At 44.8% G+C, this 121,808-nt stretch overlaps 1 protein-coding gene across 6 annotated transcripts; it reads right to left on the minus strand.

The window, feature by feature from the left end:
* Positions 1-45,841: 45,841 nt before the first annotated feature.
* Positions 45,842-100,523, minus strand: HLF (HLF transcription factor, PAR bZIP family member). Of its 6 annotated transcripts, none has more exons than XM_077852636.1 (4): positions 100,278-100,523; positions 95,845-96,180; positions 54,878-55,098; positions 45,842-50,222 (listed from the first exon to the last, which is right to left on the minus strand). In XM_077852636.1, exons 2-4 carry the CDS (start codon positions 96,038-96,040, stop codon positions 50,007-50,009), a joined length of 633 nt encoding a protein of 210 aa, XP_077708762.1. In that variant the 5' UTR covers positions 96,041-96,180; positions 100,278-100,523; the 3' UTR covers positions 45,842-50,006. The 6 variants fall into 6 exon arrangements, with proteins under 6 accessions (XP_077708762.1, XP_077708757.1, XP_077708761.1 ...); XM_077852631.1 differs by lacking the exon at positions 100,278-100,523 and adding an exon at positions 98,672-99,265; XM_077852635.1 differs by lacking the exon at positions 100,278-100,523 and adding an exon at positions 98,364-98,620.
* Between the last annotated feature and the right edge of the window lie 21,285 nt (positions 100,524-121,808).

Genomic DNA, 121,808 nt, shown 5'->3' on the forward strand with positions numbered 1-121,808 from the left:
TCCAGCATGAATGAACCTCAGTAAACCCTCAGGCAACCCTCCATCAAACCTATTTTTTTTTTTTTTTTTTAAGATTGTACTTATTCTTGAGAGACACAGAAGGCAGAGACACAGGCAGAGGGAGAAGCAAGCTCCATGCAGGGAGCCTGATGCAGGACTTGATCCCAGGACCCCGGGATCATGACCTGAGCCGAAGGCAGAAGTTCAACCGCTGAGCTACTGAGGCATCCTGATCAAACCTAATTTTAAAGACTCTTGAAGCATTATTATTCCCTATAATTCTGTCCTCTAGTCTACCAGGGTAACTATTTCTAGAGCTTCCTCCCACTCCTGTGCTCTCACCTTCCTGATCAGTATCTTCAGCCTAAAACTACTTTCTAAAGATCAGACCTCTCTCATCAACTGCCCAGATGCCCCTCGGCACATTTCACTCAGCCTGTCCCACACTGAGTTCATCAGCTTTCCTTCCTTCCCCACCACCAAGCCCATCTCTCTGAAGTCCCATATCTTAATTCAAGCCATGGCCAGAGTCTCCCATCCATCCTGAGGGTGATTTGTGTCACCCTCAGATCCAAGCAGTCAGCCAGAGCTGTCACTTCTGACTCCGTCACAACTCCTTGATCTGCTTGCTCATACCCCCTTCCCTCCAAGGCTCTACAAAGCCCTGGCGAGCAGCCCTAGACTGCTGCAGGCACATCCACCATACCCCCGCCATGGGTGACACCTCAAACCAGCGCAGCCTCCACACTGCAACCAGCATCATCGTCCCAAAGTAGAGTCTGAGCATGGCATTCCCCACCACCCCTACCCTCCACCCCCTGCTTTAAAACTTCCACTGACCCTTAGCCTGTACAACTCAGGCCAGCCACCTGGTGTCTTCACATGCTGACTCCTGGTCCTCCCTCTCAGACTGAAGCCCCATAAGACACCAACCCCGCAGTGAGTTTCACAGCCTACCCCCTCAGTACTGTGCCCTCCTGGTGCTTTTGCAACTGCTTTTGTAGCTGCTTTTCCTCAGCCTGAGATGCCCTTTGCCAGCCTTTCTTCTACACTGGCAAATACTGCTTCATTCCCAACCGCCATCAGATGCCCTCCCCCCTAGGACCATACAGCACTGATAGTGTGGCCCCTGTCACATTGCATCGGGCTTGAGTTTGCTTCTCCACTCCCAGGGCTGACCACTTTCAAGACAGGAGCTGAGCCTCATCCACTTCCGTCCTCAGCTTGTGGCATAGCACTGGGCTCACTGTAGGAGCTCAGTGAGCTAAAGGAGAGAGACAATGAAGTGGTTTGGACCACGTACCTCTTGTCTCTCATGAGCACTGTAGCAGGCTCTAACTGCCTGCCAGGAGCCTAACTTCTATCGTCCTTGGCCTTTCTGGCTTCCCTGACCAAGAGGCAACTAGAACCTTTATAGCAACCACAAGAAAGCTGATGAGTAATTGTCATGGGAATATTAGCTAGTGTATCCCAAATAAGGAAAAAAACAGCTTTGTTTATTGAAGCTTCCAGAGAACCAACTATTTACGATTTATAATCCTGGAAAATTATTTTACCTACCCTACCTTCACTCAGGTCCTCTTTTTCTGAACATATTAATAAAATAAAAATAACAGTTCTACAACCCTTGAGGCTTAGTGGAGATTACACTCAAAAAGCAGCAACTTTAACAACACTTAAATATTATTTTGTATATTTTTTTACTCTGAAAGTATATAAAACACTTGGGAAAATAGAGCACAGAAAAAATTTAAATCACCCAGAGTTCATTCATCCTAATGCATTTCCATGTATTTCCTGTAAATATGCCATATATGTAATTTTGCATACTGCTTTCCCCCACTTATTTTATAAGCATCTACAAACTATTATGTAGTTTTCATAGCCAGAATTGTCAGTGACTCCACCATTTTTCTGAACTGGAGATATGCAGCCTATTTTGCTTAATCATTCACTTAATTTTGCATTTTTAGATTGTTTCCAGTTTTTATTATAAACAGTACTGCAGTGATATCAGGGCCTAGATTTGCCCATATTTGTGATTGGGTATGTGAGGTAATAATGAACAATTGAGGGCTTCCCATGTATTGGGGACTATGCTAATTTGCATGGATTTATCTCATTTAACCTTTACAGAAATCCTTATGGGTAGATCATTTTATTATCCCCATTTTACAGATGAGGAAACAAACACAGATGAATGAGTTTCCTTGTCTAAGGTAAGTAGCAGAACTGCATCGAACCCAGGAAGCCTGGAATCTGTTTTCATTCGCAGGAGTGTAACTCCTGGTTAACAAGGTTTATTTAAAACAACAACAACAACAACAACAAACAAAAAACAAGGTTTATTGATGGGTCTTCCCAAAGGAAGACCTCTTAAAAATAAAACTTATTCCAAACCTCCATATTTTTACTGGATGTCCTTCAGCTAGGTCTACTCTTCTCCAATGGCAATTAGAGGAGAAGTAGAATGGGACTATCTCCAAATGAAACTGACCATGAAGAAGCTGGCTTATCTCCTTCCTTCTGAAGCAAAATAAAGTTTCCCAAGAGGGCCCAAGGAATGTTTTCTAGTTTAACAAGGTTAGAATTACTGCATTCATATCTTTGCTGCTGCTTTTGCTATTTTAAACAGATAGTGCCAACATGTTCTTATGTTCTGTGCCATTCCACCTACATCCCTGCAATGTATTGGTGATATGATTTTTCCAAGAAACAGTGCCACTGTGCACTCTAGCCATAGTGAGTTAAGCTATTCTCATCAAGGGCCTGTTCAACACAACAGAACACTCTCCTTCTCCTACACAGCTCATTATCACTCAGACTTTCTCTGCAGTCAGAAGGCTTAAGCCAAAATAGACTAGCTGGGCTTAAGGGGGCCTTTGGAAAATATGCTTTGGAGCCTTACCTCATCTCCTTGGAGCAGTCACAGGCCTTCTTGCTGTTCTGTGCCGGGCCAAACGTGGTATGCCCAATCAAATGTGTCAGTTACTGCAAAAGTCAGGAAAATATATTGATCAAGAGGATTTGGTTCTCTTAAAATCACGAGTGTTTTCCAAAGCCCATCTGTGAGCTGTGCTTCGAATTGGCATGGAATCATCAGCCAGCCTGTGACAGATTGGGTGAGTTTAGGCAAGTTATGGGTTACCTGTGAGCCTCAATTCCTATCTGCAAAAGGGGTATAGCACTTCCCTCATAGTGCAGTCATAAGGATTGAATAATATACTAACAGTGTCTAGTTTATGCATTCTGGCATATGATTGGCACCAGATAAATGTTAGCTTCCTTCCCATATGGCCAAGCTTTTAAAATTATGGTTATAGCTCACCTGCAAAGATTTTTCATACAAAGCAACCTGAAAGAACAGTTTAGTACCACTCAAAAAAATCTTGTGCATGTCTTAACCCTTAAAAATGATACTGGATCAACCTCTGGCCAAGGCTATACTAAGACATGTGGTCACCCCAGGCTTTCTGATGATTTTGTGCCCTTTGTAGCAAATGTTCTTAAATAGTCACTATTTCTTGAGACAGAGGCTGAATTCTACATGGAAAATGGTAGAAAAGGAAGAAGTTGGGCAATTGTCTTTGTGCCCGAGGGAACATGCATACTCCACTTAGACCAAAGCCCTTTAGTTCAGACTATGAACCCACAGCAATTTGGTCACCATTTGCTGTCACGAGAGTAGGCCTTTTGGAAGACTTACCTACCAGACCAACTCTTAGTGGCTTGTTAACTACAATGCTATAATGCCTTCTCCATCTTGTTTCTTTCTCGGTGATCTTATAAAGCCCCCTAGTCATACACTCATTCAACAGGTATTTTTTTGGGTATCAGGTGTGTGCCATGGACTGGATTAGACATTGGGGATGCTGTATTGAAAAACCAAACAAACCAAACCAAACCAAACCAAAACAAAACAAAAAACCCTGCGTTTGTTATGATTCTCTGCCCTTCCTCCCTTAATCTGGATTTTGAGACCTGACAAGTTTTTGCTGATCTGGTTTTTGGCACTATCCGGATGCCTGGGGCTAGTGAACACCAGTGCAAAGTATGTACAGACTGGAGAAAATGATGCTGATCTAACTAGCCTTTCACCAGAGGTGCCTTTACACGAAAAAGTCTGCTGGACTGAGTTTGAGATCCCTGTCCAATTCAGCTCTTGTTTTGGAGAACACTGAAGAAACTCATTGTTTAAAGGATCCCTGTGAGGGCAGCCCCCGTGGCGCAGCGGTTTGGCGCTGCCTGCAGCCTGGGGTGTGATCCTGGAGACCCAGGATCGAGTCCCACATCGGGCTCCCTGCATGGAGCCTGCTTCTCCCTCTGCCTGTGTCTCTGCCTCTGTCTCTCTCTCTGTCTCTCTCTCTCTCTCTGTGTGTGTCTATGAATAAATAAATAAGATCTTTAAAAATAAATAAGTAAGTAAATAAATAAATAAAATTAAAAATATTTTTAAAAAAAATAAAGGATCCCTGTGGTAAACCTGCCCTCATATGTATATTCCTCTAGCCTGAATGACAACCCTCTATTCAGCAGTACATTTGTTGACACATGTCAAGTTCCTTTGAAACAGGTTTTCCCTAGCTTCCTAGGCAGGAAATGATGAATAAGAAACCCCTGTTTGGTCCAAGATGTTTTCCTTCCTGGTTTACAGCATCTGCAATGCCTGTAGCACTCTCCCCACCCCTCATCATTCACTGCAATCCTGCTATGTGTCACAGGCATGTTAGTGGCCAGGGATACAGTATGGTACTTTACTGTAAAGTAAGTGCCCTCAGGGCTCTAGAGTCTCCTGGGGAGGACAGACTGGGAACAAATTAACAATTATAATGCAACATAATCACGGTGTTTGTATTGGATGTTATTATTGGTGGAGGAAGTGATTAACTCTCCCCAGGGGAGTCAGAGTCCTCCCTACAGAGGCAGTATTTCAGCTGAGACTCCAAAGAGTGAGTGAGGAATTACAGAGAGGTGTAGAGAGGGGGCAGGGTAATGATACAGGTTAGGGGAAAGACAACATTCCAGTCAGAGGAAGGAGCATGTGCAGGGGCACGTGGCAGGGGGAGGCAGAGCAGATTCAGGAACAGCACAAGGTGCCCTTGGGAAATGCATGGATTGTGTGGAAGGGGAAGTGATAATATCTATTCAGTCCCGACTGAGGGTCCCTTATATATGAGTGTGTGTGAATGGAAGATGATCTTGTATGCATGTGAATTTTTCTGCAGCAAACCCTACATCCTAGATGAGTTTCTTTGTCCCAGTATTTCTGGGACACCACCCACATAACACCATAGAATTCTTATAGAAGGCAAATATTTCACGGTTCATCTGCGCTAATCCCTGTGTTACTGTATTAACATTGAAATAATGCATGGTAAAGTACATTATGAATTGGTTGGACGGATCATCCATCATTGGGGATTATTATCCTTTCCTGTTGACATAGGTAACCAAGATCTGAGGGTATTTGTGGAGACCTTAATCTGGGCGTCCAATTTATTCAACAAAGAATGAGCACGTCCCGTGTGCCAGATGCTACTCCAATTGTTGGGGATACAACAGTGAACCAGACAGACCCAAGTCCCTGCCTTGTGGGACTACATTCTTGCTGGGGGGAAACAGACAATGAGTAAAACGTATAAGTAAAACATATAGTATGTTTTAATAAGTACTATGGAGAAAAGTCGGGGTAGGGGGTGTTGGGGTGGGAGTGTGGCTGTGCACTTAAAAACAGGGCACTTGGGGAAGGCTGCGTGGATAAGAGGGGCATTGTGTGAAGACCTGAGAGGGTAAGGACTCTGGCCACAAAGACACCTGCTGGCAAAGGCACTCTTGCAGAAACCATAGTAAGTGCCTGGCACAGGAGGCCCCTGACTTGAGTTTTCTTTTCTTTCTTTTTTTTTTTTTTTTTTTTGACTTGAGTTGTTTTGAGTGAGTGGAGAACAGTTTTGGCTATGAGACCATAGGGGTAATAAAGATTTCTTTGACCAAACTTGGGTCAGCCTCCTCAAATCCTCTTTCTGACTAGTCCCTGACCTTGGGCTCTGTCCCTGACCGTTTAAGTTCAAATTTAGCAAATATCCTGCTGGGTCAATTTAGGGAAAATCCCCCACTCTCAGTAGCAAATGAAGTTCCTCATTCCCCACCATTAATGTCTTATAACCTTGGTTTGCCTGCAGTAGGACTCTCTGTAGCCTTGATTTCCCACTGCTCCTTGGCTCCAAGTGGAGTTGAATCTCCCTGTACTCCAGAACCCATTGCAGTAGCCACCCCCTGAATAAAGTCAGCCTTCCCATCTTAATATGTGTCATGGACAACTTTTTCTTTACCAGGGGTACCGAATGATGGATCCATGGGGCCTCGGAAGCCACTGTATGGTCCACGGGCACACTTGTGGAATTCCTTCTGAAATCATCTATTTCTAGGTGTTAGAAAGATCCCAGCATCTGGATTTTGAATAATGAAGAGACCCTACCCCCTAAATAGTGGAAAGGATATGAGCAGCTTGACCTGAGTCTCAGTTTATCTTTAAAATGCAGATGCTAAAAAAAAAAAAAAAAAAAAAATAGAGAGAGAGAGAAAGAAAATGGAGGTGACAGTAATAAGACTAACCTCAGAGGTTAAACACTATATAAATGTTAATTTAAAAATGAGCACCAATTTTGGGACACCTGGGTAGCTCAGTCAGTTAAGCGTCAGACTCATGATTTCAGCTCAGATCATGATCTCAGGGTTGTAAGATTGAGCCCCACATCAGGCTGGGTGTGGAGCCTGCTTAATTTTCTCTTTCTCCCTCTCCCTCTGCCCATCCCCTGCTTGAGTGCATGCACACTTTCTCTCTCTAAAAAAAATTAAAAAATAAAATAAAAATAGCACCAATATTAAGGATAAACAGTGAGGAGATGCCTGGGTGGCCCAGAGTTTGAGCGTCTGCCTTAGGCTCAGGTTGTGATCCTGGGGTCCAGAAATCGAGTCCCGCATCAGACTCCCTTGCAAGGAGCCTGCTTCTCCCTCTGCCTGTGTCTCTGCCTCTCTCTCTATGTCTCTCATGAATAAATAAATAAAATCTTTAAAAAAAAAAAAAAAGAAAAAAAAATGAGCCAGTGTATTCCCAAGCAGCCTTAAATTGTCCAGCTGTTTTAGAGGGGAGATTTTCTACTTAGTAACTGGGAGAGAGCTGAAGATACCTACTGGCCTTTGCTCATTTAGGAGTAAAGTCTCTGTGCAGTGTCTTCTCTCTCTCGCCCATTGGTTTAACTTGTGTGGAGCATCGGTGGCAGGAGTGGCACCCTATCTCTGGCTCAAGTTTCTACTCTTCACTCATCTGCTTTAGGACCTTTAGCCAGTAAGCGATAGAACTGGCTCCCCACAGGTGCCACATGTGTTGGGGGTTGTGACCTGACAACCAGCAGAGAGGAAAGAGAGGAGCAAGCAATTTGGCTGTGCTGAGCCTTGATTTCCTCAATGTGAAAGGGAAGATAGTGCTCCCAGTCTCAAAGGGCTGCGGTGAGATTATTTGCAGAAAGTTCCTATCACAGGACCTGCCAGTCTGTTGGTGCTGAATTCCATTCCCAACAATTCTTCCTCAGAGGTGTTCTAAAGATTGTGAAAGAGGCTTTGGCTAGAATTAGGGCAAAGGGATGCAGGCGGATTGCTCTCCCACTTAGCTCCTCTCACCCTGTGTGAACACCGGCCCTATTCCCATCTGAGATTCTTGCTCAAGCCCCTCTGCTGCCTGGGGCTTGCTCTACCAACCCTGTCTTCCCTTGCCCTGCTTGGGGGCCTGTATGATTCTTATCCTCACTGAGGAACTTGATGGCACACTCTATCTCCCTTCTTCTATCTCCCCAGCCCTGGCCTCCCTGACATTGCCTCCTGGTGTCCCCTCACCCCCGACATTTCTGGCCTGAGTCCTTTATTTCCTGGATCCTCCCCGTCTCCCCCCTCAGCTGGTCCTTAAATATTGGTTCCCCAGGCTCCTCCTCAGCCCTCTAGCCTTCAGTGACCTCACCCACATGCATGGTGAGGGTCTTTAGCCCCACACTCTCCTGTCTCCCAAATCCTTAAACCCATTTGCCCATTGGCTATTTTCACATGGATGTCCCATACCAACCTCAAAGTCAGTATTTTCTTTTTGTAAGATTTTGTTTATTTATTCATGAGACACACACACACAGAGAGAGAGAGAGAGAGAGAGAGAGGCAGAGACACAGGCAGAGGGAGAAGCAGGCTCCATGCAGGGAGCCCGACACAGGACTCGATCCGGGTCTCCAGGATCAGGCCCTGGGCTGAAGGTGGCGCTAAACCGCTGAGCCACCCGGGCTGCCCAAAGTCAATATTTTCAAAGTTAAATAAGTCTTCTCTTCTCCCAAACCTGATGTGCCTTCTATATTTGCTGTGTAAGCCAACATTAGGATCATCTACACAATCACCTAAGCCAGAAACCTGAGAGTCCTGCTGGACCCCTCCCTCCCACACATCCATCCCCTGCATTCCACCAGTTCCCAAATCTCGTATTCTCTTAAGTCTCTCCTGAACCCTGTACCTCCTCTACAGGCACCACCTGAGTTGAAACCCTTATCCATTCTGTTCACTAGGACTGTTCCCAACAATGGATTGCTTCTGCCATCCATCCCACCCTATCTACCCCATCTACTCCATCCACCCCATCCCATCCCATTCATCTCATCTACCCCATCAATCTCATCTACCCTATCCTATCCCATCCACCCTATCCATCCCATCTGTCCCATCCCATCCACCCCATCCACTCCATCCATCTACCCCCACCCCATCTACCCCCATCCCATCCATGTCATTCACCCCATCCCATCTACCCCACTCCTCTTACCTCACACACTTCTCATCTAGTCTCTATTTTTCTACCTAGGTGCTCTTTCTAAAATGAGAATCTGGTCTAATTTTCCAACATAATTCCCCCCCTTCTTCAGGATAAGCTTAGTGCTGGATCTGGTACCTACTTACTGTGTGGACTCATTCTTCCTGCTCTCAGGTACCCTCCAGCCAATCACAAGGTTTGCTATTCCTCAAATACGCCATTGCTTTATCATGCCTCCATGCCTTTACATATGCTGTTCCCTCTTCCTGGATGCCCTCCCTGCCCTCACCTTCCTCCATCCACATTGAACATCCCTATTTAAATTCATGTCCAAATTCAAGTGTTACCTCTTCCCAAAAGTCTTTCCTGACTCTGCCGGGCTTAGAAGGGGCTCCTCCTTCACATTCTCCAAAGGAATTCCACTGTGATAGTTATTAATCATACTACATTGTGCTCATCAGTCCCCCACCACAGCCCTCAGGGTAAGGATAGGTTACTAATCTCTGTACTGCTGATCCTTAAGAGGTTCTTGACATATAGGTGCTACTTGGAACATGCGTACTGAATAAGTGAGTGAATGAATGAATGAATGAAGACTTGATGGTCACTGGTATTGAAGGGAACATTTGTTGAAAGGACATCAGTGCTGAGAAGACAAGAAATGAGATCAGACCGTTGGATGTGCACTGACATCTTCACAAGTGACAGCAGAGGGAGAGCCTTGAGCCAGGCTCAACTCCAGATAACCTCCCTCTCGCTATCCTGTGTCTCTCTGGGCCACCTTTCCCTTCCATCTTAAAAAAACTCAGCTTAAACAGAACAAAATTAAGGTGATAAAACTTTTTTTTTATTGCAATGCTGAATTAAAATGACCCACACTCCTTAAGATTACCTGTTCTTTGAGATTAGCATGGACAATCAGAGACTGACCCCATCTCTTTCCTGAAGCACCAGAGCAAACTGATAACACCTTACACAGTGAAAGCTTTGTCAAACCAACCAGATCAACTAGGAAGCAGAAAAAGCACCAGTTTCAAAAGATCCGAGGTCTCGTTCTGGCCAGGATCCAGCCAGGATTACTAGAGTCCTTCCAGCTTTAATTCCCAGGCAGCTGAGGAGCCTGGACTGTAGCTACCCACAAACCCAGTTGATTCTGAAGAATGCTCTAATAATAACATCTCCTAGCTTAAGACATTCCTCTTTGGAAGAGTTCCAGCTGCCTTCATGGCTATCACCTTGTCTTCTTTGTCAGTTTTCTTGGGTCCACTGGGTGGCAAATGTTCTGATTCCTCTGTTAGAGTTGGAGGGAAAGTGAACCTCCTAGGAGGTAAATAATAACCCAAGATCACACAGTGAATTGGAGATCAAGCCAGAACATGCACCCCGGCAAAAATAACTTCCGAACGGCCACTTTACTAAGCCTTCTACGAAACATCATCTGCTCTTTATTTAAGTCTGGGGGAAAATTTAATTTGGGAAAAAAGAATAGAAGCATAATTAAAGGATCTGGCAAGAGAATATAAAACCCAGAGGGAACAACTCATTCCTTTGTGCCTTTTTTTTTTTTTTTTTTAGCTGCTTGAGCACACACATGATTTTTCTTATTCCTTATTCCCAAATGTTCTTTTTTTTCTTTTCTTCTTCTTCTTCTTCTTTTTTTAAAGTCAAACATTAAAGTGCTGATGCCCAGCAGACCCTTGAGCACCTGACTTCCTCGGGGCCTGACCATTTCTTGATTTTCTCTGCCAGGGCCTGACCCTATTCTTAACATTAAAAAAAAAATTGTTATTATGGGAAATTTTCTATTGACTCAGAAGTACACAGCGACTCAGCTCTAAACAGAAAGACGCATAATGCAAAACAGAAGAAACAGCCTAAGGATACATTCCCATCTCATGAAATTGTGACCCATCCTTCTTCAACTGCACCAAGGTAGGATGAACTCAGGACTTGAAGAAAATCCACGTCCAGCCTTCCCTCCCCTGAGCTGTGTGGCTTTTGGAAAGTCACGCTGAGGGCTGGTTTCTTCACTTGCAAAATAGGAATGATCAAACTAACCCCACAGAATGGCTGTGACAATGAAGTGAGATAATGTCTGGGAATATGTTTTGTAAGTTATGAAATGCTCTTAAAATGTGAGGAGCTCTTGGTACTATTTCGCAGAGCCTTTGGAGCACTGCCATGCACAGCGTGGTTAGCATGCTCAGGAATGCAGACAGAAGGCTTGCATGACAGGAGCTCAGGCATACCCACCCTCTGTTCAGACTTGGTCCTGAACCTTCATCTTGTGTCATTGTGCTTTTCACCCACTTGACTACCAACTGAGTTGCCCTGCTAGCACTCTTCCTCCTTACATTGAGGACAGTTTGTCCAAGAGTATTGTCTTCCTTCTCATCTTTACCTGGGCCTCTCCACCCAACTGTCCTATTTTTCCACCCAGACTATACCAACTTGGGCTGCCTTTGTTTAAAAAGGCATTTCTCCACCTGGCACCTGTGATCCTCTTATTCTAGTAAAATCCTGATTGGCAGCACCTACCCCCCAGCAATCAGGACTTGGGCAAGAATCAGCATGGCCCTAGGAAGGAGGACAGGGAAGGAAAACCCTTTGCAGCAGACTCGGCCTCTCTCCTATAGATCAAGGAGGGACCTGCTCTCCTTAGAGCGTAGTTTAGGGACCAGTGGTGAACAAGAGGAAATCCATGACTTAATGGAGTTTATATTTGGGTGGGGGGAGGAGCTGACTATAAATGAGTAAATATACAAATAAAATAAAAAATAAACAGTGTTTCAAGATGGAAAGGAAATAATGCATCGTTAGGTACTTGCAAGAGACTGGAGGTAGGGGAGGCTGATTAAGATAGGGTAGTCAAGGTCATGAGTTATGGCTTTAGGTTTGTAAGTGCCCTTCCCACCTAATCTTTTATGAACAAGGAAGCTAAGAGCTCCACTTGCTGCTGGCAGCCATCCCGTACCCTGTAGGGAGCTAGTTATAGGATGAAGCCATCAATGTAGATAACAGAACAGAAAAAGGAAAAAAAATTACATCCTTGTTGCTATGGGTAAGCCACTGTATCATTGAACCCTAAAGTCCACCTGACTCTGGACCTTCCAGTTAGGTAAGCCAGCAACTCATTCAGGCCATTTTGATTTTTTTTAATTTGTTTTTTTAATGCCCAACAATCAAGCATGTTATAACTGATGCATGGCTTTTGTGGGTTATAATCCCCACCCCAGGCAGCTCATCCTTCCAGCCACACACACAGCTTTTCCTATGAAGATTCTGAAAAAATGAAGTTTCCCCATCTTCTTACGTTTCCAGAGACACCATTACCCAGATGAGGCCTAACATATTAGGGATGCTTGACAAACGTCTGTTGAATTGAATTGATTGAATAAGCCAGAGTACTGTTTAAAGGAGAAAAGACACACCCGTCCTAGTCTCCCAAAGACAAGGACATTCCAAAATAAAACTTCATGGTCCTTTCTAGGTCATAGAAAGCTTTCACATACCTTATACCATTTAACCTTGTACTACCCCAGGGATCATTTTATGGATGAAGAAATGCAGACTAAGAAAGGTCAAGTCAGGGGCATGGCAATTAGGTGATATTCAAAGGTACTCTGACTCCCAATCTCTCACTTATTCCTGGATTCTGAAAACTAACTGGATGATATAGTGGACATTCAAGTTCCAGATAAACCAGAGGAATTACCTAACAGGCGTCCATAGGCATATTGACCCTAGAAAACAAAGATTCTGACGGTGATGGCATGGCAAATGTGTTTGTCCAGACTCAGCCAGACAGTGGAGGGGTCACATATATGTGATAGGAAAACGAGGACTCTTTTCTGTGTAACTTCAACCAAGGCTGATTGTAAACCTCACTGACTCGTGGGAAGCAGGGTAAAATCTTATATAACACCTTCCTCCCATCCTTTCCTTTATGCTGGCAAAAAAATATTATTGAGCTTTTTTTCCACTGTACACTAACATTGTTTTTTAAATTTACTTCATTTTTCATTTACTTTCAACTTCAGAATAATTTTCAATTTATAGGAAAGCTATGATGATGGTAGAATTAGTCAACCAAATTAATAAATTATTACTAACTAAAGTCTATAGTTATTTAGATTTCCTTAGCTTTTATCTAATTTCCTTTCTTTGTTCCAGGATCCCATCCAGGCTCTATTTAGTCATCCTGTCTCTTTAGGCTCCTCTTGCCTGTGACAATTTTTCAGACTTTCCTTACTTTTGATAATGTTGACAGTTTTGAGGAGTACCAGTCAGGTATTTTGTAGAATTCCTCAACAAGGATTCATCATCTGATGTTTTTCTCATAGTTAGCCTGGGGTTATGGGCTTCTGGGAGGAATAATCACAGAAGTAAAGTGCCATTCTCATTATCACACCAAGGGCACATACTGTCAATGTGACTTATCAGTATTGATGTTGACCTGGATCACTTGCCTGAGGTACTGCTTGTCAGGTTTCTTCACTGTAGAATTACTCTTTTTTCTCCTCATGCTATGTACTTAGGAAGGAAGTTCACACTTAAGGAGTGGAGAGTTCTGCTCCACCTTCTTTAGAGTGGACTAAATAAATTATCTGGAATTCTTCAGAGATATCTGGCTATTCTCCCCCAGGTATTTATTTACTCAATCATTTTTTTTATATCACTACAAACTCATGGGTATTTATTTTATACTTTGGGTATAAATACTATTTGATTAATTTTGTTGCTTAATTTCGTCTAGCTCTGGCCATCGGCAGCTTTATCCATTGGCTGATTGCACGTTTAACCCAAACATATGTTCTGAGAGCACAAAGCAAAGAATCAGAAGAACTGAAGTTCCCCTTCCCCACCTCTGCATCTCTACCACAAGTTTCTGTGTCACTTTGGTCAGATCTCAGCTTGTCTGTCTTTTTCTTCACCTGAACAGTGAAGTTGACACCATCTGCGTCCCTTCACCTCTGCTGTGGCTGTGAAGCCAAAATGAAGTGATAGGAAAGGACTCTTAAAAACATAAAGCAAAGCATGCAAATACGTCACTTTCAATCTCTGCTTCCCCTCCTCACTCACATCTATAGAGCTTTACAGTTCAAGAACTCCATAAATATTTTCCAAGTGAGGGACTGAATGAGCGTGTGAATGAAAGAATGCATACATGCTTCCTGAGCTGTGGCAGCAGATAAGCGACGGAAAAGAGAGGACGCAGCCCAGGTGTGCCAAGAAAACATATTATCTGCAACTCAGCTCATTTTAGAGCAAGTTCACAAACCTGTCAGGTGAGCTTATGAGGTGCAAACCCTGGCTTGGGAGAAGCAGGGATGCATGACACGGCACATGCCATCAAGGAATTTACAATCCAGCAGGGATCCAGACACATAAACAATGACTCATAGGAGATGTGAGATATCTCATGGGTATCAGAAATGCATCCCTGTTTTGTTATTTTCTATAACTTGACTTAATGTCTTCATCCTCCCCGGCCCCTCCTGACTGAATCTTTAGTCAAGCCAATTGCAGTCTGTCTCAGTCAATTCCATGTTTTCTTCTCCTCCTTTCTGGGACTTCCTAAGGCTGTCTCAATTCTAAGCATCAGGTGCTGAATAGGATTAGAGGTAGGGGAGGCATCGGGGCACCTGGGTGTCTCAGTGGTTGAGCGTCTGCCTTTGGCTCAGGGCATGATCCTGGGGTCCTGGGATCGAGTCCCACATCGGGCTCCCTGCATGGAGCCTGCTTCTCCCTCTGCCTGTCTCTGCCTCTTTGTGTCTGTCATGAATAAATAAATAAAATCTTAAAAAAAAAAAGAATCCCCGGGTGTCACCTATCACCATTGTGCCACCGCTGCCTGAGCCTCAGGTGTGGTTACCTGCGGTGTGGTTGCCTGTCCATCTGCTTCATCATGGTGCAGACACTGTCAGGATCCACCTGCTGGCTGTCACTGTCCACCTCGGAGACAGAGGGAATTCTGGCATTCTCCCACACTGTTCTGGAGCAGAGGAAACCGCGAGTGGCTGTTTCAGACCCTCTCAGCCTCTCGAGTAATAATCTCTGCCTTCTGCTCTCAGACCACAGGATGAGGAACACGTGCACACAGGTGTTCCTGCCCAGGTCCCAGACAAGAATCAGGGAAGAGTTCCTCTACTCTTGCATACTCATACTTTCCTGGGGACATTATCACCCTACTCCCCTTTAAAGCTGACTGTGGGAAGGGCTCCTTCTCAGTGCACTCATCCTCTGCTTTCATTCAAATCTGCTGAGGCTCTTCCTCTTAGGAGATAGAGGTGGGTAGAAGGGAGCCTAGCTCAGCAAGTACTTTGTTAGATCTTTATAGCTCACACCTGGACTGTGATGTCAGTCTTAAGACCCAATAGCTTTACAGTTTTGTTCTTGCTTTTTAGTTCCACCTGACTCCAGAGACCTTTGGTCTAGCAGCCTGTATTCAGAAACACCACAAGAAGATAAGACTTAGAGGGGAAAAAAGCCAGATGTCACAGTTGAGGGACACACCAGAACCAGTGAAAAGTGTAAAGCAGCATTTTCTCTGTCTAGGAATGTAATGTGATGAAGAAAGCAGGACAGGGGCAGCCTGTCCTCACCATCAGGAACCTCATCCATGCACTGAGTTCCCTCTTCTTATGCCTCTTTAGGCAGTGTAGACTCTTGTATAAAGGAGGCGATCCCTTTTCGAGTTTCTGTTGGTGACCTTCTGAGATGAAATAATAATAAGCCGGTGGGTTTGCCTAACTTGTCACAGTTTACCAAGCACATTACATCCCTTATGCATTCAGTTAGCACATCCCTATAAGGAGGGAAGTTATTGGGACACCTGGGTGGCTCAGCAGTTGAGCATCTGCCTTTGGCTCAGGTCGTGATCCCGGGGCCCTGGGATCGAGTCCCACATCAGGCTCCCATAGGGAGCCTGCTTCCCTCTCTGCCTATGTCTCTGCCTCTCTGTGTCTTTCATGAATAAATAAATAAAATCTTAAAAAAAAAAAAGAGGGCAGCTATTATCACCTGTTTTACAGAGGAGGAAACCAAGATTCAGAGAGGTTAAGAGACATGGCCTGAGCAAGCCAGAGAATGCCAACAGTCACCAGAACATACAGTCTTGTACAGAAGCAAAGGGTATGAGTTTGATGTTAACTATTGCTAACCCAACAAACATTTTTTTAAGTGTCTGATAGCGTTGGATGAAGTTCTAAGTGCAAGAGATACAAAAAAATACATAACACAAGATTTTAGAAGTACATCCTGTAGTAATGAGAAATTCATGAGCAAGTAAGTGAAATGCAATCTTATGTGACTCTTAAAGATTTACACAGAGTTTGATTCAGCTTACAGAGGGATTGGTTGGTCAGTTCTGGGGAGAGGTGGGAAGCTTAATAGCAAAGGTGCCTCTCGGAGTGAGCCTAAAAAGCAGGTGGGTTTTGACACATGGATGGGGAAACTGAGAAATTGAGGGAGAGGAGGTGTCATGGAAAAGGCCCCGAGGCATGAAATGACGTGGAATATCTTAGGAAATGCACTTCCGTGTTACTGAATCTTTGCGTCCAGCAAGGGATGAAGATGAGGTAAGCTGATGAACTTGGAGAGATGCTAGTTCATAGAGGGCCTGGGAAGCCATACTGATGAGTCAGAATTTTGTGTTCTAAACCCTACTGCCCAATACGGTAGCTACTAGCCACATGGGATTATAGAGCATTTGAAATGTGGCTAGTATGACTGAGCAATTTAATCTTTAATTTTAGTTCATTTAAATTAAAAAATGGATTCAATTCAGTTATGGAAAACTTTTAAGTAGTTTGGAAGAACTTGGGTAAGTACATCATGTGTTCTTTCCGATTCCATTGTAAATTGTATGAAATCTAAATATAAGTCAAGCATTTCCAATGAAAATTTGACATCTGGAATTGAGATACATAAGTGTAAAAATATACACCAGATTTCAGAGATTTGGCATGCAAAAAGAATGTAAAATATATCATTAATGATTTTTATATTGGTGACAGATTGCAATAATATTTTTGATATATTGAGTTCAGTAACAGTGTTCCAACTAATTTCACTTTTTTTTCTTTTAAAATTTTCCAGGAGCCACATAAAAGGATTACATATGTGGCCCATGTTATATTTTTAGTAGACAGTGCTGCTTAAGCATTGGGGGAACATTGAAGACTTTATGTAGGGCAGAGACATGGTCAGATTTGCATTTAGAAGGAACATTCTGTTAGGAAAGGGGAGGATAGCGTGGAGGGATCTAAGAGTGGAGAAAGAAAGGTACATTGGTTAGGAAGTGGTTGCAGTAAAAGCTTCAGGAATGGGGTAATCGAGCAGATATTTTACAAAAGTTCAAATTACAGCAGGTGTCAGAATCACCTAGGGGGTTTGTTAAAACACAGATTGTGGGACCCACTCTCAAAGAGGCTGAACTAGGGTGAAGTCCAAGTATTTTCATTTGTAACTAGTTTCCAGATGTTGCTGGTGGTGGTGATCTGGAGACCTCACTTGAGAACCTCTCTCCTATAGGACTTGGCCACCAATAGATATATGAAGAGAAAGAAAGAGAAAAGTCTATGAAGACTTGCAGATTCCTGTTATGGAGGTCTGGGTAGATAGAGACTAGAAGAGGAGAAACTTACTTGGGACAAAATGGGATGGGTTTTGTTTGGGACCTATTGAGTTTGAGGTCCTTTAAGAACCCCGAAGAGGGGATATCTCATGGGTAGTCGGGCATATATGTGTCTAGAACTCAGGAAAGAGATTGAGCTATAATTAAAGATTTGAAGTCATCAGAGTTGAGTTGACAGGTAAAGCCTGCCCAGAGGGACAATGAGGCATGAGAAGACAAGAGACCCAAAGGCAGATTCCTATAGTGGAAGCTATGTTTTGATCAAAATCATTAGTGTTCAAGAAAAATGAGATAGGCAAGAATATGCACTTGTCATTTTAAACTTGTGTTTGATCACAGTGACCCAGGCTTAGGTAACAAATTCATAGGGCTTTAAAATCCAATTAAAGGCTAGCTGTGCTCCAACACTCACATGAAGTTAAAGATAGCCTTTATTTATGAATTTGATCATTAATAAAATAGTCTTGACCGAGCAGCAGAACCTTCCTAAGCTTTAGGGTTTGTTTTTTTTTTTCCTTTTTTTTTTTTTTTAATCTATAAAATTGGGATACTGATACCTCTTTCACAGAGCTTCTGGGGGAAAGAGATCACGTGTGTTTAGCACAGCATCCGGCTGACACACAGGAGCATCTCGAGAAGGATAATTATTCTCATCACCGCGAGACCACCTTCCAGGTGAGGCAACTTCGCTGCCTAAACCTTGTTGGATGGAGACCCTCGGAAGACTCATTTGACACGGAATCCCACCCAAGGCAAAGAGCCATTTAGAGTCAGCAGCAGCAGTGATAATTTCAGCATTGTAATTCTTGCCATTTTAAAGTTCAGAGGGAAAGAAAACCATTCTTTAGCCGAAAGGTGTGTTGTCCACTGTTACATTGTGTTTTTACAACAACATGCAATGGAAGGGAAGTAGCCCTCCTATGCCCTAGGCAGCCTGGATCTATTCTCCCATTTAATCTATCAATGTCATATCTTTAGATCAATCTCCAGCGAACGGCTCCACGTGTTTCCCAGCACGAGGAAGAGGAGCTGGGTCCCTGTGGTCCCAGCACATTGCTGAGGCAATCAAAAGCTGGGTCACTGCAGGTGGCTCGTTGTCATTCTTCAGAGCAGCAGATGGCAGACCACAGTCTGACTTGTCTGACGGGCAGGCCAGACCTGTGTAGACAAGGGCAGCCTTTCTTTTGGTCATCTAAACCACTTTCCCAGCACCCTCTCCTGTTCTCGTTTTCTTTGGGAGCCGCAGCACTTCTTTTGATTTGCCTGCTGTTCTCCCTCACACAAAACCCTTGGTCTGAGAAAGCCGTCCTCACATTACCTTTAATCTGAATATCAATTTCAGCATCTTAAACCAGAAGAGCCTTATCTAGTCCAGCCGCTTTGATTGAGATGTGGTCTGGAAAGAAGTAAAATAGAGTTTGTGGGCTTGGCTGACATTCTCTGAGCCCTCTTGTACTTTTCTTTCCAGAGAATTCTCACCTCTCCCAGGTCCTGGTGTGCTAATGAAATAGATACTCTGTTTTGCTTCTGCTGGACACAGAGTGAGGTCCAAATGCGTTTCCTAATGGTTTGTTTTCCAGCTGGGCTGAACAGAATCAAAGCCACAAACCCCCAGTGAAGGCCTGAGATGTCTAAATGGACTGGGGAAGCTATTTAAAACGCTAGAAATAGAAAATAAAATCAGAGGCTGGTGGGATTGTCTGTAGTTACATTACTGAGTAGGAGGAGATTATTCTTTATACACATCATCAACCAATTACATTATAGTAAGTTATATACCAAACAATCAGCAATGCTAGTCCTGCCTTTTTTTTTTTTTCAAAAAATAAAAGCATATCTATACATCCCCTCATCTAACTCACCCCTTACTCATTCCCTCCCTGCCACCCCCGCCACCAGAAACTCCCACGAAGTGATCAGCAAACTCATCTATACCTTGGAACACATCTTCGACTATTTCCGACACCCACATGCCTTAGTTGAAACCCAACGTCACTCTGTGCCCCCTTACTCTCTTGTAGCTCAGGGTCCAATGGAAGGTTAATGGTCCTCCTTGTTTGCCAGTTATTCCCCTGCCCTCTTACAAAAGCAAACGCAACCCCAGACACACAACAGTGCAACAAACCCAGCTCCTCTGAAGCTCATGCTATCCTACACAACTCCCCCTGCCCCTTCCTTAGTTGTCCTTCACCCTCCTTCACTGAAGACTTTAGAACATGATTCACCGTCACTGTCTCCTGCAGTCAGTGCCACTGAGCTTATATATAAGGGAGGCTGCTCACCCAATGCTTTGCACATCAACTCAGTGAACTTCTCAACTGTATTTCAACCCATGTGCCCAAGATGCTGCCCCAGACATCGTTAAATACCTGCACCCCTGCCAAATATCATGTTTTTGCACATCCAATTTCCAGGCTTCCAACCTTTGAGTCCAACCACTTATTTTTTCCTTTTATTCATTGGCCTTCTCTCGACATCACTCGCCTCTTTATGACTTCTATTTCATGATTTACCAATGTCATCACGCCCCTACTGCTGTCCTTGTTTTACCCTTTCCATCCCACCCACCTCACAAACGGAACAGATTCTACACTAGCGCCTCCAGGAATGGCTATAGGAAACCACAATATGGAACAAACTGCTGTCACTCTAAATGAATAACTCACTTCAAATGGGTACACTGTGATGCCTTGGATTCCTGTTCTCTCTCATCTGGTAAGTTTGCTCTCCTGTTCTCTCCCCAAATTTCCTATTCTAGTTTTTCTCTTTATGATTAAAATGAAAGCCATCGTATGAAAGGCCTGCTGCCTTTCCTTGACCAATTCGGTACACGTGCTGGTGTCTGCATCAGTCTTTGCTTCTGCTCCTAGTTCAGTGGATCACGTGTCCTCCTCCGCTGAAAGGCCAGTCTCTTTGTGTGCACCTGGTCTTTTCTCTCTCAAAGGCAATAGCTTTCCTATTGCACATCATTAACTGGTGCTCTCAAGTTCAAGTTCCTTGTACAGAGACCCCTTTTTTCCCAGGATTGCATCCTGCTCTATGATTGAGTTCTAGGGGAAGGGGATATGGAAAACTTTTGTCTTCTCAGCTTGCCCTTCCCAGCATGGAATTTCTGCCCTGCAAGGAAGCTGGGATGTAGGCAAGCAGGGCCTCAGTACTGCGGACTTACCATGCCTGGAGCAGAGCTTCCACCCAACAAGTGGAGGCTAGATAAACAAAAGGAGAACCCAGTCTTCTTGGTATGCCTATCTGGAATAGAACATCCACAAAATGAGGCTGGGAACTGAGAAACACCAGCATCCTGCCCCCTCAGAAGTCAAACTACAGTCCCAGACTGGTGTCTATGGGACACTGGAGCCCTGTGGCTGCACATGACCTGGGTAGAGCTTCCATATAATGGGACTATTGGGCACCTGGGTGGCTCAGTGGTTGAGTGTCTGCCTTTAGCTCAGGTCGTGATCCCAGGGTCCTGGGATCGAGTACCTTATCAGGTTCCCTGCTCAGTGGGAGCCTGCTTCTCCCTCTGCTATGTCTCTGCCTCTCTCTGTGTGTCTCTCATGAATAATAATAATAATAAAAAATCTTAATGGGGCTACTGGGGAAGATAATGGATCAGAACATAGCTCAGATGCCACAGACTTGTGCTGTTCTTAATTGAGATTTTACAGATTTTCCTGAAAGAATGTTTTTCCTTGCTGTATACCCTTAGGACACTTTCCAGAGACTTTAGGTGATGGCTATTTAAAATAATTTTCTCAGTTAAATTGTTCTTTTGCTCAGTAAAAAGGCTTCCAAGTCTATTACTCCATTATTCCAGAAGTCCTATCTTTCAACTCATCTTTGTGTATCCACCAAAGTGTCTCTAGGCATGTTAGCATCAAGTCTAGCAGCACAACCTCCCTTTAAAAAAATTACCTGCTTTAAAAAAAAAAATCTCACTTTTGTGAATCCAATTGGAAATAAGACTTTTAAACATTTCAGTGTATTTCCACTTCTCATCAACTGCAGCTTTTCAGATATTTCTCTTTCTTTTTAAGATTTTTTAATTTATTCATTTGGGAGAGACAAAGCAAGAGCAGGACAGGGGGGAGGGCCAGAGGGTCAGAGGGAGAGGGAGTAGCAGACTCCCTGCTGAGCAGGAAGCCCTATGCAGGGCTCCATCCCAGGACCCAGGGATCATGACCTGAGCCAAAGGCAGACACTTAAACGACTGAGCCGACTGGCGCCCCCAGAATTTTAGGTATGTCTTAAGATTCTTAAAAACACTGGTGCCCTCAAGTCCAAGTTCCTCATACAGGAGTTTAATGTGGCCTATCTTTTTAGTTTAATGTGTACCTAATCTTTTGGTGAGAATTCTCAATCACATGATGGCCTCCAGGCTGAATATCTAAAGTAATTTTGAGGGCCTGATAGCTGAACCAACTATCTAACCAGCCTGGATTCAAGTCTCTCTTCTCCCACTTGTTAGCTATGTTACTTAGAACAGGTTGTAAAAATCATAGAAGCTACCTAAGAGGATTGTGGTGGGATAAATGGATGAATGCATGGGAACTAGTTGGCTCAGATTTAGGCACCCACTGAAGGACAACGCTCTGTTCATCTTGTCAACCTCTGCATGGTGCCAGATTGCCACAAGGGGGCATCAAGAGCCAGGTGGTAATGATGGAGTGCTCAAGGGATCCTTGGTTCGCTCATCCCCATGGCTATATTTGTAGGCCAGCCAGAAGTAGATATCTTTCCAGGCAACAGAAGATGGAAGTTGGAGGCACTTCCTAAACATCACCATACAATTTTCTATAGAAGATAGCAATTCAGGACCCTTCCAAAACATCAGTGGGTCATTCCCCCAACTGGAAGCTTAGCTATATAGGCATGGGACTTATACTTTCAAGAGGAAAGTCTCATGTGATTTACAAGGTCCTATTCCTGTGTGCAAGTTAGTGTTCTAGGAGACCGGAGGATGCGAGAGGTTCCCCTCAGGAACAATCATAGATATGCAGTTGTTATTATTTACTTAGAGAGTGTGTGCCATGCATCAAGAATCCTCACAGCATACGGCATCATCCCATTCCTTTCGTTCTGATTGAAGAGGGCCGCAGAGGCTCAGCCAAGGGTTTGACCTTTGCTCAGAGGATGATAAAAAGTCAATCGATATGCTGGAGCAAAGAGGAGGGAACTTAAAGAAGAAGGTACTTAGCATGATTTATTCAGAGTGGAGCACAGAAAAAAAGAGTGAAAAGAAAAGTGCAGAGGTGCCAGTGGCAAGGTTGCAGTAGACCAGCGCAAAGCCAAACTTAATGAAAGTAAAAGCTCTTAATAACACTAAATTTTAGGAGAAAGCCCAATAGTTAAGAAGATAAAAATGAAGCTGAACCATGAAACAGTGACTGAAGCTGGCGGAAGCAGGTGCCTGGCACCTGGGTCATCACCTAGGACTCTTTCACACCTTCTTGCAGCTCCCCTAACGGTGAATTGGTGAATTGGATATAGGTTTTCAAGACCATGTTCAGTGTTGGAAGAGCCTTGGGTGTATCTCTAGGGAGCACAGCTCGAAAATGACTGCAGTTGTCCAAACGGTGAAGCGATTGGGTGAAGACATGGAATAAAGGATGACTTAAGGATGGAGGGAGGTAGAGCAGAAAGAAAACCCAGGACCCGACACCACAGTGCCCTGGGTGTGCTCACTTGGTCACGGCCTCATGCTCTGCCCTCTGTCTGCCTCCTCCTTGCTCTACTTCTCCCGCTTTCCTTCGCATGCTATTGCCTTTCCCTAGGGTACATCACGGGTCTGAGCCCAACTTTTGGCACTAATCTTGGTTCTGGTCCTTGGTTACAATTCACATTTGCCTCTTCCTTCCCAGAGACAACCCAGCCCAACCCAGGCTTATAAATGGGAGCCCTGGCATGGACCCAGGAGGCCACTATTCTTGCCAGGATTTTCCACCTGCTATGAAAATTAGGTAAGAAGAATGAAGGGGATCTAGCAACAGATTGTGTGTGGAGGCAGAACTAATAAAGAAAGGGAAGAAAGGGAGAGGGGTCATTAATAAGCTAATGTCTATTAAGTGGTGTCTCTGTACCAGGCTCACTGTGAAGATGTTAAATACACATGTTATATACACACACATATATAATCAGTAATATATATCTACTTGTATGTAATATATGTAGTTGTATCTTTATAGATCATATATATTTATGTTTGTGTAAATATATGGGCAATGGGTGGGAATAGACAAGATGCCAAAAAGCACATTGTTTCTGATGAGATGCAGCCATTTTTCCTGAATAAATACTTGGATTGTTGCAAGACTTTCATTAATTTCTAGAGTTCTGAAAATGTTGATTTTGATAACTGTTGTCAGTGTTCTCATTGCTTTTATGGAAGGGTGAGTTTTCTGAAGTCTTTGCCCCATGGAAATCGGAGCCCCCAGGGGCAATGCTTGCCAAGTCCCTACATCAAGCAGCTCACTCATACTTGGCTTCTAGTCCTTAGAACCCTGAGTCCTTTTCCTGAGCTGCTGGCTACTCCTTCCATATTTGATTGTTTTTAAGTAGGTGTAAGACTTTTCATTTTCACTAATTAAATTTCATTTTCTTGATTTTTGTTGTTGTTCCAAGATGTCAAATAATTTGGAATGCTGGCATCAGTCAGTATGCTTTTTTTGGTTTCATTTGAGTCATAGACAACATTACTGGCCCAAGTTGGAGCACAAACCAGCCTTTTGGGGCTCCACAGGGTATCTCCTCCAGGGGGACATTTATTCCATTAACTAGTTTGGGCACTTATTTCCAAATTGTGTCTCTAGCATCCCAAAATCTACCAGTAAGACACCTTTTTCTAAAAAAGGAAGATTAGTTAACTTTACATGATTTATTCACAGCGAATTTTCCCAACTCCTATTATTCACTATTTCTTTACTGTTCACACATCATTTGCTTCTAAAGAATGTTATATTTATTGAAGTACCAACGATCCATCATTGCCCCTTTTTGAAAAATGAGGCAACATTTGGTCTTTCCTCAAATTTCTAGCCCCTTTCCATCTCTCCAGACATTTCTCAAAGGACAATAGCAATTGTGTAGGAATTCATCTTCAGCCTCCCCTGTCTTGTCCCTGGTGATGGGGGTGCCAGGAAGAGCACCATCTGGGAGGAACCAGCTTAGCAGCAGGGGCTCTTCCCATACAGGCAGCCCAGGTGCCATTAGGTAACTCTAGGTGTGGTGTGGGAAATCAACACCAGAGCTCCAAACTACCCTCAGAGGGCTGTGCCGTGGTTCAGGGCTGGCTTTTTTGGGTATTCATAACAGCGCTTCGTCGATAATTAGTGGACAGAGAATCCAGCGTCCCCCATTCCCTGGGAGAGAGGGCTTGTGGGAGTAATATGGGGTCATAAGGCCCAGCTGAACTGACTGAGATTCAGGGCTAGAGCCTCAGACCTAGCCTCTAGGGCAGGAGTCCCAAACTGTGAATTGGGCCAACTGTGTGTGCAGGAAGGACAAGAGCCCTGTTAGCACTCACTGCTGACATATTTACTGTCTGTCTCCACAAATGCCTCAATAGGGAGTGTGGCACATTCACAATTCCAGCTGTGAGGGGCTGGAGAAGGCAGGAGCGACTAAGGAACGAACGCTGCTTTTGAGACTTTGCACGGTACAGCGGAAATAAAGGCCCAGATAGGCTAAATAAACTGCGGTCCGATGACTTGCCAAAGTACTTATTACTGTGAGTTTCAAGTTTCTCATCTATGCAGTTAAGCACTCAACGCACCAGAGCCCCAGTAAATTGTGCTTGGGTATTTTTATCCTGCAGGTACGGTTCTTTCTGGGAGCAATCCCCCACCTCTACTGCCAGATGGCGCCTGGGAGCAGTGTCGCCCTTTCCAAAGGCTTTTCTTTCCACCCTTTGGGCGCTAGGTAGTTATCTTCCTCACTGTCAGTGCTCAGGCTGGCATTTAAAATCCAGTACTGCACACAGACTTTGTGCTTTTGATCCATCTGCTCCATGAAGAACTGTGAAACTCAGAAATACCTACTTCTAGCCAGACACCCTTGCTCCAATAGGATTTGTCAGTTGATAAGCCTTTGTGATATAACCAGGCAATGGGGACACTGGAGTCAAACATTTCATTAGGAATCTGATTTTTTTTTTTCTTTGCATGCTTATCTCTGAGTTAGAGAATCTAGAAAGAGTACAGAGACTCAAAGTTCAGGCCTTGTTGGTTTGAATCTCAGCAAGCTGAGCAACTTTGGACAAATGATTTGATCTTTCTGAACCCTACTTTCTCTACCTGTAAAATAGTTGTAATAATAATAACTGCGTCATGGGGTTGTCATGAGAATAAATGAGATAATACATGTAGGACATGGCGTGAAACCAGGTGCATAGCTAGTGCTCACCAAGTATAAGCAATTATGTCAAGAGCATGAGCTTTGAAGTCAGAAGGATAAGGATTTGACTCCTAGCTCTTTATTTTTTAAAAAATATTTTATGTATTTATTCATGAGAAACACACACAGAGAGACAGAAAGGCAGAGACACAGGCAGAGGGAGAAGCAGGCTCCATGCAGGGAGCCTGACATGGGTCTCGATTCCAGGGTCTCCAGGATCACACCCTGGGCTCCAGGGATCACACCCTGGGCTGAAGGTGGCACTAAACCACCGAGCCACCCAGGGATCCCCCTAGCTCTTTGATTTAAAAGTCTCACAGTCTTGAATAAGTTATGCAAACTCTCTGAGCTCCTTGAAATTTGCAAGGCTTACTATGGAAATTACAGAGATAGAGAGACAACACCTTTTACTTTGTATTTGCACCATGACCCCTTTCAGATAGGATTTGAGTTTACCACCCAAAACAAAAAAGTGACCCAATAATTTTTTTTAAGCAGATATTAAAATCAGGGTCAAGAAAAAGCCAGGATAGGAAACACGAGACAAGGTTAGCATCTCAGATCACATCATAAGAGTAGCCACGTATCTTTGCTGGTGACGGGGGTCCCAAATGTGGCTTTGGGCCTCTTAGCATCCAAGGCAATAAAGAAAGGAAATATGGTTAGTCAAATGATTCAGAGTGCCAAGATAAATGCAGAGGAGTTCTGAAGAAGAATCTCAGCTATTCCTAGTTCTGAGACTGAAGAGGCTGTAAGTAGCACATGCTGGATGGCACATACACAATGGAGGTATAAATGTTAGCTGTCCTCATCTTCAAGCACAGAAGAAAAAGTGAGTCTAGGAATGAATAAAAGCAACATGGAAGAGGTAACTTCTGAGCGGAGAAGAACTGAATGCAAATTTGCCAGGTGCCTGGGGGGGGGGGGTGCTGGGGGAGGGAGGGAGAATGTGACAGCGTCAGGCTCCCCCTCCATCAACCACTCTGCAGCCCGAAAGCCGGGGACTCACGTGGTGTCCCCCCCCCCCCCCCCGGGGTGCAGCGGAGGCGCCTGTCACACTGACAGGCCCAGGGACTCAGGGTTTGAAGAGCCGGGCCGGAGGGGACAGAGGTGGCTTGGCAGCCCCGGCACAGCTGCTCTGGCTTCGAGGCTCCCCCGACTGGACATCTGCTGCTCAATCACGGGCCTCCGAGGGAAGCGAGTTCTCTCTCCTTTTTTTGAGTGTGTTTTCTTTGGTTCTGTGTTCCTGTGAACCCAGCCTTATGGCTCCTGAAGGAAGGAAACAGCCAGGATGGTTCCAGGCCCTATGACTTTTCTCGCCAGGTCTCCTTGGCCATTACAAGCAGGGCTGGAGGCTTCTGAGATGTGACCTTGTCCGGAAGCGTCCTGGGGCCGTAAAGGCCCACAGGCTTGTGAGGAACCTGTGTTCCCATTCCTGCTCCCTCACAGCACACTCAGCTCCTCCTCCCTTCTGCCAGCACGTCCTCCGACTCTCTCTATCTCACTGTCTCACTGTCTCTCTGTCTCTGAGCTGGAGGGGCTGCGATAGACCTGCAGAAATCTGTGTTTCCTTCTGCGTTAGCCGCCCAGAGGAGCCTCCGCATCCCTGCCTCCCCTTGGGACTTTGTCCCACATAAATCTATATGCAAAGACAGAGCTTTGCCTCTTTGAGGTGTTCGTACCCAGGAGGTTGAAAATGAGCTAATTAGTGCTTCCGATTAGGTTTGGATCCCCGAACACACAGTTGGTATTACTGCCTTGTTCTCGGTGACAACCAAGTAGTCACTAACTTTCAGGACTTAAATACCCTCAGACTCTTCCTGGCTTGCCCAGAGTAGGCATAGCATGATCACTGCCACCCAGTAGAGCAGCTTAGTATCTCTGCAATCATCTGTTTTCTAAGAATTCTCCGCAGGGCCAGTTCTTGGTATGGTTCTGATTGTTATCTTTGTACCTTCTGTGTGATAATTGTGACAGTCCCCGTGTTAGCCAGCTCTGCCCAGGCACGGTGGAAGGGACCCAGGAGAGGAGAGTCAGGCATCTGGGTTCCAGGTGTGGCTGTCAGAGAGAAGTTTAGTAGCTTCGGATAAGTCATTTCCGTTTTCTGGTCTTTAATTTTCCCATCTGTAAAAAAAACTCTAAAAAAAATTTTTTTTTTTTTTTTTACATATGGATTTTCCTAGGGAAAATGGGGTCTATGGCTGTCATTATTTTCTCAAAAGGGTCTGGAAATCACAAAGGTTAAAATGCCTGGGATTGTTGATTTATAAATTCTTAGAATCCAACTTAGAGCAGTTCCTCAGTTCTGTGCTTCTAGGAATGTCATGCCTTGCATAATTCAGCAAGTTTTTGCTGACTGCCTACCACATACCAGGTCTTTTGACATGGTGCAAGGATAAGAAAGTAAATAAGACGCTTGCAAGGAGACCGCTGTCCCATGGGGAGACCGATCCACAAACAAAACATCGTGATAAGAGGTCTAAGAGAGAATGATAGAGATGTACACAGGGCGCTTGAGGAACACAGAGCATCTAGAAGTGACAGCACTATTTCCTCCTCACCTCCAAAGAGGGCGTGAACTACTGAGAAGAGGTTGGGGATGGGGGGCTCATCCCTTCAGGTTTCCAAAGCGGGGGGCATGCTCCCACCCAGTCCTTCTGAAAGCCCCAGGCTCCTGCTGACCCTGCTCCTCCCAACAGTTTCTGCACAGGTTCTCTGCTCTTGTGCTGCCAACAAAGTCATGGAGCCTACATGGAAATGGGCCTCCTCCTCTTCCTTGAGTGTCCGCCTTTGTGTGCGTGCCTCAGAAGCCCCATTCCCCGAGGGAACCCCAACACCTTGCCAGCCCTTCTTCTCCTGCCCTTACTGGGTTCTCTTGGCCCCTTTCATGCCCAGCACTCCACGACACTAAACCTCTGGGACGCTGACATGTTATTCCTGTTCAGGTGTAGACCTTAGCAGCTCCCCGTGGCCTTATGGCTGTGCAAATTCACCATTTGTTAAATGGTAAATCCATTTAAAAAAAAAAAAGCAGGAATACTTATGTTGGCATACAGCAAGCCAGAGGGACAGACACTGCCATAAGCCTGGTTCCAATCTCAGTTCCCTTACTCACTAGCTGGATCCAAGCAACTTTGCATAGAGTTGCTACCCATAGTCTGGGCCACTATCACCTCTGCACTCAACTATTCCACATAACTCATGTATAGGTCCCATAATTTGCTCTGCATGTGGCAGCCAGAGGGATCTTTTCCTCATCAGGTCCTATAACACCTTCCATGATCTGGCATCTGCCTACCTCTCTAGCCCTGCCTGGGACCCCTCTCCTCCTCACTCACTAAGCTCACGGATCTATCTCCACATCATAGTCAGTTCTGCCTCAGGACCTTTACAGATGCCATTTTTTTGTTAACTGAACTTCTCTTGCCCCCAAGAAAGCCTAGGCATGGCATTTCCCCCCTTATAATTCAGATCTCAGCTGAAAGGGCACCTTTTTGTGAGAGGTCCTCCCTGAGGACCCATCTAAATTTTCCCCATCCTGCCTTCACCACAGCCTTTTCATTCTGCTCTCTTTTACTCTCTTTATGGTGTTTATTGTAATCTGAAATTATCTTATTTGCTTATTGTCCGTCTCCCCTGGCCCACTAAGAAGCCTTGTGTATCATTTTCACTGGGGTATTCCTAGCATCTAGAATATGTTATGGCCCAGAATTATCAAATACTCATTGAATGATTGAATGAGTAATGATGGGAAAGTCATTTAATTTATTGAGCCCCAAATCCCTGGCTGTATCTGATCTTTTGTGATCTTTAGAAAACTCTCTTTGATAGGTACTATTATAGCCACTATACAGTTAAGGAAATAGAAAGTTAGATGGGTTATGTCATTTGCCTAAAATCATAATTTCTCATAAAGTTTATCCCCTTTGAGGTACCAATAAAATAAAATAAAAATTTGAGGGACAAAAATATTCCCTATTCTTCCAAACTTTATATTCCCCCCAAAAGTTATCCATCATGGAATGGGACAATATGCTACTATCTGGTCTACCCAAAAGCAGGATCTGTGGCCATGATGGCCCAGGGGGGTGACAGAGTCTATTCTTACTCATAATTCCTCTGTATTCGATTCATTCTGAGCACTACTACTACATTCAATCACTCATTTATTTAAACATCAATTCATCACATATGTATGGTTAACAGCATTAGATAGGTATATGGTAGCTCTAAGGAGGAACCCGATTGATGCTAAATGTACATCCTTAGTCTTCCCTAGAAATAGATGGTCCCCAATAGGGTCTGTTGACTAAATTCTTTTGACTAATTAAGATAATGCATATAAAATGCTTCTTAACCAGAGCTCTGGCATAGAGTAGGCACTCAAGGAGTATTAGTGATGATGATGTTGATGATGATGACGAGGATGACAACGACAGTATTAGAACCTGGACCTCCTTTCTCAGCCAGGCTGCCTAGAAGGGGAGAAGGATATTAAATATTCCTTTGGCATGTTTTCCCCTTCCAGAACCATCTCATTAGAGAATCCAGCGCACATGACTTCCATTTCTTTTCCCTGAATCCACAGCCTGTACAAGCAACTGAAAGTAATAAGCATAATTTAAATGCTGTGTCTTTCCTAATTAAAATCCATCCAGAAGGGGATGCCAGTTATTTTAGTCCATGTGGCAGAGGAAGTTCCATTATATTAATCCAGGCTTCTCAACAGAGTCCAAGGGGAGATGTGTCCATGTGTGTGCATGTGTAGCATACGTTTGGAGGTGCTACCAAGAATGCATAGTTGGCCCTGAACGAGTTGTAGGATATGAATTTTCAGAGGAAGCTATTGATGGAACCATGGGGAGTTGCATCCTAAGGCTCTCGAGGCCGGTGAATAAGCCTGGAGTCTGTCTTGGCCCTTGTCGATGGTTCTTGAAGAAACACACTGGAATGGCTTTTCCATGAGGAGATGCTGTTCCTGCTCTCCCTGCAGAGGCTCCACATGCTTGGCGGCTCTCCTTGGAAACACTGGTTGCCAGAGCAGCTGTGTCAACCCGGCTTCCCCAGAAAAGACGGGAAAGCAAGCAGGGAGCCCTCGGCTAACCCAAGGGCCTCTTTCCAGGGGACAACTCCCAAAAGCAAACCACACCAGAACCCAAATCCAAAGAGGAAGGAGATGACAATGGAAAAAACAAGGAGGAAAAAAGAGAAGGTAGAGAAACAATGAAAGGCAAGGAGATTTAGGAGACATTCTCTCTGAGGGTAGATTTTGCTTTTCAAGGGCGGGAGGTTGTCTGTGTGTGGGAGGATAGTTGGCTGAAGTCTGAAGGCAGTTTAGGGCATGCTTTTCATTTTCCAAGGATTCTTCTTTCCCATCACCTGGCCCTGAGACTCTGCTGTAACTGCTAATGGTTTTGAAATACATCTCAATGTATGTTCTCTTATTGATAAACCTGTTTTCTTTCTAGCAGCCAGTTGGCTGTAGTGCTGCTGGAAAGGAGGAGAGTCATTTATAGGTCTGAGACGGGGGTGTTTCTGCTCCCCAAATCAAGGTCGAACGCTGGGGTGTTGTGGGTGGGAGGGGGGTAAAGGATGTGTAGCATGAATTGAGAAGCACTCCAATGGGGAAATAGGATAACTTACTCCTGGGATATGTACATGTCTTAGATAGCCCATGGGCAGTCCAGAATGCACCCAGCATGGCACAGGAACTGAGGACGGTGTCCAGATAAGGGAGCCAGAGGTCCGACTTGTTGAGACTTTCAGACTCTAGCTCAGTGCGGGGCAACATATATGGGAGATCCTGGGCCTCTGGGAGATGAAGAGGCTGAAAGAAATGAAGGACCTAAGTAGATCCAGGTGGTAGATAAGGCAGCTGCAGGGAGTTGGGATCAAACACGAAGTTCCAAAGGACAAGGTGGGACTCTCTTTCTCAGGCAGATACCCAGGAACAGTCTGAAATAGCCCACAGATCAATGGTGACTCAAGGCCAGCACAGGAACCTGAGACTAGCCTCCCGAACCCAATACCGTAGGACTCCTAAGTTCCGCCCCTACCCAGACACAATCTGGAGAAAGAGAAAAAGGTGGAGAGCTATCTTGACGGAAACTTCCCTGGACATTTGTATCTTGAATTGATTGAATTCTTAGCCCAAAGAGATCAAGTTGAATGGAAAAGGCGGTTTTAAATGGGAAAAAGAAGAAATTACATTTAATTGGCCAATTACATTTTCTGGGGACTCAAATAAAGATGAAATCAATTATAGATTCTTTTAAGAGCTACACATTTTTTCCCCCACAACTGAATTGCAGTTTAAAAACTTTGACCTCTCTGTAATAATGACCTTACACAACCACAAATAGATTTAGAGCACACGAGTCATTTTCATGTACATTATGTTTTTTGAACCTCACACCAAAACAAAATAGACGCTCTTAGTCCAACTTTACGGATGCAGAAAACAGAGGCTCAGCGATGCTAGGAGCTTTGTCCAAGTTCAACAACGTAGAGGAGGGCCTCTTCCACACCCATGTCAACTACAAGCTGCAGACGCTCAGTCTAAATAGAGGTTCGAGACCAGGGCCATTTCTGGAGACAATTTTGGTGGTCACGCCTGGGGGAAGGGCATGCTGCTGGCATCTGGAGGGGAGAGGCCAGGGATGCTAATGATACATCCCATAATGCACAGCGTGCCCCTCACAGGAAAGAATTTTCTGGCCTAAAACGTCAACAGCGTGGAGGCAAAGCAGCCCTCTCATACAGGGGATTCCAAGGGAGGATATTGTATCTCTCCTTTCACATCATAAAAATGGACAAGGACTCAGAGCCAAGGCGATTACAATTTAATAGAGAAGACACAACTAATAAACCTTAACTGGCCAGAAACATAGCCCCATAGGAGCTTCATTTCCAAGATGCTGTGAGGGATGGGTGAGGCAAATCTTGTTGGAGGATTGAGAGGAAATTGTGTTCACCATGGCGGGGGTGGGGGAGCACTGAGGGATGTACTGGGAATGGATCATTTGTAGCCTTCTTTCCTCTGTACAACACAATTATTTGAAAATCAATAACAATGGCCAGAAAACTGCAAAATTTTTTCTCATTGAACTCATACACATAATCACGTCAGTAACAACAAAAAATGTGTAATGGAAAAGGAAAGGAGTACCAGATTAATACTTTTAAAAATTATATTGATGTATTTTCTTTTAAAGGCAAAAAAATACATCTACATGTTTTGTCTGTTGCAATTGATGAAGAATAATACTACAAGTTATTTGTCTCTTAACCTCTGTAAATTTGTCACTTTGTCAAAATTATGTCTTTGTAAATTCACGTTCAGTAGCCAGATTCGTCAGGGCTATTTCCTTCACTCCTGGTTATCAAACAACTTTTTACCAATTTTAATTCTGAAATTTTCCTTCACACAAAGTAACAAATTTATAAGCAGGAACTTTACTATCTTCATCTGGGCAAGTTTGGCAGAGATACAGAAAATATCTCATTTCTCAGTAAATTCCAGAAATTGCAGTACTGTCCATGTTTTTGTGTCCCTTCAGGATTTATCTTAAAGTGTTCCAAAGTCTTCACAGTTGAAAATTTCTACTAAAATACCCTCAATAGAAAATCCATCATGATTCCTATTGTATCTGGTAAAAACTGAAAAAATTTTCTACCATAAGAACAGAAAAAATGGCTGAAAAAAGAGAACATCGACATTATCCTTTTTTTTTTTTTTTTTGACATTATCCTTTTAAAAATCACTTCAGACAATGTACCCTCTTAATGTCTATACCCAGGGCTAATCCATCCTGCTCCCAGCACCCCCCCCCCCAGCCCTTGGTATGCATCTGTCCATGGATGCATCCTTTAGGGGAACAATCAATGTGGTAAGGCAGGCTTCATGGAATCACAGTGTTCTGAGATCACATCTTTTTTTTTTCTTAAGATTTTATTTATTTATTCATGAGAGACAGAGAGAGAGGCAGAGACATAGGCAGAGGGAAAAGCAGGATCCCTATAGGGAACTGATGCAGGACTTGATCCCAGGACCCCAGGATCATGACCTGAGCCGAAGGCAGAAGCTCAACCACTGAGCCACTCAGATGTCCCTGATCTTTTTTTTTTCTTTTAAACTTTGTGTGTTTTTTTTTTTTTTTAACTCTTTGCACAAAGAATATAAAAATACGGAAATGCAGAGATGCCTGGTGGCTCAGTTGGTTAAGCATCTGACTCATGATTTTAGCTTAGGTCATGATCTCATGAGATTGAGCCCTGGGGTGGGGCTCTGCACTTGTGAGGAGTCTGCTTGGGATTCTCTGCCTCTCCCTCTCCTTCTGCCCCTTTCCTGTTCACATGTGCCCATGCACGTGGTCATGCTTTCTCTTTCTTAAATAAATAAAATCTTTTTTAAAATGCAGGAATAGGGACGCCTGGGTGGCTCAGCAGTTGAGCACCTGCCTTTGGCCCAGGGCATGATCCTGGAGTCTTGGGATCAAGTCCCACATCGGGCTCCGAGCATGGGGCCTGCTTCTCCCTCTGCCTGTGTCTCTGCCTCTCTCTCCCTGTCTCATAAATAAATAAATTATTTTAAAAACAAATTTAAAAAATGCAGAAATGCATTAAAGAATAAGGATTATACACTGCATTTGTTAGAATTAGATTTGGTTGCAATCCGTACATAGTCTCAAAGATGGTGATATCTTAAGTTGTGGACAAAGGTATCGTTGTCGGGAGCTGGTTATCTCAAGAGAGGGGTTGACAGAGAGCTTGGGTTGGAAGTCAGAAGAGGTTCAGAGGAGCAGGGAGGAGCTGCTTCCAACCAGGAGCCTAGAGATTCCATGGGAAAAGTGACATTTCAAGTTGTCTTGAACAATGGGTAGCATCCGGACACTTAAGGACCATGCTTAAACCTGAAGGACAGTGCACTGAGGGAATCGGGCTCTCCTTCCTCCACTTCTCCATTAGCAAAGCAAAGATCAGATCATCTTTCCCCTTGGGTCCACCTGGAAAACAGCAAAAGAGAGACACGGTGCTTGTTCTGTTGAACGGAGCACAGCCTGGGAAGGAGGGGTCGCTCGACTTGTATTTCGCTGTGACAGTCAGCAAGTCACTTTCCTGCCCTGGACAATGTTCTTGTCTGAAAAATGAAAGGATTTACCAGACGCAACATCTCAAAGGCGTCCTCTGACTCAGACATTACTGTGTGATCCTAAAAGTGCCTTGGGGTGGATTTCTGCCAATGGGAACAGGGCTTTCTGTTCACACAGACACTTTGGTGAATGGAGATTGCTTAAGAGAGTCAACCGGGGCCTTTGCAAGTCACAGTCAGGGGCCCGGAAGTCTGGGCCTCTCCGGGTCCATCCATCTGCCTGGGGCCGTGAATCTCCACCCTTGATTTTCCTACAGCCTTTGCCGCCTCTCTTCCACAAGCACCCACTCGCATCCTCCCTCCACCACCGCTCGCAGGAGGGAGGGAGGCGAGGTGGGAAGAGAATGTCCCTCTTGCCCCCAAGAGCCCCGACCCGCGCTTCCCACTGAGAACTGGAGGACCAAGTCCAAGGGAAGTCTCCTCTTTCTGCTTCCCCCACCTCCTCTCTTCTTTTAAGCTGTTTTTCCTCTGTTTCTGAGATTCCTCTTCTTTAGAGGAAAGAAAGGCACTTTGGTCTTCTAAGGGTTCCTTTTCATGAGGCTTTGGCTGCGTCCGCTTCCCTCTGTAGTTCTGGGGCCGCGGCGGGGGGCCGGGGAACCTGAAAGGAGGCCGAAGGGACTTCTGCAAAGCCTCCTGCCCCGAGAGGAAGCAGGCCTGGGGCCGGAGGGGCGTCTTGGGGCCGCCTCGGAGCCTTGTCAAAGGACGCTCATTTGCCGGCCTTCAAAGCTCCGAACAGAAAAGATAGGAGGAGGAGGAGGAGGAGGAGGAGGAGGAGGAGCAGCAGCAGCAGCAGCAGGTTCATTCGAGGCCAGGCCTGCCTGTCCAGGCGGAGTCGCCCCGGCCTGCCGGCACCGTCATGACCCTGGCCCATCTCAGAGGTGGCGGGTGGAGAAGCACCAGGGTGCAGGCCGCGGAGTCAGCACCCCGGCCAAGGCATTGGTTATTTTAAAAAATTTATTCAAAACTCATTAATTATAGCTGAGGAAGCTGGGGTGTGTCGGTAGGGCCTTGAAGAGACACAGGTGGTGGGCGGAGGGCGGCACAGCCCCCCCAAGGGAAGGGGGGGACGTTGACCTATACCTGCAGCACAGGCCCCCCTGCTCTCTGAGCCTGGACAAGGCTCGCCCCCCGCGGCCAAGCCTCAGTTTCCTTCTGTGTCGCACCCTGAGCACCTCGCAGCGGGGCTGGAGGAGCTGAGCAGGCGAGGCAGCGTTCAGGGCGCCGGGCTGTTCGCAGGTGGGGACCCTTCCCTTCCCGAGCATCCCCACCAGCGAGCCATTCCTGAGGAGCCGGCCCTTCGCTTTCCTTCCTGCACGGCTCCTCCGGGGCCTCCTGCTGGGCCACCTAACCAAGCCCTGGGAAAGCCTCCCAGTCCCCAACGGGCCGCAGCCTCGCGTCCGTGTGCAAAGGCAGGGATCCCCGCTCTTCACATCCTGGGCTCCCCGGTCACTCACGGCTTCGGAATATCTAGCTGGAAGTGGTTTGGGGGCTGCAATCTATTTGGGTGGTGGGGGTGCATCTAGGAGAATCTGCATGTTAGTATGTGGAGGCCAAGAAAAATCAAGGCCATTCCACCTCAAGTTTAGCATTAGCACAAGTACAGCCATCTTAGGCCCCTGGAAATAAGAGCTGAACTTTTACAGGAAAAACTGCAGAATATCCTCGGCAGGGAATCCCATATCGGAAAGACAATAAAGCTCAGAATTGCCCTTGTTAGAGAATCCCATATCAGATCTTAAGAAACTCCCCCACCCTCTCCCCCATATTGGAATGGAAAAAATTCCTCCCCCCCTTCTGAAGATCCCCTAGACCAGCCCATAAAAAACCCAGCTGTAACCCACTTCGGGGTCCAAGTCCCTGCTCCGCTGTGTCAGGTATACTTGGACCCAAGCTCGAGCTTGTAAATAAACCCTCGTGCACTTGCATCAGTGTCGGCTCCTTGGTGGTTTCTCGGATTCGCAATCTTGGGCACAACAAGTAAAGCAAGCATCCATCCTGGGGTTGCTTGAGCACGTGGTACTTTGGGGAGGCTTTCGAAAATTCACGATTATGGGGTTCAAAGGTCCATGAAGCTCCACTCTGTCAGTTTATCTCTGAGTGAAGATTAAAGGTGGGATATGGTTCTTAGACTCAAGGCTGATGTTACTGCATGAGTTTATTATTTGTGTTAAAGATTTTATTTATTTATTCATGAGAGACACGGAAGGAGAGAGAGGCAGAGACACAGGCAGAGGAGAAGCAGGCTCCATGCAGGGAGCCCGACTCGGGACTCGATCCCAGGTCTCCAGGATCACACCCCAGCTAAAGGCGGCGCTAAACCACTGAGCCACCAGGGTTCCCCACTGCATGAGTTTAGACAGAAGTTTGCAAACCCAGGGTGGATTCCAGTCTCCACCAGCAAATGTTCAATTCCTCGTCTTAAAGTAAGGGTAGTAGATGCGAGATTCTCCCAAATTCCTTTGTCAGTCCCGTCCCTCTCCTGTAATATGTTAGGGTGGAAACCTTACAAGTAAATCTAGCCTAAGGGATTCGAGTGCCCAGTGCCTCCGCATGTTGTTTAATTCATTTGACTTTCAAAGGCCAGAGAGAGGACACGAATCCTGGGTCACTCCCAGGAGCTTATTTGTCTCCTGCAAGGTCAAGGTAGAAGGGGCTGGGAGGGTGGTGGTCGTTACGCAACGTGAGGGGACAGACTAGAACTAATACTTGTTGAGTATCTAATACTCCAGGTTGCTAGGTGCTTTATATATGTTATCTTGTTTAATGCGACCAACACTGAGATGGCATTAAATGACCCCGCGGCTCAGAAAGACTAAGTATGACGTTACAAGCTAAAAAAGGCTTCTCCGTAGTGAGGGCTCCATGAGTTATTTGTTTCTTGAATAAATGGGTGCCAGGGCTTGAACCCAGGTTTGATTCAGCTCCAAAACCTGTGCTATTTCCAGGCTACGTCCTCAAGCCCAACTTAAAGAGAAACATAGTTACTGACCTTTGGCAAATGCTGCACATCTCCGGTGAGCTGGGTCTGAAGAGACAGCATTTAGGAGAAATTCGGGACCGTGCACCAAAAACACAGTGATGACTTAGTGCCCCTGCTATGATACTGAAGCACTGCGCAGAGCACTTTGGTTGATTCCAGCTGAAGGAAATTTTATTTTATTTTTTTTAAGATTTATTTATTTATTCATGATAGAGAGAGAGAGAGAGAAAGAGGCAGAGACAGAAGCAGGCTCCATACTGGGATCCCGATACGGGACTCGATCCAGGATCACGCCCTGGGCCAAAGGCAGGTGCCAAACCGCTGAGCCACCCAGGGATCCCATGAAGGAAGTTTTAAAAGCTAGAGTCTTGCGGCCTCCGTGGTTGCAAGACACAGAAGCCTGCTCAAATTAGCCCAATCAAACGTGTGGTGGTGGTAGAAGTAATTATAATGCTAGAGAGCATACTGAATCCAAGGGAGGCTGAACGACTAAACATCAAGAAGGACAGGAATTAGTGAGGTCCAAGGACTTTGCAGGATTACAAAGACTTTTACTAATTTGCATTCCCTCCTCCACTGATTTATTCAGTCTCTCCAGGGCTGTTTGGAGGAGTGCTTTGCAAACTGCAGCTCGCACAGGCATCACCTGGAGATCTTGTTAAGATGCAGATTCTGGTTTGGTAAGTCTGGCACGGGGCCCAAGAGTCTACATTTCTAAAAAGCTCCCAAGTGATGCAAATGACGCTGGTCAATGGACCACACTTTGAGAGAACTTAAGTCACTAATTCACAAGCTGAAGTTGGAATCACCTGAGACTTTTTTTCTTAACTTAGATGCCTGGATTCTACGCTTCCTAGCAGATTCTGATACAACTGGTTTGAAGTATGACCTGAGAATTAGGATTTTTTTTTTAAAGTCCCCCAGGTGATTCAAATGAGCAGCAAAGTTTGAGAGCCATGGTTAGATCAAATTCTCAGTGGACCTGATGGAGCTGCTTCTCTGGGGTTAGAGGTCCCTCCTGGTTCAGGCAGCTATGGATGGACATGGGGCTTATAAAGTACACACATATCAGCCACACTTGAGTCTGTATAGGGCCAATGGGCAAGGATTAGCATATCTGGCACAAAAGAAGACTTGGAGTCCAAAGAGCATGAGTACAAATTCTGGCATTCCCATTTTCTAATTGGATGCTCTCCTCCAGAAATTCTGGTTTCAAAATTCTTTAAGCATTGGGTTTTTGTTTTGTTTTGTTTTTAAAGTGAAAAGTGGAAGCTGTGATTTCTGATCCACATCCTTCCCAGGGTCTTTTGAGGCTCAGTGCAGTGTTCCACCTGGGGGCACAAGGGAGAGTAAACTGGGAGAGCTTTCTGAGGAAGATAGGCTGGCCTTCCATGCAAGTCTCAGGGTGGTGCAGACATGAGTTTTTTTATAAGCTCCCTCAGATGATCCTTCTGTGCATCCCTGGCTGTGAACCATTGATCAACTGAGATCATATAATAAAACCCTCGAGCTGTCCTTGACTCTTCTACCAAATCCCATGGATTCAAGCTCCCTAAATAGCTCTTGAATCTATCCATCCATCTCATCCCTAGAGCCTTATTCAAAGACTAATGTAGAAAGTTCCCTCAACTCTTCCTAATTCCCTGCAATCCATCTTCCCAGTAGCTGCCAGTATCATCTTTCTAATACAGGAACTGCTTATGTCATTCTTTTGATCAGGATAAAGTCCAAAGGCCTTAAAGCGGTGTGCAAGGATATTCATGGCCTGGCCATACCTCATTTCCCATCACTCTCCCCCTCATACCTTACATCCAACAGTCCTATCACTCCCAGGAGGGTTCTGTTATCTCTCATTTCTGTACTGCTACTTGGGATGTCCCTCCCCATCTTTCCTGACAAACTCCTGCTTTTCCTCCCCTTGCTCTAGCATCCTCTTCCCTGCAGAGCCCTCCCACATCCATCCTGCTCCCCAGCAGAGGTTGAGGGAGGTTTAAGGCCAGTTCTGTTTTATGAATCTTAAAAAGACAAAGAAGTCCCCAAAGTTACTCAAGACAGTTGTCATTCTATCTCTGTGAATATATATGCTTTTGGTGACAAATCAAACATCTTAATTTGAGGCCCTTCAAAATGTAAGACATGGCCAAATGACCTTTCTGCTTCATAATCCCACCCACACGACATTGAACCAGCGTGATCCTCAGGCTAGCGGAGCCATGCATCTAGTGCTACGCAGAGTACATCCAAGGGATATGTGTGCACAGGCCAATTTTAAGGGGATGTCTAGATCTTTAACTTCTTTTTTTTTTTAATATCTAACTTTTTTTTTTTTATTTACTTATGATAGTCAGAGAGAGAGAGAGAGATAGAGGCAGAGACACAGGCAGAGGGAGAAGCAGGCTCCATGCCCCCGGAGCCCGATGTGGGATTCGATCCCAGTTCCCCAGGATCACGCCCTGGGCCAAAGGCAGGCGCCAAACCGCTGCACCACCCAGGGATCCCTAGATCTTTAACTTCTATATGTACTTTTGCTTAAACCAATCTGTCAATGAAAGTGCTTGTGACGGAGGCCTTGTGCTGGTTCTCCCTTTCTTTCCTTCCTTACGCAATCGGACTCCTTTCACTTTACCAAAGATAGGCATACTCTTACCCACCCTAAATCTTACTGTGGTTTAGGGCTCTAGTTCCAGGTATCAAAATATTTGGGACATTTTGGGGACAAGGGGACAATGAGGTGATTGGCTGTTGGTGAACCCTCCTGTTATTGAGGCACCAAAACTATGCACATTTATTTCCCTAGATTGGCAGTTCCACTAAAGTTTTGCTTTTTAGGGGGCACCTAAGTGGCTCAGTTGGTTAAGCAGCTGCCTTTGGCTCAGGTTATGATTCTGAGTCCCAGGATCAAGCCCCACATTGGGCTTCCTGCTCAGCAGGGAGTCTGCTTCTCTCTCTGACTCTCCCCCTTCTCACATGCTTTCTCTCTCTCCAATAAATAAATAATTTTTAAAAAATTTTGCTTTTTAAGATCAATAATTATCAAAACTGTTAATATATGATATGGTTTTATCAATTACATAATAGAAATAAAGGTAACCGTCAATCATATGTAAAGAAAAAAATTTTAAACTTTTTGAGCTTTCTGTTCTGGGAAAATAAAAATAATAATTTCAGTTTATAGACATGATCTTCTGGCTTAAAAACATGGAGGCTCAATACAAGACTTTCAAACACAAAAACGTATTACCTGAGAAACAAATTGAACAAATACAACAGAAATAATGATTTTGAGGGAAGAAGAAGTAAAGCACAGATTCCAACTGCATTTTTTCAAATGGGTGTTGGTAGGTATTAGATCGGTAGGGGTCACTGGCTCCGTTAAAAAGAGCAACACGTTGGCTTACCTTAAATTGCCAAAATTTAGAGCAGTTACTGTGTCCTTTGCAACTATTTAAACCTGTGATAGCATATTTTGGATGCTAGCTCTATAATATGAAATGCAGGTTCATGTTTTAAAAATAATTTTAGGGAGTACGTGAGGGGAAAAAATGGGGAGATCATGCTCAAAGAGATGTTAGGCCTCATTTCTAAGTGAGTATCTACAATCTGGGGTGAGGAATAGAGGAAGGCCTATGTGGCCAGGAGGAGTCTAGATGGGGGAGGGTATGAGGACTAGGAAGGCTGCACCCAGTATAGAGACTGGCCCTCCTGAGAGCAGCTGGACAGCTCTGGACAGTGTTCAAATGCAGGACACAGGGAGGCAACATGTAGGCAGTAATGTTCTGATGGTCCAACCAGGGTGGGAGGTCTGTCCAGGAGGTAGGCCAACCTCAAAGTCATGTATGTGAGAGGGGATGAGCCTGGATTCCAACCAGGAACTGTCCTCCACTCACTAGCCTGGGGAGTGGCAAAGATGTCAAGATATCAGATAAGGTCACTGGACTTCAGAAGCCCCTCATATCAGGGCAAGTGGGACATTGCAATAGCCAACTCCAGTCTCTCAAAGGTTTCATTCAGAGAAGTTTTTTTCCTCTTTCATGTGATAGTTCAGTGACTCAGAGACCTAGGTCCCTTCCTTGTCTTTATCTTCTCAGGACACCTGCTGGAGCCAGAAGGAAGGGAAGAGAAAGGGACCACATGGTAATGTTTTGGGCCAATCGTGAAGTGATAGCCATGCTCACATCTGCTCATATTCTAGTGGCTGGAATTCAGCGGCATGGCCACACTACATGCAAGGGAGGCTGGAAAAAGTGGTCTGGCTGAATGTCTGGAAGGAAAAGGAATGGATTTGGTAAGCCGTTGACATATTGCTTACCCTCATCAGGGATAGTCAATACTGGGGCCTGTGTCTGTGGCTGATTAGTAGGAGTTAACATATCTATAGTATATAATATATATATGCATATCTAACATCTAATATATATAATTTATATTTATATATATGTACAGTTGACCCTTAAACAACATGGGGGTTTGGGATACTGACCCTCTACACAGTTGAAAATCTGCATATGACTTTTGACTCTTGAAAATCTAAACTACTAATAGCCACTTTTGACTGGAAGCTTTACTGATTACATAAATAGTCATTTAACACATATTTCGTATGTTAGATGTATTATGTACTGTGTTCTTTTTTTTTTAAATATTTTATTCATTTATTCAATGAGAGACAGAGAGAGAGGCAGAGACATAGGCAGAGGGAGAAGCAGGCTCGCTGCAGGGAGCCCAAAGCGGGACCCAATCCCGGATCCCGGGATCATGCCCTGAGCCAAAGGCAGATGCTCAACTGCTGAGCCACCCAGGTGTCCCTATGTACTGTGTTCTTATGATAAAGTAAGCTAGAGAAAAAATATTAAGAAAGTCATAACGAAGAGAAAATACATTTACAGTACTGTACTGTATTTATTGAAAAAATCTTCATATACATGGACCCACACAAATCAAACTGTGCTGTTTGAGGGCCAACTGTATGTGCATGCAACTGTATGTATAAAGATAGATATGGGTATAGGTATAGATACAGTATAGGTATAAGTATTTGCAAGGAGACCGGGGCAGGCCTGATAACAGAAGCTACCAGGAGAGCTCCTGGGAATCACCAGGACTTCTCATCCCTGTATGAGCAGGGGACATTCTCAAGCTACAAGTGTCACCATTTTAGCACCATTCAGTACACTGATTCAAAAAAGGTTCTCCCAAATCCCAATCCAAGGCAGCATAATTGGCTTCAAATTAGTGATGCTTCATGAATTTTATGATTATAAAATCCATCTCAGAAACACAATTTGTTTCATGAAGCGGCCACACTCCCTCCCCAGTTCACTCATCCATGTAGAACCCGGATGTCTTGAAAACACAGCGGTGACTCTTGAATCAAGTATTTGCAGAATGAAAATGCATCCACTAAAATATATAATATATGGTCTGACTCTGTCGTAGCACATCGCCAGCGGTTTTTACTAACAATTACTCTTATTATTACAAAAAGGAAATACTGAATCCCTATCACACTCTGAGCATCTATTTAAGTGTTTTAGATGCACGTTCTCACTTAGTTCGAGTAAGACCCCTACAAGGAGACTACTGTGATGCCCATTTTACAGTTAAAACTCAGGGCGATTTGGTGAACTGTCCATGTTGGATGGATGGTGAGTGAGGGATCTGGGACTCACGTCCAGGCTCACCTGCCCCCTGCTCACCCTCCTAACCACGGCAACTGCCGTCTACCTTTGCTGAGCACGGACTTGAAAGCGTGCACTGGAGTGGTGTAGAACACAAACTCTCAAATCAGCCTTTCAGCCTGGGCTTAAATTCTCCTACTTCCTCTCTTGAGCCCATCCTTCATCTGCAAAACAGGGATAAGAATATTACCTATTTTGTAGCATAAGGATTAAATGAGATGTGGCAGGTTGAGGGTTTAGGATTCAGTGACTGTTAGCTTTTCCAATTGTTTCCTGGCACTGAGCCAGGGTTTGCAGGATGAAAAGAAGTCAGAGAGAGGGGCCTTTGGTCCCAAGTCCTCACTGACTCAAAGCCCAGACAGGCAGAGGAATCTCACCACCATCTTCACTCGGGCCTTTCTTCTCTAAAAGGTCCTTTTGATTTATTAGCAAGAAGCTATCTCCTGACTACAAAGGCAAGATTTCAATAATTCTCACCCAGTCCCTGGCTAAAGATGCCCAAAGAGACTTCTAAGCCAGTGATTTTCAAAGAGGGAACTTAATTCATATACTTTGAAGAGGGGGGCTTGATGGTTGGGCAGTTGGTTATATTTTAAGTTTGAATGGAAAGCCATCCCCCATGGGCAGCAGGCAAGGGACCCTGGGGACGGAGCGCTTGTGAATGACTGGGCTTCCATACAGCTTGGCTTCCTACCAGTTCCTGCCATCTTGGAGGCCAGAGCCTCTCCAGGCATGGGGGAGGCAGTCACCTCCTCTAAGAGATTTGAAGAGGCCATATATAAAATCAGTCACCCAAAGAGAATCTTAAGGTATCTGTGTCTACTCCCACTCTCCTCAGAGAGGAGAAAGGTGTTTGGCGATGAAAGTAGAGCTGAACCCTAACAGCGCGATCTAAATGGGAAGACGCCACGGAGTGGATGCCTACTGACCTGTGTCCAAGCTATGATCTATTAGGGATGTCAGAATACGAAACCACATCTATGTGGCATCCCTCATTCCTCCAGCCACCTGCTCCTTCTTCTGAGCAGGAGAATTGTTTCCTGTCCTCTTTGAAGGAACAAATGGTCTGAGATAGTGAATTGGAAAAATTGCTCCTAGCCCACATTCCCCTTTCCTGGGCCCCCATGACAGGTATTTGTTGCGGGCTTATGATTTTTTATGAAGTCATTCTCCCCACAACCCTCAGAGGTAGAAATTACAACTTCATCTCACAGAAGAGGAGGTCTAGGTTAAAAAATGCTTAGTGCTGCTCAAGGTCATACACCTGCTAAGTGACAGATTTGAGTCACCGAGATCCTCACCCCAGAGTTCCCTTCTCTCATGCCCAAGATGCTGAGTTCCTTGGCCTGGGCTACAGCCCATGCAGTGCCAGTGTTTGGAGCTCCCCAGGTGAGACTAATGGGCTGCCAGGCCTGAGCACCACTGCACTGTGTCTGCCCTTCTATAAATCCGTAAACGTGGTTTTTATTCCATCTTGCATTACAGATTCCTTGGGGGGGCGGGTGGAAGGGGGAAGCTGTGGATCTCCCCTACAGAAAAATAAATATGTTTATATATGAAAAGTTGCATACAATTTCAGGTAATTATGGTAATTTTGAAGCTTCTGCATGGCTCCCCTGAGTCATGAACTCAAATTAAGGTCAAGTCTGTAAATCTTCGCTTCCAATTACTTGGCCACACATGGGAGTTAGCTGGAAGCCTTTAAACAATTCATTTTCTTTCTAGTGACTCAGAGTTACTGGATCTGTAGTCCTGGAATATGTTCCCGGTTTATTCTTATACATCCAACCAGTCTTTGGACTGGTTTTTGGGAACCAGTGCTCTAAATGATGCCCATCCAATGGGCCAGGATTCATTTCTGTCACCTCTACCTACATAATGTCAGACAAGTTGCTTAACCTCCCACACCTTCTCTTTTCCCTTCTGTGAAATGGGAATAATGATAGACCCCACCTCATAGAATTGATATGGGATTAAATAAAATATTCCATGTCAGTGTTTAGCAAAGAGTCTGGCACGTAAGTACTCAATAGATAGTAATGTATCACTGATTACATAGTAATATTATTTATCATCGAAGTAATTAATCTCTAAATGGTCTCTTGGTGATAGGATTGGGAACAGAACCTAATTTCTAATAGACTGTCAATAAAAATACATGAAAGAAAGGAAAAAATTCAAAGTTTATTAAGCATTAAGAATAACAGACAGATAAAGGTTTGGACTTAACAGCATAAACACCACCAATATCTTGGTGTACAATTAAACTGACCTCACATTAGTTTGTACCTGTTTAACAGATGCAACCTTTGTGGTGTTGCCAAAAGGATAATGGTTATGGTTATTGTTACGTTTGGTAAGGTGCTCCAGAATTAAAGATGTTACGATTAGACTTAAATATTCACACACACACACACACACACACACACACGCATGCACTCCTCTACCCACACCTGGCCCTCTGCAAAATGTACTGACTTCAGTTGGCAAGTCCAATTCAACCAAGATCTAAGATAAGGCTTTGCTCATTTTTAGAATGACATTATTAATTATAGAGAAAGCTAAGAGGAGACCATGGCCTCTCCAGTGAGGCCCAGGAACCCTCAGCAGGAAGCTGGCGCCCTGAGAACAGAAGAAATCTACCACATGGTTTCCTATCACCTGCAGCTTGCTGGCCCCAGGTTAAATCCCAGCCTCTGCATGCCACACCCGCAAAGAGGCCAAGCCAGCCTGCCTTGGGATTGCTCTGGTTAATTCTGCGAAAGTGTGAGTTTTCCTAAAAGGAACATTGGGGGAAACTAGAGAAACTACAAAAAACAAAAACAAAAACAAAAAACAAAAAACAAAAAAACAAAACAAAAAACAAAAAAACCCAAACCAAGCATAACTGCATGTTACAAAATGCCTGTTGTTTTACTCGGGGTGGGTGAAAGAGAGAGGCTCCACCTAAAATTCTTTTTGACTCTTCCAAAATCAGAGGACCTTCCATATGCACATTTAGAATTATCGTGTGTTCCCTCACAAAACCAGTGAGTCGGAAGGAAACTGTAGGTTATCTAGTAATAGAATCCTACCCACCCAATGCCAAATCCCATCCGTGCTGTCCTCAACCAGTTGTTCTGCTTTGAGAGATGGCTTCACACAGGCCTGTCACATTGGAAGACGAAAGGCCCATCACAGTCTTGCCCATTGGGTGTTTTGAATGGTCAGAAGGTGGGCACTTTCTCAAAAGGAGGATATGATCATTTACAGCCCTCCCACCCCTCCCTACAGCCTCCAGTGGCATGGGCAGCAGGACAGGCTGATCAGCTGTTGCCTTCCTCTGCAAGTCTCGTCCACAGAAACGATAGCATGACCTTGTCAGGAAGTCCCAGGCCGCTCATTCCAAATTGTGTCTAAATGATGTTGGCATGACATGATTTGGATTCATTTTTAATGGCCAAGTAATTAATCTCCCAAAGATGCTTATGATGAAAAGGTGAAAAATGACAACAGGACTTTTAATAGCTGCAGTCTGCAGGACTCATTTGACCCTGGTTGATCCAAGTCATTCCAGATTGGGCCATGACTTCCCACGCCATTTAGCAGAATTGCCTTATTTACTAGTTAATTGCCCTAGACAGAAAGCAGTGAGTCCAGGAATGAGTGTTCATGTGTGTGTGGTGACAATGACCTACATAGAAGGCACGCATACAGACTCCAAAGTTTTTACATTTTAAGACGAGGTAGGTTTTCTGAAACCTCTCCTGGCACACCAAAGAATACGTTTTATTATAATCTTTTTATTTCTTCTGCAGAGAACATTTGCGATCCTCATTTGATACAAACAGCCTAATTCCAAGAAAGACCAGGGCTCAAATACGGTTTTTCAGCTACCATCTCATACTGTAGTTAACTTGGATGGTCCATGGTGCCTCACTTCTCCACTTAAAAGATACTGCTTGTCATTGTTTTAGTAACTACTGCCACTTAATAATTCTGCTGCCATTGGTCTCTTTACCTATAAAAAAGCCAACTTTGCATGTCCACCCGTGTCTCTTACTTAATATCACTTATTCAGTTCTGCTTCGGAACTTGGCCACAGGTTTTATTTATTTTACTGGTCGTATACCTGAACCATGCATTTTGATTCCAATGCTCTCCCATTTCCCACCATAATCTGTAGCTCGGAACAAAAGGGATTTCTAAGTAGGAATATCCTACTGGTCAGGGTTACCAAGACTATGACCCTATAACAGAAGCTCTGCCGGTGGACTGACCAGGAAACCACCAGGTCATTAAATAATTAGATACTCTGGAGGCAGGAGAGTAGAAAATCCCACTGATGAAAGGGTGTTTTAATCTAGCACAAAATGTTTCTTTGCAATAACAGCAGAATCTCTTGACATTACACAACTTTGTGAAACAAAAGAACAATCATCTTTAAAGTCAAAACATCTATCAAATTATAAACCATACACATAACACCAATATCAACCTTATATTGCATTAGACGCACGTGCCCACAGAGGAGAACAGAATTGTCTGGGGTGCTTGCAGTGATTATTTCATTCCAGGAACTCATAACTTTGAAGTGAACATTTTCGTGGCAGATGCTTTTCCTAAAAAAACACTGTATCATCCAATAAATATTTGACTAACATCCACTTTGTGCTTTTGGGTGACGTTAACTGACTTCTCTCCGAGACCTAATAGGAAACAAGAAAGCTCCTTATATATTTTAGAGCAGGATTCGTCACACCAAGCTTCGATGCTGTCATAAAATTTTAATTTAAAGCAAAAAAACATGCTGATGTATCAGTGATAGGCTTAAAATATTAAAGACTTCAAAAACCCCCAAGCGCTTCTTCTCTGTACAACATTGATGAATATATATCTTTGCTATATAATTTTAAAACATGGAATAGTTTTCCTTTTCTCTTTGCTATATATAATATATGTCTTCCAAAATACATTGTCAGTATTTATATCTGAAAAATACTGTACAAAAAAGAACTTCCTATAATTACTCTGTATAAACATTAAACAATTTAATAATCTCTCCTTTTGGTCTATAGTAAACATTTAAATTGATTGGATTAACCACAGTTTGTGACAACACCATCCTCTTCTGAGATACACCAGTGTCTTTTACATTCATTTTTCAGAAGTCCACTTTATAAGAGCACATACGTTCAAAAAGCAAACAGAAAATTAGAAACATAAGCTCCAGAACCATTAATTTATGAAGCATTCAAAAATGACACCACTAGGGAAAAGGGTCTTACAAAACATCAACTTATTAACTTAATTAACTGATTTTTAAAAACAGCAAGGTATAATTCACAAAAATATATATATTACCAAAAAAATGGGGAAAACTGAATCTTAAGTAATTGTTTTGAATATCAAGAGGGTATGGCAAAAGGTATCTAGAAAAGTGGGAGGGTGAGGGACGGGAGAAAACAAAACCAGACATATCAATGTCAAAAGCTGTTCCAAGATGCAATTTATTTTGGCTCCTACACTGATAAATTAACCCCTCGTTCTGACACCTGGCATTTCCCTCTGCTTCCCTGTCCTGGGGATGTTCTGGGCATGCTCAAATGCATTACTGTAATTTTTGTGTTTTAAAAGACAGTGAAATTCTTAGGTAGGGAACATATCCTATGTCCACTAGTAATACTCAGGCAGCATGCTCTAGCGTACGATAGGATTATTGCTTTAGGTACAGACGGTGCAAAAACACACTCTGTGTTCTAGAAGAGTACTCTTACTTATCTGGGGTTGGTAGAATTAAAAGGAAACTTAGTAGATAGCAGTAAGTAAATATGGGAATCTAATAAATCTAAACAGCACTTTAAATTTGAAGACAGTTATCACCAAAACGGAAAATAGGAGGAAAGCAACCTATAACCGAGAGAGAGAGAGAGAGAGAGAGAGAGAGAGAGAGAGGGAGAGAGAGAGGAGAGCGAGAGCTGCAGTGTAGTGCTAAGTGATTTCTGTGCACCTTATCAGCATGGTCACTTACGGATTAAACAGAAACGAGAGCTCGTAGTCTGGACAGGTGAGAGCCCACCGGGGCCCCTGGGCGCGGGGGGGGCGCGGGAGGGGGCGGCGGGGGCCCCGCGGGCTGGGGTGCGGGCCTCCGCAGTCCGGTAGAAACACGGCACCTTTCCTTTCGGAACTGAAAGACGACGACGAGAGGGCTGCCTGGGGCGGCAGGTGCAGGGGCAGGTGCGCCCAGAGCGCCGGCCGGTCGAGGCCTCCGGTAAAGTGCTGATGGCAGAGAGGTGGGTCCGGGCCGCGTGCTGGCGGGCGGGACACTCGGTCCCACAGGACCCGCCGCCCTACAGGGGCCCGTGCCTGGCCTCGTACTTGGCAAGGATGTTCTTGCATTTGCCCAGCTCCTTCCGCAAGTCAGCCACCTCCTGGCGCAGGGCCGAGTTCTCCTTCTCCAGGAAGGACGCCCGGATTGCGATCTGGTTCTCCTTCAGCCGCCGGGCGTCGCGGGAGCGCTTGGCTGCCATGTTGTTCTTCCTGCGCCGGGCCCAGTACTTGTCGTCCTGCTCGTTGGTCACAGGGAGGGAGAGACAAGGCGTTAGGCTTCAGGTGTCCTCCCCGGCCCGCTGCGCCCCTGGCACCTGCCTCCCGCGCAAGGGCGCACCTGCCGGGCCGGCTCCCAGCGCCCGCCCTTCTCTCTGCCCAGCAGGTAGGTGCCCGACCGGGCCCAGCCAGAGGCCCACGAAGGCGGGGGGCCCACCTCACACCCCGAACTACACCAGGCCCCTCTGCGCTCTTGGGGAACAGTGTAAGAGCGCCTCCCTCCCACGGGGCTGGCTGGTCAAAGTCCTTCCCACCCTGCCGCAAGGCCACCTGGCGCCCTGGATGGACCAGCTCCACTGCTGCGGCCTCAGCGTCCGCCCGTCCGCATGCACCTGCACACAGACACGGGCGCGGCACGCTTACGGCGGCATTGTCTCTAGGGGGGAAACTAATCAGTAGGAGATTTAATGACTATATGATGATGGGAGTCCTACAAAAGGATACTCTGCAGCTGTTACAAATAATGATCCAGCTGAACCAAAGAGATGTTCATGACATACCACTCTGTGGGTGGAAACAACGGCAATTTGCTGATTAATATGTATGGCCTCGTCCCACTTTGGTTAAAAAAAAAAATCATAATATTGTATATTCATAGAAAGAGGCCCAGAAGGATTTGTGCCAAGCTATTAAAAGTGGTGCCTCTACAAGGGGGATTGGAGGAGGGACGCCAAGGAGAGAGGTAGGATCTTTCACCTTTTCTATCTTTCTGATCTAGTGCCTTGGTCATTAAAAACAGAAATTAAAGAACAAACAAAAAACTTCCACCTGCCTCTGATCAATATGCTCATGTTGATGGCTAGCATTTAAAGAATTTAATTTCCTATTTAACTCTTAGGCCTTTATTCACCTGGGTACTACTTAAACACGGTTGGTGTGAAAGCATCGTGTGCAGTCCCCCCCCCCATCATTGCTCTCCTTGCCAAAAAAAGGGGGAAACTTTCCGAGGAAGACGAAGAAATATAAATCTTCTTTTAGGCCTAACCAATTCATCTGTGGTGCCACCTGGTGTGTTCTGCAATTCTCTCTTTTCAGCAACAGCAAATCCCTCCATCCTAGCAAGGCTAATCCTTGCAGTTACCGGTCACCTAGAGTAAGTGAGTTGAAGACAGTTCTCACCCTCCCCCCGGGATTGTGAGGGGCAGCTGGCATTGGAGGAGGTCACATGAGTGGGGACCAAGGCTGCAAGGACGTCTCAAGATCAGTGGTGCATCCCATGCCTGCCCATTACCCTTGGCAAACATGTGCCCTGCAGAGAGACAGGAAGTGTGAGAGAGAACGCAGGTGCATGCACCTTCTGCCGGCCAGCAATGATCTGATACCGGTACCTTATTTATAAAGCACTCCTGGCTTTCTTCATGTTTCATAATAATATGTAACTAAGTGAAAAAGATGATCTTCACAATAGCTGGTACTAGCATCCTTCTTCCAGAGAAGAGGGCTGTCCTTTGAAGAACAGCTGGCTAAACCAGCTCGGGGCTAGTATGGGGTGGCCATTGGTGGGATTTGTTGTTGTGCTTGAGGAAGGGGACAGAGGACTGAAGGAAGGGGAGAGAGGCCAGGCTAGCTGAATGGGGTGATCTAGGAGGAGCAAAAAGAGTCAAATGACTCCCCAGAGCTAGGAGGACCTACGGGCATATTAACAACAGTGAAGGTTCCAGTTTGGACGGCAGCTGTTGGGTTACTTCAATGTGAGCCCCAATCTTAACCCCTCATAGTCTCGGTAAATCTACCACAGTCAGCGTTCCTTGGTTGTGTGGTTTCCAAGATCATTCAAAGGAGGAGGAGCTGACTTAGAATGTATCTGAACCTGACCCAGGGGAACAGGAAGGAGCCTGGGAGGTAAAGGGGTGCATGAGAACAAGACCCTGGGAAATGGCAGAAGCTGGGGGCGGGGTGGAGGGAAGGGAAGGGGTGTACTGCTGTAGGCCACGGACTTAGAGGTGTGTGACTGGGTGTTAAGGACCAGGGAGTCAGCAGCTTTTCTCAGGGTAACAACCAACTTTTCTGTCTCTTAGAGTTCTTTTTGCTTCTGTTTTCATTTCACAGCCTCACCTGTCCACACAAGCAGGTGAGCTGGAAAGGTGTAAAATGGAGACCATCTCGGGTGGGAGGGGAGCTAGGAGGAGGAGTGGAGCAGAGGACGCAGAAGGCCACAATCAATGATGGAAGAGGGGGCTGCCCTGGACCAGAAAACCAGCTTGCTTCCCTTTGTTACCACGGAATGGTTGGAGGAGGGGGAAGCAGGACATTGAGTGGGGCCGACAAATTTGGCACTGTCCTCTTCTCCGTTGTTCCCAGGAGCAGGTGCCATCTGGCTACCAGGTTACCCCACCCAGCAGGGGCCCCCCAGTCCTGCCCCATCATCTTCCTGAAGGTCTCATGTTTGACATTGCCTCCCCTTGCCAAACCCCTCATGACAAGTCAACGATCCCTTTTTCTTGCCAGACTAGAAGTTCCTTGAGAGTAGGAACAATGTTAGTTCTGGCTCACTTCTGGATATCCCCAGGGCTTGGAATACACAAGCATTTGAAAAATATCTGTCAAGTGAGTGAATGAGCAGTAAAAAGTGTTAAGACATCAGGGTGATTAAACTGATTCTCAGCTAGGAATCCCAGGACCCACACTGCTCATTCCTCCCAGGAGACGCATGCTAACCCAAACGAATGGTTCCAGGGAGGTGTAGGCACCTGAGGGGAAGACTCCTCTCTGCCAAAAGGAGAAACACGTTACAGCTCTGCTTCTTGTTTCCATATGAGATCATGGTCTGTGGCCTGAGCCTTTACCCACAACCAAAGGAATCCAAGGACACTTGGCAGGAGAATGTTCCTGCCCGCTACCCACCTGCTATGGGAGAAGGTCAGGCCTGGCCATGACAGCAGTACCGTGAATATTCCAGCATAGACTGTTTTCCATGGCCTCTTTGTTGCCAGGGTTACCTGGGTTATTCAGTAAGTCTGCTCTTTTGCTTTGAACTTGTAAATGTGGAGACCCCGGGAAGGTCTGGCTGCAAATTAGAGCTACTGCTCAGGATCATCCTTCTAAACTCCTCTCTGTTCAAAAAGAGATCCATGCTGCCATGGTTTAGCTGAAGAGATGAGCTCTAAGATACACACAGGACCAGACGGCTCAGGTGAGGAAAAGCATTCAGCTGAAAGAAGATACCCTACTGCCCAGGACCTAGTCCCAGTGGTTCTTTCTTACCCTTACTCTGACCATCAGTTCCCTAACTAACTGGCTTAGTTTTCGTGGTGTGTTTACTATGAACTTCACTCTTTGGATTATTAGGGTGACAGCTACTAGTCTGTCACCCAAGGGCCCCTCTTGTGGCCTGTGTCCCAGCCAACATCCCGCAGTGACATTTCTGGACACTAGAAGACTCAGGGACGAGGCCTTCCACTAACTAGCAGTGTTCACCCTATTTCACCCTACTCCTTGTTCCATTTCCTCAACTGCAAAATGGTAATTTTGGTGTAAGGAGCCTCTGAGGTCCCATTCAGCCCTGACATTTGATGAGTCCTCCCCACTCAAAATAATCTTGGGTATGTAGATGACAGCAGTGATTTCAATCTGATTTCCTTTTCCTCCAGTGCTCTTTCTAGATGGCAAAAACAGGTACCTGGTCCAAATTGGTTCCAAGAAGATATGCCCAAACTCCCATGTTCCCAGTCTATAAGTGACTTCCCATTCGCATCACAATTAATTTTGAGAAATGGGCAGGTTAGAAGCTAGAAAGAGGCTAATTATGCCTGGTTTCAATGCCTCGATTGTATACAATCATATCCCTATGGAAGGAAGCATAAACACAAAAAATTCTAAGCCATAGCTAATCAAAAATGGTTCTATTTTGGGATAAGTGGACATGGCATAATTTTGGAGAGAATTCTCTTCCTAATTATTATTAAATGTGTCAGATTAATTTTGTTTTAAGTTGTATCAGACTTTGTCAGATAAATCTATTTTCCTTTATAGATAACGTGTCCTCTCAACATAGCAGAAAAGAAACAACCACCTGAAAGTAACCTTTTCTTGAGATACTCAAATGACCATTGTTTAAGAGACAGAGTACACAGTACATATAAATTACACCAGGGGACCCACAGGTTTCCTTAAGAAAATCCCACCCAAGTCATCCATGGGTGGAGAGAGGCCCGGTCTCCAGTTGTTACTCTCTGAGGCCTATACGGAAAAGGCAGCAATTACTTATCAATAAATCTCCTAAGGGAAGTAACCCTTGGAGGACTTTGTGGTCCAGATGTTCTTCCAAATAATTTCCTTTCTCTTTCCAACCCTGAAAGATTTTGGTTTGATTTTATTGGGCTTTCACAGGCTTCCTGCAGATAGTAGCAGGTTTGTTTCCTTCATGGGTTGTAAATCGCTCCAACATTTTACGGCTTCTCCTTATTTCTGTGCTATATCAAGACATGAAAGGCATATTTCAGAAGGCACCCAGGGAGAAAGCAACTTGCCTAGAGTCACATGCCAAGAAATAGGATCAGAAATCACAAGTCCTTTGTTCACTTGCTTACGTGATCTTCCTGGAGGTCACCCTTTTAATCTGCCTCTTGAGCCCACCTTCCATTTGCCCAAAGCCTGATGACCAGTTCCAATTTACCTTCAGATCATCGGGGATGAAGACTTTGCGCGCTTTCTTAATCATGGGCTGTGGCTTCAGTTCTTCCTCAGAGAACTTGCGTTTGCGAGGGTCAAACATTTCCTGGCCAGGGATGCTGGAGAGGGCCAGATCTGCTGGGTCTGGCTCGTAACCCACCGGGACCTGGATGGTGTCAGGATCGATGGGACTCGGTGTATTGCGGTTTGCTGGCAACAGCTGACCTGGAGCAAGACAGGAGCTTTAATTCAGAAATACTACCGGAGCCCCATTAGACAGCTACCAGATGATACTCCAGGATAAATGGCAAGAGGCTTCAGCTTAATACATGACTAACATTGTTCATTGTATTCATCCTCACCACATTACTGAGGACCCAGCAGGTTGAGTATGACTTTACTCGCATCACATCAGGCAAAATAAAGACCCACACACATGTGTGCAAACTTTAAAAAAACATTTTTTTTAAATTTTTAAAACAAATTTTAAAAAAATACACGCACTCATTCCTCCCTATAACACATTCATGGAGCACCAGCTGCGGGCCAGCCACTGATTTTTACCTAAATTTAAGGTGTCTTCCAGGCAAGTCAGGGAATCAGACCCATAACAAGTCAGTTAGAATATAGTGAAGGTTCTGGGACAGAAGTGTGCTTCCAGAGTGTGGGGGACGGTACCTAACACAAAGGAGGTTAGGGACACTTTCTAGAGGTGACACTTGGTGTAGGTACAGCTTGAGGTAAACAGTAATTAGCAAAAAAGGTAATCCAGGGACAAAAACAAGCCGGAGGGTTATCTTTTGGATAGCACGGACACAGAGCACAAGACAGAGCAGAGAGAGGTGTAAATGCAAGAGCTGTAGTCAGGCGGGTGGGCAGTGGGGCTACTTGAAAAGGATCCCGAGCTCCCAGTGACAAGCAGAGCTCGAGGCTGGAAAGAGGACTCAGGCCGTGTGAGGGACGGACTGGACGAGGCAGGGCTGGAGACAGGAGCTCAGCCTCCAGCTGCTGTGATGACCCGCCCAGGCGTACATCAGTGCTCACAGTGGGCCCAGTGGGAAGAGGGTAGTTTCAAGGAGCATTTCACAAATTAGAAAGGACACATTGGAGAGGCCCCCACTTCTACGGGGGGGTTCTGCAGGCCCAACCAGGGAACCGCACAGACGTCCCAAGGACAACAGAATGTGTCCTACTGGTGAAAGCGAACTTAATGACAGACTGCAATGTTTACATAGGCAGCTCTGAATCTCAACTTCTAATTTCATCTGAATTCTACAATTGCTCCTTTCACACCCAGAAAATAAATGAGAGGATACAGCCTGGCTGTGTTTGGCACACCGCTCCCCCAATTCCTCATTGCTAATGGTTGGACGATGTGTGAAATATCCTTCAGGTTTCATTAAAACCTACCCCAGTTTGAAGCCCGAAGCCACTGGCTCACATTCTAGCTGAACTGTAAAACCACGCTCATCTGTTTTCTGGAAAGGCCTGGTGGGGAGCCTGCAAATGAATGTTCTGGGTGACCTTTCAGGTCCTCACTCTGCTTTGAGCTCTCTTTGTGTCCTGCTTGCCAAAGAGGAAGAGATGGGCCCCCGAGGCATTGGCAGAGGACAGAGATTTCTCATTAGCCAAGCCGCAGCTCAGCTATAGCTTCTAGAGACTGCTGGGTTCGGTATTGGATGGTGTCAAGCTAGATTTGATCTTGTGCCTCTTGACATTGCCTCAGAAAATGAGCCATATCTGAGTCAAACAGGGATTTTATTTTCCCTTTAGAAATTCTCTTTGAACTTAGTAACAAAGCTACCCAATGCCCTATCACCACCGGCGCCATTCCACCACCACCTCCCCCGTAACACCGGCACATGCTCAGGCATATGCACCCTCTCCTACCCTCTGGAAGCATCTCGTAATTAATATTTCCCAAACTTAATTGCTTCAAGTTATTTCAAGTTCCTCCTAAGTACTTCAGAATTCTATAATTATGCTATATTGCAATGTTCTTTTTGTTTTATAAATATTAAACTTGACATACATACACATACACACACACACACGCACCCCTCCTCTACTGGACAACATGGTCTTTCATGATTTATCTACTTTATGCCCACTCCACTCCTCACCGTGGTACCTACTTCAGAGGTCAGCTTCTACAAAGAGTATTCCTCATTTACCAGTGGCCCTCTGAGATGCTGGGCTCTGACATTCATTCGTGGACATTCTAACAAAAACCCCTCACATTCAGGCAGAAACTTTCTTCGTATTCTTTCTTCAAAAGCAGTAGGTCGGGCCTACCTGCAGAATGCAGAAAACCTAACTGGACCATAGATGAGGTCAGTGGCTTCCCCAGTGTCAGACGGCAAATGGCAACGCACCCAAGTGAACCTGAGGAACACAACCAGGTCCTCTTTCTCCCCACAGATACCCTCATGCCATCTTGTTCATCTCAATGTTTTACTGGGTTAATTCTGTTGGACTCATTTTTCCCTCCTTTATTCCAAAAGGTCAACACTGCCATTGGGTAATGGAAAGGAGGGTCTTTAATTTTGTCCTACCTTTGTGGGTTTTCAAAATTTTAATGGAAAAATTTTCAGCCTAAGAGTGTATCATTATATAAATTTTTAAAATTACTGAATATGTTCATTGCAGAATTTCAACAAATGCAGAAATGTGTCAAGATGTGTTCCTGTCCCCTGTCCCCTGTCCATCTTGCTCCTCTTCCCAGAGGTGACTGCCCTTAACTGCTTGGTGTGAACCTTAGTTTTCACACATAAATAATTTAACCCAAATAGGATTATACTATCCACATATCTTAAATCACTTTTTCAATATACCATATACCATGTCAGTGCAGAAAGAACTACTTTGTTCTTTTAAAGGGTAAGGGGCACTTGGGTGGCCCAGCTGGTTAAGCATCTGCCTTCAGCTCAGGTCATGACCTCAGAGTTCTGGAATCGAGCCCTGCAATGGGTTCCCTGCTTAGTAGGGAGTCTGCTTCTCTCTCTCTCCCTCTGCCCCTCCTCCCTGCTCTTGCATTCTCTCTCAGTTAAAATAAATAAAATATTTCAATAAATAAATAAATAAATAAATAAATAAATAAATAAATAAATAAAATCTTTTAAAAAGGGTGGGGGAGGATGAGTATTTAACTGCTTATTCCCAACAGAGAAGTTTTTAGGTATTTTTGTAGAAGGGATTCCTAGAAGTGGGGCTGCTCGTCCAAAAGGTATGTGCATTTTATAACTGTTCTGCTAAACTGTCATATCTACTTACACTTGTACCAGCATTTGAGTGCATTTCCACAATATTAATTTTTTAAATGTTGGCAGTCTGATAGACACAAATATCACCACTGTTTTAATTTGCATTTCCCTTATTACTACTGAGACTGAACATCTCAAGTATTTATCGAGTATTTATTTCTATTGCTATGTACTACCTCTTCCTGCCTTTTGTCCCCTTTTAAATGGATTTTATTGCTTACTCGTTTGTAAGAACTCTACAGGCTGGGTAGAATTCTTTCATCTGGTTTATCTACAGAAAATATTTTCTTCCAGACTATTGTTTGTTTACTGACTTTACTTATAGAGTTTTTCAGTATTGGCAAGACCTCACATTGTAATGTAGTAATATCTTGAAGTCTCCTTTTTGGCTTCTAACTTCTGTATCTTCCATGCAAAAATTATATATGCACATACATGTATGTATCTATATATACATATATGTATTTTTTCATACATGTATTTATATGTGTATATTACTCTATACTTTTCTCTGAACAACTATAATGGATTTTTAGAATTGTGAGTCACCTAAAATTTAATTTTATTTATTATTTTTTAAAACATTTTTTTAAAGATTTTATTTATTCATTCATGAGAGACACAGAGAGAGAGAGAGGCAGAGACACAGGCAGAGGGGGAAGCAGGCTCCATGCAGGGAGCCTGATGTGGGACTCGATCCTGGGACTCCAGGATCACGCCCGGCCGAAGGCAGGCGCTAAAGTGCTGAGCCACCCAGGGATCCTGAATTTAATTTTGTGTATAATATAAACAAGGGGTTTTACTTAATGTTTTCCAAATATCTTTATATAATGGTATCAGTAAGGCTTGATATTTGACAAGGCAAATTCTATACCCTTTACCGTTCTTTTTAGAAAAATTTCTTTGGTATTATTCTTATAGTCTTCACGATGAAATCCAGAATGTATCTACTAAGTTATATTTAAAATCATTACTGAGATTTTTGAATGAAGATTGCATGAAAGCTATAAGTCAATTTAGGGACAAGTGAGGTCTTTAAAATTTTGAGTATACCCACAGCATATCTATCCATTCTTATTTTTATTTTTTGGTCTTTTTCTTACATCTAGCAGTTAAGGCTTAAAGTTTTCTTCATTTTAACTATTCACTTTATTGCTAGGTATATCTCTTAAACGTTTTGTAGTTGTTCCTAGTGTGAATTTCCTGTTATACCTCCAAATTGGTTAATGCTGGCATAGAGGAGCTACTGGTTTTAAAAGGCTGGGTTTAAATCCAGCCACTTTACTCTCTTATTAGTCCTAATTGCTCTAGCATTGCCAACTTAGTTTTCTATGCGAAAACTAACACAATCTTATCACCTGCCTCTAGGGACAGTTGTTGTTTCCTTTCAGTGTTTGTAATTCCTAGTTTTTATAAAACTTCATTGCATTAGCTAGACTCTGCTACAAGGAGGAGTAAGATGGGTAGAGACTGCTGCTTGTCCGAGCTTTTAAGGGAAAAAGTTTTTAATATGAAGTGTTCAAGTATGAAGGTTTGTTCTAGCATCCTAACTGCCTGACAAAGTAAGGCAGTTCCCACATATGGTACTGAGAGATTTTTTTTTTTAATCAGAAACGGTGCATTAAATTTCCTCAAGTGCCTTTTTTAGAATCTGTTGAGATGATGGTGTGGTTTCTCCTGTATTTGTTAACTCTGAGCCTGGGGTTTCTCCAAGGCTTTCTTTGAAAGATCCAGGGTAGACCAGATCAACCCCATGATGCAGACTCTGCAGTTTGCTGGCACATTGTTTTCTTCTTTTTAAAAAACATCTTGATGAAAGTCACTTCCAAAAGGGCCAGGGAGGATTTCTGGAGGAAAGGGTGGAACAAAAGAACTTAAATCTGGAAGAAGATTAGAAATGACCTTCAAACCCAGAATTGGCCTCCACTTTTGTCACAGGTCAGGCATAACTAAACTTCCAAACACTAGAACATAAGATTGGCTATTTCTTATTCTTATATGCTTTAACAAGAAGTGAGCACCTTGAGTTCGGTTAGCTGATTGGCTAGAAGTCATCAGTGAATGGGAACAGCAGCAATATGTGTCCTGTGTCCTTATCTCTTTTCAAGTCAATGGTTTAATTTATGGCTGCGTCAAAGCAATAATAAGTCATAGTTGTATTTGCTATTTCATCCTCAAGACTTATTGCCACACCTCCAACCTTTCTGTTTTGCTTCTCATTCAGGCAGTTAAAGAAAACAAAACCTTAGATCTGCAGCTGTAATGTCAGGACAGATGATACTCTAGTGTTTATCACTGATGAGTATTACTCTCTATGAAGGAAGGCTGAGAGAAGAGAAAGTAATCTGGTTTTGACCAAAGTGTTCTCTATTAGCACTGAGGGTGAACTTCCTTGTGATTCAAAGGTTGTTCCCAGATCTTGGTCCAAGCTCTTTCTCTCTCCATAACCAGTTTGTGGTCCGTTGCTTGCAATCACCTTCTGAACCCTGGATGGTCATAATTTGATTTGAAATAGCACCATTTACCCTCTTTGCACCCACTGCTTTCAGAAGAAAACTGCCATCGAGGTCACAGCCTATTTTGCTACAAAACACCCCTGCTTCTGAGAATGCCTTATGTTACAGGGGGCCAATTAACTTAGAAGACTGTGTAACACTAGCAAGTTTCTAAAGAGTGCTCATGATATGTGCAGAGATTAAATAAAAATCTCACAAGTACATCCTAAGGATATGGGCTTTGTGGACTCTGAGGCCAATTAGCCAGTCTCTGTTCCGGCAGCAGGAACAGCTTTCGCATGTTCATCAAGCAGGTCTGCGTAAGCAGCTACCTCCTAATGGTCAAAGGCCTCACCCTTCCCTCTACCCATGTTCTGTTCCATGTGGCTTTGCAGTTCCAGGCAGAGCCTATCTCTCTAACTCCTTGAATCTGGGCTGGCATTGTGACTTGCACTGGTCAACAGAGTGTGACAGCTGTGACAGTGTCAGTCCTGTGGCTGGACCTAAAGAGACTTTGCAGACTCCTGCTTCTTCTCTCCAGCACTCTGTCCCCCCCAGACATAAGCTCGATCTAGCCTACTGGGGAGTGAAGGGCACATGGGCACATGAAACAGGCCAGTCCAGGTCAGCTCCCTCGTGGTGAGTACAGTCGTGGTCAGCAGAGCCATGTGACCGACCCACAGCATTTCCAGGTAAGTAAACAATGAACCTTCATTTATGCGTGTGACTATTTGGTAGGTATAATCATAAGAACACATGAGTGATCTACAAAGCTGAACTACTGCCTACCGGGAGATGCTTATACAGTAACTTCAAGAGTCTAGCAGGATTTACAACATACAGGATGGCAGTTAAAGTGAAGGGAGTCAGACTTGGGTTAGAATTCTGGTTCTGCCACCAATATGGTACAAACCTGGGTGTTGGTGAATAAAGGACCAAAAAGAAATACCCCACCCCCAATTTCCTAATAAGGTCTGTTTTAAAGAACAAGGATTATTGGTCCTTCCCCCACCCCCACCCCCCACTTTCTGTTATTTCCCTGAGTTTTGGTTTCTTCATCTGCAAAGGAATTACTATGCCAGCCTCAGAAGGCTGTGTGAAAAATGAATGAGATAATGTATATATAAATAAAGTGCTTAACACAATGCATAGTGCCTGGAAAATAATAAATGATATAGATATATACATAATTACACAATGTAGATCCTATAATCACAGATACTTAAAAAAATTTAAAGACTATGCCCCCTTGTCCAAGCCAGCCCAGTCTCCCCCCAAACTACTGTCACATCCCCCCAACCGCTCTTCCTCCTTCCATTTGTGTCTCCACAATGCACTCTCCACGCAGCTACCAGAAGGTATTCTAAAAATGCAGACCTATGCAGGGCACTCCCCCATACCAAAACCCTCCAAAGGCTTTCCATTGCCACATATGATAACATTCAAGACTCCTCCTCACTCAATATGCTTAGCCATGCTGGCCTTCTTTCTGCTCCTCATATACCCCAAGCAGGACCCCGCCTCTGTACTCAGCCTTCTTTCCGTGTAAACCATTCTTCCCCTGCTCTCTGCCTGCCCAGTCCTCCTGAATCATTTAGACACCAGCTTGTGGTGTCTCCTTGATCCTGTGACTTAACCCCCCCTGCACCCACCTTTCCAACCACCCATCTAGTAACCTTTACAATATTTATCTCCAGGGCACCTGGTGGCTCAGTGGTTGAGTGTCTGCCTTTGGCTCAGGTCGTGATCCCAGGGTCCCAGGTTCAAGTCCCACATCAGGCTCCCTTCATGGAGCCTGCTTCTCCCTCTGCCCATGTCTCTGCCTCTCTCTCTCTCTCTCTCTGTGTCTCTCATGAATAAATAAATAAAATCTTAAAAAAAAAAACAATATTTATCTCCCCCCCAAAACTGTCTTTTGTATTTGCTTGACGTTTGTTGACTGCTTCCCTCCACCTAGATGGAAGCTCTACCACCAGGACAAGGAACCTTGTCTTGTTTGCTGCTTCTTATCCCTATTCTATATGGAGCCTGCATGGAGGCGGCATTTGGTACAAACTATTGAGTAACCAGAAATAAATACTCCCAGATCCCAACAAGGACTGTTTTAGGGAACAGGGACTATTTTCTCTTTTTATTATATTTTGCAAATTGTCTATAATGAGCATCTTTCACTTTTAAGGTCAGAAACTAAAATATCATTTTTTTAGAGAAGGGACTCTGCTTCACTCTCTACATAATACTTTCAGGAGCCGGTGTTAAATGTTGTTCAAGAGAAGACCATTCGAGTCCCTAGAAAGGAAAAGGAGGAAGAAGAGGAGGAGAAAGAACAGACCAAAGAGAAGCAGGAGAATGAGGCAGAGGAAGAACAGGAAGAGAAGGAAGAAGGAATCAAAAAAACTAAAGCAGAAATACAAGGATGAATGAAAACAGTGAAGGAGGGAGGGAGGGGGGAGGGAATGTGGAAGAACAGAAGGGCATAGAAAGGAAGAGAAGGGAGAGGGGAAGAAAGATGACGGGAAAGAAAAGGGTTAGCTGAAGACTAAAATGGGAAATGTCTTCTGGATCCCAGCTGCTGGGAAGTGGACGTGACCCTGACACTGTTCAGATGTCCTGAGCCACCTTACACAGCCGACACATGGACATGAGGCAAGACCGACTCTCTCTCTCTTTCTCTTTCTCTCTCTCTCTCTCTCTCTCTCTCTCTCACACACACACACACACACACACACACACTGTGTCAGACTCAGACAAGGTTCCCAGTAAGCGCCATCCACAACCATTGAACAGGTGCCCCAAAAGGCATAATGCAAAGATGGCTTTCATCTAAGCAGCTCTTCTCCCACAACTCCCTCCACACAGTAACAGACCATCAACAGAAGTCTGAGGTAAGCTTGATGCTGAGAGGCCAGCTCAGTCCCTTACGTGTGACCATCAGGGAGCATGCGGTGCCACCCCGGGGGCTGGTAGGCAGGCGTGCCCAGCCACTGGGCAATCATTCTCCATCGTACCGATGGCTGACTGGGGGGCGGCGCTTATTCCCCACCAGGCCCCACTGACAGGCCGCCTCATCTAATCCTCACAGGGGCTGTGTGAATGTGGAATGATTAGTATCTTCTTGTTCCAGATGTGGGAAAAAAATGGAAACGATTTAAGACAAGTTCAGAAATGCTAAATAATTTGCCAAAGGTTGCCCAATTAGCAGATGAAACAGGGACTCACCTCCCCATTTTTCTGACACTGAAACACAAGTTTTTGTTGTTGTTTTGTTTTTTAAAGATTTGTTTATTTTAGAGAGGGGGGGAGGGCAGAGGGAGGGAGAAACTCAAGCAGACTCCACACTGAGTGCAGAGCAGAGCCAGATGTGGGGCTCGATCTCATGACCCTGAAATCATGACCTGAGGTGAAATCAAGCACCAGACGCTCAACCTACTGGGCCACTCAGTGCCCCTGAAACCCAAGTTTTTAATTGTGCAAATGCCCTAGAAATGGAGGCCAAAGGGCCTAACCCTGCATCAGTGGAAAGTGAGAGACTTTGTGCTTCAGGAGTGAGAGTCCTGTAGTGGGACCTGGACTAGGAGCCTAATGTAGAACATTCCATTGAACCATCAGCCCAGCCCAAAGGGGTAGATAGTGTCCCACATTTTATGGATGAGGAAACATTTGTCAGAGAGGTGAAACCAACTGCACAAAGTCATGCAGCTAGAAATCTGCAGGGGCAAGGTGAGGTGGAATTCAGACTCAAGTCCACTTGATCCACAGCCCATGCTCTTTCTACTCCGCTTTCCTCTCAAAGGAGCAGGAGAGCATGGGGAGGACCCCACAGATTCCCTTCTCTGTAGCCCAACATGGGCCAGCAGCAGATGGACCCCCAAAGAGGTGGAAATAGCCTCCATGGACAAGAGCCCCCGGGAAGCTATGGGCAGCCAGCCACTCATTTCCTTGCCCTCTGTTCCTTCTTCTCTTCCCTCCGCCCCTCCACTACCTCAGTCCCCCTGAATGGCCAGCCTGTGCTAAGGGCACGTCTCTGACAACACCACTGCTGGCCACGGGGTCGGGGGTCCCGGCAACACTATGTCTCCTCTCTGGCATCTTGAACAAGTTGCGGGATAGCCAAAGACCATGGCTCACGAAGAGAAGGGTGAGGGTTCCTGGCAGAGAGGGTGTCTAACGTATTGTTGTGTGGCCATGAAGTTGGTTGCAAAGGTCGCTCGCTTCATGGGGAAGGCATGTTCTTCTACATCTAAACCCTTAAATTGTCACTATGCCGATCAGTGCTTGCTCTGGGTTTGGGCAACTGAAGACAGCCGGAACTCTGTTCTGAGGCTCAGCCCCAGCCTTCATGCCTCTGCTTCGACCTTCCTGGGAGACAGCGCGGCTCATCAGAAAGCTCAGACAGACGTGGACGCATCACGACTTTGCCCCTATACGGCTCTGCGGCCTGGGGCCGCGGCTGCCTCCGAGCAGTCTTGTTCCCTCATCTGCCAAGCGGGGCTGGACAGGGTGGGCCGTGGAGGCGGACGGGAGCCCCGCAGCAGGCGTGGAATCCACGTGTCCCTCCCTCATGCTGCCTGGCGCCGGTTGTCCCGCAGCTGCAGCCCAAGCCACGGTGTCCCTCTCTGTGACCCCATGGCCAGGACAAGCACTTTGCCCTAGGACTGTGCCTCAGGACCCGAAATGGCCCTGACTTGACTCGGCAGCTCCTAACTTGGCAGGAGCTGGGACCGGATTAACGAGGCCTCTCATTCCGAGGCTGTTTATCACCACGCTTCTTGCCAACGGTGTCAGCAAGAAACCTGCCTCCTTGAACTGAAGGTGAAGCCAGAGGAGCTCATAACCACAGCCTGTTGCAAGTCAGTCACACGCAGGCAGAACAGAAGTTCCAGCCCAGTGGTCAGGGCCCAGGTGGGCCCACCGGCCTTCTCGCCATGGCCCCTGAGACCCAGCACCCTCTGTCTCCTCCCCGGTGGGCCAAGGGCCTCTCCCCATCACTGGCACAGCACCTCAGAGTGCAGAGAAGTCAGACTGGCCAGAAACGAACTCAGTGCCAGAAACTGAGGCCTAAGTGAGGCGTATATCTCAGATGGGGCAGCCCTGCCCCTGGGGGTTTTGAGCAGGGAACACACTCATGCCCCTGCCCCTGCCCCCACTCCACCCCAAAGCTGTGGAGCTACGGTGGGAAGAGATCGGCTCCCTCTGCAAGTGCAGGGAGTGCACAGTGGGATGAAGACCCAGGAACTAGAAGGTTAAGTCCCAGCCATCTGCTGGCTAGCTCAAAGTCTTCAAATTGTTTTGTGCTCCAGCTCTCCCTTCTGAAGGAGAGGAGGCCCAATGCCTCCCAGAGCTGCCAGGGTGATGATGGGAGTGACAAAGAATGACCATTTCACACACCAGACTCCACATACCAGAAAAGAAGTAACAAGAGACATGTGGAGAGGACAGAGTAGATCCTGAATGTCCAGTGTCAGACCCCTGCCATGGGGTGCGTGGTAGGGATGCCATCCAGACCGGCCACCTTCCACAGAGGAGCAGTTGACGGAAGAGGCTCCTGCTTGCACCTGCCACTGCATCTGGACCTGGTTCAACAGCATGTTGCATCTCTCCAGCTTCATTCCACCCTCCTGACAACCCTGGGTTGGTAGGAGGCAGGTAGGCAGGACCAACGGGCATCTTTTCCAATGGAGAAAGTGAGCCACGAAGCAATTTCCCTGGGTCCCCGTAGGATGGGGCTAACTTTGATCAAGCAGAGAAACAAGCTCTCCCAACCTGGAGTCTATTTTCAGAGGCTCTTTCCATTTTTAATGACAACGTGCACCACTAGAATCAGCACCACCCAGGTCCCCAGAGTCTCTTTAATTGTCTGAGTTGGTGAAAATGTGCAGGCCTAGTCATTTGAAACCGGCAGTTTTCAAAGTGCTGCCATGGCGAGTAATTAAACTGTCTATTCTCCTTTGGGCTATGTTAAAGTTTTTGTTTGGATTTAGGGGAGGGAGTGAAACAGGAGACCAGATAAGGGGCGAGGCTGGCTGACGCTCCCTGCGAACCCAGGAACCTGTGGCAAACAAACAGCCCATACTCTCCCTGAACAACACCCTTCCTCCTCCCCCAACCCCCAAACCAAACCAAACAAACATAGGAAGAAAAACAGGATTGCTTTAAAGCCCTAGTTTCCGGATGAACATGAATAGGATTCAGGTGTGTCTGTGGTTCTGCAGCTTCTCAAGGAGATTCACAAAAATTCTTTCCTGTGCAGGACTCCAAGCTGAGCACCCAAAAGTAAACATGCTTTTCCAGAGCCTCCTTGCCTTGGCCCCCGGCCAGCGCTCTCTCCTACCAAAGTTCACAGAGTCCTGGCCCCAATCTGGGCGTCACTGCACATTGCCCCCAGGCTCACCGTCACCTCCAGGCCAGGGTGTTTAGACCAAACCCATCCTCTAAGCTTCCAGAGACCATCAGCCTCTTGTGCCTGCCAACTGTCCACTTCTCCATTCTGTTAGACTTCAAATATTAACCACACACCTCTCATGCTGGAGCAAAGAGTGAGCCATGAATCCGAATCTGAAGACTCCATCGGTGATGGAAACCTTGGAGAGGTTCCCTGGGCTTCCCTTTGGCCACCCATTAAATAACAGGATGCCAGGCTGGAATGACAGCAAAGGCTCATTCCAGCTCTGGAAATAAATTATCCCTAGAAGCTCACGGGAGGTTTTCCTTTGTGGTTTAGATTCCCATTTGGGGGCTGGTGCAGGCCATTCTATGAAGGACCCAGACCATCATAGTACCTTCCTCCCTGGCCTCTCTGCCACCTGCAATCCTGTCGGCCAACAGAGCTACCAGGTTACTCTTCCTAGAACATCTCCAGGATCAAAGGTAGCCAATGGCTCCCCACTGCCCCCCATTTTCACTGCCAACAGTCATGCTGCCCTCACCTTGTAGTCTCTGCTCAAGCCAAGCTGCTCTGCCTTGCTTCCTGGACATTCTTGCTTTATATCCGCTCTACCTCTACCTGTCCTGCCACCCACTGGGATTTAATTCAAGCTCGCCTCCTGCTAACTGCCCCAGTGTTGGTGGCAAATTTTAACATCCCTCACATTTAATGTCTCTATCATATTGTACTACACACATGCCAGCCTAGAGTTTTTACCAGATTAAGTTACTCTACAACTTCTAAGCAATCCAACTTTCTCAGATTAGAAATCTTTTCAGGGGAAGGCCAATGCCCTCAAAAAGACTGGCTGATTAAAACATTCATTTGTGGGAGTGCCTGGGTGGTTCAGCATCTGACTTTTGATTTCAGCTCAGGTCATGATCTCAGGGTCCTGGGCCCCGTGTTGGGCTCTGGGCTCAGCACAGAGTCTGCTTGAGACTCTCCCTCTGCCCTCCCCCTGCCATGCACCCACACTCTCTATCTTAAATAAATAAATTTTTAAAAAACCAGAAAACATTCATTTGTGTAACAAACATTCATTGAGCACCTACTATAGACTAGGCTCTGGGAATTTATAAATAAAACCCAACCCCTCGGAACATACAGACTGGAGGTGGAAACAGTGAGCAAGCAGATGATTAGAATACAAGTGCTAAGTGCTCTGAGAGAGCCTTGCCCAGGGATACAAAGGTTGGAGTTCAAAGGCTGATCATTAATCCAGATACCTGCAGGGACATCAGGAATAGCTTTCTCTGATAGAGCGGGCATCTTGGTGGACTCCTGAAATTGACCAGACGAGTCAAGGGACAGGAGGTGGTCACGGCAAAGGGAATAGAATATGTGAAGGCATGAAGATGCGAGAAAATTCATGGGCCAGTCATGGAATTGAATGGTTGGTATGACTGGAGCTCAGAGAGCAGAGAGGAGTAGTAAGAGTGGAGACCAAAGAATGGCTGCAGGTGGTCAGATCTTATCCTCAAGGGAATGGGAGCAATTGATGAAATATTGCTGTGACACCCAAGTGGAAGAGAGATCAGAGGGGAGTCTAGAGATGAAGGTCTCACACCAAAATGGTAGAGGACTGGGTAGGTTCAAGAGTTACTGATGAGGAGGGTTCACTATGAGCCAACTCAATATGGGGAAAAGAGGAAAGAGCAAGATAAAGACAGTGTCTGGCTGTGGGCCCATTGAGTCTGGGGTGCTGGTGCATTCCAGATGAAGAAGCTGGAGCACATGGAGCTCAGCTTTGTACATGAGTCTACGCTTCAGGAGAGCAACCCTAACGACACATACAGACTTAACCTTGAAATCCCCCCAGGAGAGGACACAGGGAATGAAGAAAACCAGAGAAAAGATCCCAGGGAACCCCTGATGCTTTAGGGACATTTAGGGACAGGGAGAAAAGCACTCCGTGGAGGATACTTTGGAGAGGCCAGAGACAGAGGAGGCAAACTAGTTCTTGGACAAGCTGGTGAAATGGGACTGACCAAAAAGATGGTTCTGCTAATTATGTTGTTAATCCCGCATGGGCAGTCACTGTGCCTCCTAATCAAGGAGCTACATTATTACCTCCATTAAACAAATGAGAAACAATACAACAAGACAGATCAAATAATTTGCTCAAGGTCAAATAGTTGGAAGAGCCTACATTCAAATTAGGGCTAGCTCCAAGGCCCAAACGTTCTTTCTACATCTCTACCTGTACACACACATATCCCTCAGCAAAAGTGGTGCCAACGGCTGGTGTCCAACAATCTCCTCCAAGCAACACTCCCTGGCCCCTACACGTGCCACAAGGATCCAAGGGTTCTGACACGTGTTTTGGGATGTTAGGTGTCTATTATTCCAAACTCTTGGGGGGTATTTTGTGAGGGGTGCTTGCAAGGGCATTTATACGCTGAGCAACCCAGCCTAACAGAGATATTTCCCTTTGCTGTCTGTCCACCACTCCTACTGCCTAAAGTTCCCACGACTTTTTATTTATTTTTTATTTTTGATCTGGCAAGTATATCTTTGGAGGGCATGGGCAGTGGAGGCAGGGAGGCTGGGGGATGAAAATGCCTGGGGAGATCCCCTCTCCAGACCACAATCAAAGATGTCTGTACCACAGGCTGTGTATATCACATGGAACAGGGACATTCTCTTTCCTTCTTAGTTAATGATAATTCTGAAAGGTTGCTAAATAAGAGTTGCTAGGCAATAGGAACTGCCTAGAGGGGTTTATGCTAAGCCAGGGGTGTGGATTATTGGGGGGAAAAATGTCAATTTAATTCCATGGAGTCAGCTGTTACCTAAACAAAATGGATGTTGTGCCTTCAGTGTCTCATTTGGGGTGAGGTGAGCAATCCCCTAATAGTACCAGCCCTTGTGATTGCTGTCCCGGGGGCGGGGAGGGGGAAGGGGACTTCAGCTTCATATAAGTATTCACTGCACAAGTCTTGTCATCGCCTGATGGCATACACCTTTGTGATGAGGCGTCACAGAAAGGATTACATTATAAAGAAGTGACAGCTCAGGCTCAGTCGTTTAGGGAGAGGGAAAGGGAAAGTTATGGAGTAAAATATATAGTTACAGCCATCTACTGATTTTTACATTCAAATGCAAGCCAAGGCTTGGGAAAAGACATACACTCAGGTTTTCTTAAGTAAATTCAAGTCCCACATAGGGGGGAAACAGCCAAACAGCTGCTGATTCACGTGAGTAATAGATGTGGAGGGGTTTATTAAATCTAGTTCTTACCCCATGTTGGTGGGGGAGGGAGAAACAATAAATTGTCCCCATATTTATAAGCCTGCAGTAAATCAGCCTATCATCCTACAGTTCCTACACTACAATAATATCCTAGACCAGTTATTTAGAAATGTGCTGTTTCAGAAAAACTGAAAAATTTCCACCTTGCACAAAGGGTCTGTAGCCAAGCTAAACCCATCTGGCTCCTGCCTGATGTGATCTGGGGAGAAATCAGAATGGGACAAAAATCTACCTTTACATTTCTCATGAGGTGAGATCTGTGTGCCTCTCGGGTAAACAGAAACTAGATACTAAGTCATTATGGGCAGCCCGGGTGGCTCAGTGGTTTAGCGCCGCTTTCAGCCCAGGGTGTGATCCTGGAGACCCGGGATCGAGTCCCGCGTCGGGATCCCTGCATGGAGCCTGCTTCTCTCTCTGCCCCGCGCTCTCTCTCTCTCTCTCTCTCTCATAAATAAATAAATTTTAAAAAAAGCCATGTCATTATCAAACACTTTCTCCTTTAGTTCCTCAAGCCAGTGCCCACTAGGAACATGCATGGCAAGGGAAGCCCCACCATAGTCTGAAATGGACCAAGAATATCCCAGTACCTCTAAAATCCTCTGCCATTCTGACGTGGTGATAACCCCCCATGCCAAAAAGCTCAGATTTCTTAACACGAAACTCCCTTCGCAGAAGGCAGTTCTGACCTAATCACTGGGGTGAGCTGGTTGACAAGGACACCAACTATAAAGATATGCCATGAAAATGACAGGTGGGAGGGGCAGGAGACAGTTTCCTTAAAAAGGAAAAGACATACATGCTGTTCGATGAAGACAAATGCTCCTCGGGTGGGTCGGGGGTGTGAAGGGTGAAGGTGTCATGCGGCTTCCTAAAGCCACACAGCCAGGGGCACCGTCTTTGGCAGCAGCTCAGTGGACAGACTTACAGAAGAAGATGGGAAGGCATGGCCTCAAGGGGAAGGATAAAAAAAAAAACCCAATGGTTGGTGAATTGTTTTTTTCTGAAACAGGGTATGAAAGAAGGTCAATAACTGGAATAATTCTTTAAGATGGATAATTCTTAAAACCAGTCTCCTGGAGAAGAAATGCCTATTCTCATTCTCTCTCCCTCCTCCACCCCTCCCCCCACCCTATTGAGGCTAACTAAGCAAGAGAAAAAAGACAATTTAATTCCCAGAGCTGGCAAGCCCGTGTGCCAGCCTGGGGACTTTTCCTACTGATATCAGAGAAGGAGGAGGTATTGACTTTTAATACCCACAAACTCTACCTACTATTTCTGATGGAATTGGAGGCCATACCACAAGAACAAAATGATTCTTTCTTAAAGGTCTATAAAAAGAGGAAATGAGTTATGGCTAAATAATTAAAGAATAGTGAGAAAAGTCTCAAACTGTACCTAGGTGTTCACTCTCTGGCTCTTGTAGTTTGAATCCTACACTATTTTAATACAGACTCATTTAATGTTTCTATCTGTCTAAAGAAAGACCTCCATCCAGTTCAACAAGATCTTCAGAGAAGATGGATGGTTCCATTTCTCCAACCGACTGACCACATGAAGGGAAGTCTTGCTGTATGGATCTGAAAGGGCATGACCAAGGCATCATCACTGAGAAGCACGGTCCCTTAATTTTATTCCCTCTGTGTAAGGTCACAGTTCCCAACCCTGGCTAAGGACCAGATTCACCTGTGGAGCTTTTAAAAAAATGCAGGTGCTCAGCACCCTTCCCACTTCAGTCAGAAGCTCTGAAAAGGGGACCTGGGCTCCGTAGCTTTGTTGTGTTCCGTTTGTTTTGTTTTAATGAAAGAGGGAATAGTCTTTTCACACACTTTTGGTGGGAGTATGAACTAGAACAATTCCTTTGGGTCCTATACATTTTGATCAAGCATTCCACATCTAGGAATTTAAATGTTGGATATGCCACACGCATGTACAAGAAAAAAAAAAGGCAACCAAGGATGAAAACAAGCTAAAGGTACTTGCTAAATAAATTACAGCATAGCCTGACAATGGGATTCCATGCAGTTAGTAGAATAGCTATATATGTTATTGTGGAAATGTATCCAAAAGGTATTAAATAAAAAGGGGAAATTGCACAACATTTTGTATAGTGTACAACTCTAATCTCTCTTTTTTTTTTTTTTTTTTTTTAGAGAGAGAAGCAAGCGTGTGCACACATGCGTGAGCTGGTGCTGGGAGGAGGTGAAGGGGCAGAGGGAGAGGGAGAGGTAGAGAATCTTAAGCAGGCTCCATGCCCATCTCAGAGCCTAAGGCAGGGCTCCATCTCCTGACCCTGAGATCACGACCTGAGCCAAAATCAAGAGTGGGACGCTTAACCAATTGAGCCACCCAGGCACCCTAGTATGGACACTGTTCTATGTATAGTGTGTATATATACATATATTTCCATAATCCCCCCCCACACACGTGCTTATAATAACAAAGAAAATGGAAGAGTGTCCAAGAAACTGTTGACACTTAAATCTGGGAATGAGATATAAGAACTCAAGCTGTACACGTGTACAGTTCTGACTTAATTTTACGACGACCCTATATTACTTTTGCAATTCAACATTTTAAAATAAATGGTTTCAAAGAGCTCCACCGGCAACTGGGGCCAAGGCTGAGAACCGATGACCTAGGGGAAATAGCCCCTGTGGCTGGAAGGCTGGAAGGCTGGAAGGCCATCACACTCCAGCTTGTTAATAAGGAAACCCACCACCCACACAGCATTCACACCATGTCATGCTCCCCACCTGCCAGAAGATGGCGCCCCAGAGGCAAGCATCCAGCGCTTCCATCAAAACTTGTCAAAAGCAATTTTTCATGAACCCAAGTCTTTTTACTACTCTAAGGACGATTTTATTTATGCCCAAAGCATTCTTTGCTGCTGCTTCCATAAACAGAGGTTTACACATATTTATGTCACATGTATTTTTTCACAGAAATCCATGGGCTGTTCAATATACTCAAATACAACACTGGGGAGATGTTTTCCTGAAAGGAATTGGCAATGCTTGCTCAGACCACCCCCTCCTCCTCCGCACTGTTTCCCTGTTGTCTTTGCTCTGGTTTACTCACCTCCTTATCTCATTCCAGAATCAATGCCACAAAGGCAAGCCAGGCGGTAGTCAGCCATGTGGGGCATTTGTCCTAAATCCATCCACACCTTTGGCCCAGAAAGTATGGGGCACAGGGCAGCCCAGGGCAAGTGCCACGAGTTTTTCTGCCCTCCCACTAACACTGATTTTCTGGAAGTGGGTGTGTTGCCACAGCAACTGTCAAATCACATCAATTATGCCGCCTCTAACCTCCCAACATCTTCTTTAAACATACCACGCTCAAGACACGTGGCTCGGCTGCCCTGGAAGTGCAGAGCACCAGGTCCCTCACCATACAGCAAAGTTTCCCTTTTCTGAGTAGGAAGGAGCTAGCCCCTTTGTGGATCAACCACCATATGCATTCGTTTTATGCTTTTATTTCCCCTATTTTCATTCCAGGTCAGTGTTATCACATGACACTATGATCTGAATTGTTTGCTGTGAGCTTTTTTACTGTGCATATTTAATAGACACTAATTCTTAATATCAGTCAAGAAAAACTCAATGAGTCACCTAAATATATCCTTCCTGGGATCCCCGGGTGGCTCAGCAGTTTAGCGCCTACCTTCGGCCCAGGGCGTGATCCTGGAGACCCGGGATCGGGTCCCGCATCGGGCTCCCTGCATGGAGCCTGCTTCTCCCTCTGCCTGTGTCTCTGCCTCTCTCTCTCTCTCTCTCTGTGTGTGTGTCTCTCATGAATAAATAAAATTAAAAAAAAAAAAATATATATATATATATATCCTTCCTATTGACATAATTTTGCCCATTCTTCAAGACACAATCAAGGATCATCTCTGATATTCCCTCTACACCCCATTCGGAGCTGACCACTCTTGCCTCAAGAGCTTCTCAAGTTCAAGGGACGGTGTATCTTTCTTACGTCTGAAACCCCAATACCTAGTTCAGCGCCTGGTAAACAGTTGGCCCTCAGTAAATATCTGGTAAGAAAATGGGTAATTGCACTCCAAAACAAATGTTCATTTGCTTGTGGTTCTCCATTAATCTTTATTATGTTATTAAGTAACAGGGATAATGATATGACGACTGGGTATCAGACTTGCAATTAAGATCTAAATAACACATCACAAATCCTTTCTAAGAGGGAGAATACAGAAAGTTCATTCCCAAGACTTTTATACCATCTTCTTTTTCATTCTTGTTTTTTTTTCTGATCCAAGAAATGCATTGAAAGGGAGGCTTCTCCATATGGGGAGAAGCAACGAAGCCCCAAAGAAGGAAGCCACCACATTCCTGGAGTCCTCACCAGGCAGCCTGACATCTGGTCTGCACTCGGGGAAAAGAGGCCACATCCTCACATGGAGATCTATTTTTGCATTCCGAACTGCTGATGCTTCACTCATACAACTCGCCTCACACACAGGAAGGGGAAGGGAACCAATATTTACCAAGTGCTGGCTGCATGCTCTATGCTGCTTCATATACGCAGCTCTCAAGGAGATATCAGCCCCATGGTCTGAGTCTGTCAGGAGCGCTCACCAAGCATGTTTCTGAGAAGCACACGGAGGTGAACACAGAGTAAGCAACTGCTTCCATTCATCTAGCTGATGGCAAATGCAGAGCTGATGCCCAGCATCACCACGTACCCATGCATGCTTCCCCACAGGACTATGTGTCTCCCTGTTGTGCTGGGCCGGGTCAGCAGAGGGTGGGCACCAGAAGGATGAATGAATCCTGTCTTGACTTATACAAACCATGCTGTGGGCTGAGCTCAGAGGCATTAAACATTCCTAACACCCCACTAGAGCATCCCTAGATCTCCTGGATCAGTATGTTTATTATTTCATGGTGTTTCACATTTAAAACTATTTTGGAAGGCACTGTGGACTTGAGAATCCTACCAAAGTGCAGAATTCATTTTTCAGTCAAATCCTTCCTGATTTTATTGGTAAAGCCTGTATTTTGAAAATCAGCCTCTTCATGTCCTTTAAAATCAGACTCCCCGGGAACTGGCCAAGAACTGAGTTGGCCACAGACACACACTCAGGTCAGGTTGTAGTGGCTCCTTCTGCCTTCATTCCTCCCACAGCTAGTTTCCCGGTCCAAACGTCACTGTTGTACCACCGACACAGGTGGTCAGAGGTCCCGGGAGTTCTTCTACCTTCCGCAGGCCACGTGCCTTCTACCAAGAAGCAGTGGCGGGTTCTGGTGTCTGACCACGTGGCCTCGTACTCCAGCCCTGCAGTCCACTAAGCGTGCTCCCTTCAGCATTTATTCGGTTCCCTGGGCCTGTTTCCTCACCTACTAAAGGATGCTGGTAGTGCCTCCCTAGTACTAATGACAGCAGTACCCAGAGGTTGTTTTGAGCTTTAATGAGATAATTCATGGAAACCACTTAGCTTGGTGCCCAGACCGTAGTAAGCACAAAAGAAGGGTTAGCTCTTCCTGTGTCATTGCTTTTCCACCCATCCTGTCTTATGGAAGCTCTATGTTCAGAGAAAAACTGGTACCCACTGCTGACTGATCCTCAGGATGTCATCAGTCAGGAGACAGCGTGCAGTGACAAGCTGCTGCACACCTGACAGGCATGTCGCCAGTGGCTCCCAGAACCCCGCGTCCTTAGGGTGCTCCGGCTGCACCAAGCCCTCCTCTCTGTGTTGGTTTTGTGTATTTGTCTGTTCGTCTTCAGCATGAAGGGAGGAAGGTATGTGCCTCCAGGGTTTAGAGATGCTCCAAAGGAATGTATGCACCCCCAGGAGCACTGCACGCCCCCCACCCTCTAAAAAAAGTGAAACCTTTCTATGGAACTAGCCTGGCCTTTTTTCTCCCCTAGACTAAAAACAGGCTAATTTATTAATACCATGGAAACAACATGCAAGGAAGGGGTTAAGACCTGAGGAAACAGACTTTTAATTATTTCAGTGCTGCTTTATGAGTTACCACATTTCTCTTTTTAAAAAGTTCCCCAAGGCCACAACTCAATCTGTAATGTTTAACTTCATTGACAACTGTGTACATACATTTGTATATGAATATATAAGGTCAGTATGTCAAATGGTTAATTCTGGGAGACAGGAGGAAGGGTGTCTGCTATGCACTTTTTCTTTTTTTTTGTATTTTAAAACTTTTTTCAAAACAATGTTTCTGGCACCTCAGTTGCTTGAATAATTCTCTGCACACTATTCTAGCCAGAGACCTTTGCCACCTCACGCTGGTGGGAGGGCTGGGCTTTTCCCCAGCATACTACTAAACTGAAGCAGAGTAAATGGAGTAGCAGAGGCACTTGTGGGAAGGGCCCAGCATCTCTGGGCGTTGCCGGAAGGTTCCTGCTATATTCCCTGCTGTGGGCGCACAGCACGTAGGGCACTTAGAATGGATTCAACAGGGAATGCTGAAGACATGACAAATGCAGGGACCAACCCATTCCAACTCCTGGCCCAAGAAGCCCCTCTCCCCTTCAGCAGGGCCATGTCTGTTTTAGCACCCTACCCGCTGGCTGGTGTGGACAGAAGTGCCATTCCGTAAACCAATCAAATCCTACACTCAAAGTAGTTACCCCCGGAACGTACCACACACCAAGGAGTACCTCCCAGGTCTATGAACCAAAGAAATATAAGCTAGTGTTTTTAAAAAATAAACATCTGGGCGGTTCGGGTGGCTCAGTGGTTTAGCGCCGCCTTCAGCCCAGGGCCTGATCCTGGAGACCTGGGATCGAGTCCCACGTCGGGCTCGAAAATACTCTTCATCCTTGACTATTAAATAGTTAATTGGAAAATAGCAAAACGTTCACACAGAAGAGCAGCTCACGGGAGCCTTATGAGCAGCTCTGAAGCTCTCACCATGTCAGCGGGGGTGTATGGCTGCACTTTGCCTCCTCCGAGACCACTCAAACTCAGCTCTGTCCCAAAGGAGCTCATCCTGGCATGCTGACCCTTTGCAAAGGCTCACCATGTTGAACATAATCCTGCCAGCACCACTGAAGATATATGAAAGTTCGCACACATTCTCTTTCAAAACCACTTATAATGAAAGTAATGTCTTTGTTATTTCAACAAATGTTTACTGAATGCCAACTATGGTATAAAGCATGTGTTCAAGTGCTGAAGATAAAAGCCTAGTCCCTATCTCTGAGAAACCGAGAGTCAGGTGCAGAGTCAATAAGCACCAACCGTGTATATGCAGAAGTGCTTTGGGAGACAAGAGGATGGGGTTCAACATGCCTTCATCGACTTCACTTTGTGCAAAATGAAAAAAAAAAATCCTGAAGGATTAAAATACACTGGTATGAGGACAGGCCAAACTCAAGACCAACAACTTAACCCACTGATTTTCAAAGGTACATAGTTCTGAGTGATAACTGCCCTGCCATTAAAATGCATGAAGAAATGCAGTGTGCATTGCCTCAGTTAATTATAAAATGAAATTACATTCCTTGAACACTTCCCCGAGTGAGGGCAGGGGGTAGAAGCCTTGAGGTGGTGTCTAGCTGGGTGGCAAATGGCAAACAGCCAGGGCTTACACATTTACTGTGGCTAACCTACCAAGCAGAGAATCCACTAGAGCAATGGAAGAACTGACACCTGATGCTGGCTACAGATCCTCTCAATCATCTGCTAGAGCTTCTGTTGATCGAAAAAGAAAATGCGACTAAAAAAACACCTGCCTGACTTATAAGGGGAAGGGGAACAAAGCTTCAAATGAACTCCTGAACATCAACCATTTCTCAGTACTTTCAGGAGACCTCTCTGAAACTTCAGAGCCACGGCCATCTCCCCCAGGAACCTTCTCTAACCTCACCTGGACTGATGTGATTGCAATAGTATTACTCGGTGAAGTAGCACTTGGTTCACCCCCCACGGAGCTGATGCATCTACCAGCCACGTGAGAGCTTGGCATTATTTTTACAGCTAATTACCAGCAGGTTTTTGAGACAGGCGGAATGCATTTCTGTCACTCCACTTCTGCAGAGTAAGCAAAGGCTTTACCAGGTGACCAGCAGGAGGCTGTAGCCTGGTCCCTGAGGTTCTGGGCAGCTTTTACAAATGAGGGGGCTTCCCACTGAAGCAGCGGCCGGGCATATGCACCTTGCTGGAAAAACTCTCTTTAAATCTTGATTCATTGTTGCAGGGCTGGATGGTACAGCAACAGTCCAAAGCAGAAAACACTAGAATCAGAACAAGGCTCAGCGCTTGGGAAATCCCTACAGAATTTATGGGTTGGCACAACTGGGAAGGAAGAGTTTATTTTGTCACTTGTTACAAGAGAGTCTTCTATTTCACTGACAGAAGAGAAGTTAGTAATTATTCCCATAAATCTTTGCTTTTGAGTCATTTTGGTCTTTCCTAAGGAGGGCTTAAAATTCCAGAACCAATTTTATTTTCAAACCTAAGGCAGGCACCCATAATAACTTGAGTATGAGGGGATATCAAAAGAAATATATTATATCGTCTCTTTCCTCTGATACCTCTTTTTGAAATTAGATATATGTTTCCCTGGAGGAAAAATGATCAGCTTGGTCCGTAAGAAAAGTAAGATGGAGAGATGGGACCAGAGGTGGAGAAGTAGGGGGTGGGGGTGGGTATTACAAAACAGTAAAGTACAAGGGGCGCGCAGAATAAATAAAAATAGACCAGTGAGGGAAAACTGAATGGAAGGGGTCCATTTGTTTATTTTAACAGCGTTTGCCATTCCAGGAGGCTTGCTGAAGTTCCTCCTTCAGTGGTTGGCCCTGGACCAACATCTGAAAGTCTTAGATCTTCAGAAAGAAAGATTTGGACAACGAAGTTGTTTTATCTGGGAGGGTAACTAGTTTGCTCAAGAGTTCCTGGACTTTGGTTTTGATGTTATTACCTTGGCCTAAGCTTCACTGTCCCAGGCGGTCCTGGCCGTGTTTACTGATTTAGCAAGGGAAACAGGAGGTCCTGGGAGGGATGGGGCTGTCTCCCAGGCGCAGCTTCCACGTTTGGCTGGATCCCTTATTACCTGGGCACACCGAAGATGGCAAAGATGGGGAAAAGTCAAATATTTTTTTAAAGGTCCTATCTCTCTACACTCATAAGAGGGAAACAACACTTCTCTAACTTACTCCCCAAATAGACACTGCCGTGGATGTTCTGCCAAAGAGTGATGCGAAAGTGTGTTCCAAAGTGAAATGTAAGCTTGGCCCAGTGCCCAGCTCTCGACTGTATTTTGCAGAGAGAGCTGCAGGCTGGTGTACCGAAGGAACACATTTCTCTCCACGTGACTGCAAGAGCCAGGCAGCCCAAGCAGATTTCTTTGTGTTAATAAAATGTGATCTCTAGACGGTACACACCAGCAGCCCTGGGAAGACGTGAGCCAGGGAGAAGGACCCAGGGAAACCCATGGTCCTGGCTGAAAAGGGACCGCAGGTGCCGGCAAACTCAGTTGTATCAAGGCAAGGCATTCCAGGCCTGGCAAATACAAAATGAGAACAGAGTCAGGGAGGAAAAGACATATTAGGTGCTCAGGTGAACGCTGCTTAAGAAATAAAAATAATCCACGGGATCCCATCAAACGTGATCCTATGCCAATGTTTATCCTTTCTTGGTAGTCCTTCATGAACACCTTCTCAAGATTAGGAGTATACCTGGGATTCTGGGCACCTCCCCACAAAACTGAGATTACCCCAAATATGGCAGTTTGACTCTTATGTTAAACTGTAGATATTCTGATCTGGTGTAAGGGGTGGCAAACACACCAAATTTCTATTTCCTCACCCCACAGGGGCCCAGCAAACACAATCAACTTTCTATGAACACAAGCAACCATGGGGCTGGGAATCATGAGCAACCAAGACAAGCCTGGCAATCTACATCTTTGGGGAGGAGGTTCACAGGCTGAGGCGGGAAAGTGGGGATTAGCCACCCCTGCTCATTGGGCCTCCTTTTCACACAGCAGATCACTTAACCTCCAGAAGTTTCCAATTTACTATGTCCTCTGGCCAACTTGATCTTTCCAACGTGGAGAGCGTGTGGAGGCTGAAGGTCCCAGGGACAGAGTATCAGGGCCCTAGGGAGCTTCTGAACCTCTCAGGGACAATGTTAGAGACTGCAGGACTTGACACACCAATGGGTTCCTCTGGTTAAAGGGAGTGGAAAGTCCTAGAAATCACTGCTCCTCTGCTCTCCTCCCTCTGCAGGAGGAGCCCAGCCCCCAGGCTCCTTGACCACGGGCAGGCAATCAGCTATAACTAGCTAATTATGGAGCAGCTGAGTTGATGCGCACCTTGCAGGCCCAGGTGAGCCTTCACCTTTGGTTAATCTGCAAACCAGTTAATCGGCCTCAGGATAATTGAAAGTTAATCGTATGCAGAACTCAAGTGCAGTCATTGGAAACAGCAGAAAACCACAGGAGCAGAGTAAGTGAGGTCCACTCTCTGCGAACTCTCTCAGTCCACTCTCTAGATTCTCCACTGACAATGTTTAACCTCAAAGCCACCACCCCGCTGCCTCACACACCCCTGGACCCACCTCTTGTCACCCAGAAACCTTGACCCCAGGGAGCACATAGTAATTTCTCAATAAAATGTGATCATTATTATTCCACTGGCGCAGCACGTGGGTCTAAAGCTAGGAGACATTTGGGTGCCTATGGGAAGCACACTGGGGGAGCTGTGAAAGCATTACAGGTTCAAACATCACCAGGAAAGCAGATCAACAGCACAAAAACATGAAGCTCATTCTAAAACTGAAGAGATATAAACTTCTGAATATCGGTTCCATCAGCATGGATGACAGAAGGTCATCCCAAGCCTAAGCAAACTAGTAAATTCTCCGATGCCTTCTTAAAGAAGGTGGTGGCACTTCTGCTATAAACGTTAAGAATCACCGTGTGGGGGACTGGGGGCCCAGCCCCCTGGTCACTTCAGGGAAATCTGCAGCCAGGACTGCTGGCCACAGCCTGCCAGGTTTGGTGGTTTGTGGCCGCCTCTGCTGCTGCAGTGAGCCCCCACCCAAGCCTGACCTCCACTGCAGTATCCCCTGGAACCTGATGGGGATGCTGGTTTTGTAACTTCTGTCCCTCTTGTAACTCCTGCCCTGTGATCATGGTGCAGAATCAACAGACTTCACTTCCATTCTATCAAACTAACCGGAATAAGCCTCTCGCAGAGAGTGAAACAGTATGTGCCAGGAGCTTGGAATAACACTTTTCCGGGACACCAGAAACCGCACTGGCCCGAGTCCTTGATCTTCTGCCCAGAGGAGGGATGAGTACTCCAGGATCTTCCCAAACTGCTCTGTAAGGGCAGCAAATACCTGGCACAAATACTGTCCCACCTATGCCCATGGCAGACATCCCTAATTCATCACAGAACTCTTTCCCCTAAGTCCAGACCAAGCTTGAGTCTTTCAAGATGACATTCCAGGCACCTAGCAATCCACTGCAGCCAGCTGGGAGGTGAAACCTACTGCCATGGTGGGGAAGGGGGAGCCCCTACGAACCTGAATCCAGACATGCAGGGGAGCAAGCCAAAAGCAGAGCTGGCCACCGCCCTTCAAAAGAGCTAGCTGTGGGCCTTGGGGTTTTCCTTTTATTTTTCCCTTTCTCTTTTTTAAAAATTATTTTGTCTGGCTAATAAACCACTGCTAAAAAAAATCCAACTCCTAGAGCAATAATTCCAGCCAGAGAACCTGCTTTCAGGGTTACTCGGGAATGCTGAATACCAGAGAGAAGCCAGGGGTTCCCATTCAGAATGAAGACCATTTTTAAAGAAGAAACTAGCTTTAATACTGTTGCATTTTTTTTTCCAGATGTGTCAGATGGTTTTTTGCCTTTCAGCTTTAGTTTTAAACGCCATCATTCTCTATGAGTGGCAAAATGTCAGATTCTTAATCCATCTGCTTGCTTGGGAGCAGTACCATCACCCCGAGGCTCTGCATTTTTTGCACCAAAATTTGAATGTTAGTCTTCCAGCTCATAGTAGTCTTAGAACAGAGTCACAGAGATAAAAATAGCACCCATGTTTTACAGATAAGAAAACAGAGGCCTTGAGACATTCTGTGACCAGGAATACACAACCCAATCCTGGCCAACTTGCTCTAGAACCTCGATTTGGTGGATTTCAGATTCAGAGCTTTTTGTAAATGGCCTACCTTCAAACTGCTGCTACATGTTTTCTCTTTTAAGATTTTATTTGAGAGAGAGCAAGAGGGCATGAGCTTGAGAGGGTGTGCTTGAGCTGGAGGAGGGGCAGAGGGAGAAGCAGGCTCCCTGCATACTGCGCTCGATCCCAGGACCCTGAGATCACGACCTGGGCTGAAGGCAAAAGCTCAACTGACTGAGCCACTGAGGCACCCTCATCCCCCCATTCCCCCTTCCACCTAAAACCCAATGGAAATAACAATGCTAACCTAATGCACACTTTAATTTGAATTTACTTTGGTCAATCTTCTAATTGGCTAACATATTTATGACATACTTATAAATTAGAAGAATGAAGGTTATTCTCATCTTACAGATGAAGGAGTAAAACCCAAAGAGACGTTGACCACTCACTTAAGATATTTAATAGCATAGCTGGGACTATAAAAGAGGTCTTTTAGTGTAACTAAAGAAGCTTCACAAGGCTTTGCAAAGACTCAGCCCAACAACACAGAAATCTGGAAGAGTCCAAACACTGAAGTACAAGTACCTTTTAGAAAGTAATCTTTAAATACCAGATTCTTAGTGCACCTGGGTGGCTCAGTAGGTTAAGGGTCTGCCACCAGCTTAGGTCACGATTTCAGGGTCCTGGGATCGAGCCCCACTTTGGGCTCCCTGCTCAGCCGGGAGTCTGCTTCTCCCTTACGCTCTCAAATAAATGAATAAAACCTTAAAAACAAAAAAACAAAACAAAAAACAGATTCTCACTCTGGAATGAAAACTGAGTGACAACTGAACAGGCACGATCCCAGGTCTGTTCACGGATTAGCCCATTTAATGTAATTTAACCCCATGATCATCCTGTGACTGGCTGCCACAGACCATGCTAGAAAAGGTGGGGGAGGGGCTCAAAATGTAAGTGACTTGCTCAAGGTATCATGGGTTCTCAGGAGACCTCAGACTCCAAATCCAATTTAATCTAGTGCCTAAGGGGTCCAACCGTGACATGCTCGTGCTATTAGGACTGTGTTTCTTTGAATATCTTTATCAAAGCTTGTTATTTCTGCCTTAAAAATGATTTCATCCTGATCTCCATGGTTTTTGGCCACTGAGACGTGCCCAAATTTATTTTTAAGCTGCCTGTAATCAGAGTGGAAGGGCTGATGAAGAAAAGAAAAAACGTACTTTGGCGACATAGCCATAATATGCAATCCTCCTGGGAGCAGACTAAGCTTCAGGAACCAACATCATTTCTAATATGAGCTGGTTCCTACAACCTCTTCCATTAAATGCTTAGCATCATCCTGGCTTTAACACATAATGGGTATTGCTATGATTTCCTATGCATTTAGCTGATTTAAACTTAGGAGCATTGTGCCCACTCTTTTATAGAAGCACAGAGATATTTCATTAGATGTAAAAATATGTGCAGGGAGCTCTAGCTGGAATCAAGAGGGGGAAATCTTGCTTAGTTTGATGTACTTTGTTAATCTTAAAACAGGACTGTTGTACCTTGAAAAGCTTTATCCTGCCACACCCATATGTACAGTACACAAAGTACTATGTCAAGACCTATGCCAAGAACTCCACATCTCTAATCTGGTTAAAAAACAAAGTCATATCAGGTTAATCCCAATTCTTAAATTAATCAAATTCTCATCATCTCCTTTGTGTAAAAACTAGTTTCATACTTTTCTTCCAAATAATTTGGTTTTCTCAATTTCCTCACGTTCCCATTCCATTTCAAAAGAAGGGTCCATTTTTCCTATCTGGAGAGCTCCCTGCTACTTTTCCATCTTATAGCGAGAGTTAAGAAGAAAGCCTCCAAGGGATTTACATGAGGAGGGGCAAAAGAGCAGAGAGTCGGCTACCACTGGGGACCTACCGCCCTGCTTCTCCTCCAGCCAACAACTCATCACCAACAACTAGGAGGCTGCTAGTTCTCCAACACGTGATCTAAAAGTGTCACCAAAGAGAAGCCCAACTCATAAATCTTATGGCATGAGGGAAAGGCTTGAAAACCCCCAAAGAAATGTACATAAATTCCATTTCTCCCTTTCCCCCCTCAAGGTCTTTTTTTTTTTTTTTTAATCTACGATAGTCACACACAGAGAGAGAGAGAGGCAGAGACACAGGCAGAGGGAGAAGCAGGCTCCATGCACCGGGAGCCCGACGTGGGATTGGATCCCGGGTCTCCAGGATCGCGCCCTGGGCCAAAGGCAGGCACCAAACCGCTGCGCCACCCAGGGATCCTCCCCCCTCAAGGTCTTTTAGCCACAGAGTCAGAGGATGGTAGGGGGATGGAGATGAAAGACACAGCCCTGGCTTGTGGAGCATCCATCTCTTAGCAGAGCCACCCAAGAAAGCAGAGGGACCACACCAGAGCTCCCAGGTGATGTAGATCTTTCTACAGAAGTCATTACACAGGATTCTTAGCCCCACTGTGCCTCATTACTCATCCTTCCCTACAACGACACGGAAGGTGGGGAGCCATTTCCAGGCCATCGGTGCTGGAGCACAAGATGCTCTCCCTGACTTAAGTGTCCACACGGTGATGTTGGGGGCAGAGGAAGAGAAGAAAGAATAGAATACAGATCCAAGTGACGAAAGCTACCACTCATATGCTGAGCACTGCTCAAGGGCTTTGCATATATCACCTCATTTACTCCTCCAGGAATTATCTGGTATAGAGCAAAAAAACAAAGGCAGAAGATTTACAGAGCCAAGATTGAAGTTCAGGTCAGAGGTTTAATGACCATGTTATGCTGCCCTTTGATGCAGAGAGGGGAAGAATGAGAGAAAGTTGCTCCAATAGATGATGATTTCATTAGTCGAAATCAAGGAGAAAAAAAAAAACACCCAACACCATCCTTGGGGATTGGTCTAAGACATCCTCTCCGATGGCCCGTAAATGAACCATACACTTCTGGTTTCATACACTTTTGGTTTCAGTTTATATACACACAGGTAAGGTCTTTAAAGACTAGTTTGTACTCAAATAAGTTAAATGTGCCTAGGACTAGATTTGCATAATTAATCTGCTTGGTGATATCTTCTTCATAAAGACAATAAAGATGTAAACTTCAGTTTAATCAATTAAAGGTCAAATGATCACAAAATCTGAATCAATGGGATGTGACTATCAGGAAAGCTTCAAGGTAGAAAGAGAAACAGAATATAAATAAATTTAAATTGCTTCTTCACATCTAGTTTTTGTAGTAGTGAAATTTCATTCATCTTCAAAGTTGTAAGGAATCCAGTAACTAAATGCCACTAAATGGCCCATTTTGTTTGAGTAAATTTCACTTGCAATGCTAAAAAATACTTATTTTTGACACATATAAATATTATTTTAAAAATCATTCAGGTGGTCATTGGCTATTTGAAATAAACACAGGCTAGATTCTACCAGAAAAAAAAGACACTTATGTCTCCTGGGAAAATGTATTAATATAAAGAAATCAACTTTAATGAAATAAATTCTATGAAATTCGTATACAATCAGTTTTATAAATGTATCCTCAGAAAGTCTATCAAGGCTTTATTTCTCTCTTTACCTGTTCTATATCATCACTCTTTCCTCTCTACATCTTACAGTGGCCTTTGGTCTCTTAAAAGCAATATTATTTTGACTGGATCCAAGATCCCCATCCTATTTTTAAACTTTTCTCTAGTAAAAGCCTCCATAATCACCTTAGTGATACTAACAAACGAAGCCCACAGCATAATGAATCCATTCTAAGGTGAATTAAGTCTTCGGTTTAATCCTCAGGGCAGATGGAATTTAACTGTTTGCCACTCTCCTTAGAAGTATTCTTCATATCTTGGGGTATTGAGATCTCTGAGCTGGGTAATCTGATTACTGCATTTCTAGATGATCTTGTTCATCTGGTTTACAGCATGGATTCCCATTGGTCAGGGCCAGGTGGCATCCTTCCCCAAACAAACCTTACTTTTCCCATTCAATTCAATTCAAGAGGCATTTATTGTGCATGAATGGACAGCCTCGCTTCTTAACTCTTTCCATTAAGTGCAGAGGCAGTGACAGAGCAGCAACGAGACTTTCCTTCTCTGCTCTGCTGTCCAGGCCTAGATTCCATAGCAAAGACATCAAATCAGACTGTTAAGCTCAGAGCTAATTAGAAAAGAAAGCATTGCTCTTCCCCACTCAAGGAGTTTTCTGCCAAAGCACTTATTTTTGCTGATCCATTTATGCAATCCCACTTTCTAAGAGAACATTTTGTCACAGATGATTTAGTGTTGTAGCTCCCTGGAGCATCTTTCTGCAGCATGCACTCATTGTTTTTAGGAATCTACGTCTCCCAGGCAAGATTTGAGAGGGAAAGGGGTTTAATTAGCCACAAGCCATCTCTCATTATAAGACCCCAAATTCCAAAGCATTCTTCCAAAAATCAGTAATGAAAAAAAAAAAATCCCAGATTAAACTTCTAAAAACAAAAGTTTTAGGAACCTTGTGTGACAGCGGAATTGGTGATTTTTCAGGACAGAAAGTGAGACTGGATTCCCATTATGAGCTCGATGGGTAGGGAGCTGAGAGTAACGATATTTGTTAAAGTCAGGAGAGAAAGAAAACAAACATTTTAGGAATTTCCACCTTCAGTCACGGAGTGTGTATCTACCAGAAGCCAATTTCACAGAAACAAGCACTGTATGGTTTTCCCCCAACAGACACTCAATTCTGCCAACACTCCTGTAATTGTCTACTGTACATAGCTGGAGGTGAAATTGCACACATTGACTGTTATTTTTTATTTAAGTTAACTGGTTTGGGTTAGGGCAACTCCTCCAGCTTTCTGTAATCTTGGCTTGATATCAGAGTATACTTCAGGGGTGTTTGGGCAAGTCACTTCACGCATGTGCCATTTGGCGTCCCCATCTCATCCCCTAGACCCTGTCCCCACAACACAAAGCCCCTTTGCTGTAGCACCATTCCCAATGCAACACACACACACACAAACACACACACACACACACCATATCCACCATATCTAAGCATGATGCACAATTAATTCCGGTTTCAGGGAAGAAGGAAGCCACAAATACAAGGTCAGGACTCAAGAATGCAAGACTATAAAGATTCCTTTGTCTCTCAGGAGTAAAATTAATAAGCTGGCCAGAAACTTGGCTAAGTATTTTTAGCTGGATATTACTGCTGCAGGTAATCCTTATAATCAAGTACTATTTGTATCACTGAGACATTAACGTGTTCTTTTCTCACATACGTATATACACACAGAACTACAACCAAAAAAAACCACACTCAGAAGTCAGTTCAATACACTTGTTTGCAAACCTAGTCAGCCTATAAAAGAGGCATTTAAAAAATGATGAATGTTAATGGGTTGGGTTTATTAAAATCTATTTTTCTCCTCCTATGAGACCAGGCCTGCTTTTGGACTTCTAAATTCTGAACCATTCAAATCCCTCAAACGATTTCCTTGCCAAAGAGTGTTTCCCCCAATCACTGAAATCATAAAGCCCAAAATGATGGGCTTCATAAGTGAAACCTAAACCCTGTGTTTTTGAATTACTTTCTCTAGATCGTTAGAACATTGTGTTTGCAAAAGCTGTTTGATGTTCAAGGGAGAGTATTTATTTTCAAAATAATAATAATAATAATAAGGAAGTCCCGCTCTGCCACAGGAAACTATTGTGAAGTATCTAAAAACGTTTCAAATCCGACCTTGAACCCAAGTGGAAATGTCCACATGCCACTTCCCTCCTCGAAAACCTTCAGTGGCTCCCCACTGCCTACTGGATAAAGTTCAAGCGCCACAGCCTGGCATTCATGAAGCTGCCAGCCTGCCTGGCACCTGCCTCTCTAGACTCATCTCCCCGACTCCTTCATACGGATCTCCTGCCCCAGCCAAACTGGATCTACACCTTGTTCCTTAAACACCCCGAGGGCATTCCTGCCTCTAGAACCCTGCCACACCACCACCCACTCAGCATTCTGGCTCTCCACCTCTCCTTCCCAGAGCCAACACAGGGTCTAGCCTCAGGAACTCTTACCCGGGGCAGTAGCTGCTTCCTGTGAGGTCTGGGGCTTTCTTATTGTTTGCACTCCTCCTTTATTTATTTTTAAACATTTTACTCACTTTCTTGATTACTCTTCACCTCCTCTTTCCAGGAGATTTATCAGAGGCCTCTGTCCCCATCGTATGGCACCAAGGACATCCACTCTGTCTTGTCACTCATCCTTTTATCTAAAAATCCTACCTTCCCTACTAAATTGCCATCTCTCTGAGATCAGAAGCTTAACTGTACCCTGGTCTGTCTTCCCCAGGGTACACCACAAAGAGAAAGCTGACGCTATTTCTGGGGACAGTCCAGTGGCTCCTAAAACTTCCTCTGTTGTTCCTTAACCTTCCCATCATTTACAAGTGAAGAGTAACGGGACTGACTTGTGATCAAGGCTGGCCCCTTATGTGCCAGGGGCGATGCTGGACCCTTTGTGCACATTAGCTCTAGAAAGCTCACACAAACCCAACCAAGATGTTACCTTGTAGACGAGAAAAGGAAGGTGCAGAAAGAGTAAGGATCTATCCATTACAGGGCCATTTGGGGGAAAGAGGAATTATTATTCTGGAATATTTCTGTAAAATACTGCTTATAAGCAGGAGGATGAACTAGAGCGCTCTCCTCCTCCGGCACCATAGTATGCCTTTTGGCTTGACTCCCGAGGTCCTTATATTGCTTTTAAGTATAATCACTAATGCCTATGATTAAAGATTCAATAATAACATTGACTGATTGATTTACTAGCAAATATGTCAGGGAGAAATCTTCTAATCAGGAGCTTATTTGAACTACATTTTGTCTGTTTTGGTTTTTAACCTCACGAGCAAGGAGGAATGATTACAGGTTACCCTTAGCTACCCCAGGTTATCTGAAACTCAGAGGCTGAGAGGAGCAAGTGAGACAATGTAGAGGAGCAGAGGAGAAACTGAAATTCCTTGACCAGAGGCCTTAATGGGCTAGGGAAGGGAAGTACGCAGACTCACCAGGAGACCAATGCTAGGTCCTCCTAGGAGAAAGGACATCAGATGGTAATGAGGCTGCCACTCACAGCAGTTACGAACCGTTATTGAGCGCTTACTGTGTGCCAGGCACTGTGCCAAGTACTCTACATGCACTGGCTCACGGGATCTTCACCAACCCCATGAGGCAGATCCAGTGATTATTCCAAAGTTCCAGATGGGAAATCAGAAGCAGATCATTTAAACAACCTGCTGGAGATCATGAGCAAACACGGCAGTCATGATTCACACCCAGGTTGGCTGGTTTGTTGGACCGTAAGCTCTAAGACACTGCTCTGTTGCCCATACAAAGCTGTCTCAGACAGGGCCATTCCGATGGGTATTGTGGCAAGTATTTAGGTCTTCAGGAAATTTAAGTTTATTCCAAAACAATGGTTTAGTGGCTTCAGATCAAAACATTTGCTGGAGGAATACCAGATATATGCTAAGTGAAAGATATTCTCAACCATTTCCATTACAGAATCAAATGCAGACCCTGTCCCTTGTGGTCTCTCTCTCACATGTTCTCTCCCAATGTTTTTTCAGTCCTAAATTTCCCCTGCTACTTCCCTCTTCCTTCCATTTTCACTGCTGAGACATAAAAAATGACTCCCAGGTAAGAGTGATCAGTGTGGTTGCAGGAGAGGATCAAGAGAAGCCTAATAAATCACTGCTATCTTTTCATTCTCTCGCTTTCTACATTAGGATGTTATCAAAGCCTTTCACTTCCCACCTTGCCCACCTCTTTCTCCCCCACCTAGCTCTGTCTTCATATTGCTATTTTTCTAGTCTGGTAGGCACAGCGCTCAACTGGAAACACTCTGCCAAGACCCTTGGCAGGAGTTGGCCTACAGGAATCCTGCCCGCCACAGCGGTGCACAGAAGACAGGGCCTCTGGGCAGACGGGCAGGAGAGAAGGCCGAATTTGGGGTCTGGCTACAATGTTGGACAGAGCAGGTTTCCCTGGCATATGAACCACCCTACAGGGCTCAGCTTTCTCATGCCAGGGTCAGGATTACAATTTCTTGCTGGCACTTGCTGTGGCTCGCCTGGGAGGAGAAGCAAGGGTTGGGGTGGGGGACGGAAGCAAGCCAGCACACCACCCAGAGTTGGGCAAGCTCATCAGGGCACAGCCACGTGCCTGAAGCACACGGTCACACAGGCAGATGGCCAGGGTTGCCAGGGCTCGCACGAGAGCTGGGGGGGGGCGGGGGGAACGGTGCTGGGCACTGAGCGAGTGGCTGTTTCCACACTGGCAGAACAGGAGCTGCTAACCCAGAAGCAATGCTGCTGGGTTAACACCAGGAAGTCACTTGTCCTAACCCAGAATGAAGGAGCAAAGTCAAGCAGGCTACACAGAAGAAGGATTGGGCATGCTGGAAAAAAAAAAAAAAAAAAGCATGTCCTATTTTTGCAGAGAGAAGGGGACTGGATGAAACAAATCCCTAAATGGAGAACGGGGGTTGGGAATACAGTCTAGTTCTTTCCCTGCTCCCATGCCACTGACATCAGAACAACAGCTCCAGGGGCTGAGTATTTGTGTGCCACACACCATGCCAAACTCTGTCAGGTGCTACCTCATTTGACCCTACAAAAACCCCACGGGAGGGGGGACTATTTATCATCTCCACACTATTGAGATGTAAACTGAGGCTTAAAGAGGTATGGAAATTGTCACAAAGTTGCATAGCAGACCAATGTAGGTCCAGGATGTGAACCCAAGCCCCCAGGCCCAGAGCTGATGCTCTTAACCACCACCCTGCCCTCCATACCTACCTGAAAATAACCTCTTGCCAGAAGACTAGGAACTACCGTCCAGGAAATGTCACAACAGGTCAAAGTTAAGAGAAAAGGACAAGTCTGTCCTCTACAGGGTGTGGTGGGGAAGGTCAACTCTACCAAGAAGCAGAAAAAAGTCTGCCTGCCTCCAGAAGAAAGCTGACTCTCTCCCCTTCATGATGTCCTTGATCCCAACAAATGCAAAACACTTCCAAGATGCTTGAGGCACAGTGCACAGCAACTATCAATCGTGATGCTCCCAACCTGCAGACCTATCAGTGTGCTGGATGGGAAAATATTGAACTGCACACCCTTAAGGGTAGGGAGAAACCAAAGCTTCATCTCATGATGTTGAGAAAAGCAAGAGAATCCTGTTGCCTGGGCAGGACCGCCCATAAATCCCAGAAACACCAGCATAGAACTCCCCTCTGTCATTACTCAGATCCCATGGCCAGCATGTTCCTTCCACACCAAAACCTGATTATAAAGAAAGGTCAGCAGAAACAGAGCACAAATTCCATCTTGCAAAGGTACAATGGGTTCTCCCCCACCTCCCCACTCTTCTTTTGCCACCCACTTACGCCCTCCTCTTCCCCCACGCCGCCACATGGAAGGGTTTTCACTTCGCTCCGTAACCAGCCTTCATCATGACCCCGACTCTGTGCTCAGAACTAGAAAGACAGCCTTCTTAATTCTCAGCTGAATATGGGTCTAACAGTGGTAGGACACCCCCAAGCTATTCAAAGAAAAACCACCAGAGGAAACGATTTCAAATCTGGCTTTACAAGCATGTGATTTAAAAATAACTCTGCCTTTGTCTGCTACAGATGACTTTCCCTAAAGGGACTGCTGTCCTTAAAGCAATCGCTCAATTCTCTGGGCAAACAGATTCTTATTTTTTCCAGTACCCAGTGCATACCTCCAGAAGAACACTCCCGGGTACTATCTCTGATAGCATCTGTAAGGCAAACATCAAAGTGGTCAGGATGACTCCTGCCATCTCTGCTGACCTGAGGCCATCCAAAATGTTGCACCTTGGATGACAGAGAAGACGGTGCAGGTGGCTACAGCATCCAGCAAGCACCACTCTTCCTGAATCAAGGTGTCAGCCCAGAAAGCTTAGCCATCACCCAATAGCCAGCCACAGGAGGTTTCGACAGATCCCTGGGTTCTTCAAAGAAAACTGTGTTTTTTCAGATATTTGATTTATTCTTTGATCAGACAGAGGAGTAAGGATGGGTGCACAAACAGGAAAGGGGCTTGGGGGGCAGTCACAGTAAGCAGTAAGAGAATTCATAAGAATGCTCAACTGGCCATTCCAAGACACATTTGGGGCAGACCCAGGAATACATTCGTTGTCAACTTATGGCTTAATTTCCTTTCAACCAGACAGGTAGCACTAATGGCACAATGCTACTTAGCATAATTCAAAAGATGCATGCTGAGCAAATATAGAAAACAAATGTTTAATGAAATTGCTTTGCAATTATCTCCTGATTTGCCCAATGTCATAGTTTTATCAACTAACAGCATAGAACTGTGCTCTTATTAACATTATATTTCTTCTTGGCAACCTAATGTCGCCTGACCTTCTCAAAAGTTTTGCCAGAAAACATTACAGGAGGCAAAAAGCATCCACGCATGCATGGCAAGATCCTGAGTTATGCCTAGATTTTGCTGTCCAAATTGAAAGTCTACATCATTAGTTCTCAACAAGGGTGATTTTGCCCCCAGGGGTCATCTGGCAGTGACTGGAGACATTTTTTACTTGTCACAGGGTAGGGGCAGGGAGGGCATGACTGGCATCTAAGGGCTAGGAGCCAGGGATGCTGCTGAACATCTTACAACACATAGGACAGTGGCCCACAGCAAAGACTTACGTGAGACCTCAACAGTGCCAAGGTTGAGAACTCTTGACCTAGACTGAAATGATACAGTTCCCAGAATGCTCAAGGCCACACATGTGCTCTTCCCTTCTGAGGACTTCTTTTCCTCAAGATTAACTTGGTATTTCTATTCTGGCCACCACTGTGATTACACAGAAGGATCAAGAACTTTCTTCCTTTTTAGTTTTGTTTGGGACATACCCTTAGATTTTTATTTTGCATTATAATCTTTATAATGACCAACACTGCACGAGTTGTTATGGCAGAGTGTTATTGTCTTAGTACTTGGTATTTAAAGAAGACCCTTAAACTTTTTTTTCCCCTTCTTGTTAAGAGTATTATTGAGTTTTCAATTCAAAGAAGAAGATTATTTTGAAGTATGTTTCCATTACCAAAAAAAAAAAAAAAAAAAAGACATTTAAATAAAGAGCTTATTTCTAGATTCTGGTGCCCCCCTTTGATCCTAGTGCCTTTCCGCTGTGACCAAACAAAACTTCCTGCTGAAAACCAGGAGTCTTTTATCATGGATTGGGGGACCCCAAGTTTTTGAGAGTTATTAATACTGATTCTAGCAAGTTCTGACAAATGGCTTCTAAGGAAGCCTTCAAATCTCAAACCCTGATTCTGAACTCTCAGTAGGAACCAAGATGTGAGCATACAATATTCACATGCCTTTTGGGGAAAAATACAGTATTTCAAACATGGCACTCACATTTGCCAGGGGATAGAGAAATACCTGTCAATTGAGTATAAGAGTTAAGGATGGAACACACAAATCCAATAAATATTGGCCAAAATCTCTTGATATTTCTCTCCAGAAGTGGGAAGGGTTATATATTCTTCCTAAGTATTTTAGGAACATATTTCAGAAGACAATTAAAATCAATGATAAAAGTTGACACAGATACAACAATGACAACTGTTCTCATTAAAAGAATATCTACTGCTAGTCATTTGACCCTTTATACGTATTACGTATAATTTTCACAATAACCCAATCCCATAAAAATTATACCCTTCTTTACAAAGGTAAACTGAGGCTCTGAGAGGTTACATCACTTTCTAAAGCACAAAGTGGTTAAGTCTCTTTGCAGTGACTGAGATACCAGGTACCTTCTCACTGGGGCTCCAGCCCCTTCTCCTTGGTTTATTTTTTTTTATTTTTTGTAATAATAAATTTATTTTTTATTGGTGTTCAATTTGCCAACATACAGAGTAACACCCAGTGCTCATCCCGTCAAGTGCCCCCCTCAGTGCCCGCCACCTAGTCACCCCCACTCCCCGCCCTCCTCCCCTTCCACCACCCCTAGTTTGTTTCCCAGAGTTTGTCTCCTTGGTTTAAATGGTTATTTCACTGATTATCTGTACCTAGGAAGACACAAAACCATGGCCTGTCCAAGGAATAAGAGCTTGGGGTCACATCAAGGAATTTGTTGCCCAGCTTCTGTGGCGGCCTCCTGGGATGGTCAGAGGTTAAGACTTAATTCCATTCCAGCCAGTGGCCTTGAGTTATCATTCAAAGTAGGTTTCAAAGATGGGGGGGGGGGGGGAGTCCAGCACAGAAAGACTTTAACTCCAGGACTAATATTTCAAGGCAGGGGTGTTCTCTTCCTCCTTTGAATCATTTCCTTCCATTTTAATCTCACTCTGCATGTCATAGAAATTCTATGTGAGGCAAGGACACGGAGTTCAGTAATCATCTCGAGTACAAGTCCCCCATTGTCCTGCTTTCTGCCTTCCCCTGCAGCAAAGGCCCTTAGCTCGGTGACCTTCCTGACAATTTATCCGGCTGAATCTTTGTTCCTGGTCACCTGTACACGTGAAATGCTTTCTTCCCGTTCATTTTGCACTTTGCAGTGTTAACGGCATGAAGCCAGAGCTGAGCCACCTCAACCAGTGTTTATAGCTGAGCACTGAGCAGTGGGTTTGGAAGTACTGGACATTTCAGGTGATGTTTCTAATGTAATATTTCACCACCACTTACAGTCAACCTTGTGGGCTTTGACATACATGGAAATGAAAAAGAAAAAAGTAAGAACAATTTGGTTTATAGGAATAATGGGGTTCTGGCCCCAAAGAAGGCTAAACCACGCTAAACCATAAGAGGTGCTTTTAGATTCAATTCCTCAATCAATGCAATCGCAAGAGGAAAAGGATGAAAAAGGGATCAGCCCCACACTCCCTTCAGGTGAGAGAAAAATGAATGTGGGTGAGCCACAGCCTTGGAGAGGGTCTACTCGCATCATTCAGCAAGATCTTATATCTATGTATTTGGGGAAGGAGGGCAAGGGGCAATAGAGGAGGTGGGTGCCTACAGTATCCAAACCATTCACTGTAGGCCAGGGTTTCTTAAATTGCAGTCCTTGGATCAGCTGCATCAGTAGTCCCCGGGGTTTAAAATGCATATTCCTGGGCCCTCACCCCAGACCTAAAAAATCAGAATTTTGAGAGGTAGGTCCATAGAATCTGCATGTAGCTGACTCTCCTGAACATACAGATAATCACTGATGTGGGACAACCAGGGCTGTGAGTAAAACACAAGATTCCTCTTTCAGAACTGGCCAGTCTCCTAGACTGTGAAGATATCCATGCCTTCTCCCCACCCCTTGCCCCCATCCCGTCCATCCCTTTCACCCTTTTCCCCATCTGAAGGGAGAATCTTTTTAGAATTTACCTGGTCTGATGGGGCTCTGCATACAGTTCGGGGACGGGATGCCAGGGTGAATGGGTGCAGAGGCCCGACTGCTGAGGTCCATGACCGAGGGGGCCGAGGAGGAAGCTGGCTGCAGCCCAGGAGGGTGAGGACTGTGGTCATGCTGGGATGGGCTGGGGGGAATGCCATTTTCCGACAAAAACTCCTCCAGGTCCATGTATTCCAACTGGAAAGTATCTCCGTCATAGGGAAGGGTTTTGTCCCATAAGGTGGGTCCCAGGAACGCCGACTGGGGGACCGTCGGGCTATTACTCTCATCATCCAGCTTCTTTTCCTTGTCTTTATCTTTACTAAATGCTGCAGAAAACGGGGAAAGTTGGACTTTAAAAAAGAAAAAAAAAAAAAGTGTCGCTTCTTTAATCGCCCCTCCTAGCCTCCACTACAAAACCCTACGTTCAAAATGTTCTCACAAACACCAGGGTTTCTTCTCTGGCTGCTGGCTTTTGTGGATCTAGAGTTAAAAGTTCAGACAGGACATGGATCTCTGCCTGTTTTTCAACATCTTCCTATTTACTTTGGAAAGAAAGCATTAGTCCTTGGGACGGGGCTACAAGCTGATCTAGGATATAAACAAGGGAATGCATTTTGAAGAACGTGATTTGAGGAGACAAATAATTTAGATCTACGGTGAGAAAGTCACACCTGCAGTTACATACAATTGCTGTGATTTTTAAGAAAACAGCCAATAACCAGGCATGATTTCTCTTCCAGGAAATTCATTACAGTAACAATATGAGGTCATTCAGACTTAGCCAGTGAGCTGGGGATTCTAATTTTGGTAAAGTAGGGACTCTCCACCCTCCTTTGAAACCATGCATTGAGGGGTGCCTGGGTTGCTCAGTCGGGTAAGCATCTGCCTTCAGCCTTCAGCTTGGGTCATGATCCCGTGGTCCAGGGATCCAGCCCCACATCAGGCTCCCTGTTCAGCAAGGAGGGAGGGGCAAGAGGACTTTTCCCTCTGCCCCTCATCTCACTCATGCTTGCTCTTTCTCTCTCTCTTGCTCTCTCTCCCTCTCTCGAATAAATAAAATCTTTAAAAAAAAAAAAAGGCAAGAAACCGTGCACTGAGCACTTATTATATACCTGACTCTTTCCACATATAATCTCCAAAAATCTCACAATAAATCTGCAAATAGCTATTATTCCCATCTAAAATGAAAACATAGAGGCTCTAAGACTTGAAGGAACTCGACCAATGCCTCACACTGGCAGAGGAAAAAAACTGAGAACTTCCTCAGCCCACATATGTTTGTTTAGAAAGCCACTGGGGCACCCTGTATTTTACAAAAGGGGGTTTTCTTTTTTGTGTGGTTTTTTTCCCCTCCTCTTCTCCAAAGGCTTAAGTGTGATCCAATTCACAAAAATTATACATATATGCAATCTGTCAAAAGCACAGCTATTGGAAAGGTGATTCCATACCTAATGATGGAGGCATGCAGCTATGTCCTACCTGCAAGTACCGCTCACCCCTGGACGTCTTTAAACACTGCTCTGGATTTTGCCCATTCTAGTACTCAGGCGCGGGTGGAATCTGGGATTAGGGAATCTGGCTTCTGAGTTTCTTCCTCAGAGAAACACAGCCTCCGCTGCCATCCATTCTAATCCTCTAGTCTCATCTCCTGAGAATTTGACTTGAAACACCCACAGATGCAAAAGACTGCAGGCAGCACCTTCCTCCCAAGTGCTACTCCTTAAAGGAGAGTTAAGAGGGAAGCTCAGCTTTGCAGAAGGCGAACCAAACCCCTCAACTTCTGCAATGCAACAGGTTGTCCCCCCGCCCCACCACCCCCCCGCTAGGAGAGAAGATGCGTACTCCCAAGCTATTTGTAACCAAATGATCTTTCAAAGACTTTTACACTCTAAGCCGCAAGGTTCGCATCTGCTCTTGTGACATCGAAGGCTTGAAACCGCATCAGCCCAAACGACGAGTCCCTGGCGGCACCGGCTCGGTCCCGCGCCTCCTCGCCCGACCCCTCCTCTCCCGCTCCAGCCAAGGTGGCCTGGGGGAGGTTTGGGACTTACCAAGAAAAGGCTCAAGCCAGAGGAGGCTCCTGCGCGGTTACACGTGAGCCTGCTCCGCTCTCCCCTCCCACCAGGAAAAGTGCACGGGGAAAGTGTCAGAGCTGGAGGTGCGCACGGTTCCCGCCCAGAGACCACTCCCCCCGCCCCCCGCCCCGCGCGCCCCGCGCGCCCCAGCCCCAGCCCCCACCCCGCTTTTTGAATTCCCCGTAGCAGGCGAGCCCCTCGCGAGCTCCGGATGCCAAGTAACAGCCACAGTAGCCGGATCCCGAGACCCAGGCTACGCGGCGAGACCCACCCTCCGCCCCGCGCCCCGCGCCCCGCGCCCCGCGCCCCGCGCGCCCCGCCAGCAACGGAGCCAGGCCAGGCCCTCCGGTGTGTCCTCCCAGCCCGCCGAGCTCTGCCCTCGCCCGGCGGCTTCGCTCTGCGTGCGGGAGAGCCTCAAGCTAGGGAACACTGACCTGTCAAGTTAGGACTCCCACCTGCGCCGCTGGCCCGGGACCCAGGGCGCCTGGGTCGGACCCAGAGCTATTTTAAACGCTGCTCAGTGAGGGGATTTCCGCGCCCCCCCCCCCCATCTCACTCATCGTTTGGTAGGAAGGGAGGGGGGTGATGGGTGAGCTCTTCGAATTTCAACAAAGCAGGGATAGGGCGCCAGGGGACAGGGAGGGAGAGGATGGATGCTCCAGCAGGGCTGCCCGGCCGGGGAAGGGGACCCCGGGGGCGCCGTTCCTTCCCAGAGCGGGGCAGCCAGCAAGGCAGCGCTCACCGTCTTCGTGATGAAGGGGGAGCTTCAGCGGGTTCTCCAACAAGGACCTGAGCACGCCGTAGGGAGGCGGAATAAAGGTGGGGTTCAGGGGGAGCGGTCGGGACATTTTCTCCATCGCGATGCACTCAAGATTTTTTTCTTAAAAAAAAAAAAAAAAAAAAAAAAAAGAACAAGAAAACCCAGCCGCCCCCCCCACCCCAAAATGTTGCTGAGCTTTTTTTTTTTTTTTTTTTTTTTTTTTTTTATTCCTCCGTCCTTTGCCAAAAGTACTCGCTTTCAAGGCGGTGGAGACAAGAAAAAAAAAAAATACTTCTGTCTATATTATAAATACATCTGCATCGGAAAATAAAAACAAAAAACTTTCGGGTTCCCGGTGCAGACGGTCCCCCGAGAGCGCGCCAAGTGCCCGGGGGGCTCCTCGGCGACTGGCAGGATGCTCTCACCTGCCTCGAACCCCTCGTCCTGCAAAATGTTCAAAATTGCGAAAAAGAAAGAGAGAAAAAAATATGCAGATGGCTGCAGAAGGGCGGAAGGCACCGCGCCGGCCCGGCCCCCACGCGCCAGCACCCGAGGCTGGGCGCCGTCCCACCCCACCCCCCTCCCCGCGCCCGCAGCCGCCGCTCCCCCGCGCTCCGCGGCCCCGCAGCGCCGGGCTCAGCGCATCCGGCCGCCCATGTGCCGCGGCCCTGACAAGAGTGACGTCAGGGCCCGCACCGCGCGCCGATAGGCGTGCGGGGGCGGGGCTACGCGCGGCCCCGCCCACCCGCCCCGCCCGCCCCGCCGCCACGTGTTTAGCGTCGTCGCGCGCGCGGATTTTCCAGGACCCTGCAGAGCTGGCCCGCCGTAAAGAGACAGCTGCCAGATCTCCTGGGTCACCGACCTGGTCAGGGAGCCCCACTTTTTCAGGGCAGGAAGAGGAATGAGGAATTTTTATCAGTGGTTTTCAACATGGAAATAATCCGAGGAGTTAAAAACAACAACAACAACAAAAAAAAAAAAAACATAAGCCCAGATGCTCAGGCTGCATCCCAGATCAATTAAATCAGACCTCTGGGCTGACATCCAGGCGTCATTAGTCTTTAAAGTTCCCCGGGGTGGTTCCAATGAGCAGCAGGTTTGAGAATGACTGGTTTAGATCGAATGCAAGATAAATACTCTTCTAAATATTTCTCCTGGCCGCAGCCAAGCTTGGCACCCTCTCACTCTTGCCCCGTCCCCAAAACTATTGAAAAATAACTACTTGCTAGAAGTTCTCCTTTTTTTTTTTTTTTTTAAGATTATTTATTTATTCATGAGACACACACACAGAAAAAGAGAGGCAGAGACACAGGCAGAGGGACACAGCAGGCTCCATGCAGGGAGCCCGACGTGGGACTTAATCCCGGGTCTCCAGGATCAGGCCCTGGGCTGAAGGCAAGCGCTAAACCGCTGAGCCACCCAGGGATCCCTAAATGCCAGAACTTCTAATGAGATACAAAAGTAAAGTGAAAAAGGGAATGAAAGAGGGAGTGCTGTCAGTGGTTTCCCACGTTGTCAGGAGGGCATTGCCTGGGGTAGAGGGCAGAGGACAGACATACACCCACACTAAACGGGGTTTCAGAAATACCTGCTGTAGGAGAGTACAGATGACTGTGCCCGGCTTAAGTTTCAAGATCTGCAGAATATTAAAATAATTTTGTAGGGTCTAGGTCTTCACTGCCATAGCAGCGGCTTCAGCATCTGGCCCTGTGGGTTCCAGCCCTCGGAGCTCAGGGTCGCTGGAGCGCTGCACAGCTCTGGTGTGTGGAGCCCTCTCCCTGCGTGGGGCGGACGCTGGCATCAGGCCTGAAGAGCTCCAGGCAGGCAGGCAGGGTCTTCTCTCTCCCCACATCTCCTCACTAAGATCAGGGTAGCATGATCTGGGGCAGAGTCTGCAAGAAGTAATAGACACAAATTAAAGAAAATGTTCTTTCAAGGAGACACAAAGACCTTCGTAAAGGCTGTCTGAGGTGGAATATGGTGGACTCTGGATGGGTTCCACTTCCCTGAAGGCCCCAGGAGGGAGGTGTAAGAGAGAAGGCCCCTGGAAGCCAGAAGACCAGGAGGGCCACAAATGAGCACAGACTGCCCCAGGCAGGGTGACTTCTAACGAATCCCTTCCCCTCTGAGCGGGGCTGTGATCAAATGACCACTACAGTTCTCTTCACTCTAAAACTATAATGAAAAAGTAACATTCTAAGATACTGTGATGATGTTTCAAATTTTAGCCAAATTCTGAAAACATCAGACTTTCAGCTAATGCCACCTACTTTTGTTGAAGACCAATTGTATGCCAAGAACTATGCTGGAACTGGGGAGAAAAAGATATATAAGACATAATTCTCATGTAATAGGTTATGGCCTGACATATGCAAACGTTTCAATGTAGTCTTAAAAGAGCAAAAATGCATAGATGAAGGTGACACAGGTACTTGTATGAGGAGAGGGATTCCAGATAAGTTGTCTGAGCTGGCACAGAGCTAAAGATCTTTCATGAATTTCCCAAATCCCTCCATTCTATTATACTATTTCTCACAAAACAAAAGACTCTTCCACCATCCTTTCAGAGTGGAAGAGGCTACTTCCCTGCCTTCATTCCCCTACCTACGTGTGAACCCACCAACTAGGAGAGCCGAGAGCAACCTCTCAGATTGGTTAGAAACGGATTATAGATTCCAGGTGCACAAAAGGATAACAGTCCACTAGCATTTCCTGGCACCTCCAAAGGGCTTCACCTGCTCTTGGTTCCCTGCACGTCCTCACTTTCCCACAAAACCCCTATCAATTCAAGTAATTTGGTTTCCCAGAGTGATCTTTTTCTTACCACTGGAGAGAGCCTAATACTGTGGCTTGAATTACATTTCCCATTGCAAATGGATACACTGACATCCTGGTTGATCAACCAGTCTTTTGGGAATTTGATTTATATAATTCAGGTCCTCTGATCAACTCTAGACATGGGCTGCATTGAGGACCAGCCTCGGAGACCAGGATGTTAAAGATACACAATATTTGCCTATGCAGAAATCAAAGGGATGGGAATAGGAAAAAAGAAACTCCAGAAGAGAATGGCATGAGGAAAGAAATGAAGAAAGAAAATTGGTAGACACAATTTGAGGACATGTTTTCATTCCTCTTGGATAAACAAAAAAGGAGTGGAATTGGTACAACATGGGGTGGAGATATATCTGAAACTGCCAGGACACTTGGGGGGCTCAGTCAGTCGGCATCTGCCTTCGGCTCGGGTCATGATCCTGGGGTCCTGGGATGGAGCCCCACATTATCATCACCGGGCTCCCTGCTCCATGGAGAATCTGCTTCTCCTTCTCCCTCTGCCTGCCACTCCCCCTGCTTGTGTGACCTGTCTTTATCAAATAAATAAATAAAATCTTAAAAAAAAAAAAAAGAAAAGAAAAGAAACAAAACTGCCAAACAGTTTTGTTTTCTGTAGTAGGTGAATTCTCCTGCGTTGCCAGCAGCAATTGAGAGTTCTGGTTGCTCTGGATTCTCACCAACATCTGGTGGTGTCAGTTTCTTAAAATTTTAGTCATGTTGAGTGGGTAGATAGCAATGTCTCGCTGTGCTTTTAAGTTGAATTTCCCTGATGACAAATTACGTTAACCACTTTTTCATGTGTTCATTATTCATTATATATCTCCCTTTGCAAAGTATCTATTCAAGCTCCTGGCCCATTTTAAAATTGGGTTGTTTTTCTGGTTTTTATTGAATTTAGGAGTTCTTTATATATTTTGGATACAAGTTCCCTTGCCAGGTATATGTGTTGTGAAGATTTTCTTCCTTTCTGTGGCTTGCCCATTAATGTTTTAACATTGTCTTTCCATGAGCAGAGGCTTTTGATTTTGATGAAGTTCAATTTACCAATTTATTTTTTATGATTATTATTTCTGTGAACTAAGAAACCTTTGACCACCTGGAGTCCTGGAGATACTTTCCTCTAAAACTCTTACAGTTTTTCCATTTAGATCTATGAACTCTCTCAAATGAATTCTGTATATAGTATTGAGGTAGGGGTTGAAGTTTTGTTCTGGTTTTGTTTTGTTTTGTTTTTTTCTTTTGTTTTGTAGGGACTTCCAATTGTTCTAATAGCAATTACTGAAAAAGATGTTCATTTCCCCCTTGAGTTGATTTGGTGGGTTTATATGACTGTATATTTGTGGGTGGTCAAAACCTTTGACCTCAAGGGACAAAATATTCAAGGATAGAATAATGTTATTTTTAAGTTTCCTAGGCTCTGATTGTTATCAAGCAACAGAACAAAGTTCATCAAAGTTCATTGCTAAAATAAATGGCTTGCTTTCAATGGCTCATTTGGTTTGTCACAAGACCTTCTACAAAGTTGTCCACATTAACTTAAATAAAAGCCCAGAGGCAGAAACAATGACCAACTTGCTTTTTATGTACATGAGCAAATATTCATCTTTTGGATGCTCCTGGTTACCACTCTCAATATTTCAATGCTTAAAAAAGAGTCAAAATAAAATCTTTTGTTAGAAAAGGGCAAACAAATAAATATTCTAAAAAGAACATCTGACAAGTCAGTGGAAAACTCTTCAAGGAGGGAAGGATATAGTAGATGCTCCTGAGGTGTGAAACTATTCTAAAAATAGGAATGATCATAAAAGAAAGGTTTCTCAGAAACTTCTTAAAAGATACCAGCACAGCCTGACTCTGCTCTGAAGCTCTGGAAATCAGCTTCTGCCCAGCCAGTGGTTTCCACCTGTCCAGTCATTTCAGGATTTTGAGTTCTGAGGTTGGGCAAGGAAGTCTTTCTCACAGCCCAGTGGGTGCAGAGGGGAGGCATCCATGTCGGCACCAGCTCTGCAGGTCTGCAGAAAGAGCTTTGAGGTGTAAGAAGTGTCTGTGTTTCAGATTCCCAATGGGTGTGAAACCTTGCTGAGCATACAATGCCTGCCACTGTACCCTACCAGGGGCTGGGAGCCTGGGGTGGATAGAGCCCAACTTTGTGGTTATGAAGGGCTTTATACACCAGCAGCCAAACCTCTAGATGAACCTGTTTATCTTGTTGCCAGAAAGGGCACTTTGTCCAGGGAATTAATTCAGAAGTGAAAGGCATCACATGGAAGTTCAGCTGGTTAGGCCTAACCTGGCTCGTCCTTCTCCTTCCTGAAACCTCTAACCCGGCTAAAACACCGAAAAGAAAAATTATATTTCATTAACTTAATTCCTGGAGACCCTCAAATCTATCTGCTTAAGACAGGAACATGCAAACACCCAAAACAAAAAACACGTGTTGGGAATGCTAAGCTCTCCTCCAGAGGATGACTCATGTAAAAGACCATGGCTAGGCTTTCCTACCTCTTCTCTGAGTCCTGTGATGCTCAAGTAAATTCGAGTGGGAAGGACTAAGACAGCCATCAGAGGCAGTAAGCCAAGGGTGTGTGTTTAAGAGTCAGAGGCTTTATGGTGATAGGAAGGTAGGAGAAGGAAAACAGTGTAGGAGAGAAAGAAAGAAAGGAATATATGTGGCAAAAAGGAGAGAAAAAAAGATCAGTGCAGTGTGTTGCAATGGAATGGTTTGGGGCCAGACATATCTCGGTATTTACTACTACTCCTACTAAAATAATAGTAACAACAGTATGAAGAGAAGAAGGCTCATGTATTGTGCCCTTAACTGGCTTCTGGCACAGCATTAAACACTTTTAACATATTATCTCATTTATTACTCACGACAATGGAAAGGGTATGTAACATTTTTTTTAAAGATTTTATTTATTTGACACAGAATGAGAGAGAGAGAGTGAGCGAGCACACGAGCAAGGGGAGAGGAGGCAGAGGGAGAGGGAGAAGCAGACTCCCTACAGAGCAGGGAGCCCGATGACATGGCGCTTGATCCCAGGACCCTGTGATCATGACCTGAGCCAAAGGCAGATGCTTAACTGACTGAGCCACCCAAGTGTCCCAGGTATGTGACATTATTATCCTCATTCTATACATGAGGACAATGAAGGTCAGAGAAATTAGTGACATGTCATGTTCCTATGGCTAGATAATACATGGAGAAGCTCTGCTTACTCTGGAGCTTGTTCTCTTAACCTGGATACTATAAATGAATGGCAAACATCCATCCAATAAACTCACTGGCCTTCCAACCGGTTCAAATTTTGCCCCTGTCCTATAACCTTGGATAACCTCTCTGATCTCAACTTTCTTTGTGTGAAATATAAACTAAGGCCTGAGTTTCCCAGCTCGCAGAGTAGCTAGGGAGACTAAATGAGATCACGCATCTGGAGGTGCTTGGTAAATTGTGAAGGGCTAAGCAAATATGAGGACTTGTTAATTGGGACATATCTGCATTTTCTGGAGAATGCTCCCACCTGTGACTGCATCTCTGTGTAGTCTGTGATCTTGGAGGCTACTTTCCATCTGAACACATGTGTTCTTTTTTCTTCACCTCCTTCTTCCTCTCACCAGGGCAGACACCTTCTACTGCTTCCAGGATCCAAAAGAAATTGGAGTTTGAAGATCAGTGGGAAAGCAAATACAGTAGATTCCAAAGAGCCCCTCAGGCAGAGCTGGCAAGGATGCCCATTTCCTTTATCTTCTTAAGGGGTGAGAAGAATAGAAATTTGTGGATTAATTAACAAGTGAAAATTATTTCAAATCTAGGAGATATAACTGAAGTTAGAAAACAGTTGAGCTATAGAGGTATGGAGTCACCATGAATCAGAATTTAGTATTGCTCAGGATCCAGGGTGGACCAAGTTTAGCAAAATTGACTTACATCAACCACACTCTAGAGTATAATTTCCAAGCTAGGCTTTTAAGGTGCAACAGAAATACACAACCAGATGCCCTGAGGTGATGGATCTCTGGTTAGGCTAACCGGTAGAGAGGAAGGCTATAAAACTGCTAGGAGCGTGCATGGACTCATGGAACAAGTACAAGCACCCTGCAGACCTGGGGAGAACTAAAACAATGGGCTCTCATCAAGCAGGGACACAGGACCAGCCTCTTTCCATTCATTGTGCCTTCCTCCCAAGACCGAGGTTCTGATCTGTAGACTCTGTCACCATCCTATATGGAGTTCTTGCATTGGGCAGGGTTTCACAGGAGACATCTCATAACTGATTGGCCAACCAGACGCCTATAAATGAGTGTCTTTGTTGGGACATTGGTGATTGGTCCAATTACTAGAGGCCAAGGCAACTCCTTTATCTCAGACACATGGTACAAACCATATGCAACCAGATTAATTTGGCATGGCTTTCCTTTAGAAAGATGCTCCAGGCATATCAGATATGTTTCAACTTTAAGCAGTACTTAAAAATTTGTGTCAGCTGGGCAGTGTGCTCCCTGCCCTGTAGGGACACTCTCCATGGGAGCTTTTTGCTAAGCATGGAATCAGAGTAAGAGGCAAGTAAATCAGATGGCCTTAATGACATCAGGCAGTGCCAGCCAGGTGCACAGAGCCTTGCAGTGACTTCTTTCCAACTGAGTAACTGAGTGGATTTGGACATTTCCACCGTGGGGACTCACAGCCAGGGTGAGAGGACCAGGAGGAAGCATCCTGAAGGATCTATGCATTATGTCTCATAGGCATCACATCTGCTGGATTTTGCAAGGTGCAAGAGGCAACATTCCTGACTCTTTGGACTCTGCATTTACTAAGCCCAAGCACACTATTCCTTACCTGTTAATGTTTTTTATTTTTTTTAATTAAATTAATTTTTAAAAAATCAAGCACATAACATTAAGATTGAGCTTTTAACAGGCCTGTGTTCCCAAGACAGTACCCTAGTCCCTTCCCCACAATGCAGAAAAGACTAGTGGAAGGCTCTTTTGGGCCAAGTGCTGTGCTGGATGCTGAGAATGAAAGCAAAGAAAAGAAATAAGGATTTCCTTGCAGTCAGGTGGGGAGACAGACACTTAACCAGATACCTATCTCAGTGCAATATGTACAAATTGATAGATAAAAAGGGAGTATGAACAGGGAAGCAAATAACTGTGTTGGAGCAGGTCAGGGAAGTCTCCATAGAGAAGTTTCAAGGAGGGTTCTGTAGATAGAAGTTGATCAGGACAGAGGGAATGCCAGGTACAGGGGACACAGGCTTAGAAGTGCACAGTCTGAACTACAGGCTGTTCAGTTGCTGGAATGCAAAGTTGACTAGAGAAAGAATGAACTTTCTTCTACCACCATCTGCTGAGCCCTGACTGGGCCAGGCATCATGCTACCTGCTTTCTGTGCACCACTGCAGTCTAACATTGCAACAGCTCTGTGAGGCAGGTGTTAATACTTCTTATTGATGAAGATCCTTGGTTGTGTCATAAACGAAAGTCACACTGTCCTAGGAAAATGGGGGGCATGGGTTGAAACCTTTTCAATTGTCTTTTCATGGTCTCATGCTTCTCTCTTTGTGCTGACTTCATTCTCTCCCTACAGACCAGCCTCTTCCTGACTTTAGGTTGCATGACTTCCAGCAGCTCAGGGGTTCATGTCTAGTTTTTCTCCATTACAGAGGGACAAACCCTCTGAGTTTTAGCTTAAGAAATCCAGGAAAAGGGCTCTGATGGGCCCAGCTTAGATCAGCTGCTCATTCTTGGATGGAACAGCAATGGCCTATAGATGGTAAGAATGTGACCACTCCAACAGGGATCAAATGGTTGAAGTGGAAGGAAGAGCAATTCCCAAGAGGAGGGAGTCTTTGGTGGACAACATCACAAATGCCCATGGTATTCTCCATTTCATAGATGAGGATATTTTGAGAACTTTGAGAGGTTGAGCAACACGTTGAGGTCACACAGCTAATAAGTAGCAGAAACTGGAAACCAATCTACGTCTCTTTCAGTGGTTCTCAGAGAGGATTTTGCCCCCTCCTGCAGGGTACATCTGGCAGTGTCTGGAGATATTTCTATTTGTCAGAACTTCAGGGTCCAGGGGTAGGGCTGCTCTGGCATCAAGTAGGTAGAGGCCAGGGATGCTGCTAAAATTCTACAATGCACAGGACAACCCTCAACAAGGAATTAATCTGTCTCACAGATGTCAATAGGGCTGAGTTTCAGAAACCTTGGTCTGTCTGAATACTGAGCCACCAGCACCCTGCAACTGCTCCCCTCTCCTAAAGGGCCCTGGTTGGCCTTTGGTGGATCCTAGGTCTCCTTCCCACATATTTAAAGATAACCTGTTTGGGTATTACAACCTCATTTTTTTAAATGTTTTGATTCTTACATTTCCCAGTCACAGAGTAGCTACCTTGCTTTCAGGTGCTGGGTTCAAGTTCCACCAATCACCTATACATGCTAACTAAATGCAAAACAATGTACAAGTTGACCTCAGACCCTTTTAAGTATTTTATCAAAATGAAAGTTGGTAGTCTAACAAAACACTTTCAAACTATGAGGATAATATCCTATCTCTACCAAGAACAGTTTTTCCATGAGAAGAAAGGGATTTGCAATGCAGTGAACACATTCTTTCATCTCTTCTCAGTTATTTTTTGGTGAAGGATAACAGTGCAATCTGAAGCCAAGGAAAGGTTCTTTTGGAGACAGAATTGGTGAATTTGCCTGTGTTCTGTGCTCTTTTAGGCGATGGTCCGTCAGGTGTGGCCACAGGAGGAGACAAGAGAGAGGCTCAGGAAAAGAAGTTTATTCACAGGTCCTAGAAACCAGACACAGGGCACGCCATGGAGGGCCAAGCTAGGAAGCACTGTGCTGGGCAGAGGCAGAGGGCAGCAGCAAGGTGAGAACCAAGGCCATGGCCTTTGTTGGAATTTACACAGGAAAGGCAAGGCAGGATGGGGTGAAGAATTTAGGATTAGCTAATTTGAATAATTCTGGTGGTCCCTAGTGGCCCAGCACCCAACTCTGGGCCAATTAAGGAACTTTAGGTTTCCAGGCTGGAATTAGAGGAAGAATGACTCCGGATTGGTTAGTTTGCATATCAAAGGCACATTTCTTTGCTACCTTTAAGAACAGGTTAGCCCCCAAGGGGAGGGTCCCTCACCCTATCCCAGCCAGGAAAAAATGTTAAGATGTCAAGCCATCATAATATAGAGAAAATAAAAACAAAAACAATATGGACTGGCTAGTGCAATTTTCTAACTCAACCAAGTAAGCTTAGATGCCCCAGTGCTGCAGTAAGTCCCAAATATATGAGCATCTAATTCTCTTTGCCATATAACCCTAATATCAATCCCTCTTTCCTCCTTCCCTCAAATAAACCAAACTCTTCCTCTTTTTCTATTACCTTCTTCCCATAATGGTACCAATTTACCCAATAACCAAGTTAAAAGCTGCAGAAATGACCCTCTTCTCTTCCTTATCCTCCAATTTAGCTTTTTGAGAACAAAATGCCATCCTTAAAGTCAAAGCCAGATCCTAATTATTTCTCAGAAATACCCTCTCCCTTGGGGCACCTGGGTAGCTCAGTTGGCTAAGTAGCCATCTCTTGGTTTTGGCTCAGGTCATGATCTCCCAGTTTGAGATCAATCCCCAAAGTTGAGCTCTGTGCTGAGCATGTACCCTGCTTAAGATTCTCTCTCTCTCTCTGTCCTTCCCTCCCAGGTGCACACTTGTGAGCATATACTCTCTCTCTTTCTCTCTCTAAAAGAAAGAAAAAGAAAGAAAGAAAGAAAGAAAGAAAGAAAGAAAGAAAGAAAGAAAGAAAGAGAAAGAAAGAAAGGGAAAGAAAGAAAGAAAGAAAGAAAGAAAGAAAGAAAGAAAGAAAGAAAGAAAAAAGAAAGAAAAGAAAAGGAAGGAAAAGCAAGAAATACCCCCTCCCTCCTGTCCTCAATGCCATAGTCTTTGTGAAGACTCTTTCAGCTCTCCCTTAGAAGATCCCAATGGCTTACTTACTGTTCATTCCCACCCCAAAATAATCTGCCACTAAAATCACCTCTCAAAAATATTCATTTTCTTTTTTTCTTGCTTATGAGCCGTTCATGTCTCCACACTACATGTAGAATGAATCCCAACCTTCTTATCATGTGTAGACCCATTCTAGTTGAGCACCCATCTCCAGACTCATGTCAGGTTCCTGCCCAACCCCCTTCCCTACACCTGTACCTTAGCCTCACCAGGAGGAAGCAGGACACAGTATCTAGATGGGTAGCTCTGGAATAAGACCACTGATAGAGTTCGAATTCTGGCTCTACCATCTGTTAGTTGGGTGACTTTGAGAAAGTCACTGGGTTTTTTGGTGCGTCAGTTTCCCCAACAGTAGGATGAGAATCACAACTGTACTAACCTTGCAGGTGGGGGATTAAGTGCACTAAGACACACAAAAAACTTAGACCAGTGCCTGGCACAAAGTATAACTCGGTGGATCAGAGCTATCATGCCTTCACACTTCATGCTCACTTTCTTGCCTACTCAATGGTCCAGGCTCAGCTAAGCTGTCACTCCCTGCAGAAACTTTCCCAAAGCCCCCCAAAAAAGTTTGTCCTTCCTTGGCCTCCTGAAACACTTGCTTACACATCCATACTCCCTATAGCCCCTTGAGGGTGTGGGTCTTTCCTCTTGACATTTGTCACTAGAACACCATACCTACTACCGAGAAGACAACATGAAGATGCCCAATGACTGGGTGTGCAAATATGTAGATTTTGTGGCGACAATGCCAAACAGAGTCAGCTGCCATCACCTAAACATACTTATAGGTTTTTACCAAGGATTGTTCCTTCTACTCTCACATTGCAATTATTCTTACGTGCCTACTTCAGAAGGAGTGAGAAATATCATTTACAGAGTTCGGTAGCTTGGTCCTTCCTCCTTTGCCCCGTCAGATTTTATCCCCAAATGAATGTTTGTCGTGTTTTTTTATCAATGCTCCCAGATTCTCCATTACCTCTCCAGCTTGGGTTTCTGTTTACCTGCCCAAACTAAAACCCTGACCATTCAGCTCTCCTTCCTCATTTGTTTCTGCACACACTGATTCAAAGCTTTCCCATCCAGTGAAACCTGCCACCATGTTTTTACGCTTGCACTTCCAGTTGCTACACCGTCAGAGCCTAAGTAATTATAAGTCTCCAATAACTAGTAATCTGAGTATTTCATACAATCGTCTAATAATCCTGTATTCTTTGCTAAGAAAATGGCAGGCAGCCTGTGGGATTACCTTTTTTTTTTAATTAAAAACAAATCTTGAAATATCGGGCTATTTTCAACCTGGATGACAGACACCACACACAGTCTTTCTTATAATTAGCTGTCAAACTTTATACACCAAAGTTTAGAGGAGGCTGCTAGAATGCAGATTCCCAGGCCTGCTGCTAAGGATTTTCCTTCAGTGGTCTGGATTTGTGTCTGAGTATCTGCATTTTCGACAGGGTATCAGGTTCCTAGGGCTGCCCTAACAAATTACAATGAACTAGGTGTCTGGAAACAACAGAAATTTTCTCTCACAGTGCTGGAGGCTGAAGATTAAGGTATTGGTAGAGCCATGATCTTTCCAAAGGCACTTGAGGAGACTGCTTCCTGGCCTCTCCTGGCTGGTGCAGGCTTCAGGCATTCCTTCGCTTGTGGTCCTATCACTCCCATGTCTGCCTCCACTTCACATGCCTTTGCCTCTCTGTTGGTACATCTCAAATATCCATCTTTTTCTCTCATAAGGATACCAGTCATTGGATTGAAAACCATCCTAAATATAGGGGGATTTCATCTAGTGATCCTTAGTTTCATCTGCAAAGATCCTGTTTCCAAATAAGACCACATTCACTGGTTAGGACTTGGACATATCTTTTTGGGGGTACAAAACTCAACCTACTAGAGAAAATTATTTTGATGTGTGGCATTCTGGGACCATACTGTAAACAATGTTGCCCTATATCAGTGTTAGAGTTTATCTTGACATTAATTCTCACGATATCTAGACAGTTCTACAAGAGGATACTAGTAAGTTAGAAAAAAATGAGCAATAAAAGAAGGAATGCTCTCCCCTCTGGCAGAGCACATCTTCCCTTATGTGTTGCTGTGATGGTGGAGAGGGAGAGGGAGGAAAAGCAGGACTATTCCATATTGTACATGCTTTCTCTCTCTCTAAAAGCAAAGTTCTAGGCTCAGACATTGCCTCTTCATCCAGTATGCTGAGCCTACTGCTTGAAACACAGACATTAAATATATGAATGAATGGACACACAAAAGAATGGAAGTATTTCCTCTTCTTTCAGCTTATTCGGGATTCTGTATGTTGAACCTTGAAAAATAAAATCAACCCTTCCTCCCTATAATCCTTATCCTGGTTTTCTCCTTTCTATAGCTTATAAGTATAATTTTACCATTGAGATAAGAATCCTCCTCTTTCTCTTCCTGTGTGTTAGTCACCTTCCCCATCCTGTTTCAAACTAAAGAGGTCTTGAAAACAAAGGATCTACGATAATACCTGCTTTTTTCTGCTAAAGTATGGGTGTCTTCGTTTCATGGTTGCAATCTGCCTCATCTACAAGAGTCTCGTCTCCTTTATCAGACGTTCACTTCTTGTACACCTAATCCTGCAATATCAGTTACAAATCCCTTACCTGGTGCCCCTTTTTTAGACAAGATGCATTTCACCTTTTATACAGTCCTCAATCCCTTCTGCTCTGTGCAGTTTCCAGGTCCAAGAACCTTTCCGGAAGCTGTGACCTTCTCTGACATTGGGATTAGGGCCAGTCACTGGGTTCCATCTCAAAGCTCTGCCTCCCTCTCCTAACTCCATTTTCAGATACTATCCCAACAGCAAAATTTGGCTAGAAGTACCCCTTTACTGGTGTCCACCTCTCCCATCCTTGTACCTCTGCTATTCATTCTCCCCTTAATGAATCGAATCCAGTCCATGCAATGCTATGAATGAATTTCACAAATACAATGTGGATGAAGCCAAAGAGATCAGCCCCCCAAGAGTATGTTCTCTATATAATTTCCTATGGGTTTAGAAGGCAGGTTAGTAGTGGCTACCCTTGGGAGACTGACAAATGTTTAACAATTGGCTGTCCAAAAACCAAAAAAAAGAAAGCCATGTTTTGTAGTACTGGCTGATTTCTCTGATGTAAATACCCTTATTCTGCCATTCTCAAGCCACTGATGTGATGTCACCGAATACCGCGTTGGGACGGGCTGTGCTGTAGTAGGTTATGTGGGATTTACACTAGACACATACAATAGAGGTATGTAACCTCAAGAACATAAATAATAAAATGTAGTAGAATATTTAGGAAGTGGTGAATTTTGAATATTTATTACATTTTTGTGTGTGCCAAATGATCTTTCCAGCACCTCACTCACATACAAATTGGAAAGCCCCAACAGCTAACGCTACCTAATAATCCAGGATTAAAATAACTTCAGATGTTAAATTACACTCTTGATTTCCCCCATCTTCAAACTCTCCTAGTCTAGCCTATATTTAACTTTTCAACAAATATTTAGTGAACTATGTTCCAGCATGTTTTTTTCTTTTTGACAGTTCTAGAGAGGTGTAATTGACATACAATAAACTACACATGATTAGGTATGCAATCTGACAAGTTTTGACATCTGTATACACCCATGAAACCATCACCACAATCAAGATAATGAGCCTATCCACCCTCCCCAAAATTTCCCCGTACCCCTTGGTGACCCCGCCCCGCCCTCCTCCATCTCCAGGCCACATGATCTGTCTTCTGTCACTAAACATTTGTTTGTATTTCCTAGAAGTTTTTGCCTTTGCTGTTAAAATAACTTATTTAAATGCAAGTTTATATAAATAAAAAAAAGTAGTGGCTGTATTTAACGACCATCATCACTGGGGTACCTGAGTGACTCTCCTTGAGCATCTGACTCTTGGTTTTGGCTCAGGTCTGATCTCAGGGTCAAGAGACTGGGCCCTGCATAGGGGCTCAGTGGGGAGTCTGCTTAAGACTTCCTCTCCCTCTGTCCCTACCCCCTCCTCAAATAAATAAATCTTTAAAAAAATTTGATGATCACCACTTCCAGGACTCTAGGAGCAGGAGAGGACACAAGATGGGAGTCTACAAGTAAATGGAACAAAACAGGAGGGGAGACTCTGGGCTTGGGGTGATGTTTTGTTCTGGATGCTGGTTGACTAAAGATCTCCACATAACTAAAAATTTATTGAGCTGAACACTTACAGTACGTAGACATTTCTGAATATATGTTCAACTTCAATAAAATTTACCCCCCCAAAGCACTAGGATTAAAAAAAAGGATCAGGATGTCGGCTCACTGTTCTTACCTAGTTAAAAATCCTTCTCTGGCTTTCTGCGACATTTCAGTGAAAATCTAAGCTCCCTGTCACAGCTTTCCAGGCCTGCCCCACAGATTCTGGTCCCTGATCATATTTCCAGCTTTGCTTACTCAGGCCTCAGTCTGTCAAAGCTGTCCACTTCTTTCCTGCTACAGGACCTTTACTCACGCTGTCTCCTCTGCCTGGTGTGCTTCTTGCCACTTCCCTTAGAACTCCCACCTCCTTTGCAGCCTGGCTTGTTCCACCTAAACAGCTGCCCTTTTCAAGTTGAGCTGCTCTTTTTTTTTCTCAAAGCTTTCTTTCCAAATAATTTTAACTGTGTAGTGTTTGTCTGTTTATGGCCAGGGCCCCATAGTAAAGTGGAAGCTCAGCAAGACCAAATATCCTATGCATCTTGTTCGTGGGTGTGACCCCGGCACAACATCGAGCACCTAGAAGGTACTCAATAAAAATTTAGTGAATGAAGCAGTTAACCCTCGGCTTCCCTGGGGAGTACAGGGAGGCCATGGCCCCTGGGATGTGTGTGAACATAAGTAATGAGAGCAGAGAAGCTGGCCTGCTATGCCGACTGTGAAGTATCATTCCTCACCAGCTGCAGGTTCCACATCCTTCCATTTTCAGATGAGGAGATGGAGTTCAAAGTGGCCAAGGTCATGAGAATTCCCTTCTCCTTACTCCCATTCTGGAGCTCACACCTCTTTCTCACATGTTGGAAGCTCCGGGTAGGGTTAGGGTTAGGGTAGGGGGTAGGGGGTAGTGGGGAGGAGGAACAAGTTTTTAACACACACAGACATGGAAGAGAATCTGGCTTAATTTATAATGGACTCATTCAGCATTGTTGGACAAACAGCCAAATCCCCCAACCCTCAGTGTTCTTATCAATAAAATGGGGTTCATCACGACTGTTTATAGGGCTCCTGTAAAGAATGAAGGAAACATATGTAAAGCAAGTATCTCATTATTAGTATTTGATAGAAACCCCATTGGTGGCCTTTTTCGTCTGGTAGTGGCAGCAGCTGGTGGGGGTTGAGCAAGATGAGGTCTCTCCTCACTACTCCATGCATTCCTAATCACGGCTCTGACTGTTGGCCAGTTTAATTAATGCCCTGGCAAGTGGGTTGATATTCACAGGCCTTAAAGGTCTAAGATAAGAGCGGTGCTAACACATCGAGTTTCTGCTGCTGAGTATCTAATGAATCCATTCCTGAGGTGCTCAGAGAAAACCCAGGCACAGATCTGACAACAAGCTCTCCAGGAGAGTGATAAGGCATGAAATCAATAATGCCTCACTTTCCCAAAGAAATGGCAACTTTTTAATGTCAAAAATACAACATCTTCTGACATAGTGTGTAGTGATGCTATCCTCTTCGGAGCAACCTTTTCTAATCACAGGTATTTAGTTTCCCATTAAAATTCAGTCACACTGACCATAGGGCCTCCAGGCATGAAAAGGATGTGCTGAGTGGAGGTGGGGGAAGGGCACTGGTATATTTTTAGCATATACTTTGTTCCAAACACTGTGCTAGGTGTTAGCCTCCCTATGAGATAGGCTATACTCTTCTTCAGATTAAGGAGTTCAGACTTAAGTGCGAAAGGAAACGTTATCAGTCAGGATCTAAGATGCTGTAGCAAAGAGAGCCCCAAAGTAGAGAGGTTCCAAGAGGTTTGAGTATGTCTGTCTCTCATATAACCGTCCGTAAGTCGGCACCCTGGGCTTAGTAGGTGGCTCTGCCATCCTCAGGAGGATGCAGCAGAGGCAGCAGGCATCACGGATTCAGAAATGGAAGCATCTTTTCTTTTAATGGAATGATTAAGTAGTACCACACATCATTTCTGCTGACATCCCTAAATAGCAATGATTCAAATAATATAGAAGTTCCTCTCTCATGTAACAGTCTGAGGGTGGAAGGTAGCTCCCAACCACATGGGTCCATATGCCAGCCAAAAGAACTAGAGGAAATAAGAAAGAAAGGACAACTCTTTTCCTTTTAAGGGCACACGCTAGAAATTGTTCACGCCACTTCTGCTTGTATTCTATTGGCCAGGATTTGATCACATAGCCAAAACTAGCTGTAGGGAAAGCTGGGAAATGTGCCTAGCTAAAACTGGGTAATCATATTAGTAGAGGAGGAGGAAATAAATGGTTTCTGGTAGAAAGTGACCCTCTTTGTCATAGGACGCCATTGTAGAGATCTATGCAAGCCAATGACAGCATGCGACTAAATTTTCAGAAGTTCTTCTGAAGGAAGTAGAAGAGGACAGCAGACTGGGAGGACTTGCACCAGCATGGAAGGAGACAGACCAGTTGAGAGATAAAGGTAGCCTGTCTAGGGTGGTAGCAGCCAAGGTGATAAGAAGTGATTTGACCTCAAGATATATTTTGAAATCACTTTCAAAAACCTTCAGCAGAATTTTCTAAGGGGTTACATGTACAGTGTGACAAAAAGGAGTCAGGGATCTTTGGATGAATGGTTTCTTCGAGTCATTCAGGGTTCAACTCAAAGATTGAAGTTGTCCTTGATCCACTGCTTTGTGGCAGTCCGACATGTCATCCTGGTGTTTCTTCCTGAAACATACCTATCTGAAATGACGTTGTCTAGTTCTTTTCTGCCTCCTCCACTAAAAAGCATGCTCCATAGAGTGGGAACTTTGTCCATCCTCTTCATTACTCTATTGTTGGCATCTAGAACAATGCCTGGCACATAGTAATATTAAGAGTGGTGGCCTGTGGCACCTGGCTGGCTCAGTCGGTTGAGTGTCCTACTCTTGCTTTCAGCTCAGGTCATGATCTCAGGGTCACAGAATCAAGCCCCACATTGGGGACCGCGCTCAGCATGTGGAGTCTGCTTGAGATCTCTTTCTCCCTCTGCCTCTCTGCCCACAATCTCTCTCTAAATAAGTAAAGTCTTTTTTTTTTTCTTTTTAAGAGTGGTGGCCAAGATTTATTTAGTATTTGTGAAATGGATGAATAAGTTATGATAGTTGATGTTTTTGAAGAGAACAGAATAAAAAGAAAAATTAAATCATATAATAAGGAAACGGAATGACTTTCTTATTCTGGAAGCCAGAAATCTATACACTGAAGAGTCTACTATGTTCTTTATTTATTTATTTATTTATTTATTTATTTATTTATTTATTAAAAGATTTATTTTTATTTATTTATGATAGACATAGAGAGAGAGAGAGAAAGAGAGAGAGAGAGAGGCAGAGACACAGGCAGAGGGAGGAGCAGGCTCCATGCCGGGAACCAGACGCAGGACTCAATCCCGGAACTCCAGGATCGCGCCCTGGGCCAAAGGCAGGTGCAAAACTGCTGAGCCACCCAGGGATCCCCTAGTATGTTCTTTTAAAATGATTAAACGCTGACCAGTGTTGTCACATAATCTTTAAGGAGTTGTTATTCCAAAAGTCTATGGTCTACAAGCACCCTAGCAGGAGAGACAGATTACTTTAAAAGAAGAAATAATCAGAATGATCTCAACACTTCCCTTCAGCCCAGTAAATAAATAAATAAATAAATAAATAAATAAATAAATAATTAAAAAAAAAAAAAGCAATATCCAGAGACTTAGGGCAAAAAGGCATGACTCAAGAAATCTAAAAACAGTCAAGATACTATTTAAATATGAAGAACTCTGAGAATATATCACCCATATATCCCTTCTGGTATGAATAGATGTTTCACGGGCCACTGAACAAGATTAGAATAAAGTATTTATTAAAAAGGGGATGTTGACACATATAAGGATTATTGGTGAGCACCAAAATATATTCAACATAATGTGAATTTTTAAATAATTATGTTTATAAAACACATTACAATTGTGTATAAAGGCTATACATTATAAAACAATGACAGAATATTGATGGGGCAGCTTTAATGGATACAAATTATAGTGGTTTGAATAAGATAGATGTTTATTCTGTCCCCCAGCCCCACCCCAAACAATCTGATTGCAAATAGTTCAAGGCTGACCTGGGGCTCCATTGTGTCAGGAACCAGGTTTTCTCTCTTGTTACTCCCCATTCTCTAGTTGGTGGCCCTGTTTGGCTTGGTGGAATATGGCTCACCACCACATCCACTTAGTCTATATTTTAGCAGCAAGAAAGGTTAAAAGAGGAAAGATGACCATGGGGTATTCTCTTTTAGGAGCATCCAATTAGTTGGCTACCTAGCAGCAAGGGAAGCTGGGGAATGTAATATCTAGCTGGGGAATGTAATCTACATGTCCACTTAAAACTTCTATTATTACAGAAGTAGAGAAAGATGTGTGTGGGAAAGGGAGAAACCCGAGGATAAAATGAAATGACATGTCAGGACACATGCTTAATACTTATACCTACAGCACAGTAGGTGTCCAGTAATTATTAGGCATTATTTTTAAATGAAATAATCACGTTTTTTCTTATAAAATGATACATGTTGGTTAGAAAGTCTTCAAACAATATAAAAAGAACACACAAAAGAGTAAAGTTCACTCTGACCCCTACCTTCAGAGATAACCACTGGTAACACTTCATCAATATCTGATCATTTATCAAGTGTTTCTTTGAATCCATCCCAAAATACAGTTGCTTTTATTTCTATTGGTTTTTAAGTTTCTATTTTGTTTATTGGTGCTCTAATCTTTATTATTTTTCTCCTTCTACTGGTTTTGGGTTTTGTTTGTTCTTTTCTAGCTCCTTTAGATGTAAGGTTAGGAATATGTAGTTATTTTTATAGATGTTTGCTGGAGGGGAGGTGGTTGGGGAGATGGGGTAACTGGGTGATGGGCACTAAGAAGGGCACTAGACGTGATGAGCACTGGGTATTATATGCAAATAATTAATCACTAAACTCTACCTCTGAAACTAATAATATACACTTTATGTTAATTAAATTCAAATAAAAATGTTTCAACACTTTAAAAAGAGCATGTATTTTCTATTTACAAGGTAAATCATTTATATATATATGTTATTTCAACCATGTTATCTTCTACATTTTTTTTATATTATTTGGTGCAAAAAGATTTATGATAGTTAAACTTCAAGATAGTTTTACTTTGCCTGGATTTTGAGTGTCTGATATTAACATCACAACCCTTCCTTCCTTTTGGCTTCCATTTTCCTGGACATTAAGGTTGATACAAGAATTTTGCCCTAAGCAAGTTCGGGACTTAAAGAAGTTAATTTCTTCTTTTTTTAAAGGCTCAATTTGGGCAGCCCCGGTGGCGCAGCGGTTTAGCGCCGCCTGCAGCCCTTAAACAACTGAAATATCCAGATCCTGGGGAGCCGGATCGAGTCCCACATCGGGCTCCCTGCATGGTGCCTGCTTCTCCCTCTGCCTGTGTCTCTGCCTCTCTCTCTCTAGCTGTGTCTCTATGAATAAATAAATAAAATCTTTAAAAAAAAATAAAGGCTCAATTCTCTTCTCCCCTGCCCTCACAAGAAGGAAGGGACAGTTTACAGCCACCTGCTCTGTACTTAACTAATCTTAGATTCTGTAAGAATGGAGATCTTGTAAATACTACTATCCTGTTTGAATCCAGTTGCCCTGTATTGAAAAAGATGGTGTCAAATTGTAGCAGAAGGTCAACTCCAGGGAGTATGTGTTTTCACTGGATTTCAAGTAAAGCTATAAATTCACAGCTAATGTGCAGTTCAAAGGAAGTTTAAGGGCTTTTTTTTTTCCCCCTTGGGAAAAATCACATATGCCTTAGTATTTGTACACATTTTTGTGCTTCATCTATAGAGAAGTAGCTACTTCCAAGTTGGCATATTTTTATTTACCAACAGTCAAATTAGAGCTTTCTAAATTTAGTCTAATTCCTTTCGAATTCTCTCATTAAGAGGAAACTATGAAGAAAACCCAAATCCTTGCTTATCCACCTATTTTTGTTGCTTAGGAGATAATAATGATGATGCCAGGAACCACTTGAAGGTGCCTATTACGTGCCAAGTCCTTTACATACACCATCTTTACTCTGATCCTCAGAGCCACATGCCCCATGAGTGACTTCCACCCTGTCCAGGTAAGAGTCCTGAAGCTCAGAAGAGCTGTAGAGTTACACATGTAGGCTAGTTGTGGTCAGAGTTGAGCCAGTTCTGTCTGACTCCATAATATCTTCTAATTCCACTCCTCCAAGAGTTAGACTTCTGGAGGAAGCAGGAAATTCTTTTTCTATGTTTTGAGTAATGTGTCCTCTTTTTCTCTCCTTGGATGTTCTTTCCTGCTGTCCAGTAAGAACAAATTCCATATGCAGCTACAGAGATGCAAATATGAAGGACTGGAAGCCTAGAACCTGTTTAATTTACAGTTCAGCAAACAAATGTAATTTCCTTGAATAAACCCTCCGGGAGTGTTAATGGATTCAAACCTCTTGTTATGTTAGTGCTGTAATTCCAGAATGTACCTCAGTGATTTAACAAAGAACACAGATATCAAATATTGCTCTCAATCTATTGCAAATGCCATACAAAGTTTTATTGTTGTTTAGAGGACATTGGCTCTGTAGCAAAACATTATACCTTGTTTCAGAATGGCAAAATAGGTATAACTTTATGAATTTTATGAATTACTTAGATTTTTTTTTTTTTTTTGCACAACCAAATAAAACTTCTAACATGTAATTCTGGAAAAAAAGAAGTGCCCCTCCTGATTGCAGATGTATTTTTGTTAATGTGAGCTGTACTTATAATACAAGGTGCTTTAGTACCATCGGCCAAAAGGACTGAGGAATGGGGAGGAGGTAAAGGTTTGGACCAAACCTGCAGCTCAGAGCTGGCAATGCATGACATTATACCTGCAGAACTTTCCATAAATGCCAACCAGCTGTCCATTCTTTTTTGGAAACTTGCCTTATTGACATTACAAAGAATACAAACAGCTGCTCAACCATGTCTAGAAATGAGATTCTACTCTTCAATAAAGCACCAACAGTTTAACCAGGAAGTGTTAAGGAGGAAAAAAAAAAGTCAGCCTGAAACACTTTGCATGGAAAAGTCACCCATCTCCCCAAAGAGTAAAATAACCGAAGCTACCTTTACATCTGCTTTCCTGTCATCAATTGTTCTTTGAGGACAGATATCTCAAGGCAGACTTAGCTAGAATTTCATTGTGTGCTGTTCTTCTGGATCTAATCTATTGACTCTCTCTTTTAAGTGTCTGTAATTTCATTATTATTATTATTATTTATTTTTTTAATCCATTTATTCATGAGAGACATAGAGAGAGCGAGAGAGAGGCAGAGACACAGGCAGAGGGAGAAGCAGGCTCCATGCGGGGAGCCCGATGCGGGACTCGATCCCGAGACTCCAGGATCAGGCTGTGGGCTGAAGGCGGCGCTAAACCCCTGAGCCACCAGGCTGCCCTGTTCTTCTGGATCTATACTTGCTACACTCAGTCTCTCTCCTTTCCCCAGCCCCTACACTAGACACACACACACCCTAAACGACATCCTTAGAGATGGGGAGTAGAATAAGGGAGGGGATCTGGTTTCAAATAATCCATATTATATCATTAATGTCTATGAGCTAACTATGCCCCTCACCCCATTCATATCATAAAGTCCTAGCCCTCAGAACCTCAAAATGTGACTATATTTGAAAATAGGGTCTTTAATGAGGTAACTTAGCTGAACTAAGGTTGTCAGGGTGAGTGTAATCCAATATAAATGGTGTCCCTATAAGAGGAAACGACACAGATGCACACAGAGGGAAGCCCACATGAAAACAGCAGAAGGTGGCTATCAACAAGTCCTTAGAAAGGTCTCAGAGGAAACCAACCTTGCTAGCACCTTGATCTCCAACTTCTGGCGTCCAGAACTGTGAACAAACACATTTCTTTTGTTTCAGACACCCAGTCTTACCACTCAGTGGTATATTGTTATGGCAGCCCCAGAAAATGAATACACTGAATCACTATATCCA

This window comes from Canis aureus, chromosome 16, assembly GCF_053574225.1.
Source record: "Canis aureus isolate CA01 chromosome 16, VMU_Caureus_v.1.0, whole genome shotgun sequence".
Lineage (NCBI taxonomy): Eukaryota > Metazoa > Chordata > Mammalia > Carnivora > Canidae > Canis > Canis aureus.

What these genes read in the sequence shown, in the direction of transcription:
- HLF (XM_077852631.1), bottom strand. Translation starts at nt 98,786, where the DNA reads ATGGAGAAAATGTCCCGACCGCTCCCCCTGAACCCCACCTTTATTCCG. An exon ending in CCCCCTTCATCACGAAGACG is followed by an intron (nt 96,181 to 98,671) that starts GTGAGCGCTGCC and finishes CGTTTTCTGCAG; the next exon opens with CATTTAGTAAAGATAAAGAC. An exon ending in TCATCCCCGATGATCTGAAG is followed by an intron (nt 50,223 to 54,877) that starts GTAAATTGGAAC and finishes ACCAACGAGCAG; the next exon opens with GACGACAAGTACTGGGCCCG.